The following is a 143,753-nucleotide window of genomic DNA, read 5'->3' as shown; positions in this document are numbered from 1 at the left end:
GCACGAGCACGATCCCTCCTTCCCCACATACACATGCAAAATAAACAAAATGAAAAGCTATGTCAAGTGTAGTAATCCACCAGACTGTTAAGTGGCCAGGAGATCAAGGCCAGCTTGGGCAACATAAAAAGATCATGTCTTTAAAAAAAACAAATCCAGCCAGGCAGTGGTGGTGCACACTTTTAATCCCAGCTTGTGGGAGGCAGATCTCTGTGAGTTTGAGGCCAGCTTGGTTTACATAGTGAGTTCCAGGATAGCCAGGGCTACATAATGAGAACCTGTCTTGAATCCCGTCCACCAAAAGATCAAAACAAATAAACAAACAAAAAACGAAAACCCACCCAAACAAAAGTTGAGACTAACAATAAAGTATCTAAAAACCAAATCCTGGACACTCCAAAGCTACAGAGAAACCCTGTCTTGAAAAATAAAAACAAAAAAACAAAACAAAATTTATTATGGCTGGGCGGTGGTGGCGCACACCTTTAATCCAGCACTCGGGAGGCAGAGGCAGCCAATGTTTGTTGAGTTAGAGGCCAGCCTGGTCTACAAGAGCTAGTTCTATATCATCTAGGACTGTTACACAGAGAAACCTTGTCTTGAAAAAAACAAAACAAGAAGTCTGGGAAGTTCTTTTGGTAAAAGAAGATTTTAATTCTGAGGTAAATATGATGATAGAAAGAATAGAAAAAGAAAAACTCTGGGGTCTTGAAAACCATAATGGCTACAACCAGGTGATCAGAGCACTCTCCTACACTCTGGGTGAACAGCAGTGACACAGCTAACTGCTCTCTATGCTGGACATGGGTCTAAGCGCCATATTTAATCTTCACACTAACCTACAGGAAAACAACCGCACTTTGCAGGATGAGGAAACTCAAGCCAGAGATCAGGTAAGCTGCCTGAGATAAGCTGTCAGTGGTGAGGGGATCCACAGACAGCCTGATTCTGCTAACACTGCAGCACACTGCCCTCCTGATGCAGCAGTCTACAGAACAGAGCTGGTGACCTACCTGACATTTGTCCCTTCAATCTCTAGCACCAGGGACTGGATGTCATTGTCAGTGATTCTTTTGATGTGGCCATTCCGTACCTATAAGGAAGAAAACTGTCTAGTGTTGACAGTATTTGACAACAGCCTTATACAAACTCTGAGGGTTGAATGAGCCCATTAGAGGAAGAGGGGCCCAAGGCACATGACACACAGTTGGCAACAGCATGTCAAAGCCTATGCATAAGGGGTATGGATTTCCTCTACTTGCCATTTGGAATAAATTCCTTCCTGATCTGTAACAGCAAAGTCCATCTATTCTTATCCAGCTCCCCCAGAAGCAATATAAACTCAGGCAGAGTAGTAAGAGTGCCATTCTCAGCTATGAATGTGGCACCAAGGACTGTGGCTGGGCGGTCCTCAGTAGGAACCCGGGCTGCCTAGACCTTCCACCAACCACGGCTTCTCTGTCCACAAAGACTGATAAATTACTGTCAGCTGGGCATGGGGATGCACACCTTTAATCCCAGTGCTTCAGAGGCAGAGGCAGGTGGATTTCTGTGAGTCTAGAGGCCAGCCTGGTCTATACAGTGAATTCCAAGACAGCCAGGGCTATGTAAAGAGACTCTGCCTCGAAACTAAAAAACAACAGGTCTCTAAGAAGGAAGGTAGCAGGTGAAGAGGAAAGCAATACCCTAGCTTGCTTGTGGGAGCACACCTCAAACCTAACTACTAGAAAGCTAAGGCCAGAGATTGCTCTGAATTACAGGCCAGCCTGGGCTACATCGAGACCTTGTCTCAAAAAAAAAACCAAGTGTGTATATGTGTGTGTCCCTTGAGTTTACTCCTATTTATCCTTTATCTTCTTTTATATACTTTTACACTTTTCTCAAGTATGAGGTCAGGTCCTTTCCATACCACGGACAGGCATCTCCATTTTCAGTCAAGCGATCTCTTTCTTTTCTGCTTCACTTTCCTGGCTTATGTTGTCTAAATGGTCTAATTTAGCACTTCACATATATACAGACATACAGACTACATATAACACAGAATATGAGAAACCCACATTAAATATTAATTCCCTTTCTCAAAATAATTGTTCCTATAAACAAGCATCTCTGAGCACTAAACCCGGAAGCAGCTAACATGCACAGGAGACACAAGGCTGGATGTTCTAACATGGAAACAATCAAAAGGTGTGGAAGAGGCTACAGGAAAAAGAAAAACGTGTCTTCTGAGTATGACAAAAGTGAGTGTTGGCTTCATAATGAATGACTAAATCTCACTGACTAAAGCTCCTTGTTCATTAGTCAGTCTGCTGATTACAATTTTATTTTTCACTACATTTACACATAGGGAGAGAGCACCATGGGTTTGACAATACTGTTGTGGGATATTTGTACATGTGTGGCGATCTACTGCTGTGACTGGCTTAATAAAGAGCTGAACAGCCAACAGCTAGGCAGGAGGTATAGGTGGGACTTCCAGGCAGAGAGAGGAAGGAGAAGATGAATGGAGGCACAAAGGAGGTGCCAAGGAGGGGGTGGGGGAAGATGAACATACAGAACATGAAAGAAAGGTTAAAAGCCACAAAGCAAATGTAGATTAATATAAATCAGTTAATTTAAGTTATAAGAGCTAGTGGGACAAACTCAAGCTAAGGCTGAGCTTTCATAACTCTTTGTGAGCTGGCAGCCAACGACAAAGCTTAATCCACCATACTTTTCAACACAGCTCTGTGCTTTCCCATCAGCCTGTGTGTTGTCACTGAGTTCGATCAGCCCTCACTGTGTGTGGTGTTCCCCAGGCAACACCTGGAACCACCGCCCACCTTGTTCTACAACTGCTGTGGTCTTGTCTGTGAAGCAGCCAGGAGCAGGATCAAATCCCACACAGCCTTCGGATCTTCTTCACTGCTCAGGTCTGTGAGGCATAAGCTAAGCGCTCAAATATGTGCTGACTCTGGAATCTGTCACCCTAAGAGCTGGCATCTGAATAGGTTCAAGGAGGGCTCTGAACATTCCTGGATAACATATCAACCATGGACTATTATAGGAAGCTGAAGGATCACAGCAGCGTCACAAAGGACGTGAAGCTAGTGGCGTGAAGAACGTTTCTTATAAAACACCCTTTGGTGCCATTTCCAGGCACAGAACGTTGGGCTAGCTGGGCCTCTCATCTCTGCCAATGGAGCAGTTCTTGGGTTGTCAAGACACAAATGTCACATTGAAAAGCTTCTCAAACAAAGCTGGCCACAGTCAATGCCCTCCTGCTTTGAATTCTGGGACCCTTTCCAACAGAGATTAAGAGCACAAAGGCTCAAGTCTGTGCAGAACATGCCAGCACTGCCCACCTCCTTCTCCAGCGCTCCCTACCAAAGTAGCAATTTTTCTCCTTTATTTTCTAAGGAAAACCAGGCAACTTCTTGAAGGAGGAATCTATCAGGAAATTACTTCCAAATAATGCGGTGATAAGAGCTGGTAGCATTCCAACAAAATGGAATATTAATTTTACACCATATCACTAGTTATTCTCAACAACATAAACATTTCTTCTTAAGGGGAAGGGAATTCAAGGAACAACATAAACATTTCTTCTTAAGGGCAGAGGAATTCAAGGAACTAATAAGTAATTAGGGCCTCAAGTCTACCATTGCTAAAAGGCAACATGTTGCTATTTATCCAAACATTGTTTCAAATCATGGAGTCAATCTTAACATTTCCGAAAAGATTTCTGTCCAGAGTCAACAAGAGGTCTCTCCTGCTCAGAAAACAGCCAGATCTCATAGGGAAGAACCAGTAGGAAATTGGTCTTCTGCCCTTCTCTAAGTTTACAGCTTGCAAATCTGACCTACTCAAGTCCTTACAAAGGAAACAATGCCTCCCAAAGCCTGCAGAGGGAAGGAGGGAGCCAGACAGGATCCCTAGGCCCTCCTCAGCTAGAGGCAAGCCAACCCGACTTGTTAGTGAGTTACAATCTCCCCCTTTTAGGTCCCTTTCAAAGGTCTGCAAATCCAAACTCACTGGGAAAAAGGAGTGATGTGCAGATGATGATTCGGGGATATGAGCACTCAAGAACAGGAGACTCCCCAAGTCTCCTCTCTAAGGCTCTGAAACAAGGGAGTGGTTTTTGGGGCAAGGTTTCCAACCTCTCCCCTCTGGAAATGACTACATTAAATTATACAGACTAAGCTAGGGTGTGGTAGTGCATGCCTGTAAACCTGGCACTTGGAAACTAGGAGGAGCTCAGTAAGTTTTGAAGCTAGCCTGGTGTATGCAGCAAATTTCAGGCTAGCCAGGGCTATATACAGTAAGACCAGTCTCCAACAAAAACAAAGCAAAACAAAGACAGGCTGTCACCGCCTTTGATTGTCCAGGCCTTCCAGGAAGTAAGCCCACCCTCTGAGCAGCTTCTCATAAACACAAGAGGTAGGACGCTTGCCGCTCCCCCCCACCAAGTGTCAACTTCCTTTCCTTAGCTCAGGGTTCACTGGACAGGCCTGGCCTTCCAGATGAACATAAATGCATTTGCTGACACGTGGAAGCAGATGTCACTTCATTCTTCCTCTAATCAGTGCGACTGCTTCTGACATCAATCCTGTCATCCATGATATACTCTCACAATCCCTGTGGTTATTATCTTTTACTAAAACTTAAAATTATGAGCCGAAGAGATGGCTTAGCGGTTAAGAGCAGTAGCTGCTCTGGCAGAGTACCCAGGTTTTGTCCCCAGCATTCATACGTCATTCATCAGTTACTTAGTTCTAGGGGATCGGATCTGTTCTTCCAGCCTCTCAAGGTACCTGCACTCACTTGGTAAACATAAACACAATCTGGCAAGTGCACATGGACACACACACACACCCCTCAATCTTTAAAGACACTGATGGAGATGCACCTCTGGATGCCCACTCCGGAGCTTCCAGAGAAGTTTAAATGAGGAGTGAAGACCCACTCTGAAAGTGGGTGGCACCAATCCACCTTCTGCTCTGACTCCATCATTGAGTAAAAAAGGAAAAAATGAATATAAGATTAGTGTCAAAATTCCCTAAGCACTGATTCCTGCTCGTCACAAATGTGGAGGAGTCCTAGTTGCATGTTCCTGATACCGTGAACTTGACCATGCCTCTCTCCTCACTATGAACTAACTCCTTAAATAAAGAGCCAATAAATAAATAAATAAATAAATAAATTTCTTACCTTTAGTTGTCATAGCAATAAGAAAACTAATATCAGCATGCAAAGCAACAGGTTTAACCAGGCAGTGGCTGATGCCTGTAATCTTAGCACTCAGCAGACTGAGGCAGGAAGATTATTACACATTTGTGGCTACCTCAGGCTTTGTAATTCCAGAGTAGCCTGGGCTACATTGTGAAAACCTTGCCTTGTGTGAAGACCTGAGTTTGGATTCCCAGCACCCACATAAAAGCGGGGCGTGGCTGGTCTTGGTGATGAACACCTTTAATCTCAGCACTTGGGAGGCAGAGGCAGGAGGATCTCTATGAGTCTGAGGCCAGCCTGGTCTACAGAGCAAGTTCCAGGACAGCTAAGGCTACAGAGAAAAACTCTGTCTTGAAAAAAAAAAAAAAAAAAAACAGAAAAAAAAAACCAAGTTGGATGTGGCAATGTACTGCCTATAATCCCAGCAGAGGGGTTTGGGGTGGGCAGACAGGCAGATCCCTGGGTTCCCTGGTTAGCCAGCTTAGAAGACACCCAATGTCCACCTCTAGCCTCCACAAGCAAACACATCAGCACATAAACTCCAGAACACACGCATGTTACATACACACTACCCATAAACACTCAAAAAAGAAAAAAAATGGATTTCATAATGATATATGTAAACATGATTACATTTTATTCTTAATCATTCCTGTGAACCCTGACCCTACCCCAGCCCCGTCATCCTACACATGAAGTATGTGGGGCTTTTGAATCCAAGTTACTGGAAATTATAAAAGAGAATGATCTTCAGTATACAGACACCAAGGGAACAAACCTTAAGCTCATCTCCCAGTTCTTCTCCCAGGCTTTTCATGGTTGCTAGGCAACGAATAAAGAACACTGATTTTTCTCTCCCTTTCTCAGTGTAAGCCCCAGGGAGGAGGGTCAAGATGAGGGAAAAATAACACTAAAGGAATAGGATGAAGCTGGCCAATGTCCACAATTCTGCAGCATGATTCAAAAATAACATATTAGCTGTACCATTCCCACTCCCTCCCCCCACTTTCATTTTCTGGCTCCACTCACTCCTCCCGGCAGGCAGCTGAACCCTCAGCCATCTGGCATGTCCTCTTCATGACACATGTCCTAATTTACATTAAGCCCCGAGAGCAGGCCACTGCAGCAGGAAAGTGTCTGCCTATAAGGCCAGGGTCTGACTCCAGGTCAGAAAACAGGCGGAGGGAGCCCTCTGTGGGAAACTGTGGTCATAGCTCAGGCTCTTGGGCTATTCTCCACCTGCAGATCTTTTTAGGACTACTTACACAGCAGACAAGCAGTCAGAACTCACTCTGTAGACAGGCTGGCCTCTGTCTCCTGAGTCTGGGATTGAAGGTGTACACAACCACCTCCTAGCTTAGAGAGTGTTTCTTGAAAGGGCGCCGCTTCTTGAAACTAACCAGAACTCACTGTGTTTTCAGCCAGTTACAGTGAAAGCCAGCAATCGTTAAAATAAAGACTGACCTTGGGAAAGAGAACATTATTCTACTCTATCCAAAGGCACTCAATTCCATTCATGGGATGACTTAACATTCACCAGCAAGGTTTGCCAAATTAAAAGTTAGGGTCTAGGGCCAGCACAGTGGCAACAGAAAACCCTTGCAGCCACGCCTGATGTCCTTAGTTCAGTTCTTAGACCCCTGTGGTAAAAGAAAGAAAAAAAAAAACCTGACTCCTAAAAGTTGTCCTTTGACCTCCATGGGCACAGGCATGATCACACACACGTGTGCACGTGCACAAACACACATAATAATTTATTTAGTTTTTTGGCTGGGCATTGGTGGCGCACGCCTTTAATCCCAGCACTCGGGAGGCAGAGGCAGGCGGATCTCTGTGAGTTTGAGACCAGCCTGGTCTACAGAGCTAGTTCCAGGACAGGCTCCAAAGCCACAGAGAAACCCTGTCTCGAAAAACCAAAAAAAAAAAAAATAATAATAATAATAATAATAATAATTTATTTAGTTTTAATTCTGGAGAGGGAGTTTCTTCACCGTTAAGAAGAGGAAGGGGACCCAGACATCATGACTATTCAACAACATCAACAGACTCTGCTAAGTCACAGTGCCTATGGAAACAGAAAGGGCAGCAGCTGAGGAGCAGGTGAGAGGGAGGAAGGATGAGAGCAGGACCCAGAAACCATCCACGGGATTCCGGTGCTGCAGCCAAGAGGATGGAAAGGCACGCAGCACTGTGCATGATGACGAACACTTCTTTTTTTTAAACATATTTTTGTTTTCTGAGACAAGATCTCACTGTAGCACCCTGGCTGGCCGGGAACTCACAGAGATTCACTTGCTTCTGCCTCCTGTTTAAAGTTGTGCCCAGCAAGCTCTAACATTGATAATTAATGTAAGATTTGTTGGTTCCAGAACTTAACATTAAACAACCTGCTGATTTTTTTTCTATGCTCTTGGTCTAAAAACTACTACAAGCATCTCTTTCAGGAAACTTAGTATAGCCAAATCCTAACTAAGTTCAAGTGTGAGAGGAAGGAAGCCAAAGTTCTGTATTGATAATAAACTAACTCAGGCTGCAGGGTCAAGGCAAGGCACTGCCTCCTCTGACCTGTGACCCAGAGACTAAGGGTAATGTAGGTGGACCTGGGGTGAAGGTCAGGCAGCAACAAGTGCAGAGATTTTTAACTGTGGAGAGTGGACTTGGTACGGCAGGAGCCCCACTGAGGAGGAGAGGGGAGCCTGGTGAGGAAGCCTGGAGAACTAGGTAAGTCAGGTTCCCCAGAGACACACTAGAGGTTTGGGAGTGGAAAAGCCAAAGGACCATGACTGCATTATTTTAATTTCAGAAGCCTAAGCAGATGCTACACCTAATCTTTCAGGATTGTTCTTCATAGAAACCAAGTAGGCATTCTCCCTGTGCAGAGACTCCAAAATCAAAATAGTATATATTTGTGTTTAGTCCAAATAAAGCGCTGAAAACATGTAATTCATTTATTTTGTATTAAAAAGATTTGGCTCAAAATGAATGCTCTGAAGTTTTCTTCGCCAAAATGTCTGTTTAGTTTGCTCCATGCAATCCTGCTGTAACCATGCTTCATATGTGTTTATGTCATCAGGGTACCATCGGACCTCTAGTGGCATTGTTAAGAGACACAGCGCACCATGGTTACTCTGCTTTCATACACCAGGTGTAAACATGTTGACTAGTCAAAAAGCCACGCTTGGAAAAAAAAAAACAACCACATCGCAGACCAAAGTCAGGGGGTGTTAAATGGATGAAAGCTGGTGAAAGCTTTGCCACTCCCCTCCCACCATCCTCTGGACCTGCTCTGACTGCTTTACACCAAGGCTGGTGAGCCACCCTCCTCCCAGCACCTCCAGGGGGACTCACCCTGGCTTCTTTGCAGAGGTCTAACTTAAGAGCTCCTGATTCATTTCGAAGTGAACAAAAGCTCAAGAGCATGGGGGTGGGAGTTAAGGGTCTGCTTCCTAGACTGTTCACTGATCTGATCACAGGTCGGATCTTGTGGAGCTCTCTCAACTGTCTTAACCAAATGACATGATACTCCAAACACACTTCTCTCAAAGCTGTCCTCAGAATACAATTGCCTAGCTGTGACAAGCGGAAGGCAAGGCAGGTGCTCTCTTAACCGCTGTGTGGCCCAAAGTCCTCCTTTGCAAATAAGGAAAGGCACTGTATTGTTCTAGTTCCACTACCAACAGACTTGGCTTACTTCGTCCATTCTACATACCACCTCTATGAACACTCTACCAGGTACATCGCCTCCCTCCATCCCCCCTCAAGAGGGCAGAACTAAAGATATTCCCTAAATCGCCTGCTTCTGCATCAGAATGCCCACTTTATGTTAACAAAACGGTCCAGTTGACTGCCCCGGGAATCTTCATGAGAAATGAAACGCCAAGATAATAAATGCAGACCAACTCACATCCAGCTAGATCTTAACATCTCCAAAAGTGGCCAGGGAGGGCCACCAGCTCATATGGTACGCGAAAATACCATCCATTCTATAGGAGGCCTGGGGTTAAAGAAATACGGGGGCTTGACATTGGGTCCGAATTTTCGGCTCCTGAGAAGCCTCTGACAACCACCACTTTGCAGTTTTCTCAATGGAGAAAGCCGGTAGGGGAGGAACAGTAGAGACTTCAAGTCACAGAGGGCTTGCGGCAGGTTCCAAAGGTTAGCCTGTCAGCATTCAGCGAAACGGAGGGAGCTAATGGATGAGACCTGAAAGCGTCTGAGCCTCTGCTCAGGACGTCTGGGATAAGGGCCCTCCGTCTACAGAGCAGCACGGTGCCTGGCACCGGCGAACACGTGCATGCCTTTTCATCACGTTTCCAGTTAGGCGGTGGGCATTCTGCACCCATTCTACCGACCGGGAAGCCGAGGCTCAGCAGCCACACCCTCACGGGGGCGACGAGGGCTGAGGGGCCGGTCCCGCCCACGCTCCGCCCCGCCCGGCAGCTCACCTTTTTGTCCCAGATCTGCAGGGGCTTGCTGCCGATGCTGTAGAGGATGGAGAGGAAGCCGCTCTGGAACGTGTTCTTGAACATCTCGCCAGCCGCGGCCCCGCAGCCGCCCTAGGCCCGGGATTGGAAGTCGGCACCGAGCGGCGAAGGAGAGAGGGGGCCGCCGGTCCGAAAGAAGGACGCTGAGCTGCAGCCACTGACGGCGGGAAGCAGCGGCGGCGCGACGCGGATCCGCAAGCCTGGTCGCGCACAGAGCCACCTCAGCACCGAAACCACAGCAACTGCCGCCCGCGCCGCAAGCCTGCCGGAGAGGAGGCGGAGCGCCTCCGAGGCCCGCCGCGGATCCCTCCGCACCCCTGAGCCCGCCTCCCGGAGGCGCATCGCCCAGTCCCGCCGCAGGACGAGCGGCTTCCGGTTTCTTCTGTTCTTAAGCCCGCCCCTTTCTGCCTCCGCGGGAACGGAACTTGGTTGCCAAGGGACTATTCCCCTCCTCAGTCCAGACTTGGTTCCTCACAGCGGAAGGAGACATCGTATTCACCGCACGTGTTGATAGTGCGGAATAGTGTCATGGGAACCGGGCTGGCGTGTAGGGGGCGGGGTCATGACAGGCCCCGCCCCTGAAGGGCGGACCGAGTAAGGCAGGCGGCTTTCTGTGAATGACAGACAAATGTTCCTTGGAGTGGTGGCGCCATTATTTAATCCCAGCGCGGGATTTAATCCCAGCAGAGGCAGAGGAGCTCTGAATTCGAGGCCAGCCTGGTCTACATAACGAGCTCCAGGACATCCCGGACTCACAGAGAATACTGAACGCCTTTTTTACATCACCACCTTTAATTATCAGGTCAACGGTGAAGAAGATGCTGTCAAAGGAATATTCTGGGCGAAATGTCAGAATATCCTTAAATGCATTGGATAGAAAACAAGAAAGCCCAAACATCGAGATAAAAGCAGAAATTAATAAAAAAAAAACATAGTCAGATTGGTTGAGTTGAACCAACAGCTGATTTTTTTAAACATGTGTCAATTCCTGGAACATTTTAGGAAAAACATAAACTGGTATTTCAAGTAGGAGGAACTCTCAAATGTGGGAGACTTCCCCTGCCTCTGAGCGTCTTCCTCGGTGATATGTTGTGCAAACATTTTAGCAATTTTCATCATCATAGTTACAAACCACTGTGTGACAGGTGTATGAAATGACTTACCCTGTATTAACTTACTCAGTCCTCACATCAAAGTTTTGAGCGCTCCAGGCAGAATTTCTAGATACAGTAAAAAAAATATTAATATATTGTATAAAATACAGTATATGGGGGCTGAAGAGATGGCTCAGTGGTTAAGAGCACCAGCTTCTCTTCCAGAGGACTTGGGTTCAATTCCCAGCACCCACATGGCAGCTTATAACTGTCTGATCTCACGGAGATCCACCTGCCTCTACCTCCCAAGAACTGGAATCAAAGGCATGCACCACCACTGCCCGGACTAACTTGTAATCAATGAACCCCAACGTGTTTGCATCAGATACTGGCTCGGTTGTGGTCTTAATTGGTGTGTGTGTGGGGGGGGTCCGTGACATAGCCATAACAAAACAAGACCAAAACAAAACGTGTGTTCTGGGTTAGCATTCTTCTATTAACCAGAACAGTTAGCCTGAAGCAGAGCTACAGAAGTCAAAAAACAAGGTTAGTACACTTAGAAACTTTCCCAGAACTATGGACTTTGAGACATTAGGACTTTGTTTTAATTTGACAGATGGTACAGTCTTTATGCTGAATTTTACAGCCTCAATGACATTTCCATTATAGAGGCTAAAGAGGCATTTGTTCCCCTGGAGCTGGTGTTATAGATAGTTGGGAGTCACCTGATGTGGGTGCTGGGAATTGAACTCCGGTCCTCTGGGAGATAGAATTGCTTTGTTTTGTTTTTCAGGACAGGGATTCAAATGAATAAAGTCCTGAGTGAGTGTGTGCTGTGGACACAGGCACAGCCATCAAGGATCCCGGAGCCTCAGATCCAGGAAGGAACAGTGAAGCCTTCCTCTGGTCCCAGAGCAGATGTTGAGTGTGTGTGAACATGTCCATCATAGCTTCCTACCCCTGGATATTTACACCCTGAAGACAGCTCCCTCACAGAGACCTTTTCTACCAACCTAAGCTCAGCCCGTATCCTTGATGTAGCTGTATACGTAAACCCTACCTATCTGTAGTAACTTCTAGTCCCCTTGTCAGTTGTAGGCAACAACCTTACCTCCCTACCCAACCGCATACAGATACGCTGAGCTTCGGGTCGCTGGGGTTTCTCCAGCAGAGAGCCTGGTCCACCCATCTTGACTTTCTGTCTATGTCTGTCATTCCTTCATTCCCTCAACACCCTAGTCAGGCCTAAGTTCCCGAAGCCATGCATGGACATGGCAGCTGATTAACACACTAAAGGCTTTCTAAAGGTGTTGTTTGTTTCTTAGAACAGAATCTCACTACACCCCAGGCTGGCCTCAAACTCTCAATCTTCCTGCATCAAATCAACTTCCTGAGTGCCAGAACTATAGCTGCATACCACCATGCCCTACATTACCCAGTAAGCTTTTTTAAAGCAGTGTCTCTCAGGTTGGTCATGGGGTCACACACCTTCAATCCCATGGGATAATAATGGGATTCGTAGGTGTGTCATTGATGCTGGGATACCAATGGAACTTCTGGAGCCTTGATTGAAAAGCACTCTAGGAGACAGTAGTGGGAGGAGAAACCAAGGCAAGGTGCTTGAGTCCACTGGTCAGTGATGTCCAGTGGTGGGGTGGGGTGGGATGGGGAGTGTCAAGCTCTCACACCTGGAGAACTGACTGGATCTGACATAGTGGGTCCACGATGGCCCTGTAGGAGCTGGCATATTCTTTCCGCATAACCACTTGAATACTGTGAGTGTTCACACTTGGATTCACACGGCCACTCAAAACAAGAGGCAGAAGGGTGTAGAGAAAGTGGCCCTTGTGAAGAGCAAGCCTACACCCCAGCCTACTTACTGCTTCAAACTGCCATGTCTCTGAGCTCTACAGGCAGTGTGAGATGATTAGTGGCCAGAGGTTGGTCACAAACCCCAGCTGTGTTCACTTGTGTTTACTTCCCCCGCACAGCTGTTCTAGGATCAGTGGAGAGGAAAGAGCACTCTAAACTGGCTTTGTTTCCTGTTAATAATGGCTGCTTCCTCTGAAGCCCCGGTGTATGTGTGCGTGTTTGTGTGTGCGTGTTTGTGTGTGTGTGTGAAGCTTCTGTGTGTGCACGTGCACACAAGCTTTCCCTACCTTTCCTGGGGGGGGGGGTCCCAGGACAGGATGAAAAACATCTTTGGCCTTGATCCCCTCCCTCTCATTGGATAGCAGATTCAACCTGCCTCTAAGACTTGAAGCATTTCTTCAGAAGGGAGTGGATGTGACTGAGTGACAGAATAAAATGTTGAGGCATAGTAGCAGTGGTGGCGCACGCCTTTAATCCCAGTACTCGAGAGGCAGAGGCAGGAGGATCTCTGTGAGGTTGAGGACAGCCAGCCTGGTCTACAAGAGCTAGTTCCAGGACAGCCAGGGCTGTTACACAGAGGAACCCTGCCTCAGAAAAAAAAAAAAATGTTGAGGCATGAGCTCTAAAGAAACAGCAAACGGTGACTTACAGCCTCTTCATGAAGTCACCATGGAGGCCATGCTGAGCCACTCCTGTGGCAGAGGTGAGAGTGAACAACGGGGAATGCATCAAGGCAAGGCCCAGCTCTTCCTGCCTATGTGGCGACCCAGGCTGCTCACACCACTCTGCCTGACACACGCCCTGCCCGCCCTGCTTCCCTCTAGTTAGAGCCTGGTCATTGTCCTCTCTGGTCTTGGCCAATGGCCCCTTCCATACTAAAAACTCTACATCCACTTCTTTTAAAACATTTTATTCAATAATATATACTTTTAAAATAATAATATGTAACTGCCCATCATGCCATACACTGCCCCCATCCCGTCTGTGGAGTCTGTGGTCAGCTAGTCCTTGGGATCTGCTGGAGCAACAGGCAGCCATGGGACGGACCAAGGGCACGGGGAGCAACAGTAACCAACAACCATTTTTGCATACCCTTCACATTTCCCATGCTTTCTGGGTCGGGAGGAAGTCAACAGGAAGCCAAAGGCATGTGAACCTTTTACATTCGGAAGTGAGGTCTGATTTACGGTGGTGGGCTGCCCTTCAGGTGGTCTAGTTCGTGCTCGCCAAGCCTGCCACCATTGTGTGTCTGCTCTCGGGACGTGATCTCGCTACACGCGTTAAGACGTTTGATTTTGCTCTTGTTCTGCTTATGGAAAAGTATGAGGAACCGCAACAGACCTGGGGAGAGATGGGAGGAGGGGAAAGAGGGCATTAATCAATCAGAGCCAGAGTGAGAGGCAGGCCACCTGGGACAGGATACAAGCCTGTCTTCTCCACTCGATGAGACACCGGCTGCACAAGCACAGGCCTTGGAGTGTCCTTTTCCTGCTCTTTGACACTCTAGAGGCAGTCTTTGACCTGCCAGGAGAGGAACTCTGGCCACATTATGTCACGGTCATGTCTCTTGCCCTATTCTTCAAGTTCAGGTGCTGATGCAAATGCCTAGTGACTGTCCTATAAGTCAGACAGGAGGTCCAGCTCCAGGGTCTCAGACCTGACACACTTTCTGAGGGTACCGAGCCTAGGAAGCTGAAGTCTTGGTATTTATTCCGGGAAAGGGCTGAATCCACTCATTGGACAGCGGGCGGGCTCAAATGATTGCCAACCTGCCTCTGCAAGCAGCTAGCTGTCTGGGATGGCCTTTCATAGCCATCATGGTAAAGTCGGTGACTAGATTCTAAAGACCACAATGAAGCATCCAGTAAGCTCTCAGTCACTCTGTGGAAACTTCCCTCGGGGGAAAGTTTCTTTGTCCTGCTCTATAGGTGAGAAAAGCTGCCCAAGCATGTTAAGAAATTACATTCCACCCAAGCTCTTCGGCTTTTGTCCCAGGTTCCAATCCAGAGCGACCAGCCAGGGATAAAAGCATAATCATGCAAGACCCCTATCACCAGCCAAAAGATGGTACAGGCCCACAAGGAGTGGTAGGGAGAGATTTTCACAAATACCCAAGCCTGGGTCCCAAGGTTAAAGTCAGGTAACAAAGCCAGTCATTCCTGAGAAGTAGGGGCCTTGAGTGATGCCACTGAGAAACTAGAGAACAAATCTACAACACTCCAGTCCCACTCCTAAAGTGATCACAGCAAACTGATGGCCTCAGCCACCATGTATGTCTTCGAAGCTCCAAGTGTATGCTGGTGCTTCCTCCTCCCCCAAGACAGGGAAGGCAAGCTAAGGTCCCAGCTTTGTCTCCTAGCTGGGAAGATCAGGCATTCATTGTTGACATGGCAGTCCATGTCAGTCATCTAGGGCTACACAGTGGAACTGGGGCTGCAGTGTTCATGTGGAAGAGTCACCAACAACACAGGCAGTGCTGTCTTCCTGCAAACAGAAGGCTCCTTGGTTCTTCAAGATCATCCAAGCTTGCCTCTGGATAGCAAGATTTCTGCCCCAAACTTTTAGTCACCATTTACAGCAAGAAGAGCCAGCAAGTGAAAAACTTAAATTTATTGATTCAAAGTTTGTTTTTTTGTTGTTTTTCTTTTTAAAATCCCCCATACATGCAGTTCAGGGTTAAGTGTCACAGTTGTAGCACATTGTTGAGTATTGACACAAAAGTATGCATCAGTTGCATAATCCAATCTTGCCAGCTTCTATGACAAAGATCGCCACCCCCCAGCGCAAAAGCAAGCGCTCCTAGCCACCTCCCTTCTCATCATCCATACACTGGAATTTGTGTTTTAAAGGCAGGACACACCAATTTTAATTTTTTAAACTCCCCGGCAAACTCACAAGATCTGCTTGCTTTTGCTTTCAGAAGGGATGGCATTCTGCAAGCACCTCTCCCCGCAGCTCTTATCCACTCATATGCAAGAGGGAGACTGCCCTTCCTTCTGAGTGTCTGGGAATCTGAACTGACATTAAAGGAAACACTCCTACACTGACCCCAATACACATATAAATTCTTCCCATTGTTCCTGTCCCGAAGCTGTGCTGACATAGCAGCCATAATCCTGGAGAACCTAGGTTGTTTCCCTGAGTAGGTACAGCCAAAGGCCCCTGGCAACCACCTCTCAAGGGCCATTGGACCCAAGCCAGGGGCAGTATCCTCTCCTGGCACATTTGTCACAGGAGCTTAGTGACCCCTAGTTTCATTCTCAGGAAGTATGAGCTGTTCAAAGCCTACCTACCTTTATATTTTTCTTACTGGATCCTTTTCTTTCACCTGCACCCCACCACCCAGCCACCTCCCTAAGCCTCCGGGACCCCCAGCTCCTTTCTCTCAGCAGTCAGCCTGAGATTGCTTTTTCTGCAAGAGGACCCATGTGCCCTAAGCCAGGTGGGCATGGACATGTTAAGAGAAGGTTCACGAGAAGGCCTGGCAGGGCACTCTGCTCCATACCAGACCTTAGTAACACATGCTCTTTTTATACAGGCAATAGCTTCTATCCAGCCCCCCACAACAGGGACAGGAGCCGGGTTCAACTGAGTGGCGGCCGAAAAGAACGAACCGCTACCAACACACTTCTTAGTAGCATTCTCAGCATGGCTTTTTCAGCCCCGGCAACCTTGAGGTCACGCTCCTTGTGGATACCAAGGAGACAGTGAGCTGGAGTCAGCCCTGGGGCTGGAGCCTCTTCTCAGCGCACCAGGTGCAGGTCTTGAACACAGGCAGTACCTGAGATGACAGTGCAACACTACCCTGTTCCCCACGGTTTGTTGTGGTTTTGCTTTTCATTAGGAAATAATTAAGTCCTTGTCATAGGCACTTTTAACTTGTTATAAGGTAATGAAACGAAAGAAAATTACTGAGATGAGTTTAAGATGTATGTATTCATGTGAAGGATACTGAGTGTGTAAATTGACCAGTTTAGTCTGAATGTAACTCTCTCTCTCATGCGCGTGTGCGCGCACACGCACAGACACACACACACGCTTTAAAACTCTCCAAACTCTTGGGGCTGGACCCAGGTACACCTGGATCAAGATAGGTTTGGAGACAGGTGAGAGGGCTACTAGATTCCCTGCAACTTGGGAAACTAGGCAGAGTGCAGATCCAGAGGGAGCAAGCATTAAGCCCAAGGATGTTCCACAGTAAAGGGGAAGAGAGGTAAAATACAGGCACTGCTGCATACAAAGGACAAGCCCCACTGAGCTATCACTCAAGGATCTCTCTCCTAGAGCACGCCAAAGAGGAGGGTCAGGGGAACATGGCCAACTCTTCTCACAGAAGTTTTCACTAACCCTGGAGGACCCAGGACAAAGAGGTGGGGTTACTGCTCAATTGAGACCCCCCAACAGACTCTTGAACAATTTAAAGAGAGAAGCATGGGTAATCAAGGCGATGAAGTTAGAAAACAGGAAAAACATACGGTAACACATTCCCTGGACAACCAAAGGGCACACGAGAAATCCCATAGTATCCCCATGAGGTTTGCTGCCTGACATGTTAACCCAGGTTCAGTGGCATCCATGTCATGTTTCCGAGTCAGGAAGAACAAATGTATAGCACATCGGTACACAGAAGCTGATGCAAGGAGGCAGATCTGCATGAAAGTCTTAACTGCACGGCAATGCTTTGGCTTCATAAAGGGATCTTAAAGAAGATTTTAAAACTTTATTTATTGTGTGTGTTTACATGCCACAGTGCAAGTGTAGGAAGAAGACAGCTTGTGGGAGCAGGCTCTCCCCTTCACCGTGTAGATTTCAGGGACTGAACTCTGGGCATCAGTCTTTGCAGCAAATGCCTTTACCTGCCATGTCACTGGCCCAGAATCTTACTTTTTAACCTATAAACTCAACTCCATACTATCAAGAGAAGTGTTAATTTGCCTTTTAAGTTCTCACAGACCAAACGACAAAATAGAATCTGCATTTAGAGATGGACCTGCTACCAATACCAATACAAGTTTATTGGAATTTGGAATGTAAACAGATGTTTCAAACAAACAATCTAACCTTATAAAAATGTATGGCATTATTAAATAGTTAATGAAGAAACCCTAAGTGTGATGTGGTTTATACCCCAAACATGTTAGGTCTCCAGAGCTGAGGGCATGGCTCCGCAGCCAAGGAGAGGGGACTAGGTGACAAACCATGTCAGTGACCAGTCCCCCAAATGAAATCAGCCCTATAAAAAACAAAAACAAAACAAAAAACAAACAAAATCTACCTCTTTCTGCTAACACAAGGTTAGCACAGTGGATCTATAAAGCTTTGACACTCGCTCCAGTGTGCCCCACTTCCACCCCCCAGCCCTGGTCATCCCGCTCCAGCCAGTTGCAGGAGTCACGGGACAACCTTGCCCACAAGCAAGCGCCTGCATGCCAGACTTCTTTGCCATTACATTCATGTATGACCTATCAGAGCTGTAAATGCCATCACCCCGATTGCAGCCAGACCTGTTTGTCACAGGATTAAAAAGAGGGAAGGTGGCGGGCTATGCCTTTTGTACATGTGACGTGTTTCCTGAATGAATCCTAATAGAAAATTTCCCTCCCTCCTTTACCTGCCTGAAGACTAACTTTGCAGCTGCAGCTACGATTGTGAACAAAAGTAGTCTTTGTTTTAGAGTGGTACATTAAAGGAGGTGCCCACACAAAGCTGTGCTGAGAAATGGTGAGGTTTTCCTTACAAGGCAGGGGGAAAACTCAAAAAAGAAACAAGATTCAACAGTTAGGCAAATCAATAAAGGTGAGCCCCAAGTTATGCACACAGCATGGAACTTCTAATGCACCTGGGACCTGTTCATGGCATGTCAAGATTTATAGTGCCTTCTTCTGACACTATAGAGGACGTGGTGAGAGTGACCGCAGTTTGCCTCCAAATGGATAGACTTAGAAGAAAACTGCAGGAATGAGGTACATTTCCTGGAGAGCTCATGTCATAAAAAAATACATAACACATGAATTTGTAAAAGAGCTTAAAAAAAATACTGTCACTGTTTTAATCTTTTTTTTCTTTTTCTTTTCTTTCTTTTTTTTTTCTTTTGTAAATGAGGCTGGTGTGTCAGAACAGACTGCTGACTTTTGCTAAAACTTGAGCCTGAATTCTCACAAAAGAAAACCAGACCACAATGGAATAGATAGGAAGTCAGATATTCAGAGCTTGTTGACCCAACGGGTTAATTCAACAGTGGTATCCTGTTAAACGCAGGTACGTGCACAACAACTCCGAGCGTCTCATCTCCCATGCATTCCAAAGGGAGAGTCCCTCAGATCCTGCACTATGCGCTGCCACACTGCACAACGCAGCTCCCTGCAGACTAGTACTGGGGAGTTTCTTGCTTTTGACAGGCTTTAGGTCTTTACTCTTCTTTGCCTTTAGAAGGAATGATTAGAATTTCTTTTTATCACACTGTAGTTTCCTTCAAGTTTTTGTTTGGTTGTTGGTTTTATTGGCAAGCATCAGTGCCGCATTACCGTCGATTCTCCAGGCTTCATCGTGCTGCGGTGAGGCCACTGGAAAGCACGGCGTTCTCTGGGCAAGGCTGGGACTGCTCCTTCACCACAGGGTCTGCAAGAGAGGAGCACAGGTCCACATGTCAGCACCCGCCTTTCCTCTTCTATATGCACCAACCCAGACATTTATGAGGGACTCAGGTCACACAAGAACCAGGCACAGGATCAGGAATGGACTCCTTTTCTTTTTGTCCTCAAGGCAAGGAATAGCACCCAGTCTCATGCAGGCTAGGCAATTAATCTTCTACTAAGTCATGGTCTCAACTACTTCTAAAAATTTTATTTGTTGCTCAAACTAACACTGAACTCAGCCTTAGGCTGCAGCTCAGTCAGGGTAGTGGTCATGCCCAGCGGGGAATTATGTGGAGGTAATTCTACTTCCTTAGAATACAGACCTGGCTGCTGGGCGGTGGTGGTGCATACTTCTAATCCCAGCATTCGGGAGGCAGAGGCAGGCAGATCTCTGTGAGTTCGAAACCAGCCTGATCTACAAGAGCTAGTTCCAGGACAGGCTCCAAAACCACAGAGGAACCCTCTCTCGAAAAACCAAAAAAAAAAAAAAAAAAAAAAAAACAGACCTGGCTGCTGAAAGGTACAGCGACCCCAACTTAGCCACCAATTTCTTGTCATTTCTTCTTTACGTACCAACATAATACCTAGCCTTTAAATTCTTTAAAGCATGTACAATGAGCACGTTATAAAAAGGGTGAGTAAAAGAGCCAGTGGCAGTCTATCAATTTTAAGCAGAGAGAAATACTCAATTTATTTAGAAAAGCAATCAAACAATTATCTGAAATATCAGGTTGTTTTTGTTATTATTTCAGAGACAGGGTCTAACTATATATCCTAGATTGCCTCAAATTTGCAATCTGTATACATTTGCCTCATGAGTTTATACCAGTACTGCTTTTTATTGTGTTTGTTTGTTTGCTTGTTTTTTCAGACAGGATAGCCCAAGCTCTCACGGAACTCACTCTGTAGTCCAGGCTGGACACCAATCCTTAGGTGTGTATCATCACGCCTGGCTATTTGTTGTTGTTGTTTTAAGACAGAGTTTTATTATGTATCCCACTGACTGCCTCTGAGTGCTTGGCTTAAAGGCGTGTGCCACTACGCCAGGCAACACTAGTATCCTGAAAGTGGCCTAACTTGAAGAGTAAAAACAGCTTTGTGATTGAAATGAGAAAGCAGACGATGGAATGTCAGCAGTCCAGAGCTCAGAAGGCTGAAAGAGAAGACCCTTTCAACTTCTTGTTGCTTTAAATTTCTGTCCTAGGTTTAAGACCATAGTAAGTCCTTCATATTCATTACAATTACTAGGAATTAGCTAAACTCCAAAGGAAAAAGGGAAAGGAAAAGTGCACAAAGGGGTCAAAGAACAGCCCCTTCCATGACTGAGCCACCTCTGTCCCCACACGGAAAGATGTACTCAAACCACAAGCAAGTGCAAGAGGCACACAGACATGCTGTGGGAAATGTCAGAGCCTGGCGCTCACTTCAGGTTGCTCTTATTCACATACTGCTTCCTTTAGAAGCCATTAGTGTCATCCCACTACCTTTTTGTCTGTTTGCTTTTGTTTTGAGACAGGGTTTCACTGTGTAGCCTTGGATGTCTTGGAACTTGTTCTGTAAACCAGGCTGATCTCGAACTCAGAGATTCACCTGCCTCTGCCTAAGTGCTGGGATTAAAGGTGTGCACCACCACCACCCAGCTGATCTTCCTATTTTTTAACTTATTTCTTTAAAGGGAAAAAAAAATAATCTTTTGATTAAATTTTCACACTTGGAAAAAAAAATCTTGCCAGGCAGTGCTGTCACACGCCTTTAATCCCAGCACTCAGAAGGTAGAAACAGAAGGATCTCATTGAGTTCAAGGTCAGCATGGTCTACAGAGTGAGTTCCAGGACAGGTCCCAAAGTTACAGAGAGACACCCTGTCTCTAAAACAAATAAGAATCTTAGATACCTCAGTATACAAGTCCAGAATGATGGGAATGGGTAGACAGCATTGCCTCAGGGGTATTACTAACAATGAATTAAGCAAACACCTCCAGGAACTAATAAAATCACCTGTAAATTGGTCTCAGTGATCTAGGATAATGATTTGAAGCCAAATTCCTAGGTTGATCTAAATCCAAATATCTAGTTTTCTGACTGACACCAAAGATAAAGGGAAACACTCACAGAAGTATGGGTGCTCCATGGCCTCTTTGGCAGTCAGTCTCTGTTGATGGTCGTACCGCAGGAGCTTGTCGAGAAGATCTAGGGCCTCGGGGCTGACAAGGTGTCTGTTCTCACTATGGATAAAGTTTTCCCAACGCTTCCGTGAATGCCTACAAAAAGTGCATCATTAGTAGTCTGAGACTAAATACAAGAAAAACCTCCTATAATAGACCTAACACAAACCAACCCTTAGAATGCTGCACTCTGTGAAGCAGCTGAAGCTCATTCTTCTCAGTACCTACTTCAGAACAGGCTGGTGTACGTACAGCCTGGTGCCCCCGTATAACCACGGCATGCTGACATGAAACTGCTCAGTCTATTTAAAACATCTGCACCTGAGTAAGCATTATTCTTCTGCCTCTTTTTTTTTTCATCAACTGTGAGTAAGGCCTGGTGGTGACAAAGCGAGGCAATGGTTGGTAGATATCTGTGAGTTCAAAACTAGCTCTGGTCTACACAGAAGTGAGACTCAACCTCAATAAATAAATTGGATATATGAGAAATTGGATTTCGTGTAATATTCCCACTTCAGAAATAGAGCAATGCTTGCTCCCTCCCTTACCCTCTCTCTTCCCTTTTTTACTTACTGTCCCAAGATATCATTGAAGTGTGGATCTAGGTCTATGTGGTACTTCTTCAGATACCCATACAGTTCATCTGTCCCCAGAACCTTGGCAATTCGAACAAGCTGAAACACAGAACACACTGAACCAAACCACCAAGCACAAAGCTTCCCATGAGCTTGCCAGGACACTGTGCTGGGTCTGGGAATCAGGAAATTCCACACCGCCCAAATCTCTAGGGACCTAACAGAGACCCCAGCCTAGAATAAACAAAGAGACTTAAGGACACAAAGCTCACATGAATGCAAGTTTCTAAACTGCTTTTAAAGGGTTAACATAATTTAGATGCTAATATCTTTGGGGACGCTGATCAATGACTAGAATCTGATTTTGTCAGACAAAGAGCTGCGTTACTTCTTAGAGCCATCTTCAACTTTCACCACAGACAGCATTGGCTGTCTCTGCATGGTTGGGGCCCTCATGCCTACATATAATTCATTAGCTTACAGAGCCCATGTGCACTGAGCAACACTCCACACCTCATTCCTGCCCCAGAGGCTATTTCCCTAGCATTTGTGACAAACCAGCAAGGGCTGAAGCTGCTCACCTGGTCATAGTTGTCCTGCCCATGGAAGAATGGCTCCTTTCGGAATATCATGCTTGCTAACATACAGCCCAAGCTCCACATGTCCAAGCTGTAATCATACATCTGAAGGCAGAATGTCATTAAGTCAACAATGTATCAACCCGAGTTTCTCATATTCACCTGACATCTAAAGATTAGCCCTTCCTTTTGAGGCACTACAGCCTTATCCATGCTAGACAAGTATCTACTACTAAGCTCCATCCTCAGCCTTTCTGCAGTTACTTTAGAACTAAAAGTCACTCCTTTCCCTTAAGATTAAGAAGAAAAAAGCCAGCAAGAGACTTAGCTAGTAAAAGGCTGTCAAGCCTCTAACCTAAGTTTGGTTATAAGAACCAATATGGTGGAGATCACAAACTCCTGCGAGTTGTCTTCTGACCTTCCCACGAGGGCTATAGCACAAGTATGCTCATACATACACATACACACATAAAAAAATAATAAATTCTTTGTTAATGTAGCTGAGAAAAACCTTTAGAGTATAATAATAATAATAATAGTAATAAACTGACTATACAGCAATCAGGAAAATCCTTAAGAGAATATAAAAATAGTTCAGAGCAGCTTCACTGACACATTCACCTGATAGTCCACAAGGAGCTCTGGTCCCTTGAAGTACCTCGAGGCCACGCGAACATTGTACTCCTGAGCAGGATGATAGAATTCCGCCAGACCCCAGTCAATCAGTCGGAGCTATGAGAAAGACCAAACAATGCGAGAGGTGCACTTCCAGATGCCCACCCATACCTGATGATGCCACACCACATCTCTGCTACAGGTATTCGGCCACACATAGCGTACCCATGAAGTCTACTTCAGAAATTGTAGATGAGGTCATTTCTGGAGCAGAGTACTTAGAATATTCTGTTTTTTTTTTTTTTTAAAGAATATTCTGAGCCGGGCGGTGGTGGCGCACGCCTTTACTCCCAGCACTCGGGAGGCAGAGGCAGGCGGATCTCTGTGAGTTCGAGGCCAGCCTGGTCTACAAGAGCTAGTTCCAGAACAGGCTCCAAAACCACAGAGAAACCCTGTCTCGAAAAACCAAAAAAAAAAAAAAAAAGAATATTCTGAGTTTTTCCCCTTTTATAGTTATCCTGGTTTTTTACTCTACAAATCAAAAGCACTCAGCCTTTTTTCTGTCTCCATGCTCCTTTCATGTGGAACACATTTCCCATCATTCACAGCTCTAAAGCCTCAGGCACTACTGAAGGACTCAAGTGCATGCCCCACTCTGGAATTGCTCTATTTGGTCATTAAGCTAACATGGGCTAAAACAACCAGAGTTGGAGAGACCCAAGTGTACTTTTTAGGGATAGTAGGGTTGGTCTAATGGTCACTAAAAAGCAAAGCAGAAACTACTACTATAGTTTGTTCCTGAGGTCCTCTGAACACAAAAAACAAAATAAAACCAGTGACCATAGCCAAGGTCACATGTACTTCGTGGAGACTAGAGAAGTCACAGCAACTCAGCCTACTGAAGAAATGTACGCTCTACAGACACCACAGTGCTACTGGACAAGGCTGAGGTTTCCCCAAGCCTTCAGCAAAGATATGGTGCTACCTGGCTGGACTGGTACCTTTTTTTGTTGGTGATCTATCATGACATTGTGAGGTTTCACATCCCTGTGCATGATTCCCTTGCTGTGGCAGTAATCCAGAGCCTAGAAGGTAAGAAAGCAGAAAAAAGTAAGCAAACCCTCTACCATCCCCAAGGCAAACACATTTTTATTATTTGTGACACTTTACCTTGAATTGTCTCAAAAAGGGCAGCTTACTGCCTTTAAGGAGAGAGAAAATAAGATGCTCTCCAGGGACACTACAGCTGGTAGTCAGTAGAAAGGGGGCTGTTGATGATCATGATAAAGGTTGCTTTAAAAAAGAGAGAATGAGAGGCCAGAGTGTGGGACCTCAGAATCTACGTGGGCATGAAAAATGAATGACATATGAATATATGTATTTTTTCCCCACGAGACAAGATTTCTCTGTAGCTTTGTTGCCTGTTCTGGAACTAGCTCTTGTAGTCCAGACTGGCCTCGAACTCAGAGATCCGCCTGACTCTGCCTCCCGAGTGCTGGGACTAAAGGTGTGCGCCACCACCGCCTGGACTGAAGATATCTTTTAACCAGGCAGACTTAAGTTATGTGAACTATGTGAGCTTACATTTACATTTTTCTTTTTTAAAAAATATTTATTTATTTATTTATTTATTATGTATACAATATTCTGTCTGTATGTATGCCTGCAGGCCAGATGAGGGCACCAGACCTCATTTCAGATGGTTGTGAGCCATCATGTGGTTGCTGGGAATTTAACTCAGGACCTTTGGAAGAGCAGGCAATGCTCTTAACCTCTGAGCCATCTCTCCAGCCCATTTACATTTTTCTTAAACATAAAACCCGAGCCAGCATTTAAGATATTATTATTATTCTAAGAGAGAAAATCACTTCCTGTAATATAATCAGTATAAAAAGCTTTTAAGTGTTGAAAGCCAATGATCCTTAGTAAATTGAGAGCTGTGTAACCAATGCCACCATGTTGTTGTAGAGCTTTTCAGCACCCCCATAGTTCCCTGGAGCTCGTTTTTAGTTAATGCCTACGCCAAGCTACTCCTGGGCACCGTGGATCTGCTATCTAGGGAGTTCTTACCGCTGGATATTACTACTAATAGTACAGTACTTTGTCTAATTTTTTCACTGAACTTATCTATTTTTGACACTGAATCATTTATGAACGTACTAGGGTTGTTTCTACTTTTGGCTGCGGAGAGCAAATGCTTCAATGAATAATCATATTTAAGTTATTCTGGAGGGTAGGTATCCATTTATCTGGGGTAGATTTTTTAGGGCCAGAAAAGCCTTGTTGCATGGTTTAAGAAACTACCTGTTTTCTCAAGTCCAGCACAAGATGGTTCCAGTTTTTCCACATTCTCACCAACAGTTGTCACTGTTTTTTTTTTTGTTGTTGTTTTTGCTGGCCTCTCCCTCCCAAGTGTGGGATTAAAGGCATGTGACACCACCGCCTGTTCCTTTTTAAATCACAGCTATACAGGTAGCTCAATGTATTTCTCATTTGTATTTTCTTATTAGTGATAAAACATCTGTCACGTGTTTACTGATCATTCTCTCTCTATATATATTCAAATGTAAACTATAAATAATATATATTATATCAAAATATATTTATATTGTCTTTAAAGAAACATTGATTTAAAATTTTAAGCTTGGATTAACAAGCCTTTTTCCTTTTTATTGCTACACAGTTCAGTCAGGCTGCCCTCCACTCTCCGTACCCAGGTTGGCCTTCAGAGTCAATATTCTCCTGCCTCAGACTCCTGAGTGCTGGGATTACCCCATCCAGCTTTTTTTTTTTTTTACCCCTAATATATCTCCCACCTATCCACTCACAGCTCTTAAATCTTCTTTAACACACACACACACACCATAGGTCATCTTTGTGAACACCAAAGTTAGTTAGATCCTTTGGCTTAAGAAGCACAGGGAAGTTTCAGGAGGCCAGAAAATTCTTCATGTAGGGGCCTCCTGTATTAAAGACTATTCAGCACAATACATGGCATCTACTTACGGACTAGGTGTCAGTGTGTCACTCAGGCTGTGACAACAAAAGTAATTCTAGATACCAAGTACCTCCTGCAGTGGTAGACTAAGAAGGACACCATACCAGGTATCTTCATGCTGGAGGGTTTTTAAACAGAGAACAAGCAAGCAGCATGCCAAAAAACATGCTTCCTGTTCTATAGCAATAGTAACAGACAAGCTTTGACACTTTTAATTTGAATTTGGAGAGTGGACAATATAAAACCTGGGGATAGAGGTGAGATATAATCTCCAAAGAAAGGAATACTAGACAGAAGGAGCCTAAGAGCACTTTCTGGATGTCCATAATTTTTCTGCCAGCCTTGTCCATTGTTTTTTGTGTAGTAGAGTAGCCACCAGCTATACAAGACCACTAAGCACTTGGCAAGTGATCAGTATCACATGAGCAGAGAACAGAGCTCTTAGGTTTTGCTTAAACAGCTACCATAGATCTAAGGACACTTGGCTGAAGGTTTATAAATACCAAGTCTACTATCACAGAAACTCAAGATTTACTTTACAACAGCTGTAGCAAGATTCTGTTTTTTTTTTTTTTTTTTGGTTTTTCGAGACAGGGTTTCTCTGTGGTTTTGGAGCCTGTCCTGGAACTAGCTCTTGTAGACCAGGCTGGCCTCGAACTCACAGAGATCCGCCTGCCTCTGCCTCCTGAGTGCTGGGATTAAAGGCGTGCGCCACCACCGCCCGGCCTGTAGCAAGATTCTAACGTGCTGTTGTGCCTTCTTTAAACTGACATTTTGCTTAATCAGCATTTCATTTCATAGTTCTCACTCAAGCCCCATCTTGGCAGTTTTCTTATAAAACTAGGCTCCATGTGGGCAAATGCCCCTGGATCTGAACCAGATCACAGGAAACCTGGAGGTGGGGTCAGTCACCGAGCAGTCACACACAGCCTCCAGCTCAGTTTCCGCCATTTTACCCAGCCTTTGTCAAAGATAGAATACCTGGGATGGGAAAGACACTTGGAAGCAAAGGCTGAGGGGAAAAGCAGCAGTGATTAGTTCTTGGCAGTATTCACTGGCCAAACACCCTGTGGGGATCCTAAAACGCCTTTAAATTCCTGCTGATCATTCATCAGTAGGAACAGATAGAATACTGTTACCACTAGACAGTAGCAGGGCCCCAGCACTAAGGACAGCTGTGCTAGTTTCTTTGTCCAGCTGGCACTCGCTAAAAATCCACAAGACCTACATGAACACTTGTGAGAAATGAGCAGTGGCTTCAAGGGTACATGTGTGGGGTTTTCTAGGAGGACTGAAAACCTCTTCCTACTGGAGAAGACACAGGAAAGGTGGACCAGGTCAAGCTCTAGTCTACCCTTCCCAACAAAAAGGGAGCTCAATAGACATGGAGTGAATCCCAAGCCCACCACTTGTGGCTCCAGGAACAGGCAGATCATTCAAGCACAATTCTATGGAAAAGCATTCATTTCATGGAGTCAGGTCTTTAAACTTCCACTCCCTAAGTCCAGCCTTGCTCTAACCTGGTTCAAGCAATGTTCCAAAGTTCCCACATAAACCCCATCTTGGGAATTTTCTTAATTGACATCTAATTTCCCCCCCCACCCCCCAGTTTTTGTAATACTCTATAATTTATTATTTTGGAGAGAGTTCTCACTTTGTAGCTCTGGCTGGCCTGGAATGTACTATGTAGACTAGGCTTGTATTGAACTTAAGAGACCCACTGCCTCTATCTCCCCAGTGCCAGGAGTTAGTCATACGCTACCATGCCTGGCCAATTCTGTATTTATAAAGCACTTCTGTGTGCTCATAGTTCTTATGAAGTTATTAGTGATTCATTACCTTAAAAGGTACATGCAGCATTTCAGAATGCTTTACTCTAGTGTTCACCTAGACAAATGAAAATATTCTTTTGCCAATTGATAATGCTTCTATATTTTTTATTTATTTATTATGTATACAATATTCTGTGTGTATGCCTGAAGGCCAGAAGAGGGCGCCAGACCTCCTTACAGATGGTTGTGAGCCACCATGTGGTTGCTGGGAATTGAACTCAGGACCTTTGGAAGAGCAGGCAATGCTCTTAACCACTGAGCCATCTCTCCAGCCCCCCTATTTTTTTTTTTTTTATAGTACTTGTATTTTTAAGTCATTTAGAAGGTCCACCCATCACTTCTCCCTAGATTGAGCACTAGCACTTGGGGTGAGGGGTAGATCTTCTCATATAAGAAAGGATGTTAAAAGACAGTTTGATAAACAAACAAACAAAAACAACAACAACAAAAAAAGACTACCAATTCTGTACCCATCCCTCTTTATGACTTTCCCACCAAGAAATAACAACCATTTTACACCCTTTGAAATCAAGGGCTGGCCACAGGGTTGACTTTGGTTAACAGGTGCTGGCAAACCAGCACGGGCCAGGTTGAAGTGTTTACACCTTGAGGTCTTCATTCTTACTGCTATTTCAAAGACGGGATCAACTATTCCAGCAACGCCAGCCTGTATCACAAGATACATGAATGGGACCAACCCAGACCACTTTGTCTCAGCCAGGCAGACTTGAATCTAAAAAAGACTTACCAGGCAAACTCTGAGATTACAAGCAATAAGAATCCATCTTTAAAGTCTTTATGTCTGAGTGACTTTCTACACAGAAGACTAGGATTAATTAACTGGCAAAGGAAACCTTCAACAGCCAACAAGAGGCGCAGGGGGTTGTGAGCTTTGTATAATGGCCCTGTCCTGCTTTTGACCAGTCTTCTAAGTTTTACTGAAAACCTGTGAGGAGGGCTGGAGAGGTGACTCCGTGGTTAAAAGCACTGGCTGTTCTTTTAGCTGGCCCGGGTTCAATTCCCAGCTCTCACATGACAGTTCACAACTGTCTGTAACTCCATTTCTGTCAGATCTCCAAGGATCTGACACCTTCACACCAATGCACATAAAATAAAGTTAAATTAAAAAAAAAAGAAGAAGAAGAAGAAAACCTAAGAGGTCTCACAACAGAATTCTCATCAGAAGTTTAGGCCTCACTAGATTCTCTGGGTAGCAGAAAATATTCTGCTTGAATTTTGTCTTTTCAAAAACTTCTTAAAGGAATATGCCTGTTGTTTTTTTTTTTTAAGTACTGTTTACAAATGTTACTTACTTTAAGTAGTTCATACATATAAAACCGGATATCAAAGTCAGTCAGGATCTGGTAGAGTTGCTGAAACAGATTTCAGAAAACAGAAAGTTAATTTAGTCTGATTGTATTTGTTATTCTAAGTGCTGGCCTTCCTCCGCAAATTTAGTTACAATGGCCACCCACAACTTCACTGCCTGACCTGGAATGGCAAAGATGAGGGAGCTCAACATTCCACCTTCAGCAGAGAAGGGGAAAAGGAAGAGTTCTGGGAGAGGGAAACACTATAGCCAATTTGATCTTTGCTACTTCACCTTCTAGAATTCTAATAATAACAGCCACGCTATTGTTAAGTCAAAGTTGTCTAGCTGTCCACATCAAGCTGAGCCCACCCAACTCAGAGCACACATGGAACCTTCCCCAGCTGCTGCCCACAAGTGTTAGGGGAATGAAATGACTTGTAAAAGAAACAGAGGGAAAGTAGTAGACATTTGAAAAATGCCATGAGTCTTCTCAAAAATCTATGCCCTCTGATCCCCACCAAAGAATTCCAGGCTAAAAAAGATTTCACAGGCAGTAACTGATATATTTTTTTTTTAAAAGGAATAATGTAATAAGGTGTTAAAGATAAAAAGGTAGCAGTGTCAAACATGACCACAAGACAAGCTAACACACGCAAGGAAACTTTCATTACTGATAATCCAGAGATCCGCCTCATGGAGTTTGAAATAAATTTGAATTTCTTGGAGCAGAGTACCAGGATCATTAAAGTACCACATGTGCAGTCAGACACTATGCATTGCCTTTGGTAACCAATCAGTTCCAAGCAAATTTCTTTCCCTGTCAATGTAGGCAGTGTTTCCTATAAATAAAGTTAATTGAAACAACTTTAAATTTTTCCTCTATTAAAGAAAAGAATCACATATCCCAGGGATCCTCCAAGGGGCACAGAATGGTAACACTGTGATTTTATAAACAGGAAAATTAAACTTATCTGCAAATATGACAAAGAAACTGATTAAAAGCACAGTTGTAGAGAAGAGGCCACATCTCTCCTTCCCCATTAGGGAAGAGTAACTTGCCTTTCCAGCTTAGTAAGAATATGTGGCTCTCTCAGCCCCAGATAACTGCTGGCTTGGGCCCATAAGATGCTGTGCTGGTAGGGGCTTACCCGTGGGCTGAGCTGTACTCAAGCGTACTTACTCACTAATTTGTTTCAGCCTCCTAAGGACCAAACCCCAGGTCTCTGTCTTCCCAACCCTGTGCTTCAAGGCAGGTTCCTTAGCTAGTACTTGGTCACAACTGGCAACCAGAATATAAAGGTCTAAGATACCAACTTGGGTGTGAGAGATCAATTGCAGAGGCTGTGTTAAACTGAACCATGAGGTCAAGAAATAGCCCAGAAAAGAGAAAAGATCAAGTTCTCAACCCCCCAGAGTGCTAATATTTTATATTTCTAAAAAACCAAAATGGGATATCTTATTTGAACCTTTATCTCTAAAGGGCTTTTTCCTTTTGGATCACGTACTATCTATATAAATCATCATGTAAAGGACCTAACGTATAAAAACAAATGTCCTTAGGCTGTCAGCAAAGTATTTCTGACTATTCCAACCAGTGCTACTTTTACTAAATATGAAAGAAATTTACCCACACAACAGTGCTTGGACCTATTCCATTACAAAGCTCTGAATGGCTGGCCGTCAGTCAGTCTGACCTTTCTTCAAGGTTCTTGGTGGGATTAAGATTAAACTACATCTGGACCAAGTAACCACCTGTGCTTATGATTAAGTCCTTTCCAAGGGCCAACCTGGTTTCCTCTAATTGTTGCTCCAATCTCCATCGCAGATTTCAGGAATCACCTTCTCTGAGACACCAACAGGTATCTGCTCCTCCATTGCCCCCTTTCAGAGATCCTCTCCAAACCACCGCCTCAGCTTTCTACACAGAAATGGGTCGCATCCTTCTTTAAACCCTAGGTCATGCTTTCCCTCTAGGGCAGTGATTCTCAACCATCCTAATGCTAAAATCCTTTCATATACATTTTTTTCATGTTGCGGTGACTCCCAATCATAAAATTATTTCTTAACTACTTCATAATTTAATTTTGCTACTGTTACCATGATTGGTAATATAAATACCTGATATGGGACCCCACAGAGATTGAGAACCACTGCTCTAGGGTGTTTGTTCACAGCATAGTGAGACTCTCAGGGTCCCTAGAATTAGCACCAGGTACTGGTAGGGAGCTGAGTTCTGAAGGTAAATCCTCACTGTAGTAACCGCGAGCCTGCTACCTGCCTAGAGTCCTATGCCAGTGTTGCCCGAATAACTAGCTATGTATATATAAGGAAAGCAGCTGCTGCCAGCTGATGGTCACTACTGTGGTGATTCAGGATCTCTGAAGTCTCTCCACCTTCCCAAGTGTCATGAATGCACTGCAAAGCTGTATCCTACACCCACTGTCTCCACCAAACTCTCAAGCCAAGCCCTCACAGCAGGACAGCATGTCTAGCTCCTCCACTCGCTCTTATAATGCTTACCAGTTAGTGACTAAAACAGACCTAGCTTTCAAGAACTAGCAGAATTCATGTGAAATTACAAAGGGAAACTTCCTAAGAAGCACACTTTCCCTCCAGGTATGTAGAGAGTATTATTAACCAAGCAACTGCAGACTGTTGGCAGGAAAATGCTTTGCTCACATTTGCATAAGAGACTTACCAAAAACAAACCAAGTTGTTTCCCCAGAAGATTATGGGCTCACAAGTAAAGGCACTTGCTACCACACCCAACAACCCGAGTTACATCCCTAGGACCCACATGGTACAAAAAAGAACTGATTTCCACAAGTCTGATTTATACTCACTCACAAATAAAGTTTATAAAGGTAGTAAGGAAGAAACGACTTATCTATTCAGGTCAGTTGCAAAGCCTCAAACACACTGGTGATTCCCTAAAAATCAGTTCTACTACAGGAGTAATCTAAGGAGCCTGGTTAAATATGCTTTGACTTTTAAAATAAACCCTGCAACATGTGAAGAGGAGAATAGCAGACAATGCAACTTGATAACCAGGCTTGATGTCTCCTATGCACAAGTACAAACATCCAAGGAATCACCACAGCGGGCCTCACTTACTCCTACTGCATGCATGAATGCGTAACTTCAAAGACGCTGGGGAACCGTCAGTCATACTGTGTTCTTGCCTAATGGCTACAATTCAAGAGGACTTCATTTTCTATGGACTCTGACCCAGTACACAAGAGCACAGGTATAAGAAGTATGAGAACGGGCTGGAGAGATGGCTCAGAGGTTAAGAGCACTGACTGTTCCTCCAAAGGTCCTGAGTTCAATTCCCAGCAACCACATGTTGGCTTACAACCATCTATAAATGAGATCTGGTACCCTCTTCTGGTATGCAGGCAGAACACTGTATACATAATAAATAAATCTTAAAAAAAAAAAAGAAGTATGAGAACGCAGAGCGAGCATACACAGCTCAATATACACCAAGAAATCTCAGGGTTCAAATGGAGGAAGATCAAAAAGGAGGAGATATATAAAGCTAAAGACAAGCATTATTTCATGTTGTAGCCACCAATTTAGATACTGCTAACATGTAACCTTCAAGACCGAAAAAAACAAAACAGTGTTGTTTGGAAATTTACGGGAACTAGAACAAATTTTAATTTATAACATTCTTAATGCACAGATAACTGGCATCTCAACTGATACCTTTTCCTTTAGACTTGTTCTAAGACATGGTCTTCCTATGGAGCTCAAGCTGACCTGGAACTCACTATTAGTTCAGGTTGGCCTTGAACTTAGAATTCTCCTATCTCAGTCTCCCAAGCACTGGGATTGCATACAAGTGTCACACCGACTCTCACTGGACACTTTCAAGTTGAGGAGTGTGCTGTTAAGTAGTTACTCTAACTCTTAGGGACAGCCCCCCCCCCCCCTTAAAGTTTGTCTTTTTAAGGGACACTATGTTTCTTTTACTGTTTAACTTTGACATACAGAAATCTGGTGGTTTTTAAAGGGAAACACCAAACTAGTACCTCTATCATGAAATGTAACACTAGCAAAAAATGAGTAAGGAACCACCATGGTTTAAAACATGACCCACATTACAATCACAAAGCAAATATCAACAGGCTCCAAAGAGTCAGCACTGTATAGGCTGGGCATCTGTGGTGCTTGTGATCAAAAGTTGTTTGTTTTTCAAGACAGGATTTCTTTATGTATCCCTGTCTGTCGTGGAACTTGCTCTGTAGATCAAACATGCCTTGAACTCAGAGATCTCCCTGCTTCTGCCTCCTGAGTGCTGGGATTAGAAGCATGCACAACCACCACCCTGTTTCTAATGTTGGTTATTTTTTACTTCTTAGAATATTTGCATAAAAATAATTAAGTATTTTGGTGACGAGACCAATATAAAATTCATTTATGGTTTGTTTTGGGGGTATTTTATTTTTTGAAATAGGGTATCATGTCGACCTCAAATTCCCAATCCTTTTGGTTTCTGCCTTCTGAAGGATAGGATTAGATGCCCCAGCCACATCTGAACAAAATCCAAAATCCATCTGTGTTTCATATATTCATATACACAGAACAAAGGTAAGTTCAAACCTTTTTTTTTTCTTTTTGGAGACAGTGTCTTATTATGTAGTCCTGGATGGCCTCAAACTCAGAGATCTACTTGTCTCTACCTCCCAAGTGCTGACATTAAAGGCATGTACCACCACATTCAGTTCATTCAGTATTTTAAATAGTTCTGGTCATGAGAAAAGCTTCCCCTTCTCTACTTTGTGGGGTGATAAGACTTGTAGACTAGGGATGCAAAACCTGGATAGAACATGTTTTCTGGACACAAATACAATCAAATTAAGAGTCAATAATATAAGAATTTCTGAAAAGCCCAGTTGATCTTGAACCATATACTTACACACATATAGCTCTAAAGACATTATGGGGACAACAGTAACTGAGAAAGTTCTAAAAAAAGGCCATGATAGTAGATGGATTACAGTATAACTACCTAAACTTCTTGGATACTGTGAGGAACACAGAAACACACTCAGATTTTATTAACAGCACATTCAAGAACCAAGTATGGTAATGTCCAACTAACTCTAAGATGACTTAAGAGAGAAAAAAAAAAAAAGAACCTAGCAATGAGAGGGAAAGACAGAGTTAACAACAACAAGGGCATCAAAAACACTGAATGGCCAATCAACAGGCTGATAGGTGGACACTGTGCAGAAAGTCTGGGAGGAAAGCCCTTAACCTGCTAGTTTAAAATCTGCATTTCTAACTCAAAATCTATCACCTAACACTAACAAATAAGAACTTAGGCAGGAAGACAGCTGCCTAGATTTACACACTGTATATACACTTTCAGAGACTACAATGAAGAAAAGCTGCCTAAACTCTTTTTTTCCTCCCGAGACAGGGTTTCTCTGTGGCTTTGGAGCCTGTCCTGGAACTAGTCTTGTAGACCAGGCTGGCCTCAAACTCACAGAGATCCTCCTGCCTCTGCCTCCCGAGTGCTGGGATTAAAGGCGTGCGCCACCACCCGGTTCCTAACTCATTTTACAAACATAATATAACCTAGATACCAAAGTAAGATGTCTGCATAATGAAAGAAAATTTACAGATTAAAACTGATTGTCAACTGATCCCCCCACCCCCAAAAAGGCCCCAAACCAACCAAGTGTGTCCACTGCAATGCTGCTTTTGTTTTGTTGTGTAGTGATGGTGATGGAACCTAAGGCCCTGTGCATGCGAGGGACATCAGTGCTAGGTGAACACTCATCACCAAGCCACAACATAAACCACGTCACCCTGACATTCAATGAGGACAAACACTCTTTGGATAGTACTTTAAAGTCAGCTATTAATGCATTTCACACTAAAAGAGAAAAAGATGAAAAGGAAAACCGAACCTTCCCATTTAGGCACAGAATATAAAAAATCCTTAAGGACATAAACACTAACAGATTGCCCATTTGTGACCTGCCATATCTAAGTGCCATCATTCATCCTACCAAAACACACATGCTACCTGATATTTAGTGTTGTTTTAGGATGACCAAATAGCATGGCTCACCATTCAAAGGGACTCTCACCCCTCTGCTTCACCTGAAGGTTCCAATAAGGTAAAGCAGTCACAGGCTTGGGAGGGATGAACTCCAGAACTACAGTGAGCGGGACAACAGTTTGAAGTCAGAAAATGTGTTCATGGACTTAACAAACTAAAAAGCTGGAAATTTGGCCAACAGTGAGGTACTCATAAGCACAGAGCTTCAAACTAAGAAGAACAGAAAGGCCCAGAAATGAACAGAGCCACTATCTCTGAAAGAGAGCAAACAGCAGGCTGCAAACAGGGCAGCTGTGAAGTAACGTACCAACAACACTCTACTGGAGACCCTCAAGAGAGCGATGCCCTTCAGAGCACCACTCCAGAACAGGAGCAGCAACTTAACAGAGCCAAACAACAAAACTGTGGAGAAAAAGATGAAAGGCATGGGCGAAAATGCAATCATCTCTATGAGAAAACAGATATTACATAAAGCATGAGAGAACAGGACACTATTTTTAAAAATTCAGAGACTGAAACGGACTTCTAAAATACAAAGCTTAACATTTGAATTATATTCTAGACAGCGAGAACAAGAGAGGGGTGAGAAATCAAAGAACACCGACATTATGGAAAGCTTTCAGATGGAAAAGGCCCAGCAAGATGCAGAACAAAGGATGAAAGAAGCCCACAGGAAGGCACATGTCTGAACATTCAGAAGACTGAGAATGGAGAGAAATTCCTCAACACTTCCAGAAAAAGAAAAGAAAAACCTGTAAGATCAAACAGGAGGGGCTCTAGTGCTACCACTGGAACAAACGTTTCAAAACTGAGGAAATCATGAATCTCAATGTAGAATTATACCCCAGTGAAGACATAAGTGGGGATAAAAGATGTTCTCAGATATCTAAGTCTCAAAACCACTGAGCTCCACAATTCCTTTAAAAGCATCCATTAGAGCATCATGTCTTCAGAACACCTCCTTTAAGGATCCAGATCCCAGAGAAACAGGTTTCCTATGATGTTAGATTTCCTGTCAACTCCCAAAGAACACTGATACAGCACCTGGCAGACACCACCCTCTGAGAAACACAAAATGCTAAAGCCACACTGATTTTACCTGTAAGGGAGTTATAATAACAAAGTATTTGTTACGTACAAGAAAGGTTGCATTAGGTATATTTAAAACTTACTACTCATTTTAAGTAAATGCATCTTCTCTCCTTACTTTTCATTAGATACCCTTAGAGATAGCACCTAAGAAAATTATACGTGCAAATACGGTTGTTTCATTTCGCCTGCAGCAGGGATACTGGAAACCTGCAACTTGACAAGATGGTTTTATTTCTAGCTTCTAGCTCAACAAACTCACAAGTGTCTGACTCCTTGCCAGAGAACTGTAACCACCCTCAAGTCCTCTCATACCCCTGGAAACCAACATCACTATTTTTTTTTTATATCAAACTGTGTTCTATAAAAGGTTTTCTCTTTGCATATCTTAACACCAGAAACCTCATTAGTAGGTTCATTTTTTTTATTACAATTAAACAAATCCATGAACCAAGTTAAAGCTGCACATGGCTGCTTATTTTAGTAATTCCAGCACTCAGCAGATTAAGGCAGAAAGGCTATAATAAATTCCAGGCAAACCTGGGATAGGATGGTTCAAAACTCAGTGTTTTAAACATTCTTTTAAAAGAATATTTCAGCTGGGAACACTGGAAGACAGTTGTAATCTCAGTACTCAGGAGCCTGAGGTAGAAGGATAAAGTCTGAGGCCAACCTGAGTTAAATCAAACCTATCTTTAGAAACTTCAGTATATAGCTAGGCAGTGGTGGTGCATGCCTTTAATCCCAGCACTTGGGAGGCAGAGGCAGCCTGAGTTTGAGGCCAGCCTGGTTTACAGAGTGAGTTCCAGGACAGCCAGGTCTACACAAAGAAAACCTGTCACTAAAAACCATACCAAGTGTAAATACCCCAGAACAGGGTTCTTTGACAACAGCGACTGAAGTGGGTTTTTGTATCAACTGCTTTGGACACAGTGTGTATGAACACATGTTTAGCAACTTCAATCTAAGGATTCCTTCCATAGAAGCTCTGTATCCATTATCTTTCCCTATCAGCAAGGGTAGATCTCATGAAAATCAAAGTTAATGTACACTAAAATTGTGCTGTATAAAACAGATGTGTAATAGATGAGGCATTACATCTCTTATTACAGATGAGAGGATTCGATAGTGCAGCTAACTCCTTGAGAAAGCAAGTCAAAAGGCAATTTGGAGTAACTCCTCCAAATTCAAGAACCCCAAAGATCTGCAATATTTGGGATCCAAGCTGCCATCTGATTCACCAACATCATCCCTGACTGCTTTGAAGTTCAAGCAGTACCCACCCTACCACCTCCAACCCGTGAACCCCATGCCAAAAAGAAGCATACACACCTTAAAATCTGTATTATTGATATATTCAAATACCAAAGCTGGTGTCTTTGACTGAAAGAGAGAACAGTGATTCTTTTTAGATACTCAGACAGTAATAAATGCAGTTTGTATTGGCCCACCCTCAAACCTCACAGACAAAAAGGATTCTCTCATTAGGGACTGCCCGTGTTTTTTTAGATTTGTTATTTATTTTTGTGTTTGTGTGCATCCATCGCTAAAGAGACCAGAAGAGGGTATCAGACACCCTGGAGCTGGAGTACTAGGAGGTCATGAGGATCTGAAATGAGTGCTGGAATCTGAACTCAGGCCCTCAGGCTGAGCAGCATGCACCCTCATGTGCTGAGCAATTTCTCCCTAAAAACCTGTTTGTTGTTTTGTTGTTTGATTTTGAAGTATTTATGATGTCTGGGTTGCTGCAAAGTAACTGGGGAAAGTGGGAGGTAGGAGGGGCAGGGTTATAGCTGGCAGAAACGAAGGTTAACACTGCTCAGTCATGCACAGGAAGCTCAGTATGTACTGTTTACATCTGTGTCTATGTAAAGTTTTAAAGAGCAAGATATTCCCAGAATGACCCAGCAGCAGCCCTGAGAAACCCATTAGTGATTTTTTTTTTTTTTTTTTTTTTTGGTTTTTCGAGACAGGGTTTCTCTGTGGTTTTGGAGCCTGTCCTGGAACTAGCTCTTGTAGACCAGGCTGGCCTCGAACTCACAGAGATCCGCCTGCCTCTGCCTCCCAAGTGCTGGGATTAAAGGCGTGCGCCACCACCGCCCGGCTCCCATTAGTGATTTTATTAAGACTTACAGCCAACAATATGCCAAGTTGCCATTTGCATCAGGTGTTGCACACTTTGATCTTGGTTTAGCAAACAAGTTGCATCTGACACAGTTTTCATACTCTATTAAGTCTTTGTAGGCTCCTAAAAGATCACTGGGCTGGGTTCAGAGGTGAATCTCTATAATCCAACTTTTTCTTTTCTTTCTTTTTTTCTTAATAATCCAACTTTTAAAAGCACTATAGTTAGAGAGACATCTCAGTGGGTAAGAGCACTTGCTGTGAAGGCAAAGAGGCCCTGAGTCCAAATCCTCAGCATCCATGTCAAAGCCGGATATTATAATCCCCAAGAGATGGAGACAAGAAGATTCCAGAAGCTTGATGAGCAGCCAAACTGAGAAGACTCTGGGCTCCAAATACATGCGCTCCAGTTAGTAAATGTTTAGTTCAGTAACTTCCTTTTAAAATCTAGAGCTTCAAATGTCAGGTTAACTCAGGAGAAATAAAATCATGCTAATAAGCAGAAATGATGTTTCAGAATTGGGAGAAAAGCATGGGTTTTAAGGGTGATAGAAATAAAAATTCATCTCAAAAATCTTTACTGCTAAAACTTTAGCTCAAGGACAAATCCTAGGTTCTTACGAAGTGGGCCACAGTGAGAATGTGTGCAAGAACTCGTGCACATATGTGCACATGTGCACGCACACACTCTCGTCTTTACCTGGGCAGTAGAGTCCAAGCAGCACCAAAAACAAATGTGTTTAACACTGTCCTCAAGAATTTGACCTTTCTACAGATTTAAGTAAGCCCGACCCTCTCAAATTCAGGGGCTAAGGTTCCCTTTCTATTTCCATCTACACTACTCAAAAACAGATGTATTAGGCAAATGTATGTCTGCTCTGTGCATGTGAGTGCAGTCATTCAGAGGCCAAGTGTCTGATCCCTCTGGAACTGGAGTTACAGGTGGTTCTTAGTCTCTTGACATGGGTGATGGGAATAAAACTCGGGCTATCTGGAAAATAACATGTACTCTTAACCACTGAGACAGCTCCCAAGGCCTGCCTCCTTTTTTTTTTCTTAACTCATGTATCATAGAAATTACAAACATTAAGTCAGGTATCAGTAAGTTTAGCTAACAGAGAAGGTGAGATGAAGAGGCGAGGGGGGGAGACAAAAAGAGGGGACACATATACAATTTGTCTATCATATGCAAGTCCCTTAGGTGTAGTCCCTAGCACAGCTTCTGAAGTCTGGTTGCACCACCAGGGGTCTCTAGCTCAGGTTGGCCTTAAATTCCCTAGTAGTTGAGAATGACCTTGAACTTCTGATCAACCTGATTCTATTTTCTGTGTGCTGGGATTATAAGCAAACATTACCTTGCCTAATTTATGCATTTCTAGGGAACAAAACCAGGGCTCATTCAGGCTAACGGACACATAACAACTCAGCTATACCCCCAATTCACATTCTTTCTCTGTGTTCTTTAAATGGACAATACCCATTTTTACCTCAAACACTAAGACCATATATATATTTATATAGTGTGTGTGTATGTATGTATGTAAGTGGACAATACTAATTCTAACCTCAAACATTATGTAGTTCAGGGCTAATCTGAATTAAATAGAATGGGATATATTATTTATGAAATCATTTGTAACTTAGTATATAATCACCCCTTCTCAGTCTTGATCAGGGCCCAAAAGGAAAATCTTTTCTCATCCTATTTTACTGTTCAGCAGGGCAAATTACTTAGCCTTTGTAGACTTTTGTTTTTTTACAGTATAATGTCCCCCTGAATCACTGTGGGGAGGATTGAAAGATGTGATACAGCTAAATACTTGGCACAGTGCCTAGCCTACAGTTGTCACTCAGTCTAACAATTAAATGATGAGGATGTCCTCAGCATACAGAAGCAAAGCCCTGCTTCTTTTTTTTTTTTAATATTTATTTATTTATTTATTATGTATACAGTATTCTGTCTGCATGTATGCCTGCAGGCCAGAAGAGGGCACCAGACCTCATTCCAGATGGTTGTGAGCCACCATGTGGTTGCTGGGAATTGAACTCAGGACCTTTGGAAGAGCAGGCAATGCTCTTAACCACTGAGCCATCTCTCCAGCCCCCAAAGCCCTGCTTCTTAATAAGCTGATGTAAAACTGCCACAGAGAACAGGGAAATAATGTCACATAAAGCAGATATTCAACAGAAACACAATACAAGTGGCACCAAAGTGGGTTCTGCAAGGATGGAAGCTTAGTCAATCAAATACTGTCACTTTTCCCTAGGGTAAGGAAACAAAGGTTAAAACAGAACCCTGAAAATAAGTCAAAATTAAGCAAGTTATTTTATATGTTTCTTAATTTTTTATCATTGGGAATATGTTATGTGCATATGTGTATGTCGTCATACACATGGAAGTCAGAGGTCAACTCTGGAGTAGGTTCTATCTACCCTAATGTGGTTTCTAGGGATCAAACGCTAGTCACCAGGCCTATGAAGCAAGTGCCTGTACCTACTGAGCCATCCTGTCCCAAACTAAGCATTTTAGTTGTAAAAGTATGCATATATTCCTAGTTGTACATACACACCGTGAGGCTCCTTGTGGTGGATGCGGAACTAAAGATATGAAACAGCAAGGCTTCTCTCTCAAAGGACTGGTGGTCTAGGACCTGTTTAGTTTTCTACACTAGAATCAACAAAGACATCCCCAACACCAGGCTTACTAATGAGGTAAGATAGTGCAATCTGGCAATGAGATGCTTCAGGGGGCTAAATCAAAGAAACAGGCAATAACAGGTAACAAATAGGGGCAAGGTTTTTCTCTGTACATAGACTGCATTTAGTGGTGGTAGCTAGCTCATCACTGGGCCATGACAGTTGTATGGTTTTTAAGCCCATTTACCAATAAATACCAGTGTCATCAGTCCGTTATGCAGTACCACACAAGGCCCTGGGTGTTAAACACCCCACCCCAATCCACTAAAACACTCCCCAGCCACCAGGCACCTACCACAGGGTCCTTTACAGTGTCAATCAGCTTAATGATATTTGTTCCACCACGAAGGTTCTCCAGAATCTTAACCTCTCGTTTTATCTTCTTTTTCTTCACTGGCTTAAATACACAAGAGTAATCAGAAGTGAGACTTCTTTTTAAGTTAACATAATAAAAACAACTTTAAACAATGTTAAGGCAACAGCAAGGATTATTTGCTGTGCACTATGCTTATGCTGTGTTAAATTAGAAGAGAAAAAGAAGGCTTACCCACTGTAATCTTTTAGGTTAAACAATTTATAGTTCATAGTTTATGTGGCAGGATCTTTAAGTAGTAGTTACATCTAGGGCATTTAGTAAATTTGAACATCCATGTAGTATTTTAAAAATAAATGCATGCTTACTGGATTACTGCCAAATGTGTTATAGCTCTGAACAGCTGCAGATCATGGACAAATGGAAAAACTGAAACAAAATGGCCAGACACTTGCTCTTCCAACAAGTTACATGTAACTTCAGGGGCAAGAGCCAGTTCACTGACATCAAGTTACAAACTTGTTTCCAAGCTGTTGGCTCCCATTTCCTGTTGCCACTCCCACTTCCTTAATATTTAGAATCAAATCAGCTCAGTCAGTATCTCTCCCAACAGATCCCATTCCTAGAGAGAAAAAGTTGTTGGATCAGCAAAGGAGAAAACTGATCTCATCAGTAGTGACTAACTGTAAAGCACCAACCTACAAGATGGGAATTAAAGGTCGTCTTAGAAATACTCCCATTATATGTATCATTTCCTGACTGAAATAGGATCTAAAGTCAATAAGTAAAAGCAGTTCAGAAAAGCAAGTGTGTCATAATCAATCATTTGCAGTCACTCAGGACAGCGACAGACATGTTAAATCCCTGACCTAAGTCCATTCACCCTCACGAAGGGTCTAAGCAGGAAGGTTAGCGGCAGGAGTTATTCACACAGGTCACAGCTAACAGGAGCAGAAGCAAGAGTCCAGTCTGGCAATCGGACTGCCTGGCAGCACCCTCCTCACCTCTGGGCTTTACAAGGGAGAGATTGTACTAAGAAAAAAAGACTACTTTACTGTTAAAACACTGTACATAGAACAAGTAAAGAAATCCATGAAATGATAAACAAGATCTAAAAAGTCTTGGCCCGGGAGGGGCTGGGAGATGGTTCAGTGAGTAAGAGTGCTTGCTGTCAAGCCTGATGACCTGAATTCAATCCCTGGAACCCACAAGGTCGGCAAGACCCACTCTCACTATCTGTCCTCTGACCATCACATGGTGTATGTGAGAATCCAACACGTAGTATATATATGTAAAGTTTTAAAGCTCAGAGACAATAACCCCTTGTTTACGGAAACACAACCCTGAACAAGAGCACGGGAGATGGACTGGCTAGAGAAATGGCTCAGCGGACAAGAGCTGTACAAGCATGAGGACCTAGGTTTAGATCCCCAATACCTATGTAAAAGTCAGGTTTGACTGTAGCTTGTTAGGTGGTTAGTCCAGCAGAATAAACAGTGGGTTCTAGGTTCAAAGAGAGCCTGTCTTAACAAAGTAAGGCGGAGAGCAATAGGACACCAATATTGTACTCTGGTGTCCACCAGGATACAAGCACACCACATACACAGCAGGCGGAGAAAGGCTGGAAGGAGAGTATGTGACTGTGTGCTTGCAAGCCAGCTGCCACCACACTTCTCCCTCTGCCAGGATACGCAGTCAGAGATGGTTGGGGGGGCCTCTTCCCCAACTCCTCTAGGAACCTTACTTACTTCCTTGGTCTCTGTAATCAAACCTCAATGTTTCGGGGAAATCAAGCATCATACAAGCCAATTAAAAACAGCCAGGGAAGACACATATGACAAGTAGCTTCCAGGTCTTAAAAAATGCCAACATCATGAGAGGTATGGAGCAACCAGTTCAGCATTAAAAGTGAAGTATAAAGCCAACATCAGCATTTGAGGAATCGGGTGAAAGTAGTTTGGAGTTTTTGTTTTGTTTTAATATATACAAATTTGGAGACAGGGTCTCTCTTTGTAGTCCTGGCTGTCCTGGAATTCACTATGTACACCAGGCACACTTCTAAGCCACAGAGCCCTACCTGCCTCTGCTCCCCAATGCTGCAATTAAGGCTATATGATTAACTCTTAAAACTCTTTTGTAATTCTGAAATAATGTTAAAAGACTATCTTCTATATATCCAAACTCAGGTAATAACACTCCTGTTTAAAAACCTGCAACCAGAGTCCTGTACAATCAAGAGCTCCTCTGCTCCTGACAGCACCCACTCACAGGGACGGCCAGTAAACATGCTATTCTTATGCCACTGCCACTTTCTCCAACCTCACTGCTCCTCAGCTCCCCAGAAACAACAGAGTGCAGCTCTTGGAACTCAGAAACACTTAGCTGCTCTTCATCATGTCTAAAGGGAACTTACAGACTGGGAACAGCTGCGCAATGCTGAAATAGTCCAGTGGAGCCCATGGCAGCTGGAGTCCTCAGATGCTGCCAGACACCAACAAGACTCAAAAAAGAAAGTGACCCACAATCCGGGACACACCCCTCCAAAGCACTAAGCACAGGCAGCAAGCAGTTCCATCGGTCTCTGTACTACTCTGAGCCTGAGGAAGAAGATTCCAGAAGCTAACTATTAAAGAGCTTGGAGAGCAAAGGAGACTTTCTAATTCTACAAATGAAGAAAAGAACATTTTCCAGGGACAACCACTGACACCTTTCAAAGCTTGCAAGTTTTCTAGAAAAACAGATGGTCCGACTCTTGTACAGAGTATGTTCCCACTGGCCACCAGCTACACAGCATGCAGAGACTGCCTTGAGCATGCTACTAAGGCTTACACTCAGTCATCCAATTCTGATAGGATCTGTTTCAAAGATTCAAATGGCATTGGTTTAGCTGTTTTCCAAATTGAATATTTTCTTACTCAAAGTAGATAAAGTAGCAAAAAAGTTACCCTTGCCACTCTCCTGTCGCAACCCTGGAGCACTGGGACCACAGGTATATACTACCACATATGCTGAGGAAAGATTTACAGGAAAGAATAACACTAAAAAGTTTTAACTACAAAAACTTGTTTAACATTTAAAATATCAGTTCAGAAGGTTTTCCCATGTGAAGGGCAGTGCTGGCCATATGGAAGACCCTTGTTCAAAGTGGCCCTAGAGTAAAAGATGTCTTGTCTACTAACCCAAATCTAAAAAAGTCTATAATAAAATAGAAGTTTGTGACACACTGCAGAAAAGGAAAAATTGACAAAACCTATCACCTTCCTATTCACCCCAGATCTTCACTCCTTTAGAACCAGTGCTGAGGACAATGACAGTATCTGCAATATAGTATTTATTAATTGCAATTCAGCTCATCAACTTTTGCTTACCAAGGGTGTGAGAATCAAGACCTCAGTCCATTTCAGCAAGTATCACAGGCAAAGCCCCTTTTAAATTTCTAAGTTCAACTAGATTGACATATTAAGACAGTAATATAGCACCAACTTTCATTATCCCATTATCAAACTAATGACAGCCAAACTAAGACATTAATCCATCACTTGCAATGAAAAATTACAATCAACAATGGGTGCCAGGAATGAAAAATGATAAAGGAGAGGAAAAGGCTTAGCTAGGCTGACATTTATTTCCTTAATTTCAGACATTTTTGCAGACCATTGCATTTGACCGAAATAAAAAAAAAATTAGCTAAACAATGTTATTCACAACTCTGCCTTTAGTCTTTCAAGTATTGTCATTCCAAGCCCACTAACTCAAGGGGAATTAGTTTCAGAACTAAAGAAGAAAACATAAGGTTTACAGGCACAGTATAACATCCCAATGACGAGGTATCATTAAAAAACAAAACAAAAGAGAAAGAGAAAAAGCCAATATGAGGTACATACCTGTAATCTTGGCACTTGGGAGGCTGTTGGATGGGATATGACAAGCTCAAGGGCAGCCTGGGCTAGTTAGTGAGACCTTGTCTCAAAAAAGGAAAAACAAAACAGAAAACGTGGAGATCAGGATGTAGACAAAGAACTCTCACATACTGTTGCTGGCATCATAAAATGAACCAGCTACTGTGGAAAGTTCCTCAAAAGAAGAAAACTAGTCAGACATGGTGGCAATGGACATATAATTCTAGCATCCAGGAATCTGAGGCAGAAAAATCACTGGTTCAACATCAGCCTGGGCAACTTAGATAAAACACCAATTGCACTTCTGAGTATACACCCAAAAGCAGCAAGACATAGGCTCAAAAAGGCATTTGCACACCCATGTTCAAAGTAACCAGTGGTGTGGTGGTGCATGCCTTTAATCCCAGCACTTGGGAGGCAGAGGCAGATGGATCTCTGTGAGTTCGACAACAGCCTGGTCTACAAGAGCTAGTTCCATGATAGGCTCCAAAACTACAGAGAAACCCTGTCTCAAAAAACAAAACAAAACAACAACAAAAAAAAACCCAAAGTAGCTCTGGTCACAACAGTGAACACATGGAAGTAGCTTAGTGTCAGCCATGGAGGAATGGATAGACAAAGTCTACCTTCTAAAAACAAGGAAATTTTTTTTTCTATTTTTAGTTTTCTTTGAAGCAGGGTTTTATACTGAAGCCTAGGTTTGCCTTGAATTTAAGGTAATCCCCCTACCTCAGCTTCCCAACTGCTGGGATTCCAGGCATGAAACAACATGCCTAGTGAAAAGTAAACTGTATTATATGTATAAATGCATTTGTAGGCAGCCTGGTAAGTCAAATAAGCCGGTCACGAGACAGAGCTTTATGATTTCACTTATGAGACACCCGAGTAGTCCAAACAACGAACAGTGGTTGCTAGGAGCTGAGAAGACAGAGGACTGGGGACCCATCATTTAAAGGTATAGTTTTAGTTTTACAAGATGAAAAGAGCTACACAGATAGATGGTTGTAATGGCCCTAACAGCATTATAAACGCATTAATGCCATGAACAGCATGCTTAACAATGGTTACGATAAGTGCTATAAGCGTTATACAGAAAAGGGGGAAGGCAAAACACAGAGCAGAACCTTTTCATCTCACCAAGTTAATGTTACAACCCCTTTGATTATTGACTCTGTGTCTAAAATTGTTCAATTAGTCCAACTGTAACACTGCTATTACTATTTCATATCGCTCTTCAGCACCAAGCTTATTAGGTACATTTAATCTTCTGAGATGAATTAATTCTCTTCTTGTAGTTTATCAAAACCATCCAAAATCATAGAACTAAGTATTGGACCTGACATCTAAAGTCAGGCAGTCTACTTCCTGGGCACTATGAACTATGACAATACTATCACCTACACACCCTTCTATCTTTGCTTCATGGAATTCTGCTTTAACAGAGTCAAAGGTTGTAAGTGAGCAGTCTAGAACTCTTCTGCCCTATTTTTCACAAAGCTAAGTCTACCACTTAGATTATGAAGTGAGATCCAGAAATTAGGTAAATGCCACATGGAGCCTTGAGCCATACAGAAGGAGGGGCACTCGATCACTGCAGACTTTTCCCATACAGGGCATACTCAGATTACCGCTAATGTATGAAAGGAATTAAACTACGCACCCCTAAATCTGGGAAGTAATTGCTCTGAGACTTAAAGGAACTGTATGGGTCAAAAAGGTCTAAAACAGTGTTTCTCAACTTGTGAGTCATGACCATTTTGGGGTTGCATACCAGACATTTACAATTCATTTACACTGCAATTCTTTTTTTTTTTTTTTTTTGGTTTTTTGAGACAGGGTTTCTCTGTAGCTTTGGTGCCCATCCCGGAACTAGCTCTTGTAGACCAGGCTGGCCTCGAACTCCCAGAGATCCACCTGCCTCTGCCTCCCGAGTGCTGGGATTAAAGGTGTGCGCCACCACCGCCCGACCTTACACTGCAATTCTTAACAGTAGCAAAATTAGTTATGAAGTGGCAACAAAACAATTTTATGGTTGGGGGTCACCACAGCATAAGGAACTATATCAAAGGGGGCCTACAACAGGAAGAAGTGTATTAAAGGGGTCACTACAACGGGAAGAACTGTATTAAAGGGGGGTCACTACAATGGGAAGAACTGTATTAAAGAGGTAACTACAACGGGAAGAACTATATTAAAGAGGTCACTACAATGGGAAGAACTGTATTAAAGAGGTCACTACAATGGGAAGAACTATATTAAAGGGGTCACTACAAGGGGGGTCACTACAATGGGAAGAACTGTATTAAAGAGGTAACTACAACGGGAAGAACTATATTAAAGGGGTCACTACAATGGGAAGAACTATATTAAAGGGGTCACTACAACGGAAAGAACTGTATTAAAGGGGTCACTACAATGGGAAGAACTGTATTAAAGGGGCCACTACGACATGAGGAACTTAAAGGTTTACAGCATTAGGAAGGTTGTGAAGCACTGGTCTAAAGTACTTTGTAAGGCGGGTAGCGAGAAGTATCAGCTGTCAAACCCAGAGACCTGAGTTCAATCCTGGAGACATTGTGGAAGGAGAGAATCAACACCCACAAATCATCTTTGAGTTTCACATATGACCCATGTATGCCTCCCCACACATAAATAAATGTGATTTAAAAAAAAAAACACACACAACAAAAGCACTGACAAAAACACTGCTAAAGCTTCAAAGCAAGAAAGCAAAGCAAGCAGCAAGGCTGTCCATGTAAGCACGGCCTGTGGGCACCAACACAGAACCTACTTAACTCTGGGTCTGCATCTAGTCCGACTTCTAAGCCTTTCTCTTCAGAAGAGTTACCTCAAACATCAGAAATAATTCCCTTTTACTTCCAGCGACTGCCTTTCTTCTCTTCCATACATGTCTCAACTTCCTCAGTAACATGCAGATTCCTATTTACAGTGTCTGCACTGACTGGGTGACCCTAAGAAAGTCATTCCTTCTCTGGTTGCTGCTTCTAATAGGTTCTAAGCAAGTACATTCTGTGATTCATTCTGCTTAACACACATTAATCACACTCTCCACCTATGTCCCTATAATGTCAATATTACAAACAACTGTGGCCAGTTTACACATAATTTCTAATACTTTATTTTTAATGTTACTAATACTCTAATATAGTTTTTAAAAACTACTCTTTATACCATGAGACGTTTGATAAAACTAGAAGTCACAAAAAAAAAAAAAAAAAAAAAGGAAGAAACCATTACTAAAAAGCTGCTTTAGGAAGACTGGTATATACACTTAACTGAAGGATGAGACCCACCTCAAAGGAGAAAGTATTTTATCACATGAAGACCCCACTATTTGGATATAACAAAGGTCATCAGTTGACCACTAAATCACTAATAAAGAGTTGTAACTAAGGCTAATCTTCCTATAAAGCTACTTTTTTTTCCAATTCACTTTTTATTTTATGTACATTGGTATTTTGCCTGCAGGTGTGTCTGTGTGAGGGCATCAGTTCCCCTGGAACAAGAGTTACAGACAGCCGTGAGCTGCCATGCTTCCAGGTCCTCTGGAAGACCAGTCAGTGCTCTTCACCTCCGAGCCATCTCTCAAGCCCCTTTAAAGCCACCTTTGAAGAACACAAAATTTTACCAGACAGTGATGGTGCACGCCTTTAATCCCAACACTCAGGGAGGCAGAGGCAGGCAGATCTCTGTGAGTTTAAGGCCATCCTGGTCTACAGAGTTGTATTTTGCTTTGTTGTGGGGGAGGAGTGGGGAGTAATGGGGAGGGGTGGCGAGAACTGAGTCCAGGACCTCTAGCTTGCTAGGTTTGTGCTCTACAACTGAGCAACCACCTCAGTCCCAACAATATAACATTTTCAAAACAACCCTACAGACATGTTAAACATGTTTAAGACAAATTTTAATACCACCATTGCCTTAATCCAGAATTAATTTTGACGGAAGAGGGTAATGGGAAGCCAAGATGTTTATAATACAAGATAATGCTGTGACCAGGAAGCCTTATATGAGGATTTCTAACCCACTGCAGCACTGGTTCAAAGTGCTCTGGATGTTTTTAAAAATTGTATTGCTCTTGACATCTACTCAGGAAACAGTAGTTTAACTGACAGCTCTCAAGGACCCCAGGAAGCACTGCGATCCATACACACGGGCAGCGAACACCAATGTTATTCCACTTCTGTGTACACCTTTCTAAGTGCCATAGAAGAACTGAAGACTTGACTGCTTATGATCAAGATGGAACTTGTGACACTGAAGCAGCTTTCTGCTTTTTTGCATAAACTTTTTAAAAATTATTTCCCCCCTTTCTCCTTAATACAATTTCTGACACTCCCACCCCGAGAAAAAAAAAGAAAAATAGAAGACATTATTTCTCAAGGGGTGGTAGTGGCATAATCCCAGCACTCGGGATGCAGAAGCATATGGATCTCTGAGTTCGAGGGCAAACTGGTCTACGGAGCTAGTTTCAGGCTATACAACACCACCTTGTTTCAGGGGTAGGGTGGGGGGAAGACATGACTTCTCTATTCATTAGACTTGCATAAGTTCACTTTCCTACAATTAATTAAAAAAAAAAATCTTTGCTAAGAGTATTACCTTATAAAACTTTCACTAGCAGCTTTTCAATAGTTAAAGCCCCTGAACTGCCTCAATATACCTTGATCAATAAAATATTTAGAGATCTAACAATTAAATGAAATAAAAGTCCTCCATGATCACTCTGCATCCAACCGTTGTAACTAAATAACAAAGACTGAAATAATGTCACTGAGCGCATACACCTTGTGTCTCAGTCACCACGTGCACATAAGTTCCTGCCTGCAGATTAAATACAGCAGGCGTGAAAAAAGGAAGCCTTTCCTAGACTACCCCAAATTGAGCAGCTGCACTGTACCCAAATATCACAATAGTAGGTATTAGTCATGCCTTATTTGAGTTAGTATGCAGAATTTGGAGATAAAGATCTTGTAAAGATCTTGTTCTTTTTGAAAAATACTTTAAATCCATTATAACAACAAAACTACAATATTAGTAGTTTTATACTCCACCCTTCAAATAAAATAAAACCTACATAAAAACGCCATAGGACTTTGACAAAGAAGTAAAAGGTGGTTCAGGCTGCCCTTTGAGAAAAAACAAACACCTCATGAACTAAGGCATCAAAATCTCATGCTCGAACCCTGGAATTTACTGTTCAATGCTAAGATCCTATAATCCAATGTTGAAATGAACAGTCAGAGGCATGAAGAAATAGGAAAGAACTCTGGTGAAGGGTCATCTCAACAGTGATGTCAGGTACATTTCTTTGTGACTAGGTCTACCATTTGTAAAAAAATAACTCGAAGCAGTTTCCATACAATACGTGAAACCTCTTTAGTGCAGAGGAAAAACTCTCAAGCAACTAATCTCTGAAACTCTGCATAAGAACAACTGAAGGGCAATACTACAACGCTTCCCTAACAAACACACTGGAACTCAGACACATACCTGAGCGCTGCTCCCTTTAAAACACACCACACGAAACTGCACTTACTCTAAAAATGCTTTTGCACATTTAGACATTTCCCTGAAATTGTTTTAGATTTGGGAAGTCAATCAACTAAATGTGTGTATATTTAGATATTCCTAACTACAATTTGTTTTGCTTAGTCCTTAAAATTAAAATGTCTGGCCAGCCTTTAATCCCAGCGCGTGGGAGGTAGAGGCAGGCAGATCTCTTAAGAGTTCAAGGCCAGCCTGGTCTATAGAGCTGGTGCCAGAATAGGCTCCAAAGCTACAGAGAAACGCTGTCTCAAAAAACCAAAAGAGTATGAAGTAACTTCTATTAAAAACATTTATTTTTATGTATGTAATGAACTGTATGGTTTCCAGCAAGTTCCTCGAAGGAAACACTTCTCTGCTTAACGGCCCCCTCCATAACTACAGCCCTTCTGTGTACCAATCACATTTAGTGGGGCCACGCTCCCGACCTTCAACACTGCCACTTGATTCTCAGCCAGTGTTTCAGCAGCAGAGACACCATCACCTATCTTTACAGCAAAACTGCTGCTTTACCACTCACTAGGCTAGGCTGATCAGGAGCAAGACAGCAGCTGTTTGCTGAAAGGTGGTGTCCAGAGTGCTAAGATCAACTACAATTAGATGGGGACCATAGCAAGGCAGAAGCTTTTCAAACCCACATTTTTGTCCCACAGAACCTCCTTAGGCCACCGTGAAAACCAGGCTCACGTGAAGCACACTGCTCTCCAGTGTTCTCAGCCTCTCACTGGTGACACACAAACGTGATCTAACATGAAGAACCACCCAGATCCTAAGGTGACATGCTCGTGCAGTAATGATCTGACAACATAAAGAACCGACCAGGTCCTAAGGATACCTTCCCGTATAACCTATAAAACATCATTTCATCTTCAATCACCTGTGCAGAAACTTGTCTGACTCCTCACGCTCATTAAGATCATGTCTTCATTTGAATGATAACAGCCCTATCTTTATCACCCGAGAGGGCTAGTCCTGCCATCCAGACAGCTTTGGCCCAGTTATTATTTCAGTGGCTAGAATGTACTCTTTTGTCCCAAATCTCTCTCTTGACTGCCTGGCTTGCTCTATCCAGCCCACCTGAAATTTTATTGTGGAATGAAAGAGGAGTATCCACTGGGGGATCCTCTGCACTCTCGGCTTTACACTTATCTTGGAGAGGACTCCAGTCTTCGGACAACTTTCTTTCTGGAGTAATTCAGAGCAGAGAATGACAAGTTCAATGATGAAGAAGCCCTGGACCAGCAGAATTGCCACACAAAATCTTTTTTTCTTCTTTTTATGAATAGCTATTAATTCTGTATCAAATACAGCCTCTCTCATGAGTTGTTTGAGAAGCCCACAGTTTACACTTTAAATGTCCCTGGCCTAGCAAACTCAAGAGTTTAGACAAGCCGGCACATTTCCTCAAAAGTTTAGCGGAAACTGGTAGCGGTGCTGCAGGGTCATCCTCCAGGAGACACACGAGAGTTTGAATTACTCATTCTAGTCCTCTTGCCCTGTGGGGGGAAATGTTATATGCCATTCATAGGACACTCACCTTGAGAATTTTTACAACCACCCTCTCATTGTTGGTGATGTTAATGGCCTCAAATACTTCACTATATTTGCCCCGACCAAGTTTTCGAACCAGTTGGTAATCATCTTGATTACTGTGAAAGGCAAGAGACACACATAAATGCCAGGATTTGGGATTAGGCAAGCCTATGTGCACTATACATCTGTCCAGTTACTTCCATTCATCAAGCATTTGGAGGTGTCCCTACATAAGGCATCTACCCATTCCCTAAGTGAAAGTCACCCAGAAGCTTGGTTCCTTTCACTCTGCAGAGCTAACCCAACTGACTAGTTCTAACCTGGGGAGAAAGAGCAGCGACTGGGCCTTAAGGTTCACGTTAAGTGACCGAGCAAATCATCTACCCCTGGGGGTACTGGGGTGTTCCCCTGCCCGCGGTTCCACAGCACCTGCCTCCCATTTCGCACCCTCCAGGAAGCTACTGCTTGTTTTAGAGAATCTGCACATCTTTAAAAAATGTTCCTCCCACCCAGATCTTAACAGCTCAAGAGGACAGCCATGAACTTCCCATCCCACAGGAACCCCAAAGTGTGAGGGGCAAGGACCTCCCCCACTCCTGACCCCACGTTTCTCCCCACCGGCTGCTGAGCCGGGGGCCGGGCGGGCAGGGGAGGCCGGGGACACGTGCGGCCGGAGCCGGGCCTCCCTGCCAGCCCCGAGGCCGAGCGGCCGGTCGGGTGCGGTTCGCGCGAGGGGGCGGCCGACGACGGCTTTACCCCCAGCTCGGGACGTGGGCTTCGTAGTCCCAGTACTCGCGGCTCCTCAGGCTGTTCACCTCGGCGTAGACCCGGGCCCGACTGCCCGCGGCCGGGCCGGGCATGGCGGGCGGGACCGGGGGGCGCCGCGGGGCGCCGAGGGCGGCGGCGCGGCACGGGGCGTGGGGCGGCAGGCACGGGAGGCTGCGGGCCGCCGGCCGCCCGAGCAGAAGGAGGAGCGCGGCGGCGGCGGGCGTCCGCGCCAGGCCGGGCCCGCGGGGGCGGGAGGACGGACGCTCGGGCCGGGGGGCACGGGGGGCGCCGGCCGAGCCGGCCCGGGGCCTGCGGCGGCCGGCGGGACGGCGGGGCTCGTGCTCCGCGGCGGCCTCCGCTCGGCTCGCGGCCCCTAGAGGCGGCGGCAGCTGCAGCGGCAGCGGCAGCCACCGGCCGGGAGAGGGGTAGCGGCGGCGACGGCGGCGAAGAGGGAGGAGGAGGAGGCGGAGGAAACCCGGAAAAGGGGCCGCTCTCGCCAGGAGCGGCCGCCGCCCAGCCCCGGCCCGCCCCGGCCCACAGCGCCCCCTGCAGCGCTGGGGGACCGTCACCGACTCCCGCCCCCGCAGCGACAGCGCCACTCGCCAAGCAGTGTGGTCATCCGCTGGTCCACCGCCTAGGAGTCTTCGTCCTCGACTGGAGCCCCTTTCAGCACAGCCGCACAGTCAAGCCACCACGACCTCCCGCATTGGCCCTGGTCTGACCTTTCTGACACCAGCTGTCCCCACTTCTCAGTGACTTGCTTATAAGAACCCTTACCTCGAACTGTCCCCCTCCCTCACTTCTCCTGCCATCCACAGACCCCCATCAGCTCCAAAACTTCCCATTCTTTCTGTGCAGAACCTGTCTAGTTCTAGACCTTCCCTTCCTTCCCAGTTTTCCCCCAAATTCCTCCCTGAGAGCCCACTGAGTCATCTCTTGGGCACTCGGTTAAACTAGAGTCGGCCAGGTGGTTTCCCTGTAAAGTTATTCTTTTCTTCCTGTCATTGAACTGGTAATTAGTGGGAGATACTTTCAGACTGTAAATATCCGGTTTTTGTTCGGGAGGAGGAAGAGCTGGGAAGTGAAGGGGGCTAGAGGCGAGGGATTGGGCATGGCTAGGTGGGCATCCAAGCCTCCAACACTCTTCTCTTGGGTCTTCTGGGGTCCCTGGTCGTCTTTATCGACAGGAATATGCTCAGGCTGCTCTGAGTTTAAACTTTTTTCCCCCCACAGTTTTCTAGATGAGTCTATGCTCCCTCTTCATATACCTAAATACCCAGGTTCAAGTCCTGCTGAGCTCTGTGGCTCACAATGGATGTGGATTTGAGTCAATGATTCAACATCTCTGTGCTTCAGATTTTGGAGCATACACCCAGCATCTCCTTCACAGAGTTGTGCAGATAGTTATTAAAACACTACATTCCCATACTATTTTTTTGTTTTGCTTTGTTTTTGTGTTTTTGTTTTGTTTTGTTTTTTTGAGACAGGTTTCTCTGTGAAGCCCTGACTGCCCTGGAACTTACTCTGTAAACCAGGCTAATCTCAAACTTGGAGATCTGCCTGCCTCTGCCTCCTGAGTGCCAGGATTAAAAGTGTGTGTCATCATCATGCTGTTACAAAACACTATCACTTTTTCTTCGCTGAGAGCAGCACATGTCCATCTTTCAGTTCTCTGTGTAGCTCTGACTGACCTGGGACTCACTCTGTAGTTAAGGCTGCCTCTGCCTCCCAAGTGCCACCACCATCTGACTTTGTAATTGTCGCCCTCTGGAGGTGGGAAAGTAGGAGAATCGAGAGTTTGAGGCCCACCTAGGTTTCATAGTAAGACTTCATCACAAAACAACAAATGCAGCTGGGCAGTGGTGGTGCACACCTTTAATCCCAGTACTTGGGAGGCAGAGGCAGGCGGATCTCTGTGAGTTCAAGACCAGCCTGGTCTATTAGTTCCAGGGCAGGTATCAAAGCTACAGAAAAATTCTGTCTCAAAAAAGCAAACAAACAAACAAATAAATAAATAAAAACCCCAACAAAAACAAACACTCAGAAAGCCCACACATTTGGAACTTTGCACAAATCCAAACACTTTCAGAAACAAAATCTGAAAGAAAATAAAGCACTTAGAGAATAAATGGTCTTTGACCTTTGGTTTCAGATCTGGCAGGCCCACCAGTCTGATTTAGTACATTCTCAGTGTTGCTCTAAGGTTGTTTTATTTGTTCATCCCCCCACTCCCAATTCCTTATGAACTTGTCCACATCAGCAAGTTATAATCCTAACCCTTGGATGGGCTTTCTTAGTTTTAGAAAGCCCTCAATATTCTGCAGAAATTGTAGCTGCTTTGAGCCTGTGTGCTTTCTTTCCTCGGCTTGCATCAGACTCTCAAAGGAGGTGATGGCCTGGAGAGGATTTCAAACTACTGCCATTGATCTGAGGACTATGTCCAAACCCAGCCAGGGCCCCATTCTTCGCCTCCTCCACGCTTGCCCACCTCTGACCCCACCCACACTCCCTGTTCCTGCCTCTCATCCTTCACCACCTAGCCCACACCCTTGTCTCAGAACCTGATCCCACACCTGTGGCTGCTCCCACAGACGGCTCTGGCGCAATACACTCTAGATTTGGCTGATAGTTCATTGGCTCAACCCTGAAACCTGCAGTCGGCCCTCCCACAGTCCAATGGAAGGTGTCTTTATGGCTTGTTGCAAGATAGGATGGGTGCCCCACAGAATTGGCAAAGACCTACTTGGGTCCCCCTCCCCCTTTTTATGACTAGCTTGGCAAGAGTTGACCTGAGATGGTACCCTGGCAGCCTAAGCTAAAGAAATCTGACTTGGGTTTGTGAAGGACCAAGCAGATACTTTTGTACAAGTAGGTGGAAGGGCAGGGAGAGTCCAGTATTGACTTTTCTTGTTTACTGCGGGTGCCACTTTACATGTGACAGCAATCAGAGTCTTATAAGAGGCAACGCAAGACAATACCTTGAATCAACTCATCCAGCAGGTTCCTACCAACTCCTCCTCTAGACCCCATTTCTATCCAAATACTAAATGCTTCCCCAAACAAAACCAAACACATTTTGAAGATCTTAGAGCATTTTCTGTCTATTTCTTCCTGGTGGTGGGGGTCAAACCTAGACCCCCATTCAGTTGTCTTGATAAGGTCTATTTTCAAGACATTTGAGAGGTCTGTAGTCTTTTCCCTTGCATCGTTTCCTCTTAAAAAGCTACCGTACAAATTGGATGGGAGTGTACCTGTGATTCTCTAGAGTCTTGAGGCTGAGGCAAGACCCTTGAACCAAGTAGCTCAAGACCAGCCCACATAATAGAGAAGACCTCATCTCAAAAACAAGACTAGACAAAACAGAAACCCAGCCTAAAAGATGTGAAGATTGGCTGGGCATTGATGGTGGTGCACACCTTTAATCTCAGCACTCGGGAGGCAGAGGCAGGCGAATCTCTGTGAGTTTGAGGCCAGCCTGGTCTAGAGAATGAGTTCTAGGACAGGCTCCAAAGCTACAGAGAAACCCTGTCTCGAAAGACCAAAAATTGAAAACAAACAAACAAAACCCATGAAGATTCTGACTAAACTAAGAGTTTAAACTAGCTTCTGCATTCTACATAGTTGAGCTTTCCCAAAAGAAATCCAGAAAGGCCGGGTGATGGTGGCGCACGCCTTTAATCCCAGCACTCGGGAGGCAGAGGTAGGCGGATCTCTGTGAGTTCGAGACCAGCCTGGTCTACAGAGCTAGTTCCAGGACAGGCTCCAAAACCGCAGAGAAACCCTGTCTCAAAAAACAAAACAAAACAAAAAAGAAATCCAGAAAGCTAAAAGCACCGAGTTTCTGCTTTAAATGAGTACACTAGATGACATATGAATTACATCTCAATGAAGCTGCTAAAGAAAAAAGAAAACCCCTATATCTTAGCCAGGTGTGGTGGTCATGCACACCTTTAATTCCACCGCTAAGGGAGCAGAGGCAGGTGGATCTTTATGAGTTTCAGGCCAACCAAGACCCTAATTAAAATACAAAAGAAACAAAAAATGTTATGGTTTAGAGAAGTAGACAATGCCATACCTTTTCTTTCACGTGAAGAAACTAAAATCTGCTTGTGAGTTTAAATACGTGTGTTTGTACATCATAGAACCAGATAGGGGATAGTGAGAGGGGAAGGAAAGGCTTTTTTAAAAAAAAAAAATTTATTGTGTGTATCTGGGTGGGCTGGGGCATGTGCCATGGTATTTGTGCTGGAGGCCAGAAGGCATCTTTTCAGAAGCCAGTTTTCTTTTACTGTGTGTGTTCAGGGTTCAGACTCCGGACACCAGACTTGGTAAGCACAGTTCTCACTGAGAACCTCTGCAGCCCGAGAGAGGACCTTAAGGGCCTGGGGGGGGGGGGGGGGGGGGGAGCAACAGACCTTGTGCTGGGAACGCACAAAGGAAGACTGAAGGAAGAAAGAGGATCAGGTGGAGGGAGCCTGTGGGAAGGTAGTGGGGGATGGGATAACATGAGAGCCAACCAGAGTGACACATGGAGATGCCATGACGAAACCCAATACTTTGCTTTCTAACCTAAAGAGGTAATCAGTGGGTCAAAGTGCCTGCCGTGCAACTTTCAAAACCTGAGTTCAAATCCCCAGTCTCTACATACCCGGAGGAGCCTGCAGCCCTAGTGCTGTAGGAATGTGAACAGGAGGATTCCTGGGGCTTTCCGGCTGTTAGTTCAGCTCCAGGTTTAGTGAGAGACCGGCCCTGTCTCAAGATAATAAGGTAGAGAATGATAAAGCAGTACGCGGTACATACATGTGCACATGCACCACATCGATATTACACATAAAAAATAATTTTTATTTAATTAAAAAATAAAACCCACGGGTTGGGGTTTTTCTGCAGATGAGGAAACCAAGATCCCAGTGTCAAGGATAATTTGAGGCCGTCAGTATTTAAACTCACAATGTTATTTTCCTAACTCCTTTCAGATTCAGTCATCCCTCCCCCAAAGAAATTTATCATAAAAATCATTGTGATTAACTAGAAATAACGTATATGCGCCAAGCTAAGGGATCAGTGAAAAGAATTACGGTATTTTTCTATAGTGAAGCATGAGGCAGTGTTAAAATGGTGCTCACAAGGAACTCTCTGTGGTCAGAGTTTGATACTAAAAGAACTTTTTTATTGATACAAAAAGTTGCACCATCAATCACGGGTAAAAGGAATGACAAGGGACAGCGAGGTGGCTCAGTAACGTGATTGCCACACTAGCCTTACGACGACCTGAGTCCAGCCCCCAGAACGCAAGTAAAGGTGGAAGGAGAGAACCAGCTTCACAAAGCTGTCCTCTGACCTCGGCACTCATGTGGTGGCATGTACGTACCCACCCACACATACATCATACACATGTAATAATAAAATAAGCCAGGAGTGGGGCACGGGCCTAATAATTTTAAAATGAAATTTAAATGGAAAGCGATCATAGCCGTTTCCTGCTTTCTGCCTTCTGTAAATATGTCACCTTACATGGGAAGGACGTATTACAGACTTGGACTGAGAGACTGTCCTGGGTCCTCCAGGTGGGCTCAGGGTGATCACAAGACTCCTTAGAAATGAAGGAGGGAGCCTGGAAGTGGTGGCGCACACCTTTAACCCCAGCACTTGGGAGGCAGAGGCAGGTGGATCTCTGTGAGACTGAGACCAGCCTGGTCTACAAGAGCTAGTTCCAGGACAGGCTCCAAAGCTACAGAGAAACTCTGTCTTGAAAAACAAAAAAAGAAGTGAAGGAGGGAGGGGGCCGACAGAGAGTAGATGTGTTGATGGAGAAGCCATGATCAGAATGATGGGATTCTGGCTTAGAAGATACGCACCCTGCTGGCGTATGGCCGCTTGAAGCTGGAAAAACCAAGGAAACAAATTCTCCCCTACAGCCTCCAAAGTACAAATGTACAAATGTGAGTACCTTGGTTACTAAGGAGACCATTTCAAATTAAGCCGTGTTATGATGTTTGCGGTCATTTGTCAAAGCAGTAGAAGAAAACTCTCTGATCAAAGCTCGAATCCATTTCTTTTTTTTTTTTTTTTTTTTTTGGTTTTTCGAGACAGGGTTTCTCTGTGGTTTTGGAGCCTGTCCTGGAACTAGCTCTTGTAGACCAGGCTGGTCTCGAACTCACAGAGATCCGCCTGCCTCTGCCTCCCGAGTGCTGGGATTAAAGGCGTGCGCCACCACCGCCCGGCCCTCGAATCCATTTCTGAGCAGCCTGGTGAGGAGCTCTCCTCCCCTGTCCTCGCTGAACTAAAATTCCTACCGAGCTGATGGCGCCTTGGGCAGGAGGAGTCATTTTCTCCAGTGGTGTAACTCTGGTGAGCTGCCTGCAGTCAGTAAATAAACCCACACCCGTACTCATACAAACAACTGGAGCTAAACTCAGTAGTAGGTCACAAACATCAAAGCAAGCAAAGACAGGCATGAAAATAAGAGGAGGAACTGTCGGGAAAGGGGGGAAAAAAGGAGGGAAGGAGAAGAAAGCCGGTAAGAGGGTGGCGGGTGACAAAGACACAAACACTTATTTGTGTAAGAAATTGTCGAAGAACAAAAGTCCTGCCCAGTCAGGCTCGCAGAGGTTCCCAGCGTGGTGTCTTTCTGTTCTTGACACCTTATCTCCTTTGTGTCTGTTTGGCTAGAAACTCCTTATTCTTGATGCGTCCTTCCAAACCTACTTGCCCCTGACACATTGGTTTCAAATCTCCGCTTGTCCTTGTTTGAATTGAGCTGCAGCCTTCATTAGCTAGCATGGTCTAGTATATGACAGTTTATATGCCTATCACACTGAATAAAGTTCACTAAGTAAAGTCTGCTTCTCCATCCTCAACAAATGACACGAATAAGTTGTTCTTTAAAATGCTCATGCAAAAAAAACAAGTAATGTTTTCTTTAACGGGAATGGACATTTTTCAAAGAATTTAGGAGTCAGTAAGGTAAAAAGCAAAAGCTGTTCTCCGATGCCTTCTATAATCTCACAGTTTGGTGTGTACCCTTCCAGGACTTTCTCCCACAGTAAAAATAAATGATACAACCTATGCTCTCCTATTTTGCTTGGCTTCACTTCAAAGCAAGATGCCCAAATACACACCTATGTTTAGTAGGTGAGATTGCAGGTAGGTAAGAGATATATAAAAATGGACTAGAAGGAAATACAGCCAATGCCTTTTGGGCTTAGGATAATGTTCATGCTTATAATCAGGAAAAAGTCCTCAAGGTGTATATGGACTTGACCCCACCCTCACTCAGAAAACTTGAAGGTTATGGGGACTTTTCATCAGTTGAGAGTAGGAACAGGGTAAGAAAACAGGGTTGTAAGTACTCAATTTGATATAAGGAGCCCACTAGTAATGTTGGGCTGTCACCTAAGGGAGCCCCTGGGACTCCAGACAGGTAGATAAGCATGTGAAATAGGGACCAACTGCTGCCCTGGGTCCTTTACAAACACGTTCTTTTTTAAAGGTTTATTTATTTATTATGTACACAGTGTTCAGCCTCCATGTATGCCTGCAGGCCAGAAGAGGGTGCCAGATCTCATTACAGATGGTTGTAAACCACCATGTGGGTTGCTGGGAATTGAACTCAGGACCTCTGGAAGAGCAGTCAATGTTCTTAACCTCTAAGCCATCTCTCCATCCCTCCCCCCACAAACACGTTCTTTAGGGACATCCCCTTCTGATTCTTTTTTTTTTTTCGAGACAGGGTTTCTCTGTGGCTTTGGAGCCTGTCCTGGAACTAGCTCTGTAGACCAGGCTGGTCTCGAACTCACAGAGATCCGCCTGCCTCTGCCTCCCGAGTGCTGGGATTAAAGGCATGCGCCACCATTGCCTGGCCCCCTTCTGATTCTTGTTGCCCTAATCACCCTTAGAGGGTGCCTGGGTGTCCTCCATCCAGAGAGTGCCCTGCAGGAGGGGCAGAATATGGAGCCACACAGCACAGCCACATAAGGTACAGGAACAGAAATTTTCTATTAGTCTCTTGACGAGGGCCTCTTTCATTCAGCCCATCTGGCTGGATGGGCATAGGAGCTCTTAAAGTTAATTGAACTCTCCTAATACTCTCAGGGAAACATGGATAAAATCGTTTGGACCAAAATGTAAATAAAATGCTGAACATCCATTAATCTAAAATCTGTAACCCTAAATTCTTCAAAAATCCAAAATCTGTGTGTATGTTTGTGTGTGTGCTTGTGTATGTATGTGTGTGTATATTTATTTGTGTATGTATGTGTGTATGTTTGTGTGTGTGTATGTATGTGTGTATGCATGTGTATGTATCTGTGTTTGTGTGTGTGTATGTGTACATGTGTGTGGGCATGTGTGTATGAACACTAGAGGTTGACATCAGGTGTTGCTCCTCACCTTACATTTTCTCTGAATCTGGAGCACACCAATTTGGATAGGCTTATTGGCCAGCGAACCCCAGGGATCCTCCTAGCCTCTTCAGGACTAGGATTATAAGTGGGCCACTACCATCTGGATTCTATCTATCTATCTATCTATCTATCTATCTATCTATCTATCTTCTATCATCTATCTACCTACCTTCTATCTATCTATCATCTATCTACCTACCTATTATCTATTTATCTACCTGCTCTCTCTCTCTCTCTTCCATCCCTCTCTCTATCCATCTACCCATCTATCCATCTATCTATCCATCCCTCTCTATCAATCTATTATCTATCTATCTATCTATCTATCTATCTATCTATCTATCTATCTAGTGTATGTGTGAAGCATGTACATGTTAGTGTGGGTATATGCACATAGAGATGCATATGGGTGCTTGTGGAGGGAAGAGGTCAAGATTTAGTGTCTTTTCTCAGTAGTTTCCTGTCATTATTTTTGGAGGATAGGGACTCTCCTAAACCCGACATTCATCAATTTGGGTTGGACTGGCTGGTCAGTGAACTTCAGGGATCTGCTTGCTTCCATTACCCCAAAGCTGGGGTTACAGATGTGTACCACCATTCCAGACTTTTACATGGGTTCTAGTAATCAAAATTCAGATTCCCATGAAAGCCCAGATAGTAGGGATGGGTCCATGGCCCTGGGACCTGCCCTCTGGGATGCCCACCACAGCAGTGTAACACAGAGTTCCAGGATTCCACCCTCAACTCCAGAAAGCACAATTTACACCCCAGAAAAAAAAACTCAAAAGAGACGGAGGTGACCAGTCTCGTCACTGAACAAATGGAGGATGGAAGGTGCCACTGCTGAAACCAAGTTGACATTGGTGTCGTCATTGGAACTAACACTGAGTCAAGCAGGGACCCAGCCTAACTCCCCAGCAAGTGGAAGCATTGTGTCACTGTGCAACGGCCTCTACCTCATGACTGTCTGACCCTAATTCTAATGTCGTTTGTATCAGTTGGGTCCCTTGGGACACAGGGAGACCCTCCGGGCTCACCTACAGCTTTAGCTGTCAGACTTTCCCATGGACAACAGTTTCTCCATGTCTGTCTGGGGGCCGATGACCAACTGCAGAATATTCATCCTGTGTGAGGTGTCCGGCATCTCCTCATGATTTGGTTCAGGTATCGTGGGCATAGACTACACAGAAATAACGGTCGGGCTCGCCTCTCCATCCTACTGAGTCATTCAGTGTCCCTTGACCCACTACCCAAGACAGGGACTCCAGTCAGTTGATCATCAGGGTAGTACCAGTTAGATTTCTCCACGGAACTGTTACCTCTTAAATGGACATATCTTTTGGGGATGTTGTTTTTTTTTTTTTGAGAACCATGTAGTTCCCATGGCCCTTATTAAACACTGTATTTATGAACTCATCGTTTCCGGTTTCGCTCAGTGAGTTACAGTTGAGCATTATGAGGTTGAGGATAGTGGGTACACCTGTTATTCCCAACACTTGGGAGGTTGTGGTTTAAAGGTTTCAAGGTCAGCCATTACTACATAGCAAGATTTTGTCCCAAGTAAACAAACATTATGAGGTTTTAAATTTTTTTAAATTGTTGTGTATTTGTTTATATGATGTGTGTGGGGGTGTATCATGTGTGCTTACAGGCATGTGCATGCCACCGTGCACATGTGGAGGTCAGAGGGTAACTTTTTGGGTCACTTCTTTCATTCTGCTGTGGGCTCCAGGGTTGAACCCAGGTCACCAGGCTTGTAAAGCAAGCACATTTACCCCCTGAGCTATGTTGTCAACACGTGATGATGATGATGATGATGATTATTATTATTATTATTATTATTATTTGAGACAGGGTTTCTCTGTGTAGTCCTGGCTGTCCTGGAACTTGCTCTGTAGACCAGGCTGGAATCAAACTCAGAGAGATCCTCCTGTCTCTACCTCCTGAGTGCTGGGATTAAAGTTGTGGCCACTACTGCCCAGCAATGAATTATTTTAATGTTCAAATTGTTCATTATTTTACTAGTAAGATTCCTTTCCAATAGATTCCTGAGTATCTTGTTTGTTTGTTTGGAGATAAGGTTCACTGGTAGCCTAGGCGAGCTTGAACTCCCAGCCTCCTGACTGCTGGGATCACAGTTGAGCATCACTATGTCCAGCTGTATTTCAGTCATAAAAGATACTCCAGGACCATGCTGTAATTTTTCCTGCTCCAGCCCTGCAGTCACGTACTGCTTCAAGGTATCCTTATTCCTTTTTGTAGAGAATAGTTTTTAAAAGTCATGATATGGGATTGAAGTGTGTTCACTATTACAACACTCTGGCTACCCCAGTCTCTCATAATTGAACACACACACACACACAATTACTACACTTGTCTATATTGAAACCTGTGGGTTTAAAGTGTCCATCATTTCAAGCTAAACCCACATCACTCATTCTAGTTTTGCCTCTTCTGGGTTCACACACAGCGAGCAATCTGGCAATGAAGAGCTCCTTCAGCTGGAGGAGGGATGTTATAGAAAGTCCCTACGAAGACGCGAAGGGAGAGCACTTACCGTGCAGATTCTGGCACGAAAGTGTAGCAGGGCTCAGCTTCACCTGCAGTGACCTAGGCAGAAGCACTGTGGGGGAGAAACAGCAGGAATCGCACAGCTGGGTCAGCGGGTGACAGCGGATAAGTCATAGGGAACAGTGGAGGCAGTGATTTATGGACCTTCATAAAGATTCTGATTTTTCAGATGACCGTGATATGATAGGAAGCCATCAAAAGAGGGACACAGCTCTGAAAGGTCTTGCTCCAAATGTGAACGTGAAAGCCAAGAGACCCGCTATAGACCAGGTGAGCGTGTGTGTGTGTGTGTGTGTGTGTGTGTGTGTGTGTGTGTCGGGGTCCACAAGCGTGAGAATGCTCTGCTCTGGCTGTCTAGGAGGCTAGTCAACTGGACGAGGCCCTGGCTCTGAGGAGCAGGTGGCAGTGTCCGTGAGATGAATACCGCCGAAAACCTAGGTACAAACATTTGGTTGAGGTGCTTGCTGCCGGCTGTCTGTCCACTGGTGAAATGCTGCCACCCACCCCATCTGGTCCTTTGCTGGGTCCTAGAATGTGACTCCTTGGTCAGAGCTCTAAGCTTTCCTACTGAGCTCTCTCGTATCCTTCCCTGGCCTTCTGGATGAGTCAGAACTCCCACTCTTTTGAGCCCTGATCCCACAGGGAGGGTGTGGGTCGGCATCTGATAAGCTAATAAATAATATTGTATTGAAGCCTACCCCTCCCTGAAGGAGTCATTGATTCGCTTTTTTTTTTTTAAGGTGGCAACTTATTTACCTACTTCTGGGAATGTGCTAATAATGAAGGAGGCCATTTCTTTCTGGGCGGTTCTTAAAGGGCACTGGCCTAATTAGGGTCACTACTGTTGTGAGAGAACACCAAGACCAAAAGCGAGTTGGTGAGGATAGGGTTTATTTGGCCTACACTTCCGCATTACAGTCCATTCCCGAAGAAAGACAGGGTAGGAACTTATGCAGAAGCCATGGAGGGCGGCTGCTTACTGGATTGCTCCCCAAGGTTTGTTCAGCCCGGTTTTTGTTATAGAATCTAGGACCACCAACCGAGGGTGGTGCCACCCACAATGGGCGGGCTCTACCACAACAGTCACTGGCTTGTCAACAGCCCAATTTCATGGAGGCGGTTTCTCAACTGAGACTCTCCGGATGACTCTAGCTTGTGTCAAGCTGAGTGTGGTAGCACAGACCTGTGATCCCAGCTCTTGGGAGGGGGCAGTAGGAGGCTGAGAAGGCCTTGGCTAGACAGTGAGTTTGAGGCCAGCCAGGGCGATGTGAAACCCTATCTCAAAAACAGACAGACAGACAAACCAAACCAAAGAAACAACCAACCAACCAACAACAACAACAAAAAAAAACCAACCAAACAAACAACACAAATATTTTTGGTTGTGAACCTAGCCTTTAATGGCTGAGCACAGGTGTCTATGGTGTGGCTTGGGCCACTGGCAGTAGGACCAGGATCTAATTCTAATGGATGAACTGACTTAATGGAGCTCATTCTGTATGGAGAGAATTCTGTATGTGCTCAGCCTAGGCACGGGGGTGAGAGTGGGGGTAGCTTGGTCCTGCCTTGAGGAGGTGTTGGGACAGACTTAGTTGACTTCCCAGGGAGGCCTTACCCTCTCTGAGGAGTGGATGGGGGTAAGGTGAGGGAGAGTGGGAGGAGAGGAGGGAGGGGGAACTGGAAGTGGTATGTAAAAAAATAAATAAGTAAGTAAATAAACATAAAATTAATTAAATATGTATAACAATAACCCCGAAGTAAACTGACTCTTCCTGTCCCAGCAGTCGGTGGTTGCCAGTGACTCCTCATCTGGGGGTGGGACTTCCTGACCTCCTCCTCACGCTGTGTTGGGTTTTCATCTGACTTAGCTTGTGCAGGTCTTGTGCATACAGTCCCAGCTGCTGTCAGTTCATCTGTGCAATCGCCTTGCCGTATTCAGAAGACTCTGCTTCACTACAGTCGTCCATGGCCTCTGGCTCACACATTCTTTCCGCCCTCTCTTCCGGGGCCTCTGCAAGGCTGTTAATGCTCTAGTAGATGCCCCCACACCCGTGCACGTATTGCCAGTACTAAAGGGATTCTATGATAGCTTGTTTTGTAACTAGAGCACACGTGAAGCTGAGAGGTGGTAGGAATAGGGGAGGAATTGGAAGGGAGGGAATGAGGGATGGTTTTGACCAAAATACATTCTCTGCATGTAGGAAGTTCTCAAACAAAAATAAACTTTAAGAATCAGAAAAAAAAAAATGATGTGAATTTCTAATTCGTTCCCACATTTTTCTTGACCAGAAAAACATGGGTGTAAGACTAATGGGTGTGATTTAACAGCTTTAAAAACTATGAGGAAGTAAATAATTCACATTAACAAACACTCATCCCCATCTCCAGCAACTAAGTTAACTGGTCTACAAGTATTTATAGCAGGATTTTTCTTAATAGCCCCACAGGTGGAGGCAAGCCACGTATTCACTGGCTGACTAATGGCTAAGTACAATTCTGTGCATCTGCCATTGAAATGTTATTTGGTAATAAAAATAATGAATTACCGATATACACGGCAGCATGAATGAACCAGGAAAACATTATGCCAAGTGAAAGAAACCAGTCACAAAAGACCCACATATTGTGGGATTTTATTTATAGAAACCTCGAGAATAGGCAAATCCACAGAGACAGAATGAGGATTGCTGGTTGCTAAGGGGTGGGAGGCGAGGAGGAGTGGGGTGTAGGGCTTCGCTTCAGGCTGATGAGAGTGCCCAAGGGGGTGATTATGTGAGAGCCACTGAACCACGTCCTTTAGATAGCTGTATGGTTTAGGAATCATTTCTCAATAAAATTGTTAGTTTTTTTTTTTTTAATGCAAGCAAGGAAGAGAGTTCCAGGGAGGAAGGGGAGGAAGGGGTAGAGGAGCGAGAATAGGAGTGAGGGAGCAAGGGAAAGAAAGAGGAAGGATGGAAAGAAGGGAAGGCAGGAGAAGCATGAGAGCAGGCAGGAAACCAGGTCAGAGCAGTGACTGAATGAGATGGGTCTCAGGTCGCAGGTCTCACCTTGCTGGAGTGTGGCAAGAGGGGAGGAAGATAAGGGAAGAGAAAGGACCACAGGAACTTTCTCTATTTTGCCCTAGGCAAACACCGAGTCACTTACAATGTGGATTTCCCCATTAGAGAACAGAGGATGTGGGGCTGGAGAGATGGCTCAGTTGTTAAGATCACCTGCTGCTCTTCCAGAAGATTGGAGTTCAAATCCCAGCACCCACATTGGGCAGCTTACAATGGTCTGTAACTCCAGCTCCAGGGGATCTGATGCCCTCTTCTGGTCTCCAGGATCACCTGCACTCACATGGCATATGTACCTTCATACATACAAACATTCATGTATACATAAATACATAAAAATTAAAATAAATAAACCTTTTAAAAAACAATGAAGAACGTTTGAAAACTCTCCAAATTATAAAACAAAAGAAGCACCACATATTTTAATGCATGTCTAACAGAGTACTCAGCGTGGCTTCACTTTTTAGAGACCTTTGTCTAATTTGAAGCTGACAGTTCACTGGAGCCCAAAGTTATATGCTAACTGTTGGAATTTCAGTAGTGAGACAAATAGTTTTTGTCTGCTAACAAAGATAACCCCAGCAGATATACAACTGACACTCATCTGTAATGGGGAGACTGAGGCAGTGGGATTGAGAATTTGAGGCGAGCCCCGGCTATGTTGTGAGGCCCTGTCATCTACACATACAAACGATAACCCCAAGGGTAATGGTTTTATTGTCCTGTAGGTCATTAATCAATTTTGTTCCTAACCTGGCAGCCTTTTATGATGGGCTATACAATTATTTACTTTAAAGGAGTTAGATGGTTCTTTGTAGCATCTATCATTTCCCCCATTTACAAACAAATCTTGGGTGCTTGCTCATTTTAATAAGAATTCAAGTTTTGAATATTCTTAAGGTGACAGTTTGACAAGGGTAAGTTGTCGTTTTCTGTATTACAACAATGTTACTGGGGGCTGGAGAGACGACTCTGATTAAGAGCATTTGCTGCTCTTGCGGAGGACCTGGATTTGGTTCCCAGCACCCACATGGCAGCTCACAAACATCTGAAACTCCAGTTCCAGGGGATCCGACACTTTCTTCTGACCTCTGCAGGCATCAGGCATACACATAGTGCATAGACATACATGCAGGCAAAACATTCATGCACATAAAAGAAAATAAGTAAGTTTTTAAAAAAGTTTTAAGATGATACTGAAAAATGATGCCCTTGATCAGAAGATGTCTGAATTTGTACCAGAAAGATTCCCCCTTTGCTCTGCATGAATAAGGAGGTATTGCAAAGGATTCTGGGTACTTAGAGCCAGGGGAGATGTTAAAACGTTGCCATATGAAAAAGGGAGGTTTGGGGAGAAGGACCCAGAAAGATGTCTTGCTCTGGCCTCCCTGTGCATGCACGAGAACACACACACCACATATTTTAATGCACCACACACATGCAGCAAAAATCTCCCACACAAAAAGAGGGATTATGCTTAAGATTCTTATAGACATATGTATGGGAAGCAGGAAAGAAAACAAAGTTTCTTTTTCCTATTCTTGATTCTCACCTAACATTTCTGATACCAGCTTTTTGAGGCTTCTCCACATACACACCACCACCATCACCACCATCACCACCAAGTAACCCTCCAAGATTTGCTAAAAGCCACTAGCTGGGTGTCTTCTAGTTTAGTTCAGTTCAGACCAGAGCTTGGCCTGGAGACAGAGTCAGATCCTGTAGATTGAGGATCTAGCTCTACTAGGGGTACCAGTCTCAAGTGCGGACTGTGATCTGTGCTTCCAACTGAGTACCTTAACTGAGGTTCCGTCAACTCTCCTTGGGGCCAATCACTATGTTAGAGCTCAGGGACTGTTTATTAGAGATGTAACGAAGATTATAGACACTAGCAAGTGGTGCCCAGAGCTGAGGGAAGAGGAGCAGAAAGAGTCCCCTGCCCCACTGGGTGCTCCTCTCCTGCAGTCTCCAGAAGTTCAACTGCTTCAGAGCTTTCAAAACTCAGTCCTTTGAGTTTTTGCGGAAATATTCTAGGTAGGCATGATTGGCCCACAGTGCATCGCCTCAGCCTTCAGCCCCTCCCCACTCCTTATTACTCTAGAGATTACGGGGACTTCAGAAGCTAGAAGCAGGGTTGGAAACCCAAATGTATGTCCTATGGTTTGAATGTCCCTACAATAAATATAAGTCAAAATTTAATCTTCCAAATGCCAACCATGCCAGAGCCAAGAGATCCTGCTTTATAAAAACAAAACTATGCCAGGAGGTGGTGGCACGTGCCTTTAATCCCAGCACCCGGGAGGCAGAGACAGGTGGATCTCTGTGAGTTCGAGCCCAACCCGCCTAATGCTCCAAAGCTATCTCGGAAAACCAAAAACCAAAACAAAACAAAACAAAGCTGCAAGCCGGGTGGTGATGGTGCACGCACGACTTTAATTCCAGCACTTGGGAGGCAGACAGGCAGATCTCTAGTTCAAGGACAGCCCGGTCTACAGAGGGAGTTCCAGGACAGACAGGGGAACACAGAAAAACCCGGCCTCAAAAAAATGCAAAACCAACCAACCAAATTACCAAAAAAACAAAGCTACAAAGAAAAAGGCAGAACCTAAAGTGTCCACACTATGATCAGATTTATGAAAAACTGGTGAGGATACAGAAGCAATGAGTTCCATCCTCACCCCACCCTCACCTCCCCAGTACCCTCCCCCTTGGAATTGAGCTAAGGAATGACAAGGGTGATTTTTGTTGCTACTGTTCTCTTCTTTCTTCTAGAATATAATCCCTATCCCTAACTTTGGAACATTACGCAGCTATAATAATGAATGAGGAGGATCTATATATATGGACATTGGCAATGTCTAGAATATATTAAGTGGAAAAAGCAAATTGTCAAACCATATGCATAGTGCGATCCGTTTTTATAAATGTAAAATTATACAAAGGGAAATGAACACTTGCTTATGTGCATAAGGAGGCGAGGCCACAGCAATTATATTGGAGGGAAAATGGAAAACATGACACTTTCAGTTAAAATAACAGACTGAGAAAATCCTCTGTCTCATCTCCAAGGCCAAGAAAATAAACTCACAGTAACCCATCCTCGGAGCTTACAGCCATAACAAGCCATCCAAAGGACCAGAGAGGGGACACCAGCAGTGAGAGATGCTACTGGAGGTTTCTGATAGTGGGAAGCAGCTGAACTGACAAGAGCTGAAACTTAGAGGTGCCAACAAGCAGCCTGCTCTGCTAGTCTACATCAGGTGGGTCCAGGCCACCCACATGCCTCGCAGGTCAGCTACAAGTGTAGCCAAATATGTTTGTGGTAGATGATACCACATGGCCATGACCAAGGCTTGAGCATGCCAGTGTACAGTCATCGTGTGAAGAGGTAGTGGCTATTGCTCCGGCAGGGGCCTGACTTCCATAGGTAGAGACCTGACATCATTTGGTGACCCGGCCATTATACTGATGTCTGCTGAGAATTGACCACCATCAATGGACTAAGTTGGCAATATCTACCTGGTAAATTGCCCCTTAAAATGTGGGTTTGCTGTGCACTCTTGGCTTGCATACACTTACACGGCAAGCCTTCCCAAGAAGCAAGAGGGTTCAAGAGCGATGGCCCCAAAATGCTCGGAATTGGGTCAGCACGATACATCCGAGCTGGAGCAGGACCGCACATGGAAGTGTGCTGAGGAGTCCCGTACGGAAAGCATTGAGACCACAGCCGGGATTCCCCTTTCCCAAAAGAGCCTCTCTCCTATTTCATGTGCTGCCCCACAGCCTTACTGAGATCTCCTCCCTACTGAGAGATGGAGTCTGTGTTCCCATTCCTTCATGGGGGTGACACTCAATCCATGACTCACTCATCACGACAGAATTCTCCAGAAGTGCCACTTCACAGGCTGGAGCTCTTACACTGGAAGCTTAAACCTCCATGTCAGCAGTGTGACCTGAGACCACCAAACCTCAAAGTAGCCTATGTTGGGAAACACAGGGAGAAGCCCGAAATGAGAGAGAGAGAGAGAGAGAGAGAGAGAGAGAGAGAGAGAGAGAGAGAGAGAGAGAAAGTCTGACCAGCTCCTGTCATCTAGCTGGCTGGGCTGCAGGGGAGTTCCCAAGCCAGAACCCCTTGCTGAGTCCTCCCACAGACAAAGACTGAAAAATGACAATGTTGTAATGTTTTCATTACTTTGGGGTGATACTTCTCATGTCAGTTGTCCTTGGAGTAACCTCTCAAAGGCCCTTTCAAATGTGGCTTGGCCAACATCTACTCTTTTGGACCCTGGTGCAGGTTTACACTACAAACCAGGGAATCTCCCAACCTAAAGACAGGGCAGGGCCAAAGGCTTGAAGAAACGTGATTCTAAAACCAGAGGTAACGTGCAAAAGTCCATGTGAACCCCGCCCTTCTGGTCACTTGGCTCCGAGGATTCTGTCACTCAGGAACATCTTCTGTCGTAGCAGGACACTGGACAGTCACCATTGGAGAAATTCAGGAAACTGGCGTGTAGATGCGGTGAGCGAGGTTAAGTCTTCACACAGCAGCAAGAGCGAGTCCTTCAGCAAAATGTCAGGGAGCTGTGAGAGGTAGTCCAGCCGTCAAAGCCACCTGCTGCGAAGCCTGGCGACCCGAGTTCACCTCCCAGGATCCACATGGTGGAAGGAGACCCAATTCACAAGCTGTCCTCTGACCTCCCACGCATACCGTGTGGCCTGTGTGTGAGTACTCTCCCCAGACTAAATAAACACAAGAGTGATGTAAAAAGTTTGTCAATGCTAAGGTTGGGGTGCAATTCCATGGTAGAGCATTTGCCCAGAGCAGCCCTGGACCTGGCACTACAAAAAATAAAGGCAGACAATCCCAGAAAGTACTGGCTGGGGTTTGGGTAAGGAAGACTGGGAAGGAAGGAAGCCGAAGAGTGTGTTTAAGCCCGTGCATAGGGTGAACAATTGGAGCTAGATCACACTAGGGCCTCTGGGAGAGTGTGCAGAAAAAAAAAAACATGCCTCAGAAATGTCCATTCAGCGGGCAAGGATCCGTCAGCTGCTTCCGAGTGAGCAGAGCATTGTTTCTTGCAGCTTCTCCTGCACTCAGAATGAACACAGGACCTGGGAAGAGAATAACCCTTGGGAAGAGTCATAGACATTTACAGCCAATGGTTCTTTTACATGATACTTCAGGAAGATAATTTGGAAATAATTTAGAAAACTATTCTTGAAATTAAAGATTCTAAACCAAGCAGAAATTCAATCCGCCAGATTTGAAGACAGAATAAAAATATTCTTATATTCCCATGGACCCTGCTTTGGAAGCTACTAGCGTGTTGATCCATCAAAGGAAAACAAGCCCTTCAAGAACAACTCGGGGCCCAGGATGCAGGGAATGTGGTGCAGACATGCAGAGAGTGTGTGAAGGGCCACACAGGCACACTGAGCCGAGTCAGGCAGGGCGGGGAGACCTCTAGAAGGTTCTAGTTGGGAACGGGACTTACAGGTTATCTATTGTGGTTGGTACTGTAGACAATTGCTTTTGGAAGGGTTTTACAGTTCTGTTAGAGAGAAAGAAAGGAAGGAAGGAAAAGGGGGAGTGAAAATTTCCCCCGTGGGAAACACTGAACAGGGAAAATAATGCATTCACTGTACTTGGCTTCAGAGTAGTGGTTCTTGGCCAATATCAGAAGCACTTGGGAAGCATCAGAAAGTACCGACGGCTGGTCCCCGGCTGGTCCCCACTCTCAGATAGCCTGATGAAAGAGATTTCAGCACAACCTGGACTTTGTGATTAAAGGTTCCTGAGTGATTTAGTGTGCAGTTAAAGTTGGCCTTTTCTTGGCAGGAAAAATTCTTCGCTGATCACAATAATGTAAAAACAGAATAGGATTCAAACAGAAAATTGTCATTCAATTCTATGGGGAGAAGGGAGAGAGGAGGCATGTGGGTAGGCAGAGCAGTCAGTCATGCCTAGAGTCAAGAGATCAAGGCTTCACAAGGGAGCATCTTATTCAGAAATAAGGAGGCAGATGCCAGGAGAGACAGATGCAAGAGTGGCCTTTTCTTAGAGAATCAGAACTCACAGATGGAAACTGTGTGTGTAGGCAGGAAATGAGGACTTTGCTGACTTTGTCTAGAAATAGTATTTGACTTACTAATACCACCAGTGTGCACGCATTTGACGGAAGGAAGGAAGGAAGGAAGGAAGGAAGGAAGGAAAAGAAAAAAGAAATTATCTTGATAAAGAACAAAAGAAACAATTGGGAGGCTAGCGAGATGGCTCAACAGTTAAGTTTACAGGCTGCTTTTCCAGAGGACCTGGGTTTGATTCCCACCACCCACACAGAGACCCACAACCATCAGTTACTCCAGTCCTAGAGGCTCTGAGGCCCTCTTCTAGCCTCCCTGAGCACTTGTCTTGAATGTGGTGCACAGACATACATGCAGACACAATACTCAAACACAGAAAGCAAATAAAATGTAAAAAAGAAAAAGAAATAAAATGGGAACAACCCAACTGTCCATGAAAAGGAAATGGTAAGCAAGTTGTATTCATCTCCGAGGATGCAGTCCCTTAGGAGGAGGATGGTGAACAAAAGTCACAATCCATGAAGATCTGTACAATCCACACGCATAGAGGTCAGCTGTGCATCTCTCAGGCAAATCCAAATAGGGAAGTGGAGAAGACGCACCTGGTTGTGGTGAGAGGGAAATGGACTCAGATGGCAGTGAAAGTTATGGGGGATTTCATTCTGTTTTTTTTTTTTAATTTCCCTAAGAAGATAAATTTTTCAATTATTGTTGTTGCTGTTGCTGCTGTTGTTGTTGTGGTTGGCTTGTGTGTGTGTGTGTGTGTGTGTGTGTGTGTGTGTGTGCTTGCACGTTGGGAATCAAACCTAGGGCCTTGTGCATGCTAGGCAAAGCTCTACTACTGAGCTACATTCTCAGTTCCTTTCTACTTCTTGTAAAATTCAAAATTAATTAAAAATGAATATACATAGATGAAGTCTAGACTACCCCGCACCGAGCGTTAATAACAGTTTCCTCTGAGTGTGGGCTTGGCTAGAGAGGAAGGTTTCTGTTTTCACTCTAGCCGTTCAGTAATAATCGCTTTTCTTTACAGAGACCTCGGGGAGACTTTTGACGAGGAAGGGGTCTGGGAATTGAGGCAGTTCTGGCTTGGCATGTGTCCTGCTTCTGACTTGGGAGGAGGACAAAGTGCGAAGGTTCTGGCCTGGCAGGGGCAAGGGGATCTGGTAAAACCAGCTGCGAGTTGAGCTGTGGAAAGGGTGTGCTGACAGTGTGACTCACTGTTGAGGAGGGTGGAGATGGCTCGCCCCTCCCCTTCCCGCTTAGCCACCAGGCAGCTGGGCAGCTGGAGCTTGCACAGCACCCAGTCTCTACAATCCCAAAGTAGGAACCCTTTCCAAACCCAGACAAACAAGGAGCCATTTGATTTAAGCCATGCAAGAGGGTTTCTTGGAGTCGGCCTGGGCAAGTAGAGCTAGCCAGGTTCATTGATTGACTAAACACAAGAATCATGAAATCCAGGACCCTTGGGCCTGTGTGTTTGGGGCAAGGGCATGGTCTTAATCACCAACGGAGCTTCCTTGATTACCCTCCACATTCCAAGAGCTTCTACCTCTATGCATTTTCTACGTGACCCCCAGGGACCACTGGGGAAGCTTACAGAAATGTGTATAAAGATCCCCAAAGTTTTAGATTATTTATTATTTATTTTTTGTTTTTGTTTTCAGATAGGGTCACACTCTGGCCCAAGATTGTTTGGGACTCACTCTCTAGTCCACATTCAAGTCTATGACAACCATCCTTCCTCAACCTCCCAAGTGTTGGGATTACAGGCAGGATTACATAGCTGATTTTATCTGACAGATTAGTGGCTGTATAAAGTGGGGGTTTCAACACCAGATGTAGAAAGCAAGAAACGACCCTCCAATGTATGATTGAGGGGAAAGTTTTCTGTAAATACGAGGGAGAGTACATCTAGAGGCACCTGGAAGACTCCAGAGCAGGGAAAATCGTAGACTAAACACGGCTAATAGGATGGATGACTAGGCCCTAAGTGGGGGATGGCCAAGAGAGAGGGGGTCAGATGAGAGGGGGGAGGGGCGGAGGTGGAGGGCCAAGAGAAAGCCAAGAGCCCATGGCCAAAATGGCAACCTTACATAGGAATGAGATGAGAAGCTGGGGGAAGGGAAGCCCATGAGCTAGGGTGGGGCCAGGTGAGAAGAGCTGAGAAGAGCCAGGATGGCAGCACAGGCTCTGTGACAGGTACTGGCACTGTTGAGATAGCCCAGAGGCCAGCATGCGCTGTGGTGTGCTAATAGGCATCAGGGTTAGTCATTTGTCCCCAGTTTCTTTGGGACCTGCCAGTGGCTAAGTGCAGTGTCTTACCAGCCCAGTCTTCTCTCTCTCTCTCTCTCTCTCTCTCTCTCTCTCTCTCTCTCTCTTTCTGTTTTTGTGACAGAGTTTCACCATGTAGTGCAGGCTGCCTTCCAACTCAATATCCTCCTGCCTCAGTCTCTCTAGGGCTATGATGACAGGCACGTACCACCTTCCCCAGGAAACCCTGCCTTTTCACCAGCCGTGGGGCCAACCTTGAGAAGGAGAGAGGCCCCATTACCTCCAGCGACACTCCCCCACTTTGTCATCCAGTGTTAACTCACAAGGGTGCCAGACTGGCAAACGCTGAGGGCCAGCTCATGTGCTGTGTAAGTTCCAGCTGCCTGGTGGCTAAGCGGGCAGGGAGGAGCAAGCCACCTCCACCCTCCTCAACAGCCAAACACTGGTGGTTTCCAGTGGGCCATTTGTCATCACTCTACCAGTACTGAGGCAGGAGGACATCCGTGGGCCCTGCGTGGAATGCCTGCTAAGCAGACCTCGGTGCAGTTTTTAAATGAGCCTCCGCTGAAGATGATCTAGTCTCACCGACTGTTGGGCTGGCTGTCCAAGTGATTCTGGAACCCTGATTTTACATTTCTCCATCCTTATTTTTCTGCTTCGTTGTTTGTCTGTGTGGTTCTGGGCGTCGGATTGGAGCATTGTGCACCCCAGTCAAGTTCTCTGCCATTGAACTTCATTCCTAGCTTAGTTCTTTGAAACAGGGTCTTTAGCTATTTAACTCCGGCTAACCTCCAAATAATGACCCTCTTGTTTCTGCCTTCCCAGCACTGGCCTGTTGTAACGTGCTTGGCTTATTTATTTATGTAGGGTCTAGGGCTAGAGAGAAAGATGGTTCAGCACTTAAGAGCACTTGATACAGACGACCTGTGCTTGGTTCCCAACACCTCCCTTGGGCAGCTTAAAACCTCCTGATACTCCAGTTCCAGGGAATCCAGTGCCCTCTTCTGCCCTCCACAGGTTCATGCACATGCATACTTATGCAAACACACACAATTAAAATAAATAAATACATCTCAAAATAGGATCCTAGGGACTATTGAAGCTCCCTTCGTATGACCTTGAACCCTATTCTGCCCCTCCCAGCTCTGGTAGACTGGATCAGTCTGTACCATCACACCCATTTATCTCTGCTTTTAACAATTAGCTAGGCACTTCTTGGCTCCCTCTGTCTCTCTCAATCCCTATCTGCTCTTTCAGCATCTAATCTGTGCTGCTCCCTAGAACAGGGAAAGACAGAGGACAAGGAGTGGATCCCCAAGTCCTGTGGCTCAGGAGGGAACAGGGGTCGCTGTTGATCTTCATTTCGTGATGTCGGTTTTAATTATCATGGAGTTCCAAACAAAATAACTGATGGAGGATGGGGTTCTTTTGTAGTTGACTGGAAACAAACTAGAACCACAACAAGAAGGGAGGGGTGCCTAGGGGGTGACCCAACATCTTGAGGCTTCAATATACAATGAAGCCTCAAGAATACTCTGGATGTCAGCAACCCCTCCTCATGTTTTACTTTTCCCCTCAAGTCAGGCCTTGTTTGGTCTCGAACTTGCTGCCCTCCAACCTCCACCGCTGGGGAGCAGGGATTGTGACATGCAGCTATCAGTTTGTCTTCGCTGGGGGAAGGTAGGCAATGCTCTTTGTGCAAAGAGGGCTGAGAACCCGAGCAGTTTGCTTAGGTCTTCCAGCTGGTGGGAGATAGAAAACAGCGGGCATTTACAAAGCACTCGAATGCACACATCCTTGTTAGTTGCCGTCCTTCCGGTTTCCGCCTTTATTATACACATTCTGCACAAAAGGAACCAGAACTCTCTGGGATAACAGCTGAGTCCAGACTTGGATAAGGGAAACATAGACAGATGGACATCTGGGCTGCCAAGAAGCAAACAGATACACAAAAAGGGATGAGAACGTATCAAAAGGACACAGGCACCAGCTCAAAGAGGCTTCTACTGGTCAAATCTGGGGGGATCCAAGTGCCAACTAATCTAGCAGTAGCAAGGAATTGACACAATAAAGTAAGAATCTAAATCTAAATCTACCAGGTGGGCTGGAGAGATGGTTCAGTGGTTAAGAGCCCTTGATCTCCCAGAGGACCCAGGTTGGATTCCCAGCACCCGGATAACAGTAGGCAATGTTTTACAACTCCAGGTTCAGGGATCTGATACCCTCCTCTGGCTTCTGTAGGTGCTAAGCACACAAGCATACACACGGTGTCCAGACATGCAGGCAGCCAAAATAACGATATACATAAAATAAAAATAAATACAAACCCAAAAAGAACTTATCAGTTCACCCTGATATAAGTAAATAAAGCAGAATTTTAGACAAACATAAAAGGAATGATAGAATTAGAAAATGCACCCTTTGGCAGAGTGGTGGTGGCACATGCCTTTAGTTCCAACACTCACAGGCTCCAAAGCTCCAAAACCAAAAAAAGCCGCCGGGTGGTGGTGGCACATACCTTTAATCCCAAAACTCAGGAGGCAGAGGCAGGTGGATCTCTGTGAGTTCGAGTCCAGCTTGGTTTGGTCTATAAGAGCTAGTTCCAGGACAGTCTCCAAAGCTGCAGAGAAGCCCTGTCTCGAAAAACAAAACAAAACAAAACAAAACAAAAAAAAAAAAGAAAAGAAAGAAAGAAAGAAAATACATCACTTGGCAGCTGTTATAGTAACAATGAATTTGGGCAAGAATCACTGAGGAGCACCAATGCTGGTAGGTGCAAGAGGGTGAGAAACAAGGTATTTAAATAGACTCACAGTATCTTCCAACAATAGACTCACTAAACATCAAGGGACAAACAGCAGCTGCAGCAGAGAAACCAGGCAGACGCCATCTTAACCAGGGAGCCAGCCCATTTCCAGATTCTCATGTTGACCTCAGGATGACACTGTTTCTCTGTTATTGCTGTACAATATGCAGGGCCCAAGCTGAATCACAAGAAAACACCAGACAGGTTCAAACTGAGGAGCACCGCACATAAATCACTGATGTTTTCTCTATAAGAATACCAAGGCTGGGACTGGCTTTGTCGTGTGGAGAGGCAGAGACAGGTAAATCTTTGTGTTTGAAGACAGCCTGTTATAAACAGTGAGTGTTCCAGGATTACATATGGAGACTCTGTTTTTAAACACACACACGCGTGAGCGCGCGCACACACACATACACAGGGACATCACATATATACAGACACACACAGAGACAGACACACATACAGGCATATACATACACACAGGCATACAGATATACACAGACACACACAGGAATACATACAGAGACACACACAAATACACATAGACATAAACAGACAGACACCACACACACACACATTCACACATGAAGGGAGAAAAAAACGAATGAAAGGGAAAAAAAGAATGTCAAGGTTGGGCCTGGAGAGATGGTTCCGAGGTTAAAAATGCTTGCTGCTCTCACAGAGGACTTGGGGTTTGGTTCCCAGCATCCACATGGCCCCTCATAGCCATCTATAAGTTCACTTCTAAGGGATCTACTGCCATCTTCTGGCATCCATGGGTACCAGGCATACACACAGCACAAAACACTCACACACATAAAATAAATAAGCCTTTTACATAACGATGTTAAGGTCACATAAAACAAAGATTGAGGTACCATTTGAGGACAAAAAAAACCCTGAAAACATTGATGCATTTCTTTATCTTACTATGTAGAACAACAGACAAAATTTACACAAGGAACATAAATTAGATAACGAATCACAGCAACCTTATTCTCTCCGTAATTATAATTTATTAAACTATTTCTTTACTTTGGAGGTGCTGAGAATCAAACCCAGGTCCTCTGCAAGAGCTGGGATTACAGGTGTGCGCCACCCGGCCTGTTACTTATCTTAGATAAGTACGTTGGAAAGCTGGTGTGACGTCTGTGCACTGAAGTCCAGTTTCGTTATTGTGCATGTGTGTGTACTTACCATCACCTCAGCCTCACAGATGGTCTAATTCTCCCTCAGAATCTAGCCCAGCGGGTGTCATTCACTTTCATCTCACAGCAAAGGAAATAGAGGAAAGTCACATGCTTACAAAATTCAAGATTCTAGCTTCAAATCATGGTCTTTTAATTCCAAACCCAGGGTGTGCAAAGCCTTTACCACACTGAGTACCGATGCTACTGATAACAAGAAACACTGATTGGAGAATGAATCACGGTGACATGTTTAGTGATTTAAGACACCAGTGCTGGGAGCAGCGTCTCTGAAGCATTTATCTAATCATTCTTTATCAATAAAAAATCGGGAGTCCGATATCGGGGTAAGAACCTGAATGATCAGAGAAGCAGCAGAGAAGCCACCAGTGACCTCCTACCTCTTCTATTCCTTCCTTCAAAATGTCTGATATCCTTTCTAAGTCCTGCCTTATTACTTCCTCGGTCCTCCGAAACCACTATGGTTAATTTTGGTCAACTAGCGGCTAGCTCCGCCCTCTGGTTCAAAACAAACTTTGTTGTCAGAATACAACCAAAATATCACACAACGTGTCTCCACATAGTAAAACGCCCACCTGTCAGTTCTGATTGCCCATTGTGCATAAAGCACAAAGAATGCCATCAGGTCCACTCCTGGGACTGCTCCTTAGGTGGGAAGACAGGGCGCATCCAGGCAGGTATATAGCTACAGTGGGTCAGCCATGTTAAGGACTAGTCTGTGGGTTCATAGGCAGGAGGGAGAAGCCAGGGACAGCATGAACCTAAGATGGGCATTTTCACACTGTGTCTCTGTTTAGGAAGAGCCACTGCCTTTCCTCCTGGTGAGACCTCAAGCAACCTAGAGGGTCCCCCACCCCCCAGCATGATGCATCTTTTCTGCCCCCACCAGGGTGATGGTGGATGGGACTTGTCATTTTGCCTGGAGATCTCCCCATTGCTCCTGGAGGTCCCCATCAGGATCAGTTTGGTGCCAATGGGAAAGAGAACCCTTCTACAGTGTCTAAAGAGGACACACAAAGGGAGATGGGATGTAGATAATGGGGAATGGAGAAGTCACCATCTTCCCCAGTAAGAGAGGCAAGGGAGCCCCTGTAGATGTCGTAACCATGGCCACAAGTTGCTGTAATTAAAAAAAAAAATGCCATGAAGAGAAATCACACCATGCAACAAGGCTCACATAGATTTATTGGAAGAGGAGAGAGAAAGGGGCAGAGAAGGAGACAGAGAACTGGGGCAGAGACTGGTCTCTGGGGACAAAAATGGTGGACAAGAAAGAGAGAGGGAGGGTAAGCGGGGGGGGGGGAGGGAAAGAAAGAAACGGGAGATGGGCAGGCCCATCTTTTAAAAGGGAACGTAGTAAATGTGCACAGGAGGATGTATGGCTGCAGCTGAGGATGTATTCTCTCAGGACCCTAAAGGCAGATGCCTAAATATTAACACAAGGGATACTCAAACAGAAAGGAGGAGCCTTAGAGCACATCCATTCCTGCCCCCTGGGCTCAGGAGACTCCAGGTCTTAGAAGATACAGCCTGAAGGGATCCGGACCAACTACTTCATCCCTGCCTCCTCACAAGATGAAGGAATAGATCTCGGGGCACAGAGGTTACCGAAATCTGTGACCATTTACCTTGGCAGTCTAACAGCTCAGTTGTCCTTGGCATAATCCAGGCTTTATAAATGCAGCTGTTTGCTTTGTTTATAACCAGTTCCTGCTCTGTGAGCCAGGCAGCCTTGAACATGTGGCAAGTTTGCCTGGACAGGTAAACCATATGCTTAACTGGTTGTTGAGGAAGGAGAACACAGTGCCTTGAGCTTGGATCTTTTTTTTTTTTTTAAATTGGGGTTTGTTTTCTTTTTTGTTTGTTTTTTTTTGTTTTGTTTTGTTTTTGTTTTTGTTTCTTCGAGACAGGGTTTATCTGTGTAGCCCTGGCTGTCCTGGAACTAGCTATTGTAGACCAGGCTGGCCTTGAACTCACAGAGATCCGCCTGCCTCTGCCTCCTGAGTGCTGGGATTAAAGGTGTGCACCACCACCGCCTGGTTTTCATAGGAAGTCTCTCCATGTTGCCCAAGCTGGAATTAAACTTAATACAGAGCCCCAAGTGGTCTTCCACTTAGCGTGAAACCCAGGTTAGCTTCCAACTTATGATCACCTTGTCTCAGCCTCCCAAGCACTGGGATGATAGGCGTATTCTACCCTGCCTGACCCAACCCAAGTTTCTTTAAAATATACTATGACCTAGCATTTCTACTTTTGGGTCAACACCTAGCAGAAATGTGCACATGTACTCTCTAAAACATACACTAATTAGTTCCAGGACAGGCTCCAAAGCTACAGAGAAACCCTGTCTCGAAAAAACAAAAATAAAATAAAGCATACACTAAAATCTTCATTGCAGCACTTACTGTGACAGCCCCAAACTACAAACACCCCAAGAAACCATCTGTGGTGGAATGGCTGGCTAATCACAATGGAATACTGGGTAGCAGCAGCGGCGGCAGCAGCAGCAAGATTGAGTGGCATATAACCACCCCTACAGGGGCAGGTGACACTTATCAACAGGCTAGGTGACAGAAGTCAGACATGGATGGCATGGTTTGATTGATCAGAGATAGAAGAGGATGGGTCAGTGGCTGGCTTCAGGATTCAAGGTAGAGGTTACCCGTGGGGGTAGTGGTGACATTTAAGGGGTCTTTGGAAGGCTGGGGTCTGTAGCCCACAAGCACCAGGAAATAGTATCTTTTTTGTTTGTTTGTATGTTTTTTGTTTGAGACAGGGTTTTTCTGTGTAGCTTTGGAGCCAGTCCTGGAACTAGCTCTTGTAGACCAGGCTGGCCTCAAACTCACAGAGATCCACCTGCCTCTGCCTCTCGAGTGCTGGGATTAAAGGCGTGTGCCACCACTGCCCAGCTGTATCCTATTTCTTCAGCCTTATGCTGGTGTGTAAGTCTGTTCCATTTCTGAGGTTATGTCAGGCTATACACCTATGACTTATGTACATTTTTTCTTTTACCATTAGCTGTTTCTCCCATCTCAATCCAGAGAGTGTCCCTAGAAAAATGGATGAAGGAGGGAGATGGGCTTAGGTTCATGACCAAAAGCAAGGAACCAAATGAACATGAAGCTCTGTGTTCTGTCTGTGTGTCGAGCCCTGTGCTGCGCTCTTGTGGGAACAGAGTCATGAGGAGTGCAATGCACACATGGACGCACAGCCTAGGTGACAGGAGTGTCATTAAGTGCAAGCGGTGAGTGGTAGAGACAGGATATGAACCTGCATCAGACTGATGCCAGAGCCCAAGCTCATGGTGCTTTCGTTCCTGTCTGGTACAGATAGAATACTGTCACGCAGTTCTTCAATTCCCTTTGTTCTGCTACCATCGATGCAATGGCTCGGTGAATGAGACTTTCACCTTTGCCTGGCAGGCTCACCGCTGGCCCTTACACACATGCTTCCTGAGAACTTTCTGTCTCTGCCTGTCTCTTGGCTTGACAAAGCAACTTCTTGTAGGTGGACTTTCCTGCCTTGCCAACCAGTTTCCAAATAACCACATAGAAACTTCTTATTGATTAATTGTTAATACTCAGCCTCTAACTTAGGCTTGTTACTAACTAGCTCTTCTAACTTAAGTTAACCCATATTTCTTATCTACCCTCTGCCACATGGCTGTACCTATTTTCAACATGGCATGTTCATTTTGCTTCTCTCTGTGTCTCCTTGAGACTCCTCAGACTCCACCCTTCTTCTTCTCAGCATCCTCCTAGTCTAGCTCTCCTGCCCAATCCCTTCCTGCTCAGCTATAGGCCAGTCAGTCCTTTATTAACTAATGATATTAATACATATTCACAGTGTACCAAGATTGTTCCACAGCATGTTCTAGATATCAAAGATGTCTGGCATTTCCAGTGCTTCCCAGTGCTTCTGAATGGGTTCAAAGACTTCAGAGATCAGTACTGAACCAGTCCATGTGACTCTGGGAAGAGGGGAATGAATGGACCCGGGAGAGAGCATCGCAAGGGCTCATGTTGAACGCCTGGGAGGAAGAGGTCATGTGTTAGGAAGGACTCCTGCTCTGTTCTTCTAAAGGGCTGGAGCATGGGCCCATCTTCTTTGACTACCCAGTGTGTCTCTTTCTTCTCTTAGTCTTCCTTACACTTCCATTCTGGGTTACCACACTTCTCTTGGCCTTTGTTTGGGAGTCAAAGATTGTGCTAAGACCTGGATCCATAGTCTCAATTTTCACACCTCAACTAAGACCTCATTTGCTCCAGGAAACCATCCTGATGCCTTGAAAGATGGGGCACCCTCTATCTCCCATCTTACCACACTGCGGCTGTTTCCTCAGAGTAGAAGCTTCTGGAGAACACAGACACTATCATCTTTGCTACTCCCAGCTGTAGGCTCAAGGCCATGCACACAGTAGATGCTCAATGAACATTTGCTGAGAGAATGAAAACAGGTGCTCTGGAAGTCATTAGATGAGATCCGCTTCACACAGCTTGTTTTCCTAAGTCCCAAACATTCACTTCTCTGTGATTGAGCATCTTTCCCTTTGGGGAGGAAGAAGCCAGGAAGTTCCAATTCATAGTTAAAGCTTAACACTTTAACAGGGTAGATCAGACCCTGTGGTTCAAAACCTAGACTCCTACGGAAATGCAGGCAGAGGGTAGGGGAAAGGAAGGGATCCCAGAGAAGTAGAGGCAATGGGAAGGCAGAGTGGCCTCTGAGCGCGGAGTCACTGCTCCAGGCAGCTGTCAGGATTAACGAGAGTACATTCTTCTTGTTTCCCAGGGCGCACATGCCTCGGACTCCCTCCACCTCAGCCTTGCTGGTAATCTGGAGCTAGACAGATCTTGGTTGTGGGCTGCTGCTGTTCATTGTTCTGCAGTAGCATGAGTTGCATGGTTTCTTCCCTCAATTCAGACCCACTTGGAACGTCCAAGGTGACCCTTGGTTAGGACAAGAGTGTTCACAGATGTAATCAGAATAGAGTCTGGGTATGAAATACTTACGGATTTGGAGTTGGCTCTTAATGTAATGTTCTGTATATATTTCTAGTATTTGATTAAAAAGGAAATGAAGGGCTGATGAGATAGATAATGAAGGGCTTGGCGGGTAAAGGCTCTTGCCCCAGCCTGATGACTTGAGTCCAATCCTCAGGACCCACATGGTGGGAGGAGAAAACCAACTCCCGCAAGTTGTCCTCTGACCTCGACATGTGCCCTGTGGCACATGCATTCATGAACACAATTAATCACGTAAAGGAAACATAAAAATAAAATTAAAAAGGAAAAATAAACATGAAAAAAATAAACTTATTTAAGAAAGTAGAGGACCCAAAGATATAGGGCAAGAGGGGGGGAAGAGGCGTGATGTGGGGTGATGTAGCCATAAGCCAAAGACCCCAAAGAGAGCAAGGAGCCGCCGGAAGCCAGGAGAATTGGGAACAATTCTTCTCTAAAGGCTTTAGAGGGAGAAGAGCATTGACACCTTACTTTGGGACGTCTCATCTTTGGAACTGTGAGAGAACCAATCCCTGTTGTCTAAAGGAACGTTTGTTATGAGGGCTCTAGGGAGTTAATAAGGACAGCAATTCTAGTACCATCTTCAGATGCCCGCGGCATCCTCAGGTATTACAAAAGCAGTTCAAATATTTCCAGAAGCCTCCTGGGTGGTAGAGGTCCCACCTACTCACCCACTTCAGACCAAGAGGGCCGGTGGATTAAAGGCTGGAGGAGAGTGAGGTGAGTGAGGTTTAAATTTCAGCCCCGCCCAGAATGGCTACGTGATGATCTGGGCAAGTTGCTTAACTTCTCTGATCCTTGGTGTCCTCATGAGTGAAACAGGGCACATGGAGGCACCTGTATCTCGCAGAATCATCAGTGCTGATGCAACAAGATGATGTACAGAATGTGTCCCTCACAGCAGCGAACACACAGCTAGCGTTGAACAAACAGTAATGATTGGTGTACGTGCGTTCATGAAGCAATAGCAATATTACCTAATGAGTAACAAATACACAAAGGGCTAACAATGGCGATTTCCACTATTATTATTTAAATCCAGCAAGCTGAGTCACTCAGTCCTGCAGTGACCTGTGCCGTGAGCGGCCTCCACACCCACCACCTTGGCAACGGCTCTTCCAGGTGGCGGTGATGCTGGCGTGTCCATGCTGGTTTCATGTTTTCTACATACTTTTCCTCACCCCATCCTATGGATCATAGAAGTCTTGTAAGATGCATAGAGTAGTCACTGATTTTATACAGGTGGAAACCAAGAGGCAAAACCATTGGGAAGTTTACCCAAGCTGAGACAGACAGCTAAGCCATGGTGGAACCCTGGCCTAATAAAACAATCTGCACCTGGGGCTGGGGAGAATGGTTCAGGGGGCTAAAGTACTTGCTGCACAAGCGTGAAGCTTTGAATTTAGATCCCAAACATCTGCATACGAAAGCTAGGGAAGGACACAAGGAGGTGCTGGTAATGTCAATGCTGGGGGCAGAGGCAGAGAGAGCGAAAGAATAGCTGAGGCTTGCTTGTCAGGCAGCCTACCCAAAAATCTGCAAGGTCTGGGCACACTGAGGGTAACAGCACATGGCACTTGCTGCCAGGAAGAAACAGGAGGATCATGAGTTCAAGGTCATCCTTGGCTATATATGTAATTCAAGGTCAATCTGGGCTACAGGAGACCCTACCTTCAACAAACAAACAAAATGAAAACAAAAGTAGAAAAAGATGATTGGAGGCTGATTTGAAGAACAAGGGGATGAAGCAGCAGTCCATGAATTATTGCAGCGATGGGATATGCGTGTGAGCGTCTCTACATTCCAGGACCTTCTTTAACACTAATGAACTTGCATGAGAGGTCGTCTGGGACTGAGAAGGGAGCAGAAAGGAGGAGACAGACTTGAAAGGAAACTGAATCAAAAAAAAAAAAAGGTCAAGGGATGAGCCATGTGGTCATTTAAGGAAAGAGTGTCCTTTGTCCTCACAAGGGAACCACCAGGGTAAAGTCCAGAGACAGGAACCTGCCTGGCCTGTTTGAGGGAACTGCTAGGGAACCCAGTGACCAGACAGAATTATCTAGGTAAGAACTGAGGCAGGAGAAGAAATAGCAGGGCAACTGAGAGGCAGGAGAAGAAATAGCAGGGCAACTGAGAGGGTGCACCCTCAGAAGGGACTCTGGATCCTACCCTGAGCCAGACAGGAAGTTACCCCAAGTTCTGGGCCAAGGAGGCATGACCCGTTTTATGTTTAACCCTAGCCTTTGCTGAGGAGTGGATACACTGCATGACATGAAGGAAGAAGAAAAGCCTTTCCTCTCGGCCTCCCTCCCTCACATTCCCCCCACTCCTCTCTCTCCCTTAGTCTTTTCTTTCCTTGCTTCTCACCTTCCTCCTTCTCCATCCTGTCCCTCCCTTCCTCCTCTCTTACAGCTTTATCAACACATCACAAGTGCACGGTGAGGGCAACAGCAGTCGGTTAGCTAAAAGATAATGGGGGTTGAGACTGCGGTGGCTGCCGCAAGAAGACGTTACAAAGAACCAGTGAAATCTGGTGAGAGAGATCAGACGTGGTGCTGAGGCAGGGGCATTCAAGGGCTGCTCTAGGATGACTCCCAGGTTTGCTAAACTGAGCTCATGGGAGGATGAAGTCATCGTCTGCTAAGATGAGACAGAATGTGCCAAGAGTGGGTTTGGAGGGAAAGGGGAAAAAAAAAAGATCACGCTTTAGTGGGAACATGTGAAGTTCGACACGCCTGTCACACAGCCAGGAGCAGATGTTAAGTATGCAAGGGGAGGCTGAGTGTGCAAGGCTGGAGTGGAGAAGAGAGCACATTCACCTTACGATTGTATTGATTTATAATTGATATACCGCAAACTTACATACTAAAAACTATATGGTGTCTGTCCTTGGGTTTCTATTGCTGTGAAGAGACACCATGACCACAGCAACTTTTATAAAAGAAGAAACATTTAATTGGGGTGGCTGGCTTGCAGTTTCAGAGGTTCAGTCCATTATTATTATGGCGGGGAGCGTGGCGGCGTGCAGGCAGACATGGTGCTGGAGAAGTAGCTGAGAGTCCTACATCTTGCAGGACTCAGACACTTGGCAGTATCTTGAACATAGGAAACCTCAAAGTCCGCCCCCACAGTGACACACTTAAACAAGGCCACACCTACTCCAACAAAGCCACACCTCCTAATAATGCCACTCCCTATGAGCTATGGGGGCCAATTACATTCAAACCACCACAGTGTCCAACTTGGTAAGTTCTAGTCTATTTATATCCATGGTGTATGTGCCTGTTCCTTGTGTGTTCCTCTCTATAGTCCTGACTCACTGTATACTTAGGTCCCAGGCAGCTACTGGTCTGTTTCTGTTGTTACAGACAGTATGCGTTTTCTAGAATTTCATAGGAGTCTACCCAGCATGAATCTCCTGTTGTCTGACTTCTCTCTCACTCACATTCTTTTTTTTTTTCCTTCCAAAACAGTTTCTCTGTGTAGCTCTGGCTCTCCTGGAAATCACTCTGTGGACCAGGCTGACCTTGAACTCAGAAATTCTTCTGCCTCTGCCTCTCAAGTGCTGGGATTAAAGGCATGCGCCACCACCACCGGACTTGAAAAGTTTTAAAGCTGTGTGAACATTCCTGTCTTTGGACTTGATGTCTTTAATGGACCTAGGTTCCTTCTTTTTGGGTGAGCATCTCAGGGTGGCATGTCTGGATCACATGGTAAAAAGTATTTTAGATCCTTAAGAAACTGAGGATTGGCTTTCCAAGGGGTTTTATCATTCTACATTTGGAGCAGCAGTGGGAATCTTCATTGACTGCTTGATCCTGTCAGGCTTTTGAAGTGCTGTGCACTCTACCAGTTTATTGGTAAGTTATAGCTTCCCTGCACATTCCCATAAAGAGGGAAATGCTGAACATCTACTGCTTTGTAGGGGGTCCGTACAGACACAGCTATGTCGTCCATGTGGCAGTTCGGTCAAGAACAGATTAAATCTATGATGAGGTCCCATAGGTAGCAATGAGCTGACTTACATTACTGTAGCCATCCCAACATCATAGTGCAATGCATTATTGGCATGTTTGTGATGCTTTGGTGTGCTGCCAATGCATAACAATATAGCAATACGATTGTGTATTATACATATTTAATAATGATTTAATTTAATAACTGTTATGTTGGTTTAAGTAAAAAGTAGACTTTTTTCATTGTTAGAGTATATTCTTTCCGCTCACATAAGGAACTTTAGTGAAAAGCAGCACTGCTATGCCAGCAGCAGCTTCGTGGGCTTTGTGTTTACCCTATCACTGGATTGCATCACTCTGGTGTTTGATTTAACATGGGGATGTTTTGCTCATGGCCATGGGTGAGGTAGGCTGAACTATGGGTATTTATAACCTTTAGCCCGGGAGTGCAGCAGGCCGCCTAAGTTTGTGTAAGTACACTCTATGGTGTTTTCCTAATGATGCAATAGCCCAACAACCCAGTTTCCAGTGTTTCTTTATTGCTAAGCAACAAAAGACAATGTTCATCTCTCTGTCTGTCTGTCTGTCTGTCAGTCTGTCTATCCATCCATCCATCTATCTATCTGTCTGTCTGCCTATCTATCTATGTATCTCTGTATCTATTTTTGAGACGGGTCTCAGGTAGCCTAGGCTAACCAATAACGTACTGTGTGTGCCTGAGGATGACCTTGAACTCCTGCTCCTCCTGTCCCCTTTACCAGTGCTGGGATTACACGTGTGTACCATGTATTTACATATTCTTTAAGCAGCGTTAGAAGTTGATGTTGATCACAAATGCAATCTAGGTACAAATATATACGGTATCTTTTCTCTCCCCTTCCCCCTTAAACAGAAAAAAAAATCAAAATGTCCTTCTTGGCCCTTTTGACCCTCTTATTGTTTTAAACAGACTGCAGTTCAGTCTTCTGAAACCCTTTGGACTGCAGTGTATCCACTAACAAATCTCAGGGAAGAATTCCTACTGATATTTCTGGTAGACTCCAGGTAGTGAGGAAGTGTTGTGTTGATGAACTATACTGGCTTTAAGATGACCGGGAAGGGGACTTCAGCAACCTGAAGGTCACTGGGAAACTATGCAGAGACAAACCCTGTCAACAAGGTATGGGTTCCTTCATTAAAGCTTTTGGAGAAGGCTACACATCACAGGGGACCCACTTATGGCTGTGGGTCAGGATGGCCTCTGTTAAAGTACCAATGGCAGAGCGCCTACCAGAGGCCTCCCTGCATCTCTCTGGCTTGGACCACACTATAGTCAATCATGCAAGAGAGACCTCCCCAAACTTCAATGCCAACTTCCAACTGCGGAGTTCTGGTTTTGACAGCTGCCACATTTGCTCTGGGTTTACTCCAGCTGGAGAATTTTGAAAACGTTTGAAGGTTTAAAAGAGAACACCACCTGTGGAATCCTTGGTAACATCCCTCCCACCGTCTCATCCATAATTCACCAGGGACAAGGCTTTCTCTGGAATGACTCTAGCTGCACTGTTTTCTAAGTCCTAACGGAAGAAGGTTCTTTCCTCCTTCCCTTCCCTCCTTCTTCCCTTTTATAGGGGCATCTTAGGGTCAGCACGCTACACTCCCAGCCAACATAAAGAATGAATTTCAATATTACTGTATCATGCCAATTTAGTGACATATTAATTGTATGAATTAAGGTTTATGTTTTCCAAACTAACCACACCTTGAAACTCACACTGCTTTACATGTATTTAATTGTTTAAAAGTGGTTTCCAATTACAAATCATAAAACTTAACATCTTAATCACCTTTAAGCGTATCAGAGAATGTTGTTGCTGTCGTCCTTCCAGGCTGCAACTTGTTGGGTCGCCATTATCTTGCTAACTACAAGCCATTAAAGTGTGCAAAAGGTCTTCACCACACATCACCCCAGGATACTAAAGACGCGCTTGTCTCAAACTCATAATTATTTTAAAACCAGACACAGTTTCTCTTTCTCTTCAAGTAATGAGAGACATTGCAAATATTACAAAAACTGCAGCTAGTGTGTATGAGGTTGCAGGCAGTGAACACGGACTATGCCACGGGCAGAGACTTCTAGCTTTCTGGGCCTGGAGTTTCTGGCTGGAAGGATAAATAGAATTATTCATTACAGGGTCCTCGCAAAGATTTGCATGAAATAGACTTAACATTGGCTCCAAGGACAGAGGAAGTGCTGAGCAAACTCGAGTTGTTGTTGTGACTACCAATTTAGGAGTGATTCTCAGAGAAATGAGGTAGATCGCGCTCAAACGTAAGGGTAGTCAGCAGCATTGCTCCACCTCCGTTGCACAAGGCGCAAGGAAGGGGCAGGACCACTGAAGCCCCGCCCCTATAAGCGGCGTTCAGTTGTCTGGGCAACGCACCGCCGGGTCGCTGCTAGAGTGACGCGGGACGTCTTGCTGAAGGCTCCCAGAGCACACTAGGCTGAGAAATGTCTGAGGAGGACTCCGATAACGCGGTCACCGACTCCCAGACGGAGGAGGATGGCGAGCTGCCTGTCATCCAACTGTGCGGGCTGGTGGAGGAGCTCAGGTATCGGCACCGCGGGCCTCTGAGGCCCCAGCTGCAGCCCGCAGACCACCCAGGCCTACGCCGAACCCCGCGGGAGCGCAGCCCACTACGTGAAAAAGGAACTTCTTTGCCTACCCTTGCTTCTTGCCTAATCCTGAGTTGACAAGCCTCTGATGGAGCCAGGGCAAGGTGGAGTGGCAAGGGAGTCAGGTAGCCTTGCAAAGACCAGAGAGGATTTGGTGACGGTAGAGCTTTGGCCTGGTGTGTCTCCCTGGTGCCGAGCTGCTGCTCCCCCGTCTGCATCAAGGGGCCTCCTAAGCCCCTTTCCAAAGTTTGTATGAAAAAAAATTAAATGGCAGCTGGGTAGACACGAAGCTATTGAAATGATCTGCGTGAGGCTTCGTGGGCTGAGTGAGGCTTTAAGCATAGAGGCTGTGAGGAAGCATTGGCCCAGCGCTCTGACTTTTCTACAGCCTGTTTTCTGCCTGTCGCAGCAAGTTAACTGGATACAAAGATTCCATGATGTAGCTGAGGTTCCTTGTACGATGTATTGATCTGAAACAGTATCCTATTTCTGGCAGCCTGAATAGGCGTTGCTTCCATCCATCTATAAATAGTTAACACCAGAACCTAGAGATTAGTACCAATAGCTACCATGTTGAGTGTCTGTCATGTGCCACAGCCTTATGTATGAAACAACAATCGTAGGAGGTACACACTCTCTAGTTTCCTTCCTTAAGATCCTGCAGCAGAGATTCAGATCCAGGGACCCGTGGACTGCTCCACTGAGATACAATCAATATGTGCTTAAAAGGCAAGGTGCCGGGCTGGAGAGATGGCTCGGTGGTTGAGAGCATTGCCTGCTCTTCCGGGGGTTCTGAGTTCAATTCCCGGCAACCGCGTGGTGGCTCACAACCATCTGTAATGAGGTCTGGTGTCCTCTTCTGGCCTGCAGACATACACACAGACAGGGTATTGTATACGTAATAAATAAATAAATAAATAAATAAACATTTAAAAAAGGCAAGGTGCCTTGATTTCCCTCTTTTTCTCATTAGGCTTCTGTACTAGTCTCAAATTCAGGAATTAGTTTAACAGCACACCTAGGCCTCAATGTCACTGTCTCTTTTGCATATATATTTGTGTATGTACATACAGATAGAATGAGAAAGTTCAGTCGCTCAGTGGTAGAGTCCTATTGGTTCGATCCCAGTATCTCTCTCTCTCTCTCTCTCTCTCTCTCTCTCTCTCTCTTACACACACACACACACACACACTAAAGTTGGGCATGGTGGCTCTCACCTTTAGTCCTAGCACCAGTGAGGCAGGTGGATTTCTGTGATTTCAAGGTCAGGCTGGTTTACATAACTCGTGTTCCAGGCTAGCCAGGACTCCACGATGATGCCCTGGATCTTAGCTTCCTTTCTATTGCTGGGACAAAACACTATGATCAAGACAACTCATAAAAGAAAGCATTTGATTTAGGGGCTCATGGCTCCAGAGGCTTAGAGTTCATGATGTTCATGGTAGGGAGCATGGCCGCAGGCAGGCAGGCATGGTGCTGAAGCAGTATCTGAAAGCCCATATCTGACCCACAAGCACAGGGCAGAGAGCATGCAGTAACTCGGAATGGCATGGACTTTTGAAACATCAAACAAAGCTCACCCCCAATGACACACCTCCTCCAGTAGGGTCACACCTCCCAATCCTTTCCAGACAGTGCCACCTGCTAGAGACTAATCATTCAAATACCTGAGCCCAAGGAGGGGGGACATTCTCGTTCAAACCACCATACATTGTCTCTAAACAAATCAACATAAAAGGCAAGTCTCATATATGAGAAGTAGTACCTTGTATCTAAGTTCTATCTTGGCGTATACAAGCTAAGTAGATATGCCATCTCTTGTTGGAAACCCACAATTCAAAGACTTCTTCGTTTATGATAACCATCCAATGGAATCTCGAACCTGTTGGGTGATGCCAGTAAAAGAGCAGAGAAACAAAAGCCACCATCTGAAGATGGAAGGGGGGGAGTCTAGATAGCTTCAAGAAAGTTGTTTATTCAGGAGTACTTTTACAAGCGAGTTAGATTATATCTGAAGAGGGATCAGCAATAACAGTCACCAATAGGACACCAGCACTCTGAATTTTGTGGCTTGTTAGACACAATAACCAAGAGATCCAATACTCTGACAGCAGTGCATGGCCAGAAGCTGTCCACAGGCCATTGCGCTCCTTGCCCTTACGTTTTAATAAAGGTGCTATTATTATACCCATTATAGGCGAAGAAAGGAAGACCCCAAGAAGCTGCATGTCTTACAGAAGGCCGTGTGTGACCAGTAATGTACTAAATACTGATTATTTTGGGGTGCTATTCATAGCATTTACTTAGGTACCCTGTATCTTACAGCTATGGAAACTCTGCTCTCAAAACAGAAACAGAGATGTTTGAGAAATATTACTCTAAACTGGAACCCAGGGACCACCGGATGCCACGGTTATCAGAAATTAAATTCTCAGCAGCAGAATTTTCACAGGTACACAATGAAAGTTGAAAAGTCATCTCATCCTGTTTGCCTCTGTAAATGCAAATAGTGTTGGTGTATCTGCCTTTGGAGTGCCTTCTTGGGTCAGGGGGTCAAGGGACTTTCTCCCTGCCCTACTCGGATTATTCCTTCCCTTGCAGTTTCCTTTCAAGTGAGGGAACCCCATCCACTTGGTAGCTGACTCTTCCGGAATACCTTAGTTTATCCGGAAGAATTCCTTGAAGGCTGGTATGATAGGCAAGCACTCTACCCCCCAAACTGCTACGTTCCTGGTCCTTGGGGTTTTGTTTGAGACCTGGTCTTACTATGCAGCCTAGGCTGACCTAAAACCCTGTGGCTTTCCTTTCTTGGCCTCTCAGGTGCTGGGATTATAGGTTTGTGCTACCATACCAGATTTATCTCAAAGGGCCAATCGATGGAAGGTTATGTTTTGAGGATGAAAGAAAAAAAAAAACTTACTGTGAGATTCACACCTTACCTGAACCATTTTCTATGATCTATGACTTTAAGGGCCTAGAGGATTCATTATTCTTGTCTGTTTTGCTAAATACAGTGCCTAGATGGATTACTCTTCTGTGTTCATGCAGAAGCCCCGAACTCTAGGTCTTCCCTGGCCACTAGCTGAGGTGTTTCTGAAATTCCTTTCCTGGGGAGATGTGAACCGTAACTATCCTATCCTCCTAAGGTTCCAACACAAACCACAGTATGAATCTACCACAGTTTGCCCCGGGGAGCCAGTGAGTCCAGCGGGCTTATTTACCGAGCATGGGGGACCCCAAAGAAGCTGCACTGCCAAGTCTTCACCCAGTATGCTCTCTGTAGCTGCAGAGGTGGAGCCCCTGCTCTGTCCTCCCCAGTCTAGGTACTCTTGCCTCTTCTGGAGACCTCATGCAATTAAGGCAGAATGCCTGGAAGTGGCTGGGAGGAGAGGCCAGAAACTCGGGTGAGGGTCCAGCGACCCTCTCTGTTCCTTCTGTGAGGGACTATCAACCGTCCACAGGCGTGATTGTGAAGGACTCTCCAAAGCACATACAGCTGTTCTCTTGGATACGGCAACAGTTTGGTTAGTTCGTTACAATATTGGTCCACAGCATTTCTACCTTCGAGATATTTCTGATATATTTCAACTCTTTGTCAACCATAAGCCTTGTGATAGTTAGTGCAGGGCCTTAGGATGACTCAGAAAAATGTCATTTCAGGCCTAATGTCCAACATCCTTTCACCATGTCTTCTCCCTGCCTCCCCGCCTCCATCCAGAGCTTCTTGTAGGTCTCAGAGCTCCTTCTCATGACTCCCTAGTTCCTCTCTGACCCCGACTTGGTTTTGCTTGGGTTACAGTTCCGGAGCAGGCGTAAATCCAAGGCCCGCGCAGGTCTGGATCGTACATCAGGCCTCTCTGTAGACCAGAAGCTTGAACTTGTACAGAAGGAGCTGGAGGACACAAGAGAGGAAATACGGCACATGCGGGCCAATGCAGAGCGGGACCTGCAGCACCATGAGGTACTCCCTCCTCCCTGGGCTGCTCCTCTTCACCTGGGGGGTGTTCATGTCTTGCTGGTCCTTGAGAAGAAACCCAAGGAGAGTGAGACACATGAGGACTGAAGAACTAACCTCTACAGAACTTACCAGTAGGTGTGTGTGTGTGTGTGTGTGTGTGTGTGTACAACAGTCTTTAAACTTGTTTCAATATAAAATATTGAAAATGTTCCAGCATAGAGAACTATCATCACCAGCGACACCCAGCTATGACACTCATTGGCAAAAGACCACCCCCGTTTCTTTTTCCTCACTGGGATGCTAGCAAGTGAACTCTAGGTGTATTGTCTACTGTAAGTATTTTATCATCTGTCTCTAAAATATGGTTCTTTTTCAAAGGCATAGCCACGGGCTGGAGAGATGGTTCAGTGGTTAAGAGCTTTGTTTCTTTTGGAGAAGACCAGGATTCAATTAAATTCCCAGCACCACATGGTGGCTCATAACCATCTGTAATTCCAGTCCCTGGAGATCTGATGCCCTCTTCTGATCTTTGAGGGAACCAGACACATGTGTGGTCTACATACATACATGCAAGCAAAGCACTCACATACATAAAAATAATAAAATAAATAAAACTTTTTTTTAAAAAAACCCATAACCACAATGACGACTATTGAGACCCTCAAGTTTTTGCAATAATTCTTTAATAATACGAGGAGTTTAAGATTTAAGTGAGTGAATGGTGTACAAATGCCCAAGTCAGCCTTCATATACCGCATGCATAGTCATGGACACTACTTCTGGACTCCAACACAGCCTCCCCATTAAACCCGATAAAATCAGCCCTCCAGTGAAGAAATAATCCTGTTAATTTGGTTTCCCAAGTTATTAGCTTGCCTTTAGCACAGGACTTGGCAGGGCCTTGCTTGAGGCCAGGCCAGGAGGAGCAGCACAGATGAGGTGAAAGTCAAGGAAGTGTGTTGGCACGAGCTTGGCAGATTCTCATATTAAGGAGCCCTGTTTGGGAATCAGGTCGAGTAGGGTAATGAGGTCTGAGAACTGGGCAGGGGGGTTTATCAGACCTTCTGTGTCTTAGAAAGCCGGATCCCCCTGGGGATAACTGAGCAGGAAAGCAACATGCTAAAAGCAGCATGTAGAGGACCTGATGCTCCTACATGGGAAGGCTAGAGTTTGGGATATCACCAAAGACGCTGTTTCCTGTTAGCAAACCAGGAAAGACTGGAACAGAATGATTTCCTGTGTGACCTTTGTCATGTTACCCTTTAAAAGTAGGTGTGTATATGCTTCGATGTTCAAAGAAGACCATATTTGTTACAGAATATTTTACTTTTTTAAGATTTATTTATTCTTATTTTTTAAGTGTGAATGATTGCCTGTGTGTACTTCTGTGCATTTCATGCATATGTGGTGCCCCTGGGGGCCAGAAGAGAGTGTCAGGTCCTCTGGAACTAGATTTACAGAGAACTGTAAGCCAACATGTGAGTGCTGGGAATATACCAAGGATTCCCTGAAGGAGCAGTCCGTGCTCTTAACTGCTCTCCCACCTCTCCAGCCCCATTATAGATCATCTTAAAATGTGCTATGTTTTAGTGTTCTATATCTTACATGCTGGTTTTAGCATGTTGTTTTCCTGCTCAGTTATCCCCAGTGCTGCCATCTTAGCAGAAGTAACTACTCTCTCTTGGATTTATCTCCTAGAGTTCAGATACATTCCTGTATACATATGAATTTCCTTTTAAGAGGTATTAAATTCTCTCATGAAGTATACCTTTTGCTTAACACTGTCTTTCTATGTCATTATCAATTTCTTCCTTATCTACAGACATGCTCCAAGTTGTCCTGTGGATTCCCAAAACCTCGGATAATGGCAAACCATATACTGTATTTTCCCCTACATACATATAATAATAAAGTTTAACTTATACACTGGGCATAGTACAAGATTAACAATAACTAATATAGAATAGGACAACTTTAACAATAAGCTTTAATAAAATGCCAGCATCAGTTCTTTTGCGTTTTGGGGGCCTTTATTAAGTAAAATAAGGGTTGCTTGAACACAAACACTGGAATCTGCCTTCTCCCCACAGTCAATGGGTAATCCCAGTGACTGACTGCTAGTTGACTGACATGAGTGTAGCGTATAGAACAGGATGCCCTGGAGAAAAGATGACTTTGCGCCCCAGGTGTCACAGGATGATGCACAAATTAAACCTGAATTAGTTATTTCTTAAACTTTCCATTTAATATCTTCAAACGGCTCTTCTGCAGACCCCGAGCATGCAGATAAAGAAGGACTTCTGTGCATATGTATTTCTTTGTAGCATCTTTTCCTCAGGCTACGCATGCATGTAAGAGCACTTTATCACTCCCCTCACTAATTCACCATCTCTCTGGATTTACCTGGGACTCGTGCTTTGCATTGTACCAGCTGGAGTTTTGGTGGTATTTGTTATTTTGAGGCAGAGTCTCACTTTGTAGCCCAGGCTAGCCTCAAACTCACAGCAGTCCTCTTGCCTCATCCCCTCAGCTGCTTGGATTACAAGTGTGCACCGCCACACCCAGGTTTTCCATATCTTTTATATGGCTTGACCTTTAGTGGATAATACTCCCCAGTATGGGAATTAGTGACAGAGATAATTGGTCTTGTTTTCGTCGGCTTGCCAGATTTTGTGGGTGCTTCAACTTCCAAGGCATCTTTTAAAATAATAGTTGTCATAGAATCGGCTTCGTACTTAAAGAAACCTTTCTAAGCCTGAGAAGAAACACCCGCCCTGAGACAGAGGCAGTGGAGACTTAGGTATCCTTAGAGGATGTGCTGTTGGGAGTTTTTGGAAACCCTTCTCTCTTGGCTGACCCTTCCAGGCTATCATCGAGGAAGCTGAAATTCGATGGATTGAACTTCAGAGAGCAGTGCATGATTTTGAAAAAGATATTCTGAAAACCATATCCAAGAAGAAAGGGAGCATTCTGGCCACTGAGAAAGTGATGAAGTACATCGAGGATATGAACCGCCGGAGGGTGAGCCACTTGCAGAGCTTAGAATTAAAGAATCTATTCTTTTTGTTGTTGTTTGTTTATTTGTTTTTTGAAACAGGATTTCTTTAAGTAATGGCCCTGGCTATCCTGGAAGTCACTTTTTAGGCCAGACTGGCCTCGAACGCCCAAGTACTGAGATTAAAGACTGTGCACACCTTTAATCCTGTACTCAGGAGACAGAAGGAGGTTGATCTCTGTGAGTTCGAGGCCAGCCTGGTCTACATAGCGAGCTCCAGGACAGCTAGGACTATGTAGACAGACCCTACTTAAAACTAATAAACAAACAAAACACCAGAAAGAAATCAATTCTTATGGCAGTGACACAGACATAGCCCACATGCTGCAGCCTCTGTCTTAGTCATCACTGCTGTCATTATCCGGCTTCCCTGACAAGACAGCAATGTCTGTGTGGTCAATAAACCACTCTAGAGACAGTTTCAGGGACCATCGTCTACTTAATCCCATGTGACCTATAGGAAGCTTAAGGACCGTGACTGGTTAGCATATTCCCTCGGATTGGATAGCGAGCACTCTAAACATCAGGGAGGGTCTCTACGCCAAAGAAGACTCCTCTGCGGGCCAGCTACCAGCTGCCCACTCTGTTTCAGGATTTGGGGAGTTCTGGCTTCAGGAGCATGGTGAGCCATTCTTCATATTTAGGAGAGCAGTGTGCCAGGTAGGCCCCCAGGTTGTGCTTGCATTTTCTCCTACACTCCACCGTAACACTTCCCACATATATAAAATACTTTTTCATATCCAAGTGTGTGTGTGTGCCTAAATTTTAAAAAATTTATGTGTACGGGGTTTCTTTTTGTTTGTTTTGCCTAGATATCTTTATGTGATCCATGTGTATGGCCTGCTGCTTGTGTAGGCAAAAAGAGGGCATCAGATCTCCTGAAACTGGAATTATAAACGGTTGTGAGTCTCCTCATGGGTGTTGGGAATCAAACCCAGGTCCTCTAGAGGAGCAGCCAGCAGTCTTAAGTACAGAGCTGCCTCTTCAACCTCTTACCCCTAAAGCGTGCATTTTACATAAAGCAAACCCTAAAGGAAACAACAACCGACTGGGCAGGATGAGTATTCATGTTTCCTCTTCCTTGTTATCTGTTTCACGATGTGCGTGTTTCCTTGGGAAAGGTGTGAGCTAGTCGGGTTGCTGCCCAGGCTGAGACAGGTCCCCCTGCAGCGCTTTTCATCTCCTTCCTGTGAGAGGAAGGGGAACTGGCCGAGGAGAGAATGCTTTCAATTGCAGAGAGCTGGTAGCGTGTTAAGCTTTGGACCCTGGGGTCAGTTGAGGGTCCTTAATCCTAACACACTATGAATGATAAAACTGCAGCCTACCATATAAACAAACATCAAAGAATCCCGAGATTATTTTACCAGTCCCCTGCGGTAGCGCCATACCCAAATAATGACAATTGCAGAGGCACTGTGACACTGGCACGGGACCAACCCAGTTTCCACTACATCTTGGCATCTCAGCACTGTTTGGGCAGAGTCAAGAGGGCTGAGAAGAAATTACCGAAGGCTAGGGCTCACGGTCTGGTTTGTAGGCCCAGATCTATTATTCAAAGCAACGGGGGTAAAGACGAGTAGTTGACTAAAATGTTTTCTTTCTTTCTTTCTTTCTTTCTTTTACCTTCCTTCCTTCCTTCCTTTCTTTTTTTAGGATAATATGAAGGATAAATTATGTTTGAAAAATGTTTCTCTCAAAGTTCAGAAGAAAAAGATGCTTTTACAACTGAGACAGGTATGTGTTTTTTCTTTCTTTTTTTAAAAGGTAGCCTGAGTATTAGTCCCCCTCAGCAGCTCTCCCGCCCCTGACAGAGACTCCTGAGCTAGTCTCTGGGATCTTCGAACAGCTTACTTTACACAGTAGAAGAACTTCACAGTTGATTTAGAGGTCTAAGGAAGGGGAGATGTTCTAGCTTCGTTTCTGAAATAAAGAAAAAGAAATTTAGGGTAGAAAGGATTTTTTTTTCAGCTTATAATTCCAGGTCACAGGCCATCATTGTGGGGAAGTGGCAGGGACTTCCAACAGCTCATCACATCCACAGCCACAGTCGAGAGCAGAGGAAGATGAAGAACTACATGCTTGTTGGCTTACTTGTGCTCAGCTGGATTTCTGCGCTCTTAATACAGTTCAGGACCCCTGCCTTGGGGATGGTGCTACCCACAGTGGGCTGGCTCTTCCCATGTCAATTGGCCTAAGTAAGCCTCCCCCACGGGCCAGCCCAATGTAGACAGACCCTTGCTGAGACACTCTTCCCACGTGATACTAGATGGTGTTCATTGGACTTTAAAGCGAACCCACGCAGTAGATGATCTTGGCTTACATGGCTGCACCCAACACCCCTTCCCTCCTCTTGAGAGTAAGGAAAGAGGGTGAAAGGAAATAGAATGAGCAGGGGTCATGACCAAGGAGTGCAGGCAACGTCTAGAAGCTGGGAAGAACAAGGAGATGCTCTTACCAAGAGCCTCCAGAAGGAATGCAGCACTAATAGCGTTATGATTTTATCCCCAAACCTAGTCAGACCTTCAGCCCCCAGAATGGGGAAGTAATATACCTGTATGGTTTTAAGCCACTAGGTTTGTAGCAATTTGTGGCAGCAGCCAGGAGAAACCAATATAGCTAGTGGGCAGGCAAATTGGAGGCCTTCTGTAGAGAAATGAGACATGTGGCTCTTTGAGGCATGTGGCTGGGTGGCATCATTTCACTGAGCAGGGGTGAGTGTTTCAACAGATGACGTCAAGATCTCCCGGTTAAAGGACAGGAGGGCTACTGTGCCACCCAGGTTCTGGATCTTGGTCTGTGACTTCATCCTTTCATTGCCCAGTGTTTTTACCATTATATCAAATATGGGCACTGATGACATATGCATCAGAGGTAGCCATGGGTAGTGACGTGGGACTGGGCAGGACAGTGTTCATGTCAGGCAACTATTGCTTGGCTGACTCAGGATCCAGAAAGACCTCGACAGACTGGAGCAACCCTAATGAGACTAAGGAGAAATGCAAGACTTCTAAAATATCTGCGCTGGCACAGGCTTAGATGCAGACTCTGTGACCATCAGCAGGGGCGCAGGCTGTCCCAGAAACATGAACTAGAGCAAGGAGGGACTGGGGCAGCACTGCCGACGTGAACTCCACAGTTGAAAGAAGCCCTGTTTGGCCATGGCAAGAGGAGGGAGATTGGCTATCTGTGCTCAGGGCTGCCGTGGAAAGGCAGAGCCAGTGAGGCTAGAAGAAGGATGGCTGTCCAGGGGCTGCCCACAGGTAGTGAGCTCCTGGTCTCCAGGGCTTCGGGTTCAGGCACCATGATGGGAAGCTTGGAGTGAGAGTATATGGATGACCTTTAACCTGTGTGCCATTGCTGCACAAAGACGACAGAGATGTGAGGTCTATCCCTAAGAGCACAGGCTAATGGAGCACCCTAATGTCCTGCCGGGGTGGGGTGAACACAGCTCTGTAGAAAGGGAACAGAGGTACGAGGGCCTAGAATTGTGCTGTCAGAGGCTCAGTGAGGAGCGGGTTTGCCCTGGGTGCAGAAAACAGGCTATGCAGTGTTGATGGGTGAATGGTATCTGGATTTAAGGAAACTGACCCCACAAACAAGAGGGCATGGGCCTGGACAGAAAGTGGGGGCACAGTTTAGAGAGGGACCCCATATACACACGCCTACAAAAATGTTCACTCAAACAAGAAGAAGTTATGGGCAGCCATTTGTGGGTTTCCAGGTTTAGAAGTTGAATTTATTTATTTGCTTTTGAGACAAAGTCTTGCCACATAAACTTACTATGGCTTCACTCTTCCTCAGTCTCCCAAGTGTTGGGATTGCAGGGTTATGACACCAAGCCCAGATTAAAAATCACTTCCAAATGACCTGCTTTTTAGTTTGCCTTCATAGCATTGTCAAAGTCTCCCAGGCCTGGCCCCAGGGTGCCTGTGTGCTGTGTCCTTCCCTTTGGTACTAAACTGTTACATCGCCATCTTTGGCTTTTCTGTGATATGTAGGTCCCTTGAGTCTGGAGGCATTGTGTTAACCTAATAACCAGCCCTGGTGCCTACTGCCATGTCAATGCCCAGGATGTTTTAGCGGACGGTGGCAGGTCTCCGAAATCCCACCAGACTGCAGGACAGGAGCTTAAGCTAAGGGTCACTCCTGACCTTGCCTCTGTTCTTTGGGAATTCCAGAAGGAAGAAGTGGGCGAAGCCCTGCACGACGTCGACTTTCAGCAGCTGAAAATCGAGAATGCTCAGTTTTTAGAGACGATTGAAGCAAGGAATCAGGAACTGATCCAGCTGAAGCTGGCCTCTGGGAACACCCTGCAGGTCCTCAACATCTACAAAGTAAGGCCCACCCCAGGGCCAGGCACCCTGCCAGGCTACCCTCATCCACCTGCCCCACCACAGGGAGGTCCCTGTGCACACAAGTGGTTTGCCGAGACTATAGGCATTTCCGGCTGTCCCCTGACTTCTCTTGATTTGGCAACACCAGGTCTCATAAAATCCCCAGAATGCTCTCACAGTCCTAACTGTCCACTAGTCCCACCTGGGTGCCTTTTCCTTTTGAAAACATATGTCTATGCTCTGGTCCCGCCCTGACTGATTGAATTAGGGGGTGAGGGCCATGGATTTGGCTTTGTTTTGAATTCCCTGGGCGATTTTTATGTGCAGTGTTTGAAAGTGAACCACATGCAGGCCCCGTTTAATTGAGGGATGCAGTCTGCACTTCCCTTAAAACAGTCTCAGCCATAAATCAGAAAACTACTAAATTATTCATCATCTGAACGCAACACTTTGGGGAGAGAGAAGAGGCACTATTAATAATTAAGCAGGGGCTGTGGGTATGAATAGGGCCTATCCCCAGCAGGCCATGCCATCTGGTCACCCAGTGAGTGATGGAGTATTGCAGTGGCCAGCGAGATGAGCGAGTATGTCTCATTCCCATCCTGCGAGCTAAGAATGGCTTTCGCAGAGGAGCACGTGCAGGATAGCACTGAATGATGGAGAATACTGTCAAACCAGCTCTGGAGAACTGAGGTGTCTTCTAGAAAGTCCAAATGTGTGTGTGTGTGTGTAAAACGATGTGATCATTATATATCATATATATAGAATAATACTTATGTATCACATCCTATTATTTTCATTGTGCATGTGTGTGTTTGTGGGCAAGTATGCCGTGGCATACATGTGGAGATCAGAGGACAGCATACAAGAGTCAGCTCTTGCCTACCATGTGGATTGCAGGGATCAAACCCAGCTTGTCAGGCACGGTGGCAACCAGATCTCCTGCAGAGCCACCTCACCAGCCCTATGCAAAAGTATCACACCCAGTTAAGCTTTTATGTCACCAGTAAAGCATGTGTAGGGCTCTGCAGGCTTTTCTCTTGTTGGCAGAAGAGACTATATAGTGTGCAAATGTTGCCTCTGGCGCTGCGAAGCTGAACATATACTATCTGGTCCTTCACAGAAAGGGTTTCCTGGCTCTCGGCCTTGCCCAGGACAGTGGTGGCTGTAGCCTAGGTAGCTCGCATGTGAGCTTCATTTGGCCCACAACGTGATTAGCAATTTGAATCTGTTCAAATTCCTGACTATTGCCAGGCGTGATAACATGTGGGTGGGGTAGGGAGGGCAGCTTGGGCGTTGGGAGACCTTGCCTCCAAACAAAAAAAACCTCCCAAGAATCCTCCACCAAAAGAAAAAGCAAAGTGAATTTGAATGTATTAGACAGATTTACATTTGCTGAACATTTTTCTTTACAAATCACAAAAACCTAAAGCAAAGCTGCTGAGTTTTGTTAAGCACCAAGTCATAGATAAGAACCAGGGGGCCCGCCAGGCCAGTGTGGGTCCTGCTCGACCTCCTTCATCCTGCACAGAGCCTGCAGAGCGGCTGAGCCAGCTTCCTGACGCTCACGTGGGACTGTCCACATTTAGCTTGTGCCATCTGAACAATTACTTCAAGCTGAGACCAGTCCGGGTGAATTCTGATGGCTGCTCACCCTGGGCCTCGACCTTATCCCCTGGAGACGGTTCAGTGGCACAGGGCCTGCCTCAGCTTGTGGGATTTGGGCAGTGGAGCTGCAGTTTCCATGGTGAAACTGTCAGGTTGCAGAACCTGGGCTCCACGGGCTGGGTCCAAGGTCACAGTGTAGACTGCTGGCCAATGGGAGCCGCAGCACAGCGGGCCAGTCAGAGCACTGCCTGGGAGCCTGTCGTAAGTGTGAGCAAAGGTGGAGCTGAAAAGATGCACGGTGGAGCCTGAGGGTGGGCCCACGTAAGGAACTGTGGGAGAAGCTACCTCGCTTCTGTTGGCTTCTCCCATATCCCAGTTCTCAGCTCTTGTAGGGGAAATGGAGGCAGAACAATGGTCACTTGGGAAGTCTGCCTCCACTGGGACTGGATGGTGACGATGTGTCATCTGGTCTAGGTCCATCTGCCAGAGGCAAGGTCCACATCTCACCTCTGGATGAGTTTTGTGTGGTCTGGGCAGTGTGCCCAGCAATAGAAAACAAGGCCTGCCCAGAGCAGGTGCCCGGTGAACAGTGCTGACTGGCAGCAGTTTGGATGTGGTTTTGGTGGTCATGGGAGGGTGAAAGAAGGAGCCATTTGGCACACATCTCAAGCAACCAAGCATGAGACCTTGTTGAAAACCATTCGGATTAACTCCCCATTATTGGCAAAAGTAACATTGCCATGCGTGCCAGGTGCAGGACCAATCGCTCAGGACACAGCTCTGATACCATATAGGTAGACATGCCTTTTTCTGTGATTTTCCTAAGTGAGCCGGAGTGTGAAGGGTGCTGGTGTTTTCTCTAACCATGCCCTCAGGCCTGGCTGGTGGGTCTGCTGCTTGACTGACTTAAGTGCCCTGGTGCCCTGAGGAGGACAGAATTCTAAGACGTTCCCAGCCCCGTGCACAGGAGCACACCCCTTGTAATGCAAACCCAGACTTGGAACGGATGGCTCAGGGCATGAAGTCATTTCTGTGATGTCCTTATGTGGCCCAGGGGACACTAAGGTGAGGTGTCCAGGAGCCCTGGTTCATTTCAGGAACCACCAAAAGCAGATTTTCTTTGCAAAAAGAAGCCCCAGATGTGGAGCATAGGAAGTTTGAGGGCCGGAATTTCTCCATCACTACTTTGAAGATAGAAGAGGCTACATGGAAGGAATCTTAGTGGCCTCTAGGATTGAATGAACTACTGATAGCCAGGAAAAAAAAAAAGCCAGTGCTGCGACTTCAAAGAAATAACCAACAACCATTGGACTTAAGAGAGGTCCTCGAGACCCAGACACAAGCCAAGGACCTGGCCAGCTCCTAGGTTTCAGTCTGATGGGCCCATGGGCAGAGAAGGCACTGCATTGTGCCCAAAACGCCCCTGGGTAAACATAGAAGGAGTGGTTGTTGGTTTCAGAATCTGAAGTGTTTTGCTACCCTGGAAATCTGGGTCTGTCTTTTCTGTAGTGACCTCAAGTGGCCGACATTGCCACTGAGTGTCACTCAGGTGACTTGCATCCCCTGGCCCAGCAGAGCACAGCCCGTTCCCTCCCCCATCCATCCAACAATATGATCTCCTCTCCCAGCCCCTTTGGGACCCTCCTTCCCCTGACATTTTCCTTGCCCTCTCTTCCTTCTTCACAGAACTAAGTGTGATTTTATCTGTCAGTTATCTGTCCTCATTGCTATTGCAGGACACCCCCACCCCAACACATCCTACTGTATGTCGATTGGCACACTCTACTGTGTGCCCATTGGCACAGCTGCAGTCTTGGAATTCTTCTTGCTGTGATTTTCGGCCTCCCTACCTCTCTTGGCATTGGTTGAGAATGAGCTTCCCAGAGGCAAGGCCTAGAATGTTTCTCTAACTCACCAGTGCTTGGGGTTGGGTGGGTTGGTTCTTGGGTGTGCCTACCCCTCATCCAGGCAGAGCACATTCCAGAATTTTTGGAGACTTCCCAGCAGGGTAGGGCTCAGGGAGAGCTTTTGGAGACTTCCCGGTAGGATAGGAGAAGGCTTAGGGAGAAGGCTCCAGAGGAGGTCAATCCAAACATCAGGAGCCTGGGGGGAACTGAAGGGCAATAATGCTGTGGGCATCCGTTAGGCAGTAACTGTAGAATTCTCTGACACCAGCAGGCCCAGCTCCTTTAGGCAGGGGTGTGTAGTGGAGCTCAGAGGCTGAGGGATCACACCACATCCATTTCAATCCTGGCTCTTTTAGTTTTAAGTGGGTTTAGACACATCTCTTGCGGGGGTTCCTCTCTCTGCACCCTCATGAGGTAGTCACGGCAGCTGCTGAGTGAGCTGTACCTGTCAGACACAATGCTCTGCTCCCTGCTAGGATGTCCCCTTACAGCCTAGCAAGGAGACCATATCAGTGTAAGGGAAGTTTGGAACCAGTGGGGCAAGAGCTGAGTCCTGTTGTTGGATCACTCTGCATCTCCAACAGATCCAGCCGGCTCTGAGACATCAGATCTGGACACGTTTGGGAAGGGTGGTCCCCAGCTGATAGGAATCTATGTCGGTGGAATGATGGCCTCGCTTTGTTCCCGTCTCCGAGGGCTCCTCTTAGCGCCTGCCATTTTGGTGTGTTTCAGAACAAGCTTCACCGGGCAATGGAGATATACAACAGTCTGGACAAGGAGATCTTGCAGAGAAACGAGCTGCTTGGAAAAATTGAAAAAGAAACCATACAGGCAGAGGAGGTAGGAGGGCACAGCGTGCTGTTTCTGATGTTTGCCTTCTTCTGTCCACAAAGGTCACTGTCCTTCGATCCTTGGTTAATCCAGACCACAAAAATCAAAACAGCTCTGAGCCATGATAGCAGTCACTGGATTTATAGCTCAGTGATGTTATATTTACCGCTGGGTGAGGTTCCAGGGTCTGCTCACAAGGAAAACAGTCCACAGCACATGGCCTTATAAAATACACAAGGTGGGGGCTGGAGAGATGGCTCAGGGGTTAAGAGCATTGACCAGAGGATCCAGGTTCGGTTCCCAGCACCCGCATGGCAGCTCACAACTGTCTGTAATTCCAGTGCTAGGGGACTGGACTAGGTTGCCATTGAAACATAAAGTCCTCTCTTTGGAGTCCTGGCATTCATGATGTAGTCCAGTTTAGTTTTCTCATTAACTTCTGTTTTTCAGTGCTGGGGATGGAACCGTGTTATACAAGGGTTACACCCATAGCCTGTCTTAACTTCTTTTCTTTTGCTGTGATAAAACACGACGACCAAGGCATCTTACAAAAGAAAACATTTAATTTAGGGCTTGTGATTTCAGAGAGCTAAGAGTCTGTGATGGTGGAGCAAAGGCACAGTGGCAGGAACAGCTGGAGTCTCTCCTCCAATAGGGCCACACCTCCTAATCTTTTCCAAACAGCGGCACCGACTGGAGACCAGGTATTCTACTATATGAGCCTATGGGGCCATTCTTAGTCAAACCGTCACATGGCCCTTTGTTTACCTTTATTTTATTTTATTTTTGAAACAGGGTCTCACTGTGTAGCTCTGGTTGGCCCGTAATTCCTTATGTAGACCAGCTGGCCTCAAATTCACAGATGTGCCTGCCTCTGTGTCCTGAGTTCTGGGTTTAGAGATGTGTTACTATCATGCCTCATTCCTTTGTTAGCTTGGTTTTTTTTTTTTTTTTGACACAGGGTTTCTCCGTGCAGTACCGCCTGTCCTGGAACTCATTCTGTAGAACAGGCTGAACTCGAACTCAGAGATCCACCTGCCTCTGCCTCCTGAGTTCTTGGATTGAAGGCGTGTGACACCGTTGCCCCACCTCTCTCTCTCTTTAGATGCCACGAAGTAGGTGGCCGTGCCTTAACCGTATGCATGTTGTTAGGCCCAAGGGCCTCTTCCATCGTTGTCAGTGGGAGTGCTAACCTTCCCTCCTTTCATACAACACATCTCTTTTTGTTTTTAATAGTACACTGAGTCCAATTTGTGCTGACTAACATGCCCCTAGGTGTAGGCTCATCCACTGGAGTGTGGTGAACCTACCATGAGCTACACTGCTTCTCACTTCCCCAGAAGCTATCAGCAATAAACAGCTTCTTGTTAGGGTTGGAGGCTCAGGAGCCCCCTGCCTCCAGGCTCGAGCAATGACTGCTTCACTTTCTGTAGGCTTTGTGCAGGCAACCACAGGTCCTGGGAATTCATGTGTGCGGTGCCCTAGCGTGTCCAGCAGTCCTTGTTCAGTCCTGGCCTTCCTAACCTCTGACTCCTCAATCTTTCCTCCCCTCTTCCACGGTGGTCCCTGAGCCTTGGGTGTGGAGGGGCGTAGAGGTTCCATCTGTGGTTGAGCATTCCACTAACGCTTATTTTCGTACTTTATATCCAGGTTTCCTAGGTGGCTTCCAAGGATCGGATTCAAGTCTTCAGACTTGCATGGAAAACCCTTTTGCCCACTAAGTCACCACACTGGCCTTCTATACGTTCTCACATCACACTGGCCTTTCTGTATGTTCTCACATCACACTGGCCTTCTATACGTTCTCACATCACACTGGCCTTCTATACGTTCTCACATCACACTGGCCTTCTATACGTTCTCACATCACACTGGCCTTCTATACGTTCTCACACCACACTGGCCTTCTATACGTTCTCACCTCACACTGGCCTTCTATACGTTCTCACATCACATTGGCCTTCTATACGTTCTCACATCACACTGGCCTTCTATACGTTCTCACACCACACTGGCCTTCTATACGTTCTCACATCACACTGGCCCGTCTATACGTTCTCACCTCACACTGGCCCGTCTATACGTTCTCACCTCACACTGGCCCGTCTATACGTTCTCACATCACACTGGCCTTCTATACGTTCTCACATCACACTGGCCTTCTATACGTTCTCACATCACACTGGCCTTCTATACGTTCTCACATCACACTGGCCTTCTATACGTTCTCACCTCACACTGGCCCGTCTATACGTTCTCACATCACACTGGCCTTCTATACGTTCTCACATCACACTGGCCCTTCTATACGTTCTCACATCACACTGGCCCTTCTATACGTTCTCACATCACACTGGCCCTTCTATATGTTCTCACATCACACTGGCCCTTCTGTATGTTCTCACATCACACTGGCCTTCTATATGTTCTCACATCACACTGGCCCTTCTATACGTTCTCACATCACACTGGCCTTCTATACGTTCTCACATCACACTGGCCTTCTATACGTTCTCACATCACACTGGCCCTTCTATACGTTCTCGCCATCACACTGGCCTTCTATACGTTCTCACATCACACTGGCCCTTCTATACGTTCTCACATCACACTGGCCTTCTATACGTTCTCACATCACACTGGCCTTCTATACGTTCTCACATCACACTGGCCCTTCTATACGTTCTCACATCACACTGGCCCTTCTATACGTTCTCACATCACACTGGCCCTTCTATACGTTCTCACATCACACTGGCCCTTCTATACGTTCTCGCCATCACACTGGCCCTTCTATACGTTCTCGCCATCACACTGGCCTTCTATACGTTCTCACATCACACTGGCCTTCTATACGTTCTCACATCACACTGGCCCTTCTATACGTTCTCACATCACACTGGCCCTTCTATACGTTCTCGCCATCACACTGGCCTTCTATACGTTCTCACATCACACTGGCCTTCTATACGTTCTCACATCACACTGGCCTTCTATACGTTCTCACATCACACTGGCCCTTCTATATGTTCTCACATCACACTGGCCATTCTATACGTTCTCACATCACACTGGCCATTCTATACGTTCTCACATCACACTGGCCTTCTATACGTTCTCACATCACACTGGCCTTCTATACATTCTCACATCACACTGGCCCTTCTGTACGTTCTCACATCACACCGGTCCTTCTATACGTTCTCACATCACACTGGCCCTTCTATATGTTTAATCTTCTGTAGCCCAGGGTGCCCTTGAACTCACAGAGATCCATCTGCCTCTGTCTCCTGAGTGCTGGGATTCAAGGTGTGCATCACCACTGCCTTGCCTCTGTGACTAACTAGTGTGGCTAGCTCCACACTCTGATCTTCAGGCAAGCTTTATTTGTTAAAACACAAACAAAAATCTCACCACATATTTTACTGACTTAAATCTGTTTGCAAAGAGATTTTGAGGGTCTGGAGAGATTGCTCCGTGGTCTAGGTCAGTGACTGCTCTTCCAGAGGTCCTGAGTTCAATTCCCAGCACTCACAAGGTGACTCACAACTGTCTGTGATGGCATCAGGTGCCTCCTTCTCGTGTACATGCAGACAAGGACCCATATGTATAAAATATGTATATAAACCTTCTTTTAAAAAAAAGATTGGGGGACAGACAGAATCTTGCTATGTAGCTTCAAGGAGGCTTCAAGCTCCTCATCCCCCCACGTTAGCCTGTAAGTGCTGAGACTGGAAGGGCTGCATAGCCACACCCAGCTCTCCATTAAGTGTCTATGATTTACTTTGGATAATTGAATTGCCGCTCTGAATCTGTGCATTTAGTCCACCATCTGGACTCCTCCAGGGACAGTTCATGTTGCCTGGTTTTCTTTCCTTTTTTTCCCTTCTGTGTGGGTCGAATTCTCCTGTTTCTTTGCCCATCTCATAGTTTTCAGAAAACTGTGCATTTTAGGTACTACAGCAGCTCCTGTCATGGTGCTGTTGTTGTCTAGTGATTTGGCTGGACGAGTCAATAGATTCTGCTTCCCCTATTGCTCTGTTGCCAGCGGGCACAGCCTTGCCAGTCTGACAAGCAGACTGCTTGGTTGCTATTGGTCTTTCGTCTTCCTGCTAAAACCTCCTCTGCTGGTGTCCCACCCAGCTGCTAGCCCCTGTTAGCTACTGCCCAGTCTCTCTATTGCTTTCAGCAATACTGCAAGGTACTGTCTTACATACTGATCCAATCTCATGGCAGGCCTCTTTCCAGCAAGGTATTGTCAGTTTTTGAGGCTTGCTCTAGACACAGGAAGGCTCTTCTTGGTTTGTTTGTCTAGTTCTGTTAAACATCTGCCTGGTCAACTGTTTTGTTTGTTGCCACTTGTATTATTGAATCTGGCTAGTTTTATATCTACTTGATGCAAAGCTGGAGTCATTTTGGAAGGGACCTCCATTGAGAAAATGTCTCTACCATATTGGCCTATGGGTGTCACTAGGCGGTGGTGCATTTTCTTGATGTATTATTGATGCAGAAGTTTCCAACTCACCCTGGGCAGTGACACCCCTGGGCTGGTGGTCCTGGGTACTATAAGAAAGCAGGCTTGGAAGCTCAGTGGTCAAGAGAAAGCACTGCTCTTGTAGAAGACCTGAGTTTGGTTCCTGGTATCCACATCCAGCCGCTCACAACTGCCTGTAACTTCAGCTGCAGAGAGTCAATGCCTCTGAGGATATTGTGTGCATATGCACATACCCATACCCATATACATATAACAATAAAATCTAAAAAATACATGGAGGGAGGGAGAAGGAAAGGAAGAAAGATAGAAAGAAGGAAGGAAAAAGCAAGGAAAAAAGGAAGGAAGATTAGAAACAACCGAGTAAGTTGTTTCTTCTTAAATTCCTGCCCTGACTTTCTAGGATGACAGATTAAAAACTAAAATGAATCAGGTGGTGGTGGTGCATGCCTTTAATCCCAGTACTTGAGAGGCAGAGGCAGGTAAATCTCTGAGTTCGAGGCCAGCCTGGTCTACAGAGTGAGTTCTAGGACAGGCACCAAGGCTACACAAAGAAACTCTGACTTGAAAAACCACAAAAAAAAAAAAGAAAGAAAGAAAGAAAAAGAAAAAAAGTAGAAGAAAGCTGGAAGCTTAAATAAACCCTTTCTTCCCCTTGTTGCTTTTGGTCATGATGTTTATTACAGCAACAGAAGCCAACTGAAGAGCTCCTCTAGCATGGCTAACCCAAAGATCTCCATTGTTTCCTACAAAGTCCTCAGCCATGAGCCCATCATACTCTCCCCGAAATAAAGTCAGTCCCTTAGGCCGCCGACCAGTAGATACATGGACATAGAAATGGGAACAGCAGACCACCTTTCGTGTAGTGGCATCCCTGATGTACACGTGGGGTGTTCTGGGGTCACCGTGGTCCTTGGTCTTCACAGCATGACCTCGCAGCTATAATACATTCTGATGCTTCGTTATCCTCCTCCTCCTCTTGCAAGACACTTTCACTATGTAGCCTAGGCTATTCTTAAATGCTCAATTCTTCTGCCTCAGCCTGCTGAGTTTTGGGGCTCCAGGTGAAACTCAGATATGATGAGAGAATCTTGAGTATTCTCATTACCCTTAAGAGAAAGCAAGTGTGCTGTGCTTCTGGGCACAGCCTTCGGTGCGACCACAACAGCCTGCCTGTGGGAATCGGGTTGGATTACCACTTTCTTTTTTCCTTTTTCTTTATTGTTTTTGTTTTGGTCCTTTGTTTTGTTTTGCAAGACAGGATTTATCTGTTTCACAGGGCTGACTGTCTTGGAACTCACTTTATAGGCCAGACTGGCTTCAAAGTCTCAGAGATCCACCTGCCTCTGCTTCCCAAATGCTGGGATTAAAGGCGTGCGCCACCACCAACCATCTTAGATTATCACCTTCATAAAACATGTTAATAGTAATTTTTTTATTAGTTTGTGTCACAGTAAATCAAAACAGTGCTTCTAAAATTGGCAACTGGAAACCATTGAGCTTGTTAGAGTTCAGACTGACAAGATGGGTCTGGGGTTGCCCAGCTCTGTGTTTCCCACCAGTTCCCAGTGCGAGACACAGAAGGAGCCCAGAGGCTCCTCAGCAAGGAGGCGATCTATGACATGATAGCGTCTCAGCTGGACGTACCAAGGAGTAGCTCTCCTCCCCCAGTTGTGAGGGTCATTATGTACTTTGTAAAATGGCCTCAAAATGTATGTTCCCAAGGATGAATTCAAATTCCAAATCCTCCCAGGTCTACCTCCCAAGTGCTAGGATTATATATGTACTTAATGCCACTGAACTGTGTGCTTAAAATGGCTAAAATAGAAAGTTTTATTATGTATATTTTACACTGCAGGAAGATAGGAAATGAGCTGAGACTGGTGAAATCAAAGTGTTTAGAGCTATATAATCTCACGCATGAAACACCTTAAGAAATCTAAACAAGAGAAAGCATAGTCCTTAATAAAGGAGAGAAACGAAATAGAAAAGGAAAAGAAAGGGATGAAAAGCACAGTCTCTGGTATTTCTGAACTGGATGAAAACATCCTGATCTGCTAAGAAAAACCCAGATTCTTGAGAGGGCCCCACGCTCTGTGACCGTCACTATCAGTTTTGGACAGGTCAGGGAACCCTGATTGCTCTTCGAGCAGATGAGGGAGGGGGACTTCATCGGGGGAGGGGGAGGGAAATGGGAAGCGGTTGTGGGGACGAGGCAGAAATCCTTAATAAATAAATAAATTAAAAAAAAAAAAGAAATTGAAGCTCCCAGAACTTCATGGACTAATGGGGTCCTGCCCAACAGGACAGAGCCAAAGCCCATACCTTGAACATTAAGTTACGGAAGCAGCTGGCAGAGTTCCGGGCTCCCCAGGTGATGGCGTACGTCAAGGAGAAGATCTTGAATGGGGACCTGGAGAAGACCATCAAGATGTGGGAGAGGAAGGTGGAGATCGCAGAGGTGAGTCTGCTGTCCCCAGGCAGGATTGAGTCACTGACCTGGCCTTGACGACAGGATCACCAAGTATCTCAAACCACCAACATCTTCCTTCAGGATTTATCAGGCTGAGGCTATAGGGATGTTGGACGTGTTGTGTGAGTGTGCATGAGAAATCTCGGCAGTTGTCTCAGCTGTTCAAAGTGAATGGGGGCATCCCTCCCCCAGCTAAGCTCCCACTTGTGATGGTTAAGAACAACGTCCTTTAGGGTCTGGGAGAGAGAGATTCTTGTTACCCAAGTGTGTTTAGTCACTTGCTTCTGCGATGAATTCTAGAATCTTATGGGTATTTAGTAACTGCTTCTTCTTACATGGAGAAGGAGTTTTTAAGCAAAGGAGAAGCCGCACACTTGGTGGCAGTCCCTTTAGTCCCACACTTGGAGGCAGAGGCAGGCAGATCTGTGTTTGAGGCCAGGTCTCCGCAGTGAGTACGTAGTTCTACAATGTACTCAAAACTACAGAGTGAGGTCCTGTTTTAGAGAGAGAGGAGAGGAGAAGAAAAATGGCTTTCAGATCACAAGTCCATGCATTTACATAGTTGCTATGGGCCTCTATGAGCTGATGTGCGTGTAGATCTCATGGTGGTCTGCACATTCAGGGTAGAGATTAAAACCCGTGGGAGCTGCTGAGGAAACTGGGATCTTCCTACATCTAGACCCCAGTTCCATTTCCCTCGTGTGGTCATTGGTGACAGGGAGGACACGAGGGCCCTAGCTCAGCATACAGCATACCTGAAAGTGAGCAGAGACTCCAACAGGGGCCTGCACCATCTCGCTTTGGGCAAAAATACACTCTTTAAAACAATATTTTGGTTTTTTTTTTTTTTGCTGCTGCTGCTTTTTTTTGTTTTTATTCTCTCCTCTCTCTCTCTCTCTCTCTCTCTCTCTCTCTCTCTCTCTCTCTGAGACAGTGTACCATGTATCCCAGTCTATTCTCCCCTAATTCAGCCTAATATGTAGCTGAGGATAACCTTGAACTTTGATTTTGATCCCCTCTCCCACCTCTATTCCAATGTGTGGCGGGTGCTGTGGATTAGACGCAGGGCTTTGAGCATGCTGGGGGTGCCCTATAGCAACTGAGCTACATCCCCGGCCCTAGAAAGGTCTTTTGGGTCTCCATTGCTCTGTGATGATGTCTGCCTGCAGGGTGCACCATGGGACCTTGGCCCCTCACAGGGTCATCTGCATGGCCAGCAGTTTGTAGATGGTGGTGGCCTACAGCACAGGCACACACACCCCGTTTTTCCCAAGTAACCTTCTCCCATCTCCCCTTTTCTGTTTTGTAGATGTCTTTAAAGGGGTACCGAAAAGCCTGGAACAAAATGAAAACACCGGATGAGCAGCTTCAGACGATCCGGCCCCCAGGGAAATAGCCAGGAGCAGCCCATAGCTTGCAGACCCAGAAGTGACCTATTAAAGTACTCTAGTGTTTTCCAGTAGTGGGGTTCTCTCACTGTTCCCTGTGCCCAAATAGTGTTTATCCGTCCCCCTCCCCTGTCACTACCAAGCCACATCTAAATGGTCACCAGCAGGGCCACATCTACCCGTGGGAACATCTTCCCAGCCTGGCCCCTGGAGCCATAACACTGAAAGAACCACAGGGCACTCTAACAGTTTGATACTTGTTAGCCCACGTTTAGTTCACAAGCGTAAACGAAGTGACCTTCCCACGTATGGGAGTGGGACAGAAGAGGGAGAGCCAGCCCAGTGATGCTGTGGGGCCTGACTGTGGTCGCCCAAGTGGCACCTATCAAAAGCGGACCCCAGAACAGTACCGTAGACGCCTAGCCCCATGCACTCCGAGCTTCTTGTCTGTGGGGAGGTTAGCTGCTAGCTAGACACCGCTGCCCAAGAAAACAAGCACGAGGGACATCAAGATCCTTTCTTGGGGCCAATACAGCCTGCTCTGGCCAGCTACAACCCCTTCTTCCTCCGCCTCCCCCCCATAGTAGTCGTAGTACATGGGTTGAATAGCCACTTTTGCAGGCCAGCCTGATTCCTGAAGACCGTTTGCCCTGAAGTTCTGCCCATTGTCTGTTGACTTGTTGTACGCAGTGGACAATTTTGGTCTTTGGGAGTGGGTTTGGGGCCGTTCAGTATGGCCGTGTACAGAATACGCATTCTTTGTCAGGGCAATATTTGATTCGTCAAAAAGGAACTCAGGGGGCAACTTCTCCCAGGACTGGAGCGAGGACAGGGAAGGGCCAGCCTTCCTCGCCTGGGCCATGATCCAGTCACTGTAGTCTTCCACACTGGTATACAGAAACAGGCCAGGGCACGAGTCGCCTCCATGGGTCATGATTCCTTTGAGGACCCAGAGATTCAGCTTCTTCACTTGGCACATCACAGGGCTTCCTGGTTCCCCCTGCAATAAAGGACAGGGGGCTTAGGTTTGAGAAAACCTTCTTTTTCTGTAGACGCCAGAGGTCTGTTTTAGAAGGGAGTACAGACTTGCTACCACAACTGCTTTTTTTTAATGCAGAGCTGGGGATCAAATCCCTGAAGCCAGGGCTTTATTCAAGACAACCACCCACCAGCTGAGCTACCTCCCCAGTCCAATTTTTCTTTGCATTATGCAAATTATTTGTGGCCTTGACACCCAGATTGCCTGTAACGTCCTGGCTCGTTTTTCACCGTCTTGGTTTTTGCTAGCACTCTGATCTGGGGCTGTTCTGGGTCTACAGCTTCCTAACCCACGTCCCAGCCACTAGTTCCTCCTGCTCACCAGCCCTGCCCATCCTGCTGCCTTTCCTTTTTCCTGAGTTGTCCCCTGGGTCTCAGGCGTTCTGCTGCACACACCTTAACTCACGCAAGGTCCGAGAAGGCAGAGGCTTAGCACTCTGGGCTGGATTTGGAACCAGCGCAGGTGACCTGATCCCTTAGCGCCTGTGACACACGCGGCGCTGGAGCTGGGCACGCAGCCTGCGCTCAGTCAAGTATTAGCTATGGCCGTCCCGAGGGCTTATAAAGGCACTAACTTTTCTGTATGGAGTTGAGGGAATGCAGAAAGTCCCAAGATTCATTCCACACCAGGCTCCCCCTTTTCAAGCGCCAAACCTCCACCCATACCTTGTGGTCCATCTGGGTCCGAGATAGGGGAGGACTATTCACCCTCCTTGATTGTATGGCCCCCCTCAACTGGAAAAGCCAGGCAAGCTGGCCAACGATACATTGCTCTTGCTGTTTGGACTGAGCGAGTAGTGAGCAGTGTGGCAAGTGATAACAGCGAACCGTTTGCACAAATTCAAGGATGAGAAGCAGAGAGGCAAGGGTTGACCTTATCAGCCCCTTCTCATCTGCAGCCTCGGGAATGGCCTGCCTGGCGTGTCCCCTCCCTGGATACCTCCCCTTGCTCAGAGGGACGTGTCGGTAGAGCAGAGGTGAGGGTGAAGGGTGGGAGGAAGGGGTGACTGAAAGCATGGCAGAGCTGAGGCATGTGCTTTCTGCAAAGACACTGTCATGCCTGGGTGGTGAGAAGGCGAACGCAGGTTCCTGGGCAACGCAATGTGTGTGCTACTCTGTGCTGCTCGCCGCAGGGAAAGGGCAGCACAGCAGCCCTGTGTCTTCTTTTCTTTTCTTTTTCTGTAGTCTGCTGTCACCTCACTCGGCCAGTCGGCAGAGGGTTGAAATGTTGTTTAGAGTTCTGGCTGGTCACTTGGGCTTGCTGAACGGCCGTTGTCCATGACACACTCAGGCTGCTTGGGGTATAGTGAAGAAGGGTATAGTCTTCCCCCTTTCCCGGGTCCCACCCCAAGCTGATCATCCTTGTGCTCGAGGAGGAAAATGGATGGGATTTAGGACACACAGTTTGATGTTTCTGACGCAGTTGTGGGTACAGATGACCCCATCAAATGGTTTTGCTACTAACCTCAGGCACAGAATAAGCTCGGGTTTTTTTTTTCTTTTGTCCCTGCCCCCACTTCTTCCCCACCTGACAAAGCTGTGATTTCTGGTCTCTGAAGTAAATGGATAAGAGGCTACCAACCCAGGGCCTTCGAGGCAGCTCTGTCTTACCTCCTGGTGTCAGGGGCAGCTACTACACTGAGGGGCCCCTTTCACCGAGTGGTCCTCTCCCTTGACATCTCACAGAACCTCTAAGGGTTGTAAAAACTAAAAGGGGAAAAGTAAGGAGCAGCTCTGCTGGGCCCGAGGGACCCGTTAGTCCGATTCTGCCTGAGAAGTGCGGTGTTCAGGATCCAGACACCAGAGCCCATTTCCACGAGAGGCAGCTTTCCAAACACTGAAGTCACCAATAGATATTTCGTGAGCAGAATTCAGTTCAAAAGCTAAGGGTTAGTGGCTCAGGATGGCTCGGGATACAGTACACGCTGAACCAGAGTGAGGGCGAGAAAACTTGGATACTGAGAGTCACGTGGGCTCAGGAGGCTGGCGGAGACACACAGCAGACTAGCGGTATCAAGTGACCACACTGTAGGGTTTAAGTACTTTCTGCCAACTGTTATTCCTACCAGAGACATGAACCTGCGGCACTGGCCCTACTGTTCATTCCCCATTCTGTAAGGAAGAGCTCCCAAGACCCCTTGGTGCAACCAATGATCAATGATTACTTTCAAGAGCTGGCTTCTACTGTGTCTTCTTACCAGGCAAACTTTGTATTCCTTATTTGCGTGACTGGCACATTCTGTATTCTGGTCTCTTTGTAAAGGACACAGGTCAATGTCTTCCACGGAGATTCTCCTCAGGATACTCATTGTCATGTGATTTCCTGTCTGGACCATGCAACAGAGAGCCCAAGAATTACTAACAAGAAGGCAGTCCTGAGTCAACCCACCAGCAACTCGCATATCCAACCAGGAACCAACAGAAAATGTCCCTATACATCCCTTTTACCCATAGAAATCAGAACTTGTGTCTGAGTTTTTACTGGAAACTATCTTTGCTTTGAATTGAAATCTGTAAGCAGGCAGAGAACAATTCACCCCTCCTTCACACTTAAAGAATATACATTTTCGCCGGGAGGTGGTGGTACACACCTTTAATCCCAGCACTCGGGAGGCAGAGGCAGGTGGATCTCTGTGAGTTCGAGGCCAGCCTGGTCTACAAGAGCTAGTTCCAAGACAGGCTCCAAAGCTACAGAGAAACTCTGTCTCAAAAAAACCAAAATAATAATAATAATAGTAATAATAATAATAATAATAATAATAATAATAATACATTCTCTTGTTTCATTCTTGTCCAAGAATGGCAGGAAATGGGTGGCTTAGGTAAGAATGTGCTCAGCTGTAGTCCCCTTACTCCTCCCAGTGCTTGTTAGGCAGCATGCTGCCTGTATACTTCCTGGGTATAGAACTAAAAAAAAAAAATGGCCCGTGGAATATGGTACAAGAAAAGACCCCAAAAAGGCAACCACTGAGAATCAACTATAAAACCTCAAGCATTCTGAATGATTAGGATAGGCCCCAGAGAAATTCCTCTGAGTCCCTCCTCACTCCCAGCACACACACAGCCTCCTCTAGGAGAAAGAATGCATTAACTGCAGATGTGGGGTTCCATCCTGCCACCCAGCAGTTTCTCAAGGTTGGTGGTTTCTGTAGTTTTTTGTCCAGGAAGCAGATGGCCTGGACCATGTCATCGAAATGTATGGCAGATTCTGTCCTCAGGAGGGCTATGTCATTGCTCCTGGAGCTGTTAATGAAGTTCTCATGGGGGATGATGATGCTGACTGAGTACTCTGTGTGATCAACCTTTCTGGGGTCCATGTTGGCTATACCGACAACAGCAACGACCTTCTTCCTAGAGAGACAGACAGCAAAGGGCCTTTGAGAAGTCGAGGCAGCGATGAAGCTTCACACTTCCCTCATTTCTCATTTTTTATGTTTTTCGTTTTCAACCTGGCATTCTCATCCAACTCAATCCATGGGTATTTTGTCTTTGTTTTTAACGTGTGTGTGTGTGTGTGCATGCGTGAACACACATGTGTATGTGTGTGTGAATGTGTCCCACTTGTGCCTGCCAGAGTCAGAATGTATTGGATTCCTTAGAGTTGGAGTTAGTAATGGTTGTGAGCTCCTCAATGGTGCTGGGAACTGAACTTGGACTCTCTGGAACAGCAAGAAGCGCTCTAACTGCTGAGCCATCTCTCCAGCCTCCAATTCAGTTTTTACTCAAACCTTTGAACTCAGTCTCCAGGGAATCTCTTCTGAATTTCTAGATTTGTGTTCTCCCTTGTCAGCCCAATCTCTTGGGGGATTCTTCTGTTCTGATAACCATTTATCTTACCATGCAAAGATCATCTGTTCACATGTTCTTGGGTGGCTTTTCTGTATGAATAGTTTTTTGTTGTTGTTGTTGTTTTTTAACATAGCTCAGTGATTAAGAGTACTACCTGCTCTTTCAAAGGTTCTGAGTTCAATTCCCAACAACCACATGGCCGCTCACAACTGTCTGTAATGAGAGCTAGTGCCCTCTTGAGGAAGAGACCAGGTCAGTCATCCTCATCAACCTAGACCATGGAACTCAGTACGAACAAGTTCAACAGAACCGCCATATACGGACTTCCCATACATGCTTCAGAATTGGCAGGGCATGTATTTCATTCATTCATTTCATTTCAATACAAAATATGTACTCATGACTCTCACTCACTGTCTCAGCACTTAACATCATTTTGTTGTTGTTGTTGTTTTGGTTTGTTTTTGTTTTTCAAGATGGGGTTTCCCGTGTAACAGTCCTGGCTGTCCTGGAACTCACTTTGTATACCTGGCTGGTCTCAGATTCACAAAGATCTGCATGCCTCTGCCTCCCGAGTGCTAGGATTAAAAGTTGCCACCACCACTGCCCAGTCTCTTGGTGCAGCGTCTGGCCTCACATACTCTGTGAGTGCGTTTGGGGAGGACATGGCTTTACAGAGGCGGGATTAGGTTGGGTGTTCTCTACCTCTTCCCTTGGGACTCACCCAAGAAACGATACGAATGCACGGCAGATGCATACACCCTAAAACCATAAAGAGGACTCAGCACTCTGCCATCTGAGCAAGGGCTGGCACGCCCAGCAAAAGACAACCGGGGGTGGCAGGTGACACCTGCTGCTGCTGAGCTCAGCAGCAGCCCAGTGAGAAGGCTCTCAGCAGAAAGGCAGATAAGAAAGCAAGTCCTCTTTCAGCAGGAGGAGAATGGAAAACAATGAAAGACTTAGAAAGTGGGCCAGGAACAGTGACCAATGAGACAGAAGTCAGCCGAGTTGTCTTACGTGTCTGCTTTCATTTTCTTCTGTATGTGTGCAGAGTGTGCATGTGTGTGCACGTGCGTGTGCACATGTGCGGAGGCCTGAAGTTGATGCTGGGAAGCATCCTCAACTGGTCCTTCACTTTCTTCATCGAGGCGTGGGCTCAAGCCCAGAGCCCACACACAGTCTCCCTAAGCGAGAAGAGTTAGGTCAGGCCCAGCTGTGTGGAGCTGGTGAGGGAACAATCTGCACTTCGCCTCAGGAGCGTACAGACCCTGCTTCATCTTACTCTCCCCGCGCCCCCCCCCCCAGGCTGTTGTCAGTCCTGGCACTGATGAAACCCAGCTGGAGCCAGGATGCAGGGGTAAATGCGGCTATCACCCTCACCAGAGCGGGGAGAGGAGAGAGTGGATCGCTGGTCACAGATGGGAGGATCCGCAGAGCTGGACATCCAGTCCAACGAAGATGAACTCTTTCTAAGGTTGAGCAAACACTTCATTGTCTAAGCCATGAAAGTCATGAAAATGAACGAGGGTAATGGCAGAAGCTGGGATCGCAGGGGTGAGCCGGGCATCTCCCGGGTAGATAAGCATTCTTAGCCATACTGCTTAAAATTGGAATCACCTCAGATGTATTTAATACCAGGGTGGTGGTGGGAGGGGCAGAATGATGCCTACAGAGTCTTCCATGGACAAGAAATGTGAGTCATAAATAGGACAAGAATTGGGAGTGAGGGGGTTCTACAGAAATATCTTGCCATGATCTCAAAAAATGGGACCACAGTTGGTAGTAAGGCCTTTATTTTCGTATTTGGAGAGGTACCTAAGGCCTGATCCAGTAGGACCAGTGTCCCCTTCCCTTAAAAAAAAACTTTTCTTTTTTTCATATGTATTGTATATGTGGTGTGTGTGTGTGTGTGTGTGTGTGTGTGTGTGTAGGACTGAGGTTGATGTCAGGAATCTTCCACGTCTCTCTTCTGTCTTACTCTCACACAGAGAAAAGTAGCCATGTGAACACACACCTAGAAGGCTTCTGCCCATACATCCAGAAGGCAGCAAACCTGCTGACCCTCTAACCTTGGACTCTCTGGGCTAAATCTTCTAGTTTATGGTATTGTGTTATGGAAACCTACGCTGACTAGGGGAGAGAGAATTCCATGTTAGTAGATATAAGAATCAATATAGAAAGATATATGGACATCTACAAACACATTATGCATTTAAAAAAATCCAAGATGATGATGGCAGGCCATGGCACAAGGGGAAGAATCTAGTGACTGAGGGGATGGTTTCCCTACCTGACTTTGTTTCTTTGTGGATATTCAACAATATACATGGATTTCTACTTAAAAATGTAAATTCTGGCTCTTATAGAGACAGTGTTGAGACACACTCTTAACGGTGTTTAACACACCATTGTAGGCTTTCCCACAATACAGTCTCTTACAAAACTAGGCTGTCTTGAACTCCTGGCCGCAGGATTGTTTCCTTTTAAACCAAGAAAGTTGGGAAAGCACCAAAATCTGCATGTGGTATTGTGCCCTGTCAGACTCTGGGGTGTTCGTGCTGTAAGACCTGAAGTCCCTATGAGCGAGTCTAAAATAAAGCACGCCAACAGAGCTTATGGTGGCTCCATGTATACTGAGTATGTCCATGGAAGATCAGGCACACTCCCTCCCTCATTGAGGAGCAGAAGGTTGTTGTGAAACTGTTGAAGGCCAAGCACAGAGTCAGAAAGTGAAATAACTGTGGAGTTTTTTTAAATAATAAAAGTCAAGGCTCTGTACACACACACACACACACACACACACACACACACACAAATCCTGGCCAGTGGGAGGGTCAAGGGTGGACCATGAACAACAGAAGGTAATGAGAGCAGACTGAGCAAAATACAATGATACACATGCTTGAAAACACTGTCATAAAGTAGATGTCTATGGTACTCTGGTATCAGGAATGGGTTACATCTTACTGAGTCCACTGGCCAAAGGGTTCCCATGGAATCTCCCTGATGTCACAGACTATTTGCCAAGGCTGTCAGTTGCTCTCTCTCCACAATGGTAAAACCCTGTTGCTGAAATCATCATGTCATTGATCACAGAGAAGTTGATGTGGTGCCTGACTAGAAGCTTCAATTCTACTGACTAGTGTTCATGGCTTTGGAAGGCACTCTGCAGACTCCGGAGGGAAAAGGTAACCATCAGTATCAGCCAGTTATAAACCCTGACCTACAACAGCAACCTGCCTACAAAATATAATGCTGCAATAGTGGCACAGATATCATGGGAGTAACCAACCACTTTGGGGGTTGCTGAATTTAAGGCCCATTCCATGAGCTATAACCCATGCCATACAAAGTGGCCAAGAACCTGAGACTAGATAAGTCATGGGCCTAGGAGGAAACCTAATATAACTATTCTGCTAAAGGAACATAGCAATAAAATGACTCCTGATGGCATATTCATAGATCTGTGTCTTGATCAACACATCAGAGAAGTTTTTTCTTGTAGTAGGTGGGAGTTAAGACAGAGACCCACAACTGGACAATGTGCAGAGAATAAGAGACTTAGGAACACTCACTCCCAAATGGGATGTGTTCATTAACCCCCTCCTCTCAAGGCTCAGGGATCTATGAGGGAGAGGAGACAGAAACATTCAATAGTATGCAAACTTGTGCAACCACTCTGGAAAGCAGTGTTTCGGTTTCTCAGGAAATTTGGGATCAACCTACCCCTGGATCCAGCAATACCACTCTTGGGAATATACCCAAGAGAGGCCCTATCATACAACAAAAGTATATGCTCAACTATGTTCATGGCAGCATTGTTTGTAATAGCCAGAACCTGGAAACAACCTAGATGCCCTTCAACGGAAGAATGGATGAAGAAAGTATGGAATATATACATATTAGAGTATTACTCAGCAGTAAAAAACAAGGACTTCTTGAATTTTGCATACAAATGGATAGAAATAGAAAACACTATCCTGAGTGAGGTAAGCCAGACCCAAAAAGAGGAACATGGGATGTACTCACTCATATTTGGTTTCTAGCCATAAATAAAGGACATTGAGCCTATAATTCATGTTCCTAGAGAAGCTAAATAAGGTGAATCCAAAGACAAACACATAGGCATCCTCAGGAATATTAACCTTCATCAGGCAATGAAAGGAGACAGAGACAGAGACCCACACGGGAGCACCGGACAGAAATCTCAAGGTCCAAATCAGGAGCAGAAGGAGACGGAGCACGAGCAAGGAACTCAGGACCACGAGGGGTGCACCCACACACTAAGACAATGGGGATGTTCTATTGGGATCTCACCAAGGCCAGCTGGCCTAGGTCTGAAAAAGCATGGGATAAATCCGGACTAGCTGAACATAGCGGACAATGAGGAATACTGAGAATTCAAGAACAATTGCAGTGGGTTTTTGATCCTACTGCACGTACTGGCTTTGTGGGAGCCTAGGCAGTTTGAATGCTCACCTTACGAGACCTGGATAGAGGTGGGCAGTCCTTGGGCTTCCCACAGGTCAGGGAACCCTGATTGCTCTTCGAGCAGATGAGGGGGGGGGACTTGATCGGGGGAGGGGGAGGGAAATGGGAAGCGGTTGTGGGGACGAGGCAGAAATCCTTAATAAATAAATAAATTAAAAAAAAAGAAAGATTCAATAGTGATATTTTATATATGTTTTAATAAATAAAGCTTACCTAAAGATCAAAAGGGCAACGTTAAGCCACTAGAGATCAGGGAGAGGTGACACGCACCTTTAATCCCAGGATTTGGGAGACAGAGGCAGAAGGATCTCTGTGAATTCAGGGCCACCTGGGCTACACAAGATCAATGTAGAAACAAATCTAGGTGGTAGTGGCCTACACCTTTAATCCCAGTAGTAGAGGAAACATAAAATGAGAGGAAAGAGGCTTAGTTTGCTTAGTCTGTGGTAGCTCATCCTTGATAGAAGAAAGACTTCTCTAGTGGCTTGGATGCTTTGCTTTTCTGGTTTTTGAGTTGAACCCCAACTTCTGTCTCTGGGTTTTCATTATTTGTACTACAAGATTGTAAGAGTCAGAGATAATGGACGACTCCAAGGAACCAATGTCTTCCAGATACAACAGGACAGGAGCACATACGAAGTCACAGAGACCGTGACATCACACACTTGTGCAGGTTCCAGCCAGACAGGATCCCAGAGAGGGGGGAGTAGACACAGAAAATCCAAGGTTAGAGTGTCAGCAGGCTTGTTTCCTTCTGGACTTACAGCCCTTACCAAACCCTAACAATTGGTACCTGCTGGCAAAGAGGAAATCAGTGTATCAACCACACTCCAGGGAAGGCCCCATGCCCAGGAGTAGTTAGCCAACACAAAACCAGCTCAGTGATAATTTTGTGGACTTTCGTTTTCATTTTGTTTTGGTTGGCATTTTTTTTTATCTTATTGATCTTTTGTTTGTTTGTTTTGATTTTTGTTTTTGAAAGAAAGAACAAAGTTGAGTAGGTAGAGAGGTGGAGAGGAATTGGAGGAAGGGGGAAAACATGATTAAAATATATTTTACAAATAATAGTTAATAAAAAATAAAATGCCATAGGAAGTCTATTATTTTATATTCATACTAGAAGAATAATAAATTTAAAAATACACAAAGCAAGTCTTAAAAATTCAGCAGCTAAAGAATATTCTATCAGGAGTTTACATTATAATTTCTTTAGCTGATTAAACTATTCTTTCAGGCTGGGGAGACAGCTCGGTGGATAAAGTACTCACTATGCAAGCATGAGGACCGGGGTTTGGATCCCTAGGATCCACATAAAAGCTAAGAGTCCTGCTTGCTATTCTAGCACACAGGAGGCAGAGATAGGGAACTCTGGGCAAAACCCAGTCAAATCAGTGAGCTTCGGGTCGGGTGAAAGACCCTGCACCAGTAAAGTAGAGAGCAATGGGGGAAGATATCCAATGTCACCCCAACACATGCACACATACACATCACACGCATGTGCACATTACACATGCACACGCAAAACCATCACAAGCTTTATCTTTCACATCTACTATAGGAGAAATTAAGCAAGAATGTGCAAGAACATGCATACATCTGGCCGTCAGGGTGATGACATCACAAAGCTGAAACTTTCCATCCTTTCTCCATCTATGCAATGGATAGCATACTCTTTCACATACAGCGTGCATAAGAAATTATATTATCATGCTAGTCTATGATAACTGGAAATTCACTTTTATTTGGCTGGTTTTTTTTGTTTGTGTTTGTTTTTGAGGCAGAGTCTCATGTAGCCAGGCTGGCTTTAAACTCAACATATAGCTAAGGATGAAGAAATTTTAATTCTTGACCCTTCTGCCTTCACCTTCCAAGTAGTGGGCTCCCAGGCCTGTGCCAAAAATCCCCCTTAGATGTTTACTTTTATATTCTAGCATTTTCTGTGTAATTAGTGAACAACTTTGTGGGGGATTTCTTCCCTAGTGGTTGAAATTATCCCATTACTGCCAATCCTCAAAAGTTAAGGTCGGCTATTGGACTAGAAGTGAAGTATTCTATAGTTTATGAAAATATTTTGGAATGTTTGCCAAATATTTCCTTTAATCATATTTATGATTTTTTCTTTCTTTTCTGTACGAATTTGAGCTTATGGTATATAATTTGGAGAACACAGACAAGAACAATTGGAGGACAGAGTCATGTTCTGAGCACCCAGAGAAAAGCATCTAGAGGCATGTCTGATTTCCTTCAGCTTTTCTCTGTGCCCTTCTGTCTGTAGCAGTAACATTTACAAGGCCCAAGGAAATCCTGCCGACTTCCTTAACTTATCCCGGAAGGACACCTGGTGGATAGAATTAAAGAATCCGCATCTCTGTAGTTGCGGCAAAATCCCAAGTGGACATCCTAGAAACAACAAATGACGTCTTGCTTTTTACTGGTGCCACTTCTCGGTCCTCACAGTAAAGTCCCACGAGCCACTGGTGACCTCAGGACCTTGACTCAGGCGAGTACACACGGAGGTGAGTAGGCCCCACCATTCCCCAGGCCTGCAGCAGACCCTCCCAGCCCTCCCTCTGGGGCACTAGCCTGTCCTGGAGAGCCGAGGCGCTGCTGAGGATCCAGAACTCGCTGAGAATGCAGCCGAATGCCAGGTGGGTGTACTCTTGGTCCTGTATGGACACCACCCAGGGGAACTCGGTGCTGCTCACGAGGTTCTCCTTGGACTCGTCCTCGATGTTGGCTTTCTGGATGCCGCAAACTGCAGAGGGAACAAAAGCCTCACTAAGTGGCACCTGGGGGCCCGGCCATTTCCCAGCCCTCGGGACTCCTGTTTTGTGGGCTGTTTTCCTTGGGGCTGACTCTACAACCCTGATTCTTTTGTTCCTCCCCGGAGATTGTCCACATAAAAGACGCTTGCTAATACCTCTGAACCCTTTCCAAGTCTTCCTAGACCCTGCTACTGGCACTCTTTGGCCTAGCGCAGTACCTCTTGGTAGGCCTTGTCTGGCATTTTTCATTCAAAAGTGGGTGGCAAAGGGACCTCTAGGCATTCTTGTCTAGGCCTTTCCTTAAGGAAAAAAAAAACCCTGCTGCTTGCTTTCCCGGCTCTCCTCTCACAGTGTGAGGTGCAGTTTTCCAGCTTTGCGATGGCATCACCCTGACGGCCAGATGTATGCACGGATTTGTATATTCTTGGCCTTTGACCTTTTCTAGTTTCGTTTCCACTCCAGTAGGCGTGAAAGGTAAAGCCCGGGATGGGTAGCTCTAATCGTCAACTTGATGCAACTTCAAATCACTTGGGAAGAGAGTTCCGTTTGTTTGTTTTTCAAAGCAATTTATTTATTTTTGTTTCATGTGCATTGGTGTTCTGTCTGCATGTATGTCTGCATAAAGGTGTCGGATCCCCTGGAACTGGAGATACAGACAGTTGTGAGCTGCCATGTGGGTGCTGGGAATTGAACCCCGGGTTCTTTGGGAAAACAACCAGTGCTCTTAACCACTGAGCCATTTCTCCATCCCCGGGAAAAGAGTCTCAGAGAAGAATTATCTAGATAAAGTTGGAGTGAGAACATGTCTTAATTACACAGACTGCTGGGACAAAACTAAGGCTACTTCAGAAATACCAACAATGACATCCCTTGTCCATGCTCTGATTTTTCTCTGGAGACATTGGTGATTTGTAATATTAGCCAATCCTCCCCAAGCCAAGAACCTCCATGGATGTGACAGCATTCCTTTTTCCAAAATGTTATTCGGGTGCTGGGGAAGCAGCTCAGTAGTAGAGTTCCTGCCTTGCGCCCCATTCCACTGCCAACGCCATGATGAGAAAATGTGGTCCAGACCAAGGGTTTGGTCTGGGTCTCAGCTATGGCTTAGTAGGAGAGATGTCATGTCTGTGTTTCTGAGCATCTCTTGGTCTCCTTGGCAGGTAAGAGTAGGCTGAGGAAGGTGTGGAGTCTTTGCATAGTGTGTGTGTGTGTGTGTGTGTGTGTGTGTGTGTGTTCACTGATAAAACCAAAGGCACCAAAGGTAGACAGAGCCTACTTGAGTCATTTGTCCCCTGTTCACCTGCCTTTTTCCAAGCTGGGCGTATTAGTCCTGAGCAGCCTACGGGTCAGGGAGGAGGGGACCATAGCAGCCACTTCTGCTGCCTGAGAGCCCGAGAGACCTCTGCTGCTGTGGTACTAGCTGGTCCTCATCAGGATCACAGTTTACAGAGCCCAATGTACTCCAGGGGTGGGCAGGGTTGAGCTGAATGTAGGAGGTAGTTCTCACACTGCCCCTTCTGCCCCATAGGCCATTCTGTGCCCTAGAACTGATTTCCCTATCTCACACCCTTAGAATCAGACACACACCCATGCCCTGGGACCCTGCATGACCTAGATCCTGTCATTCACACATGCCACCCAGGACAAAATTCTGGGGATTGGCTTTCTTGCCAAGTGAGTCCCTCTCTGGGCATTAAGGGCCACTCCATTTTCCGGGGTGACGCCTCCACCCCACCCACCCCACGGAATGCCTTGGGAAGGGAGCAAGGGCCACTCCATTTTCCAGGATGCTGCCCCCACCCCACCCACCCCATGGAATGCCCTGCACACTCACTGGCAGATGACGAGTGGGCCATGTACAGCAGGACCAGCACCAACCTTCTCATCTCTGCCATCCCCAGAGAGAAACGCAGCGAGCACCATGGGCAGCTGGGGAAGACAGAAGACCCGTGACTCCATCACCTTCCCACACCCGGAGGGGGCGGTTCCCATTGAAGAAGCCACCAAAGGTCCCCAGATGAGGCAGACTGACCTGTCACATCCCCAGCTCTGGGTTCTGCGCAGACAAAGGCGGGAGGCGGCTGTCTGGCTCCAATGCTTGGCTTGCGGTTTGTGAGCTGGCCCAAGGAGAAACGGGAGTCTGCTTTCTCCAGTCTCCTCCGCAGAGCAGCCTGGGGTCTGGGGTCTGGCCGTGCTAGAGACTTGGTTCTCTAAAGAGGGTTGGCTTTTGATTTGTGGAATTCAACCCCTGCTTTAACTGTATAGCCAGAAAACACTGCTAGAAAAAAAAAAAAAAGACAGGGTTTTGGTGGGCGCTCCCCTAGGATGAGTGTCTCACAGGGGTCTCACCCTCCCTATTAGAACTCACATCAAGTCTTGCTGGGATGTCTTCACTAGTGACAGTCTCAGCACTTAGCTCAGTCTGTTCATATAGCCACCCTAGATACAGGCGCTCTCATAATCCCCGTTTTACAGACTCAGAAACTGACACTCAGAGACTCCGAGGAACAGGCCCAAAGTCACACAACAACTAAGCAGTGAACCTGGAAGGTGAGCTCAAAACTCTCTGAGCCTCTAAGCCAGTGGCGGCTTCATGTCACATCCTGGCCTCAAACCGTGAATCATGACCTAAGAAAACCGTGTGCACAGTTCTAAGTCACCATGTTCCTTTTGCTCTTAGCATGGTGCTGCGAGTCCTTCCCTGAACTGTTCCCACTAACGAAGAAACGAACTCACTGTGGCCTTATGCAGGAGAGCTCTGCAATGGAGTTTCTTCTGCGCCTTGGGAAGAATGTTCCATTGTGGCATCATGGTTACCACGGCATCTCTCAGCAAACATTTGGATTTAAGAGAAACAGGGTGAAACCTGGCCTCGATGAGGTTATTCTGGAAGATGCCTTCTGGGTATGGCTACAAAGCCTCCCCTGTGCAAGATGACAAGGTCCTTGGTTGTAGCCACGGCTACCTCCCACCCATCATCTGCCTCCACTTAGACAAGCTGCCTTACAGACCGAGTGCGTCTCCAGTCCCTCGTACTGCCAGGTTGGTTTCTTGGAGATGGAGCCTAGTTTTCTTCCTCCATGATCTCAGCTTGTGGGTCCAAGATAATCTACTGGATAGACCTAGGAAACCATGTAGCCTGGTGGGTTCTGCTCTCCAGTTGCTGAGAGAAGCCTAGGTTCCTACAACTGCTAAGACTGGATGAGAATTGACAACGTCATCGTAAGATAGAAACAGAGAGGGCTGGTGGCCTGCCGGCATGGGCTCTCAGGAGAGATTCACTTGGTGGGCAACAGCGACCATAGAGAGGTTTGGGGAAATGGAATGGGAATCTAAAAAGTGGTGACTGTCTCCCACTCGTCCCTGATGTCCTCTGGGGAGGGGGTTTGGACATGAGGACTGATCTATCAGTAGTTTGCTGCTGAAAGACCTCGGGACATTTCCTGGGCATTTTCTCATTTCCCTGGAAGAACAAAGGAAATGCTCCCCAGAGAAGGACACGATGGCCCAGATTGGTTACTTCCCCAGTCATCCACCTGGGGGTTGGCAGGGGAAGAGTGAACCCAGATGCTCCCAGCCCAGAGATGGTGAGCCAACTCCGTGAGTTTCCCTGCCAGGCTATGACTGCTTCTATCAGGGGCAGGAGCAGAGACAGGAAATGGGACTCTCAAGGGGGCAGTGACTGTTAAGTGACCTTTTCTTGAGGAGTCTGTTTCTATTCACCCCAAACAGAGAGCCTAGCAGCAGCCAGAAGAAAGGATTTCATCCAAGTCTAGCCTGGTGAGCCAGCGAGTTTGGGGGTTACTCAGAGGAGGAGAGTAGAGCAGTTACTTGTCAAACCATGAACTTTAATCAAAAGCAGAACTTTTTTGGAAAAGTCCGATACTTTTGAGGGAAATCTCATTGATTCCTCTTTGATTATGTTTGTGAAGCCAAGAGGCCACGGATCACCCCAAAGATGAGGTGTTTGGGAAATGGAGTCTGTTATTTCCTTTACTCTCCACTATATCTGATAAAAGAAAATAATAATTGCTGACCTAGCAAATAATCAGCTCTTTAGTGCCATACTCATAGAAGACATCACTAATCTAACACCACACCCTTACCCCAACCTGAACTCCCTCCATAGACTACTCACAGCAGACATCACCAATCTAACACTGCACCCTTACCCCAACCTGAACTCCCTCCATAGACTACTCACAACAGACATGACTAATCTAACACTGTACCCTTCCCCTGATCTAAACTTCCCTCTGTAGAATACTTCTCAGAATAGGCAGTCATTACCAATCAACCAGTCATTTCACAAGAAAAATCAAAGACTCACTTTCTCCTTCACAGAAAAGAGATTTATTCAGCAGCTTCCAGCACTAAAAACAAGAATATACAGCCTACTAGTTCAACTAACTCAAAATATCAATTTCCAGGGGCTGGAGAGATGGCTTAATGGTTAAGAGCACTGGCTGCTCTTCCAGAGGTCATGAGTTCAATTCCCAGCAACCACATGGTGGCTCACGACCATCTGTAATGAGATCTGGTGCCCTTTTCTGGCATGTGGGCAGACATGAAGGCAGAATGTTGTATGCACAATAAATAAACAAATAAAATCTTTTTAAAAATATCAATTTCCAAACTAAACATTGTAAATAATTTGCAAAAAAGTGAAAAAAATCATGGTTATGTTTTTGGATTAATTAGAGAATACACGGATACTTGAACTAATATCAAGTTTGTAGTAGTTTGTTAGTTTGACTTTGGAATTCAACAGTTTGAATTTTTTTCCAGAAATATTTCAAGGTTTTCTGGCTATTTACAATGCCATTCCCATGATTTCTCTGACCTGGCAACCTCCAGGCTACCCCGCATCTCTATGCATTTCTCTCCGTTGAATCCTCATCTGAGCTGGAGCGTGTGCTTGGCAGCCTTTGGTGTCTGATGTCTTTTATATGGAATGGTGATTTCAATGCTGCCCAAGTTACTGTGTGTATCAATGCTTCGTTTCTTTATAAAGCTGGCTAATAGTACATGTATGGACACACATGTTTGGACATGCATGTAATATTGCCACCGTTCAACCTCCTCTTACAAGAGGGCGTTTTTACTCTGGGGCTCCTGGGAATAATGGAATTATTCATATTTATCTGACTTAAGTTTCTTGGGCTCTTGTCTGCATGGAGTCACATTTTCATCATATCTGGGGCTTTTCCGGCCATTGTTACCCTACTTCTGCCCCTTTATCTCTCTCTCTGCATTTCATGTATGTTGATGTGCTCTTGGCATCCCCGTTCATTTGTCTTTGTTTCTCAGGCCTGCTAATCTTGATTGATTTAGATTAACAATCGTTCCCTCTCTTCTAGCCGGCTCCTGAAATGCTTTCTAGAATCTTTTGGGAGGATGGTGATTATGCTTTTCAGCTCCCAGTTCCTATCTGGGTCCGTTTTTATACTCGAGCTCTTTAGCTATTAATATTGCCTGTCTGTTCTCTTACTGTTCCCATCATTTCTTTTTCTATATCTAGTTCTTTGACTATTCTGGAAATAGATAGTTGGTCCGGGGAGTGCGGCTCAGTGGCTGAGCCTGGGTTCATCCCTAGCGCCACATGTAGGTCCCTTGTGTGCAGATCATTCTTTCTTGGTTCCCATAATTCTTTGAAAGTAGGGACAGCACTTGGATCAGTTAAGACACCACAGAGCTAACCTTCCTGTGGGCTGGCTGGTTTTTTTCTAGGCATTCTTTTTGTTCCTTTAAGACCTTGGTTTCCAGAGTTCTGAAAAACTTAATTCTAATGGTTTTTACTAGATTTTTCCATTGGTTTTTATGGAAGGACAGACTTTAAAATTTTTTTAATGCATTCTATGTGTGGACAGACTTACACCGAAGTTCCTTACACTGCCATTTTTACGAGTTCTCCTTCTTCATTCATTCATTTATATGGTGACAAATACACTTAGACACTCCCTCATCACCTAAACCTTTTCAACGGCAATGCAGTGGTGTTAATATATTAGTGTTGGGCAGCCATCAACACAGTTCTTCTCCAGAGCATTCTTTTTCTGAAGCAGGATATATGTATGTACCCTATGTAGTAGTCCCAGAGAGCTGGCCTGGAACTTATGTAGACCAGACTGGCCTCGAACTTGTGGTGATCATCCCGCCCCTGTCCCTGATATGCCAAAATTACAAGTGTATACCACCACACCTGGCTCCAGAGGTCTTTCATCTTTTTAAATGGAACTTCACCTCTCAAACTGTAACTTCTGTCCCTTTTGTCCACAGGCACCATTCTGTTTTCTGTTTTTTAAGAGTTCTGATTGCTCTTGCAGAGGACCTGGGTTCAATTCTCAGCACCCACATCGTGGCTTACTATCTGTAGCTCCAGTTCTAGGGGACCTGACACCCGCACACAGACATACATGCAGGTAAAATCCAATGCACATAAAAATAAATAAATTTAAAATAGTGAATGAAAATTTTTTAAAAATCTGGTTACTTGTGACCCCACACATAAGTAGATCCACCCAGTATTTGTCCCTTTGTGTCTGACACTTCATTTAACACACTGTCTTTACTGTCCAGTTGTGTTGTGGCATGTATCAGAATTCCATTCTTTATGTATTTGGTGGGGTGAGGCAGCTGGGGTTGACATCAGGAGTCTTCCTCAGTCATTCTCCAGTGTTTATGAAGCAGTCTCTCAGTCAAATCCAGAGTCTACCAATGAGGCTAGTATCCAGTCAGCTTGTTCCAGGGATCTCCAGTCTCGGCCTCCTGAGCCTCAGGATTCTATGTGGGTCACCACAGCCACCAGGCATTATGTGGGGTTTGGACCTCAAGTTTGCGCTTTATCCACTGAGCCATTAGCCTAGAGGCTCCACTCCTTTCCAAACATCACCCAGGATGACCTGAAGGTTGCTATGTGGCGGTGGATGACCTTGAACACCCGATTCTACTGCTTCCACCTCCCAAGTGCTGCTCCTTACCATATTTATGCTGGGGGTTGAACCCAGGAATTGGTGTTCACTAATCAGGAAACCTATCAACAGAGCTACACCCCCAGCCTTCTGGCACATTCACACACACACACACACACACACACACACACACACACACAAATAAATAATTTTTTTTTAAGATTCAAAAGCTGATAAGCCAATTCAGTAAAGTTGCGAGACTATAAACCCAACATACAAAACTTATGGCTGCAGATATGACTTGGTAGGTAAAGTGCTTGCCGTGTAGCATGGGTGCCTGACTGTGGATACTGAACAACCTCATAAGACTTGAGTACATTGGTGCACGCCTGTCATCCCAGCACTGGGGAGACAGAGACAAGAAGATCCCCTGGGCTTGCTTAGTCAGTCTAGCCAGATCAGTAAGCTCTGGGTTCAACGAGAGACCCTGTCCCAAAATTTAAGGTGAGGATCATTAGAAGAATATACCTGCCTCCAATCTCTGGCCTCCACATGCACACACACACACACACACACATGTGCACATGTATCTACACACATTGATTCACATGAATACATACATAAACACAGAGACAGAATTGGTAATATTTCTATACAGTAACAACAAACAACTGAACAAAGAAATCAAGAAAACAATCCCAGAACTGTAGCACGGAAATACTCAGGGATAAGGTTAATCAAGAGGGTAAACATTTGTCAACTAAAAGCCATAGAGCACTAATGAAAGAAGACACAAATGACTGGGGAAGTGTTCTCTACGTTGGGGCTAAAAGAATTAATGTTGTGGGACTGGAGAGATGGCTCAGAGGTTAAGAGCACTGACTGCTCTTCCAGAGGTCCTGAGTTTAGTTCCCAGCAACCGTATGGTGGCTCACAACCGTTTGTAATGAGATCTGGTGCCCTCTTCTGGCAGGCAGAGAGGAATGCAGACAGAATACTGTATATATAATAGACAAACAAACAATCAAGCAAACAAATCTTTAAAAAAGAATTAATGTTGCTAAATGCTAAAATCTTCATAACTCTCAATCTATAGATTGTATGTAACCCCTATCAAAAATTTAATGGCCGCAGGTGTGGCAACACACACCTTTAATCCCAACCCTTGTGAGGCAGAGGCAGATCAACCTCTGTGTTTGAGGTTGGTCTTGTTTTTAGAATGAGACCCTGTCTCAGGAAAAAAAAAAAAAAACAGTACCATTCTTTCATAGAAACCAAAAAAAAAAATCCTAACATTCAAATGGAACCACAGAAATACTATATAAGGCAAAATTTCTTTGCTCCCAAATAAAAAAGCTAGAGGTCTTTCACTATTTGATTTCTAAGTGTGCCACAGAGCTCCGGTAATCAAAGCACTGTGTGCTGGAATTGGACTGGGTATTCAGGCCAGTAGACTAGAACAGAGTCCACCTGTACTTGTGGACAGTTGATCTCAGCAGAGCTGCCAAGGGAACACAACGACAAAACAGTCCCTTCAGAACACTGTGTGAGAAGCTGGATGTCCACTTGCAGAAGAAAGAAATCAGACCTTTTTCTCACATTCTATTCAAAAGGAACTCAAAATAGATTAAAGGCCTGAAACTGTAGACCCTAGTTCATAGAGGAAAACACAGGGGAAAGTTGATATTTTAGGACTTTTGTGACACAGCTCCAAAGCAAAACAACAAACACCAAACTAGATCAATGGGCCATGAGTTTTGTACGGTACCGGCCTATGCAGAAAGCAAGCAAGCTAAAAACACTTGCAGAGGAAGAAAACAGCACGAAGAACAGTCTCCGGCATGGTGTGTATCTGGCAAGGAGCTAACATCCAGGACTCCTAAGGAAGTCAACTCAATAGCCCCCCCAAAAAAATCATATGATTCAAAACAAATGGACTGAGAGTTGGGGTTACAATGTGTGCCTGTAATGCCACCAAGCACTCAGAGGCAGACGCAGGACTGCAAGCTTGACCTCAGTCTGGGCTATATTGAAAGACCCTGTCTTAAAAGGGATAATGCAGTTTTAAATTTTTTGAAATGTTCAAAAGAACTGGGTAGATATTTCTCCAAAGAAGACACTCAAGTGGTTGGCAGGTATATAGAAATCACACTTAGCATTACCGAACATCTGTTAGAACAGCTGGTTTCAAAAACACAGAAGACAAGCATTGGTGAGAACGAAGACAAACATTGAAGAGACAGAAACCCATGTGCAGAGATGGAAGAGTTTAAAATGATGGTGCTATTTTGGAAAATAGTATGTAGGTCCCTCAAGAAAGACTTAAAAATAGAACTGTGCCAAAAAGAATGAAATCTGACTATCAAAGAGATAAATGCATCCCCCTCTTCCTGCAGTATTATCTAGAGTAGCTACAAAGTTGAACCAACCTGAACCCATTTCCAGATGGGTAATGGGAACACGGTATTTATGCACCCTGGAATACTACTGAGCCTCAAAGAAGGAAATCCTGCTCCTTGTGACTGTACATGAATCTGTAGGACACTATCTCAGAGGAATAAACCATGCACAGAAAGACAGTGTTTTCATAACATTTATGTATGGAATCTGAAAAACCAAAGAAGCAAGGAACAGAATGGTGGATGCCAGGGGATGGGGAAAAAGAATGAGACACCAAAGCTTCAGTTGGGCAGCACGAGTGAGTTCTGAGACCCATTGTACAACATGGTGACTGTCATCAACAATGATGAGTCCTGCACTTGAACGTTGCTATGAGAACAGATCTGCAGTTTTCTAGCAGGTAAAATAAAGGATAACGATGTAGAGTTATGGACATAGTAACCAACTTGTTTGTGAACATCCTTTTACAGCAGATATGTATAATAAAATACCCTGTTGAGCTGACGAGCATGAGGACCTAAGTACAGACCATAGCACCCATAAAGAAGCTGGACTCAAGAATGTGTGTCTGTAAACCCAGTACCGAAGGGTGGAGACTGGGGAGCCTAGAGGCTCACTGGCCAACCAGTCTAGGCTAAGCAGTGATTTCAGGTTCCGTGACAGATGCTGTCTCAAATAGTAAGGTTCAGAGCAACAGCAGAAGACACCCAGTGTTGACCTCTGATCTCCATAGATGCATGCACAGGTGAGCACACCTGCACACATACAGACACTGCACACACTGCGGTGGTTTAAATGAGAATGGCCCCCCAGAAGCTCATCTGTTTCAGTGCTTGGTCCCCAGTTAGTGGAACTGTTTGGAAACGATTTGGAGGTGTGGCCTTCTTGGAGGAGGTGAGCTTTTAGGTTTCAAAAGCCCACACCAGGCCCACTTTCATATTCTCTCTCTCTCTCTCTCTCTCTCTCTCTCTCTCTCTCTTTTTCTCCCTGCAATTTGTGGATCAGGTATGAGCTCTCAGCTACTACTCCAGCACCGTGACTGCCTGCCTATTGCCATGCTTCCTGCCATGATGATAATGGATTAACCCTCTGAAACTATAAGTAAATCCCCAATTAAATGCTATATTCTATAAGTTACATTGATCATGAAATCTCTTTACAGCAACTGAAGAGTAACTAAGGCACACACTAAAAAAGAAACATCTTGTCATATATATATATATATATACACACTTAGTGTGTGTGTAGACATATACAATATTGTAAAATTCAAGCTGAGTGAAAAACAAAACAGAACAGGAAAAGGGGATGACTCTAAGTTAAAGGAAGGAAGGAAGGAAGGAAGGAAAGAAGGGAGGGGAGAGAGAGAGAGAAAGAGAGAGAGAGAGAGAGAGAGAGAGAGAGAGAGAGAGTTTTCACAGATGAAGATAAAGGTTTCCAATACGGCCCCATCCGGAAGTCCTTCCCTTCTTGTTGCTCTGAAGTCATCAGTAACAGAATGCTGGTGATTCTGCCACCAGTCACGTGGATCAAACACGTTGCAGGTCTTCACGTGGTCTCACACACACATACCATTCTGTTCTTCTGTCAACCGTGGTTTAAGATCCCTCAGCTCCTTCCAGTGCCATTACATCTTCCATCCCGTAAGAGCGCCTCTATTCATTCTCTCGCTGCATTTACTGCTTCTCGTCACTGTAATAAAGGGCCTGAAACACTTCTTGAGGTAGGAAGGATTCTGGCTCGTGGGTCAAGAGGTACGGTACACCATGGCTGTGAAGAAGGAATGGCTCACCCCTGGGCAGTGGAGTATAAGGCGCTGGTTCCATCACATGGGCAATAAGGAAGCAGAGAGCTTCAGATGGAAGCAGGGCCAGGTTATACCCCGTAGCCTCCTTCCCCATCTATCCACTTCCTCCAGAGAGGCTCAGCCTGTTCAAGGGTCCACAATCTGCCCAAACAGCACCACGGGCAGAGTGGCTAAGAGTTCAGACGCATGAGCTTCTGCTGGACATTGCACACTCAAGCAAAAACACCTGTCCATAGACATCAGAACTGTGACCCATTAAAAACGTGAATTAACAAATAATCCTTCAGCAAATACAGGTCTTGGTGGGACCTGCATGTTCCATGTGATGGCATTGCCCCACTGGAGACACACAGTCACTAGTCTGTACCAAGAGTCTGTCTTCCTAGGTGGCGCTCTTCCCAGACATACACCAACTTGGGTTCTACTTCTCAGTGTTAACAACTAAAGGCCTGAAGGAAATGGAAAACCTGCCTAACCATGCTCTGCCGGGACTGTGGGCTTGCCCTGTAAGACTCCAACCTAGCTGCACCTCTGCTTCCCAGGTCTCTGGGACTGGCCATTGTCCAGTTCCACTTGGGACCTCATTGTTCCCAGAGGAGATTCAAGGTTCCCTTAAGTGAGAGGCACGTGGTACCTGGCCACCAGCCTTACAAACGGCAAAATTTCCCCTCCCCATAAGGATCCCTTTGCAAATTAAATGGATGGTTTTGGGGCTAAGCTTTTCGTATTCAAAGTAGCAGGGCTGAAGACCACAGTCCCTGTAGGAGCCTCGCTGCATAGGAAATCTGCCCATAGAACAGGGTGCAGTTCAATGCCTGTACCTCCAAAAGGCCATCCAGTGTGGAGACAAGCAAGCTAAGAAACAGGAAGTAGAACTGATTTTTTTTTTTCCCCTCTAAACACACTATGAAAAGATCATCACTTCAGAGAATGTCTGACGGGCTATACATAGCCACACCTCACCTCCCATGGCAGGGAGTTAGGGATGTGGGGGTGGTGGGAAGGAGAAAGGGCTCTTTTATTTTTGGCTTTATTCAGTTTTGTACTTTTCCTTTAATAAGATTGCGTGGTTTTTTTAGAGCAAGAGACATTTACAGGACAACAAGCTGTCATCCTGCCAGCCTCTCTGTGGTGTCCAATGTTTTAAGAAGATTCTAGTATAATGAGTAACAAAGATTAGTTTAAGTTTCAGAAAATAGTGCTATACCTGGGGACGTATTGCAGTTCCAGTCACTCCGGAGCTGGGGCTGGAGAGATGGCTCAGTGGCTAAGAGTACTTGTTGCTCTTGAAGGGGATGGGAGTTTCATTGCCAGCACCTACATGGTGGCTCACAACCGCCTGTGGCTCCAGTTCCAGGGATCACATAGCCTCTTGGGTGGGCTCTGTACACATAGAGTACGTGTAAACTCAAGTAGACACACCACTTGGGGGCTGCAGAGAGGGCTCAGGCATTAAGAGCACCTGTTGCTCTAGCTGAGGACCCGGGTCTGGTTTCCAGTACTCACAGCAGGCAACTCACAGCGGTCTGCAATTCCTACTCCAGAGGATCCAATACTCTCTTCTGGCATCTGTGGGAACTGCATGTCTGCGGTACATAGACATGCAGCCAAAACATGCATATACATAACAAACCCTTTTAATAAAAATGAAAAGCGTTTTTAAAAGTTACAAAAGGGGAGTTCTGGAGAGAAGGCGCCATGGTTAAAGAGTGCTTGCTGCTTTTCAAGACAACCCAGTTTGCATAAATAAAAGATAAATATATATGATGATACAGCTCAATGATAGAGCACCTACCTAGGAAGTACAAGGCCTTAGGTTCAGTACCCCAAAACAAGACCCCCCACACACACACAGGTACACAGTTGCACCCATGAAAAGTGCTAGGAAGGAAAAGCCCAACCAGGAATGGACTCCATGCACGCTATTTCAGATCGTGGTGGGCAGGGGCGAGCAGCTGTGTGAACACTCCCAAACTGATTACTTAATCTCTGGAGCAACACAGATGATGGCAGAAGTTCGGACTGCAGCGGTCAAAGTGGGATTTATCAAAGGGGGATTTATGGAGATGTAGTTGGCTTTGAAATATACTTAAAAGAAAAACAGAAGAGCAAGGACCCAAGGATACCAAAGACAGAGCTATCCTGGTCCTGTTGGTCCTGTTTTCTTTTGTCTCACCTTGTGACACCAAACCTGGCCTGCTGGTAGGTACCTGAGGTTGACCTTGAACTTGGATCCTACTGCCTCTACTTCCCAAGGGTTGGGATTACAGGTGTGCAGTGTTGAGAACAAACGCAGGGTTTCGTACACATTGGATCACGGTTCTAAGTACTTCCTAGATAACTAGATAATGACTTTAGCTTCATCCTGGCTCCTGGACTGGATCTTCACCACAACACACTCATGCTAGGTGTGTGCGCATGTGTGTGTGCATGGGCATGTGTGTGTGTGTGTGTGCTTCACTTAAGGTCTTGGATGATATCATTGAAACTATTACTAAATGTTTAGGCTAGCATACACAGTAATAGTTACAGCATGGCTCATTCATGTGTGTCATATTTTGTTCTCATTTATTCTCCCCTTCTTGTTCTCCCAATTCCCCCACTTCCGTTCTTTTCCCAGCCAGTCCCTGTTTCTGCTCTCCTATGTCATATTTTCCATTACCTTCTTTGTTTTCCACCTTCCTAAAGACCTCTTCCTCCCCATTCATTTCTAGTTTTGTAACTGACAGACAGACAGACACACACACACACACACAAACTAGTGAACCATGTGGTGTCTGTCTTTCTGATTCTGACATGTTTTGTTTAGAAGGTGCTGTGCAAGCTTCCAAAGGAAGGAAGTAACCAGTAGTCATATTCAAATGTGACGTCTATGAACCACATAACAACCAGCATGGCATGGCAACCCTAAGGATGCAGCAGTAGCATGCATCCCTTGGCTGTAACCAGCAGCTCTCGGACTGGAATTGAGAACTGCTCAGCAAGAGGAAAACCATGCCCTGGTACCGAAAGCCTAGGTAACTATTCAGTGCTAGCTGAAATGATTATTGGAGAATCTACAACCACTAGTTTACTAAACCATCATAATCCCTAACAACAATCTATTTGTCCCTATAGCTGCAGATAAGTGTAGTCTTCACCCCTCGTCAAGAAGATTTCTCTTTGCAACTAATGGAGACCACTACAGAAAACCACAGCCAACCAACATATAGAGTTGTGGAGCCTAGTCCCAATAGATACATATACAACACCCTCCTGTGCCCAAGGCTCAGGGGCTATTGTGAAAGAAGGAGCAGAAAGACTATAAGTCTGAGGATGGGGGGATTTGGTCTGAGATGGTGCCTTCTAGTAACGTCAGAAGCTACACCCATAAAATGTCACCAACGTGACTGCCTAAACCTGAGCTAACAAGCACACCAATGAACACGTTAAACTGGATCGGGGAAAACCCAAGAGGCCTCAACTCTACACAAACTGTAGGCAATTGAGAAAATCTAGAAGCAGGAGAAGTGGTCTTCCCTAAGAAGAACACACCAATTGGTTGTCCAGCACCAAATGGTCAACCCTGAAAACATACATACAAGTGAAATTATATTGATTGAACAGATTATATTTAGGAATATGTATATACATGTACAAATATGCATGCAACAACAATTAGTGAAAAATTGGCCATGAATTTGTAGCAGAGTGGGGAGGGGTGTATAGGAATATTTGGAGAGAGGAAAGGGAAGACAGAAGTAGTGCAATTAAATTATAATCTCCAAAAAATAAAAAGAAGAAAAATCTGTGACAGGAAAAAGAATCATCAGCTTACCTATGAAGGTAAATTTCTTTGAGTGACTTTTGGGGAATATTATTTTAAGGTGCGTTGCTTTTGTTTATGCGACATTTTTTTTTAAAACTCTGCGAAGCTGTGGTTCTTTGCCCATCTAAAACACTTGATGGTCTAATAGCTGAATGGCCAATAGCAAGGCAGGGGAAAGGAGGGATGGGGCTGACAGGCATATTCTGGGAAGATCTTCCCATAAATAGAAGGAGAAATGAGGAAGAAGAGGAGCAATGGGAGAACAAGGAGAGAAGGATGCCAGGGGCCAGCCATGGAGTCAGAGTGAAAGTAAGATACACAGAAGAAAAGGAAAAAGCCCGGAGGCAAAAAATAGATGGAATAATTTAATAAAAGCTGCCTAGAAACAAGCCAAGCTAAGGCCTGGCATTTATAATAAACAATACGACTTTGTGTGTGTGATTTATTTGGGAACTGGATGGTGGACCTCCCCAAAGAACAAAAGACAAAAGAGTAAAACATTGCACTGTATTTTGACATATCCATCTAGAGCCTGAGAAAGCTTAAAAAAAAAAAACATGGCTCCTTTAAGAGTTTGTGTCTGCTGGTGAGTCTTTGAGCAGCCAGTTTTCTTTTTTTTTTTTAAATATTTATTTATTTACTTATTATGTATACAATATTCTGTCTGTATGCCTGAAGGCCAGATGAGGGCGCCAGACATCTTTACAGATGGTTGTGAGCCACCATGTGGTTGCTGGGAATTGAACTCAGGACCTTTGGAAGAGCAGGCAATGCTCTTAACCACTGAGCCATCTCTCCAGCCCGAGCAGCCAGTTTTCTAAGTAGGAACAAAAAATGAAGTAAAAATACCTGCCATAATGCAAGCGTTGGCATTCTAGAGCTCCAGGAAGGTTGAACACAGTTCCTGGTCATGTGCCTCCTACCTGGTTGCAAGCTTTGGGTCTGGCTTTCACAACCCCACCTGAGAGTGGGTGGAGTCAGTTGCTGGAGTACACTGAGGATCCAGGTGTAGCTTAACAGTCTACAGTTAGCTGGTGAGGTCAAAAAAGGTTAAAAGATAAGCAGTAAAAGAGGTCCAGATTTGGAAAAAAAAAAAAAACTCTAAGCAGATTCCAGTGTGTTTAACAATGTATGTAGGCTTAAGAAAGAAAGAAAATGGGTATAGGCAGAAATAGAAATAAATAGATTAAAAATAATAAAGTCTTTAAAAAGCAAAAGTAATGT

The 143,753-nt window shown here is 45.4% G+C and overlaps 4 protein-coding genes and 1 non-coding gene across 8 annotated transcripts in view; 1 reads left to right on the top strand and 4 right to left on the bottom strand.

Moving 5' to 3' along the window:
• Cfap20 (cilia and flagella associated protein 20) overlaps positions 1-10,001 on the bottom strand; it is a 12,830-nt gene extending 2,829 nt beyond the window's left edge. Inside the window, exons 1-2 of the mRNA XM_041650349.1 lie at positions 9,657-10,001; positions 1,014-1,093 (exon numbers count right to left, since the gene is read on the bottom strand). Of these exons, the coding sequence (XP_041506283.1) occupies positions 1,014-1,093; positions 9,657-9,740 (164 nt within the window). The 5' untranslated portion in view covers positions 9,741-10,001. The remainder of the gene's footprint in view (positions 1-1,013; positions 1,094-9,656) is intronic.
• A 3,562-nt stretch (positions 10,002-13,563) lies between these two features.
• Csnk2a2 (casein kinase 2 alpha 2) lies at positions 13,564-53,907 on the bottom strand. 3 transcript variants are annotated; one of them, XM_041649839.1, is made up of 12 exons: positions 53,426-53,906; positions 52,674-52,785; positions 41,655-41,756; positions 37,871-37,921; positions 29,372-29,431; positions 24,230-24,313; positions 23,235-23,345; positions 22,617-22,718; positions 22,034-22,134; positions 21,408-21,556; positions 19,186-19,279; positions 13,564-14,002 (listed from the first exon to the last, which is right to left on the bottom strand). In XM_041649839.1, the coding sequence occupies exons 1-11, from the start codon at positions 53,527-53,529 to the stop codon at positions 19,203-19,205; spliced, it is 1,053 nt and encodes a 350-aa protein (XP_041505773.1). In that variant the 5' UTR covers positions 53,530-53,906; the 3' UTR covers positions 13,564-14,002; positions 19,186-19,202. The 3 variants fall into 3 exon arrangements, with proteins under 3 accessions (XP_041505773.1, XP_041505775.1, XP_041505774.1); XM_041649840.1 differs by lacking the exon at positions 13,564-14,002 and having other exon boundaries at positions 17,368-19,279; XM_041649841.1 differs by lacking the exons at positions 37,871-37,921; positions 41,655-41,756 and having other exon boundaries at positions 53,426-53,907.
• A 37,402-nt stretch (positions 53,908-91,309) lies between these two features.
• Positions 91,310-115,565, top strand: Ccdc113 (coiled-coil domain containing 113). The gene is made up of 9 exons (XM_041650986.1): positions 91,310-91,410; positions 93,800-93,926; positions 95,274-95,435; positions 98,298-98,453; positions 100,141-100,221; positions 102,666-102,821; positions 107,069-107,176; positions 113,965-114,120; positions 115,442-115,565. The coding sequence occupies exons 1-9, from the start codon at positions 91,310-91,312 to the stop codon at positions 115,526-115,528; spliced, it is 1,134 nt and encodes a 377-aa protein (XP_041506920.1). The 3' UTR covers positions 115,529-115,565.
• LOC121447737 lies at positions 108,262-108,382 on the bottom strand. Its single transcript, XR_005974260.1, has one exon. It is a non-coding gene; the product is annotated as a U6atac minor spliceosomal RNA (small nuclear RNA).
• A 424-nt stretch (positions 115,566-115,989) lies between the features above and the next one.
• Prss54 (serine protease 54) lies at positions 115,990-129,512 on the bottom strand. 2 transcript variants are annotated; one of them, XM_041649485.1, is made up of 5 exons: positions 129,438-129,512; positions 127,418-127,593; positions 119,651-119,905; positions 118,757-118,885; positions 115,990-116,520 (listed from the first exon to the last, which is right to left on the bottom strand). In XM_041649485.1, exons 1-5 carry the CDS (start codon positions 129,496-129,498, stop codon positions 115,990-115,992), a joined length of 1,152 nt encoding a protein of 383 aa, XP_041505419.1. In that variant the 5' UTR covers positions 129,499-129,512. The 2 variants fall into 2 exon arrangements, with proteins under 2 accessions (XP_041505419.1, XP_041505418.1); XM_041649484.1 differs by having other exon boundaries at positions 119,651-119,909; positions 127,422-127,593.
• Between the last annotated feature and the right edge of the window lie 14,241 nt (positions 129,513-143,753).

This window comes from Microtus oregoni, unplaced genomic scaffold (genome assembly GCF_018167655.1).
Source record: "Microtus oregoni isolate MIOR12 unplaced genomic scaffold, Mior012 000004F_ref0000308, whole genome shotgun sequence".
Taxonomy (NCBI): Eukaryota; Metazoa; Chordata; class Mammalia; order Rodentia; family Cricetidae; genus Microtus; species Microtus oregoni.
Note: the sequence above shows the minus strand (reverse complement) of the source record. Positions and strands in the feature narration are given on the sequence as shown.

Excerpts from the sequence above, each read along its gene's own strand:
- Csnk2a2 (XM_041649839.1), bottom strand. The coding sequence starts at position 53,529 with ATGCCCGGCCCGGCCGCGGGCAGTCGGGCCCGGGTCTACGCCGAGGTG. Across the intron at positions 52,786-53,425 it reads GCCCACGTCCCGAGCTGGGG|TAATCAAGATGATTACCAAC; the intron begins GTAAAGCCGTCG and ends TGCCTTTCACAG. Across the intron at positions 22,135-22,616 it reads GGCAGGACAACTATGACCAG|CTTGTTCGAATTGCCAAGGT; the intron begins GTGAGCAGCTTC and ends TCTGTGTTTCAG.
- Ccdc113 (XM_041650986.1), top strand. The coding sequence starts at position 91,310 with ATGTCTGAGGAGGACTCCGATAACGCGGTCACCGACTCCCAGACGGAG. Across the intron at positions 95,436-98,297 it reads GGGACCTGCAGCACCATGAG|GCTATCATCGAGGAAGCTGA; the intron begins GTACTCCCTCCT and ends TGACCCTTCCAG. Across the intron at positions 98,454-100,140 it reads AGGATATGAACCGCCGGAGG|GATAATATGAAGGATAAATT; the intron begins GTGAGCCACTTG and ends TTCTTTTTTTAG.
- Prss54 (XM_041649485.1), bottom strand. The coding sequence starts at position 129,498 with ATGGCAGAGATGAGAAGGTTGGTGCTGGTCCTGCTGTACATGGCCCAC. Across the intron at positions 118,886-119,650 it reads GATGGAACCCCACATCTGCA|ACAGGAAATCACATGACAAT; the intron begins GTTAATGCATTC and ends TGCATGGTCCAG. Across the intron at positions 116,521-118,756 it reads AGGAATACAAAGTTTGCCTG|GGGGAACCAGGAAGCCCTGT; the intron begins GTAAGAAGACAC and ends CCTTTATTGCAG.